The sequence below is a fragment of the Lepisma saccharinum genome, chromosome 15 (assembly GCF_977018435.1).
Source record: "Lepisma saccharinum chromosome 15, izLepSacc3.1, whole genome shotgun sequence".
Taxonomy (NCBI): domain Eukaryota; kingdom Metazoa; phylum Arthropoda; class Insecta; order Zygentoma; family Lepismatidae; genus Lepisma; species Lepisma saccharinum.
Window position 1 is genome coordinate 14,795,054 of NC_139243.1, and position 144,179 is coordinate 14,939,232.

General features: G+C 37.9%; 1 protein-coding gene across 3 annotated transcripts; it reads right to left on the reverse strand.

Moving 5' to 3' along the window:
* Positions 1–8,680: 8,680 nt before the first annotated feature.
* LOC145999608 (uncharacterized) lies at positions 8,681–48,110 on the reverse strand. 3 transcript variants are annotated; one of them, XM_083136669.1, is made up of 4 exons: positions 47,847–48,110; positions 34,768–34,920; positions 25,828–26,339; positions 8,681–12,202 (listed from the first exon to the last, which is right to left on the reverse strand). In XM_083136669.1, exons 1-4 carry the CDS (start codon positions 48,021–48,023, stop codon positions 10,186–10,188), a joined length of 2,859 nt encoding a protein of 952 aa, XP_082992795.1. In that variant the 5' UTR covers positions 48,024–48,110; the 3' UTR covers positions 8,681–10,185. The 3 variants fall into 3 exon arrangements, with proteins under 3 accessions (XP_082992795.1, XP_082992794.1, XP_082992797.1); XM_083136668.1 differs by having other exon boundaries at positions 25,828–26,342; XM_083136671.1 differs by lacking the exon at positions 8,681–12,202 and adding an exon at positions 25,400–25,473 and having other exon boundaries at positions 25,828–26,342.
* Positions 48,111–144,179: the final 96,069 nt, after the last annotated feature.

Sequence of the window (144,179 nt, forward strand, 5' to 3'; positions counted from 1 at the left end):
AAACATTTATTACAAATTGAACAATTGAAAGGCTTCTCTTTAGCATGAATGTACATATGCAAATTAAGACGTCTTTCATTTCCAAAACCTATGTTGCAAATTTAACATTTAAAATGTTACTCTCGACTGTCAAGCTTCATGTGCACATTAAGTGTACACTGTACACCTCCAGACAAAACATCTTTCAAAACTTCAAGAATGGAAAATTCAACAATGGAAAAGCTTCTCCATAATGTGAATGCTCACATGTGCATTAAGTTGGCCCTTTGTTGTAAATTGAACAAACTAAAAGGCTTCCTTTTCAGTGAACATTCATACCCAACTTACCTTGGTGCATTTTCAAATATATGAATTCAAATGGATTTACAAAAGTTGCAATTTTTTACATAGAATTCACGCATCATTATCCACCCTGATTTAGTATAGTTTCTGCAGAAAACATATATTTCAGTATGTGTAATGTTCTAAATGTGTATAATTTGTTACAGTGTTGTACCAACATGATGGAAAGGGGGGGGGACTAACATTATTGAAACTAGTCTCAACACTGTCCTAATTATGATATTCAAAAAATCTGAGGCTTTAATAAAGTATTCATTCATTTTGTTGAAATTTCATTACAGAAACTACACATGAATGCTATAGGAAAATAAAATTGATAATTCTTGTATCATGCTGTCCTTACTTCTTGTGTGCAGGTTACATTTGCATGACATTTGCTATAAAGTCTCATATGTATATTAAGTTTCTTCATGGGTATAATCTATGTTCAAAATTAAACAATTAAAAGTATTCTCTTTGATGTGCAACCTAATATGCACATAATATATGGAACCTTAATGTTGGGATTTAAAAGGTTTTTCATTCTGATGAATACCTAAAACTGTGTTTCAACACCAATTTTTTGAAGTATTGACAATAAAATAAATAATACAGACGCATATAGTGTTTTATTATAAAAAGACAGCAAATTACATACAGAGTGCAAAATAAAAAACAAAACATATTTTTAGGGTTCTCCCAGTTCACATGAACGAGAATAGAAATTTTAAAAATATATTACATGTTATAACTTACAGAATTCTTCAACATGCATAAAACAATAAATTCATTCTCATTCACTCACAGTAACTCTAAAACAAACTTGATCACAAATTCAGCGTGATTCAAAAGTGTGGAACCACCGATATAATTGCTTCAGATATCACTGTACATGAATGGAACCACATGAAGTAACTGGAAGACCAATTGCATCATCCCTGAGGTATGTTACAAACCCAAGCCAACATCTTGTATTCAACTTAACTCCTTCAAATGGGAAAAGGGGGCAAGTGACCCAATCATGTGAAATTTTCTGGCAAAGAGAATGGTGATATCCATCTAACAATGACTTTAAGCATTTTCAATTTACTCAATGTTAAGAATAAAGACTGCCATTGTTACATGCATGCTGTTCATCAATGTTTGTTCCTTGTTATGCAGTGAACCAAGATGCCGTTGATCAAGGAGCACATTGACACTAGCTTACATTGTGGTGGCCAGAGCGCAAGTAAAGTTGCAGATCTCTTTAACTGCAGACACACTTTGTAATGACCTATTACCTCGTGGAGTTCTATTATTATTTAACAAATATCGTTATATAATGACTCATTATATATTAACTCATGTTCATTACAGTTTTACTTAATTTACAGTTAATAATTAAAGTACAAGTTCACGAATATAATATTAACGCCTTCAGCAAATTTCTTAATATGGCGACCATTATAATTGTTAGCTTTATATACTGATATATCTAGAAGTATAAATAGAGGCAAATTTAAGCAATTTTTATATATTCAACACCAATAGTTAGATTTGCTTTTAAACGTTCTAAAGATTGACGTAAGTCTCATTTCAATCAGTTTAGTGAAGCCTAAGTTATTAATTTTTAAGTTAAATTTCTTATATTTATTCGTAGTTTCATATTTTTGACAGACACCATTTTTCTCTCTCATTATTTCGAAAGCCATTGTTGATTTGTTTAAATTTTTGTGGAGTAGAAGATCATGTGTTGCCGTTTGCATTGTTGCCACCACATATAAAAATTCACTGTGCCAGATGAATGTACCTTTCATTATGTTACTGTTTAAACATATACATAAACATTTTTATTCACTTTCTGGTATTGAAAATTTATAGTGGCTGGTACCACTGAGTCAGTGGAAGAATAGTAACGTTTTTTTCCAGAGAGCCGTTGGAAGTTCGTTTGGAAAAGCACTCGAGAGAAAGAGGAAAAGTAGGCTTACGCCTCTTACGTTGTAAACGGTCAAAATTGTCTTATTTTTATTTTGTATTATGCAATATATAAAGGCTGTCGCAGAGAAGGTGAGACAGATTTTTCCTGGCTTGGCAACACTGCCTATGGTTTTGGCACTAGTCGCGTCTTGTAGGATGACTCATTCTGTTTCCGTAGCAAGTTGTCACATGTTGCAAAACCAAGTTAGTGAGCAGCTGTGATGGTTTACTTGGAACGTGTTTCGTAGACCTCTCTAGGTTTTTGTGTATAACATTGCTTTTCACGATGAGTATTCAAGATGAACAGGGACATGCCATAAAATTTTGTTGGCGTTTAGGGAAAAGTTCTGCAGAAACATATGCAATGTTTCAACAGGTATACGAGGGTGGTTGAGCATGCTCCACCCCTGACCCATTTCCAGTGATAGTAGAGATTTGTAATTTTATATGTAACATTGTTCATTCTTTAGACTAATATCCACAAAGTTAAAAGAATTTACAACAATTTATCTTTTTGTTAAAGGTAAGTTTATGATCAGTAAGAAGTGTAGCCACAAGTGAAACAATTAAAAAATCAAACACCGAAAGACATCCATGAAGATATGGTGGGAACTCTTGGAGACCCTAGCCCCTCATATGACCTAGTGAAGAGATGCTGCCGTGAATTTAAATGTGGTCGGCAGATCTGTGAAGATGAGCATGGTGGTGGCACATCTGCAATGGTGACCACACCAGAAATCATTACAAAAGTGCATGACATTATTTTGGCAGACCTTCGAGTGACTGTCCACAATATAGCATACACATCTGGCATCTCAACTGGCAGATCTCTGCACATTGGGTCCCGAGAATGCTGACGGTCGACCAAAAGAGGACACGTGTGACAAGTCAGAACCTGTTACTGACAATAAAGGCTGACAAGACAAAGTTTCTGAAGAGATTTGTTACAATGGATGAAACGTGGGTTCACCACTTCGATCCCAAAAGTAAACGCCAAAGAATGCAATGGAAACACCCCCATTCTACACCCCCAAAGAAATTCAAGGTTTAACCATCAAAGGGCAAAAGTGATGGCATCTGTGTTCTGTGACCAACCACAAGAATTTTTTCTCTGCTGGGATTGAATCACTGGAAGGCCGATTGGAAAAGTGTGTTAATGTTGCAGGGGACTATGTTGAAAAGTGACAGTGATTTGGTTTTCCTACAAGGGTTCCTTCCATGTCAGGGACGGAGCATGCTGAACCACCCTCGTATGCCGATCAAGACAGACTGAGTAGAGCCACAGTGTACCAATGGCACAAGTTGTTCCAAGATGGGCGCGAATCAGGCGCTTTGCTTCCGCATCCTGGACAAAGACCGTCCGTGATTAACGAGATGCTAGTGAATACTGTTGCAGCAATTATTCGTAATAATAGGCATATGTCTGTGCGAGCGCTACGTGCACGTTTGGGCATATCGAAGGACATCGTCCACCGAATCTTGAATCATCATTTGAAAATGAAGAAGGTTTGTTCCGCATGATGAACTAAGAAGTGATCACCGCAGCGCACGTTTTCTTCAGTTCGCTACCTGACGATGAATTTTCAAAGATATTCACAAACTAGCACGAGCATATGGATGCTTGCTTAGCTGTCAATGGTGCCTATTTTGAAAAATATGTATGTCTACTCGATATGGGTGATTTTGAATAAAAATTTTGTGGTTTGTAATTTTTTTGTTTCATTTTAATGATTCTTGGAGGGGTCCATGTACATGCTTGTCATTTACCTGCTACGAAGTCAAGACTTTTTGACCTATTGCGCACATTTTGGTCTCAATCGGCAGCTAATGAACCAAATTTTTACCCTAGTACATTTGCTAGCCAATGGAGGTCGCTCTTTTATATAGGAATTAGTCTCACCTTATCTGCCACAGCCTTTGTACGTGCGTGAATGATTCTAATAAATTCTAATTAGAACATATTGTGTTTCTGTTTTCAAAGTTTAATACTTGTGGAATACCAGGATCGGGAGAACAACCACGTGGACCTCAATGGACTTCACAAATGGATAAAAGGAGAGGGAATGCAGTATTTCTGCCCAAAACCCAGGGATGTTACCAGCATGCTCTGCTGAGCTAGTAAGGTAAGTTGTACCAGTCAAGGCAGTGCTACGAGGGTGCAGCATATGTTTGGCACCTAACGTTAGGCTCGAGAAGAGAGAAGATTGTCCTTTCCCCCCAATTGTGTTAAGTGTTTCCCAGTGTTTTTGTGTCCTCCAATTCAATGCCACTTCCCCTGGAGATGTATTGGAAGAACTTCAGAAGTCAAACACACTGCGGAATACAGGAGACGACAGTGGCATGTTGCAGCACCACCTGGACCGAAGAATCGAGATCCCGGTGCCAAAATTGTGACCTTTTATTCCACACTGGGTGTGTGGCAAGAAAAGAGACTGTTGTCGGCGAGAATGACAAGGAGTTGTTGTGCCAAACGTGCTTTGAACAGAGAATGCGGTCCGTGGAACCTCTGGTAAATTCCATGTCAGTGGTGCTTGATTGGATAAAGGCTGAGATAGAGAGACAGGATCAGATGATTGCTGTCATTGCAGAAAAGGAACGTGAACAGTAAGAACATAAGTGTGAGGAAGAAAAGGAACGTGAGTGTGAAAAGAGAGACCGACAATGACATAAACAGTTTGTCGCCAATATGACTCAGAAGGAACGTGAGCGTGAACAGAAAGAATGCAAGTGTGAGGAACAGAAGGAATGTGAGCATGAACAGAAAGAACACGAGAGAATGAGGAACAGAAGGAACGTGAGCGTGACTAGAAGGAATGTGAACATGAAGAGAGAGACCGGTAGCGACATCAACAGTTTGTCACTGCATTATCTGAGAAGCAAAAGGAAAGTAATGAACAGATAGCGAGAAAGCTATGTGATATTATGAAACAGCTGAGTGCTCTCACTGTTCAAATCCAGCTTACTTCTGAACACATTGGCCAAGTTGTAGAGGCTCAACAGGGCCTAGTGTCAAAGCAGACTGTTCTAGAATCAGATCAAGTGAGCTAACTTTCACAAGACAATTCTGGGCTGCAGACACAATTGCAAGTGACTGTGACAGAGACACACACAAACTTACAAAACGATATTGCAGACCTTTGGCAGCATTTGATAAATGTAGTTGTTTGAAAGGGGACTGTTACTCCTCTGATAGGCAAAAATATCGAACACCCCATTACTCCATCGGCCCGTCATACTGCAGGAATGTATGTACAACAGCAGCCCTTGCATATTGAAAGGGATCACCAACCTTCTGGGTGCAAGTCCTTTGTACCTGCCTGAGAGACAGTACATGTTGGACAGAACTATAGTTACGACAGACGAGTAAGTAATGAAGTGTCCGATTTAGATAGTGTCCCTTTAAGAGAGTGAAATCTTCGTTTGCCCCGCATGACAGGCATAAACCAATTACCAAAATTTTGACAGAAACAATGAAGAGCACTCAGCCATAAAGTATCTGACAGACCTAAACCTTAGCTTCCACGTAATGCATGTGCGATATGAGTGTCAAGTAGGTTTGCTGCCACATCTTTGTGCGAACAGCTGAACATTGGCTTTCGCCAACTGTGAAGAGTTCCGAAAATATGAGGACTTTTGTGAACAGTTCAGGGCACTGTTCACTTCCCCGGAAGCTAAACAATGACAATTTGCTGCTTTGCCCCGACGTCGTTATTCTAGGCAAACTAATTTGTTTATGGAAAGCTACTCCTGGAGTACCTATGCTGCTTTCAAGAACCTGTCTCACAGTGTATGGGAAAATGAAGTGGTGATGTTGATAATTGAACAGCTCCCTTTTCGAGTGCGGCATCTGTGCTTTGCTAATGCAAAAAGGAACATTCGTGACCTGACAACATTCCTTAAAAGTTATGAAGTCTGTGAAGAAAGGATGGGCTGGCAAACAATATGACAACATGGGTGGCGTACAATGACAGGAAGACTCAAACCTTCGTCATACACAAAATAATTGAGAGCCGCAAGTAAGGATGGTAAGACAAAATAACCATCCCAATGATCAAAACCAGGGGTCATTTCATCTGTACAATGCTTATTGGCGGCAAAATCAACAGAACTGGACGTCTCAAACAGTGGTCAAAAAGAATGAGGCAATGGACACCACCTGCACGTCGATGGCAGTGATACAGACAGAGCTACCAGCGGTAAAGATCGGATTCTCCCCATCGTAGTCCCATGGTGAACGCTGAAACCAACACCGACAAGCAGCAGTTAAGTCCCGAACAGCAACAGGCCATAAATGACACTCAAAACTATTACTGGAACATGAATCAGGCAGGTGGGTGCTTAATTGATCAGCTCCATGTTGAGCAAGGGCATCTGAGGAGCTATCTCACGTTAGTGATTCGGAACCTGTTGGAGTGACCACGACTATTGATTTAAACAAAAACGAAAAGGCTGTGATCCGATGTGCCGTATTTAAAGCTCAAAATTTATCTCCAAATAGCACCACTCCTATCTTGCAAAGAAACATCGCTGGACTTCCAGTATCTTGTGTAATTGATACTGGGAGTGAGATATCTTTGTTGAATTATGAAATTTGGGAATGTTTAGTGCAGAAATTTAGCAAAATGACAATTGGAAAGAAACCACAAGTTAGGCTGACAGACTTTACAGGAAAACAGCACGTATGTGTGTGTGGTAAATAAAAACTTACAATATCATTTGATGCACAGGAAGTTCAAGTAGACATTTTTGTGATTAAAAACATTCCGGCAGATATGTTTTTAGGAGTTCCAAGGCTAACGTGAACTTCCAATCCAATCAGTTGATACTTTGCCTCATTGATGAATCATCCTTGTCTGAGAATATAGTTTTTAACGTGGGTATGGTTGGGCAAAGGAAGACTCCGCACCACATTCACTATGACAAGTTGATGGCTAGTGTAGAGTATTTGAAGTGCAAGGTGGATGAAAGTCTTACTATGAGTTTTGCAGAACAGACTGAATTGTTCGAGTTAATATTAAAATATTAACAGACGTTTTTTGACAGACCAGGAATGGTCAAAAGACTGGAATGTGAAATAAATTTAATTGATCAAATTCCTGTATTTAGGAAGCCTTATCTGATTCCCATCGCTAAATGTGCTGCACTCAACAAAGAATTAGAACAGTGGAAGGAGTGGAAAGTTTTATTGCACCCTTATTGTCATAGAAATCATAAATTATGGTCTGATTTCATCACTGATATTGTTTTGGCTCTTAAACAATGCGATCTCACAAGTCAAACGACCCTTGCCTGATATCTTACAAATGGATCCATTTTGTCTGAAGATAGGAAATCCTCAAGTGCAAGTGAACTCATTTATTCAATTGTTGTTTTCTTATTTTCATTATTCAATACTGTTGAACAAAAGGAATTCATTGTTCTGCTAAATCTTGCATTTAAATGCCAAGAAAGAAAGAACTCACGTAAGAAGGACATCTGTTTATTTCTCTTCGATGCAAGAATGTGCATTTTCTGTAAAAACCTGTAACAATGAATACAGCTTGCGACTGTAATCTTCTGTACATATTTTCTTTTTGTTATCTTGGTGGACAAGCAGGAATTGTAACAATGCTTAAATGGTAACTTTTATTCTTGTTTGGCTATTGTTGACAAAGAAGGGACAACTCTTTCTTTTGTAATTGTTTTCTTTTATTGTTGAGCCACTTATCTTTAAGAATCATATTTGCTTTCAATGTAAGATAAAAGAGAGGATTGTGTCGGTGAAAGAAAACACAAATTATGTAGTGCAGACTCAATATTAAGCTCTGTGCACACACGTAAATTCTTTTGCAATCTTATTTTGTACGAGGTTTCCTGGAAAAGTTTCAGCAAACTACCACAAACAGTGGCGATACCTCTCCAATTTCCGTACGATGGTGGGTTGCCACCGGTCCTATACACAGGCAAAGAACCCAGAGACTCAGTGTATGTTGTCCCACAGTTGGACTCCAAAGCACAGCGGCTTAGATCGCACTGCCACGTAGGAGGACGTTCAAACGTATACATTTTTTAATGCACTTTCTGGTATTGAAAATTCATAGTGACTGGTACCACTGAGTTAGTGGAATAGTAGTAACGTCTTTCCACAGAGCAATTGGGAGTTCCTTTGGAAAAGTGCTAGAGAGAAAGAGGTGCTTCATGAAGTGGGAAATTATGCTTACGCCTATACATATATGTTTATACATAAATTACCGAGAATCACTACACCTTGTAAACAGACGAAATTGTCTTATTTTTATGTCGTATTACGCGATATACGTGCATGAGTGATATTAATAAACTCTAATTAGAACATATTACAGTTTTTTTATTTTTTTTATTTTAAAAGCTCAATACTTGTGGAATACAAGGATCGGGACAAAAACCACCACGACGTCAATGGACTTCACAAACGGATAAAAGGGGAGGGAATGCAGTATTTCTGCCTGAACCCTGGGATGTTACCAGAATGCACTGTTGAGCTAGTAAGGTAAGTTGTACCAGTGAAGTGAAGCGCTACGAGGGTGTAGCAACTGAGAGGTGACTGGCCAATTGCTTGTAGTGCAGTGGTGAAACTTTTCCACAAATTGATGCAAAGGGAAAGTGTGTCTGGTCACTACGAAGCAACAACCAAGTTTTTTTTCAATGCTTACGAAAAAAAGTTCTATAGGAATGCTGATATTGTTGATATTTAGAAGCACATCTGGGAAAAACTCAAAACATGAAAATTAAATTCATCAATTTTAAGTCCATTAAATATTACAATATTATTTTTCTCAGTGCATCAGCGGCTGGTGAGAGAAATATCTTTTTACGTGCTATATCAGTGGTTAACAAGTTGTATTATGTAATCTGCTGAAACATTATCATGTCTACATAGGTGACAATGTGCACAGCTCAGGCCAATAAAAATCCCTATTCACAATGGTCACATGTACAGAGGAAAGTGCCTGCTAAGACAGTTTCCTTCTCTGTTTGGTATCTTGGTTAAGGAATGGGCATAAGAAATGATCTGTCTGTTAAAAATCAAGTATCAGTATTATCTTTCAACTACTGGTGACATTCTCAATTGGGAGATGAGAAGTGGTAGTAGATAAATACAGAGAAACTAGTACTCATTTTATCTACTAAATCGTTTCTTCTTCATTGTTCTATTAATAGAGGACAGTAAAGCCAAGTTCCAATGAGCATGGTGGCAGTGGCCACTGAAATCAATGGAACAAGGAAGAAAAAACATTTTGCGGATAAAGTGAGTGCTAGTATTTGATGGTGAAATGTTTGAAAGCATGGTTGAGACCCCTGCTGAATATACACAGATTTCTCCTGATGTGCAGATAATTGGTTCTGATAACGCAGATGTCAAGATCCTAAAGCATGCAAGATGTGCACAGAGTTAAGAGATTTCTATTTAGAAATCAATTTAGAAACACTGATGGTATGATTTCTAAAGATTCAATACAGATAACTGTTTGAAATACTTCCTTGATGACTTCTGTTTGGTGTGTAATCTCCTCCCATGCATAAAAACTTTATGTTTGCAGACAAAATATTGGATGCAAATTAAGCAACTAATATATTTCTGTTTCATATGTGTGTCCCCACACGTAATCTGAAGATATGTTTACAGGAAAATCTTGACACAAATTCAGTTTCTCTTTGATATGAAACATCCTTGTATGCCTACTATTAGTTATTTCTCCAACCAAAACATTTGTTACAAATTGAACAATTAAAAGGATTCTCTTTAGCATGAATGCACATATGCGAAGTAACACATCTTTAATTTCCCAAAACTTTTGTTGCAAATTGAACATTTAAAATATTACTCTTGACTGTCAAGCTTCATGTGTACATTAAGTGTACACCTGCAGACAAAACACCTCAGCAAGTTCAACTATGGAAAAGCTTCTCCTTAGTGTGAATGCTCACTTGCGCATTAAGTTGGCCCTTAGCAGCAAAACCTTTGTTGTAAATTGAACAATTAAAAGGCTTCTCATTTGAGTGAAGATTTATATGTACACTAAGATTGCTTCTGTAGGCAAAATATTTATTGCAAATTGAACATTTGAATGGCTTCTCTTTAGTGTGAACCCTTACATGATTATTAAGATAAACTTTACGTGTAAAAGACTTACTGCAAATTGAACATTTGAAAGGCTTCTCTAAAGTGTGATTCCTCACATGCTCATTAAGATAAACTTTACGGTTAAAAGACTTACTGCAAATTGAACAATTGAAAGGCTTCTCTCCAGTGTGACCCCTCACATGCTCCTTAAGACAATCTTTACGGGTAAAAACTTTGTTGCAAATTGAACAATTGAAAGGCTTCTCTTTTGAGTGAACATTCATGTGTACACTAAGATCATTTTTACGGATAAAATATTTATTGCAAATTGAACAATTGAAAGGCTTCTCTCCAGTGTGACCAATCACATGCTCAATAAGACGATCTTTATGGGCAAAAACTTTGTTGCAAATTGAACAATTGAAAGGCTTCTCTCCAGTGTGACCCCTCACATGCTCATTAAGACGATCTTTACGGGCAAAAACTTTGTTGCAAATTGAACAATTGAAAGGCTTCTCTCCAGTGTGACCCCTCACATGTTTATTAAGATAATCTTTACGGGCAAAATCTTTGTTGCATATTGAACAACTGAAAGGCTTCTCTTTTGAATGAACATTCATATGTAAATTAAGCAAGTTTTTAAGGGTAAAATATTTATTGCAAATTGAACAATTGAAAGGCTTCTCTCCAGTGTGACCTCTCACATGCTCCTTAAGACAGTCTTTACGGGTAAAAACTTTGTTGCAAATTGAACAATTGAAAGGCTTCTCTCCAGTGTGACCCCTCACATGCTCATTAAGACGATCTTTACGGGCAAAAACTTTGTTGCAAATTGAACAATTGAAAGGCTTCTCTCCAGTGTGACGCCTCACATGCTTATTAAGATAATCTTTACGGGCAAAATCTTTGTTGCATATTGAACAACTGAAAGGCTTCTCTTTTGAATGAACATTCATATGTAAATTAAGCAAGTTTTTAAGGGTAAAATATTTATTGCAAATTGAACAATTGAAAGGCTTCTCTCCAGTGTGACCCCTCACATGCTCCTTAAGACAATCTTTACGGGTAAAAACTTTGTTGCAAATTGAACAATTGAAAGGCTTCTCTCCAGTGTGACCCCTCACATGCTCATTAAGACGATCTTTACGGGCAAAAACTTTGTTGCAAATTGAACAATTGAAAGGCTTCTCTCCAGTGTGACACCTCACATGCTTATTAAGATAATCTTTACAGGCAAAATCTTTGTTGCAAATTGAACAATTGAAAGGCTTCTCTTTTGAATGAACATTCATATGTAAATTAAGAACATTTTTATGGGTAAAATATTTATTGCACATTGAACAACTGAAAGGCTTCTCTAAAATGTGATTCCTCACATGCTCATTAAGATAAATTTTACGGGTAAAAGACTTACTGCAAATTGAACAATTGAAAGGCTTTTCTCCAGTGTGACCCAACACATGCTCATTAAGACGAACTTTAAGGGCAAAATCTTTGTTGCAAATTGAACAATTAAAAGGTTTCTCTTTTGTGTGGACACTCGTATATGTATTACACTCAGCTTCATGGGTTATCAAATCTCCTTTGTCAGAGAAAGTGTTGTTGGAAATGGGGGCTATACATTGCTTTCTCCTGTTATTAGGCTTGGAACCAGCAACATGTGCCTTGCTAGCACGTGTTTTTGGTGCAGGTTCAGCCTCACGTTTCTCTTCTCTACTGATACATTCTGTAATTTCTTTAGGCTGCTCTTGTTCTCTTAAGTTTCCTGGAGACAGTGGCAAATGTGGAACTGACCTTGGGACATCTTGTAGCTGTTCTTCCACATAGTTCTTGATCAGGTAGCTGAAAAAATATTGTACAAATGTAGTTTCACTTTCTGAGTAAATAATGAGAATGACTGACATGTGCAAATCAATGAAAAGAAAGGAGAGTACAATAGACTGTTGATGGTGATGTACTCATGAAAAGATAAATACATGTATATTATTATCTAGAACTTTCAGTGAAAAATGCAGGCTTGGTCAGGACTCAAACCCATGTCCCTGGAATTCCGTGCCATTGCACTACCACTGAGCTATCGAGTGAGACTGGTATCACTTCCATGGAATTCAGCCAAGCCTGCATTTCTCGCTTAAAGTTCTACGTAGTACATCTCCAGTGTGTGCCTAATTTAATGTATATTATTCCTTCAAGAATTAATACATAATATTTTCTAAACAGTTTAGTAAAAAATATCCATATTTTTGCTGTAATTTTCATTAGGTTGGCCATAAAGCTCTGTGCATATCAATAGTTTGACAACATGTTGTCATTCCCTCTCACATTTAAATTCACTGATTTTTCTTCTTCTTCTTTCTGTTGCAGGGTAAACAAGATTTATTACATCGATATCTACTTTTGACCAGGAGTCTCAACAGGAAGATAAAATTGATCATTTTGGTATCATGCTGTTCTTTCCTCTTGTATTAGGTCACACTCTTTTCACTTGAATTATCCTTTGTTATGAATTCTCAAATCCATATTAAGTTTCTTCATGAGAAAAATTTATGTTTCTATGTTTCTTCATGGGTAAAATATATGTTTCAAGTTAAATATGTAACACTACAACCACGGAAGCGGTCATGAATTTCAAATTGCTGTTAAGACGTTTATATCTATTCGAATCATCTGAAATTCCTTGACTTTTGTTCTTTTTACGTTCAGAATATACTTTTGATTTAAGAATTTTAAAAAATAAATTTATTATGTAGTTATTCATCAAAATACCTCCAAACGTGGGGGCGATCAAAATGGCTGCTGTGCATTACCTTCCATTTTTTATGCATAGGTAAACAGAAAAATGGAAACCTCCTTTCGGGAGATGTATTACAAAATTCGCCTTCAAGCTACTGCCACCGGTTGTGTCATTTATTAGATTTATCACTAGGTGGCAGCAGCTTACAGGTGAACGTTCAATCTCTTTGTTTGAACTGTATAGGGAGTTGGGAAACTTGGCAAGCACTGTCTTTGTTTGTTGTGTTTTCTTGATATTTGTTTCTCGCACACGTGAGTGATTATTGTGCTCTAAAAATGGCTGAACGTGGACTATCAGCTGAAGATATATCAAAGTATTTAGACTCAATTCAGGACATAGATGCTGAAAATGCCGATGGAGGTGAAAGTGAAGAGGATCCCGATATTGTTCCACTACAACAAAACATTGAATCCAACCATTCGTCAGAAGATGAAGAAAATGAAGCAGCACCTGTTTCTACAGTTCAACGGGGAGCAAAAAGAAAAACCACAGTGTCTCCAGGTGAGTCTCTTTTTCTATCTGGAATGAAATATAGTGCTAAAAATGGAAGCGAATGGACTGTAATTGATGCCAATGTAAATGTTCCTGGAAGACGTACAGCATATAATGTTTTGCAAGAAAAGCCTGGCCCATAAGGATTTGCTAAATGAAATATCCTTGAAGGAAAGGTGTCAAGTGCATGTTATTTTTTTGTGAGTGAGAGGATCCTTCGTCACATAAAATCCTGCACTGAAGAAGAAGCTCATCCTCAAACTGGAGGAAATGACTGGTCTGTTACATTACAGGAACTTGATTCATTTATCGCAATTTTGTATGATAGCGGAACACATTGTGCGAAAACTCTTGAATTAGATAGTTTGTGGGATAGCACATGGGCACCACCATTTTTTCGTGAAACCATGGTTGGGACAGATTTCATGAAATAATGTGATATCTGCACTTTGATCATAAAACAACAAGGTCCGAACGCATAAAAAGTGACAAATTTGCGCATGTGTCCAAAATATGGAATTGTTTCATTGAAAATTGTGGCAGAAATTACATACCAGGGGCAGACATCACTGTAGATGAACAGCTATTTCCTACAAAAGTTAGGTGTAGATTTTTGCAATACATGGCAAATAAACCAGGCAAGTTCGGCATTAAATTCTGGCTTGCAGTTTAAGTACCTGATAAATGGTTTCCCTTATTTGGGTAAAGATGAAGATCGCCCAGCAGATCAGCCTGTTGCAGAATATGTTGTTCTTCGCTTGATGGAACCCTTTGTTGGAAAAGGGAGAAATGTCACAACCGATAATTTCTTTACGTCAAGGAAACTCGCTGAAACCCTGAAAGCTAAGAACACTACCTTGGTAGGAACAATAAGACGTTCAAGAAAAGAAGTGCCTCAGCAGGTAAATTCATCTCGTCTAGAACAGTATTCTACAGTTCTTCTGAGTAGTGTTGACAGCACACTCACTGTGTACCAAGGAAAAAGAAACAGAAAAGTTATAATTCTCAGTTCCATGCATTCACACATGTGTATTGCTCGTGGTGAAACTGTCAGCTTTTACAACAGCACAAAGTTTGGTGTAGATGTAGTCGATCAGAGGGCTCATAAATTTTCCATAAAAGCAGCATTGCAAAGATGGCCAGTTCATGAATTCTACAACATTTTGGACCTAGCTGCTCTCAATGCATTAATTTTGTACAAGAGTACAACTGGCGAAAATTTTGGTCATCACTTGTTCCTGATGAAACTTTCTGGAGAACTCCTAGAATAAAGCAACTGAATCCCACAGCCCAATCTACAGATTTTGTCCTATGAGCCTCCAGGAAAATGACAGCATCGACAGTGCCAAACATGCAAATGCAGAAACAAGACAGGAGAGTTATGTGAGCAGTGTGAAAAGCAGTATGTGGAAAATGTGTAAAAATTGTTAAAAATACTGCACCAATTGCATTGCAGATGATGCCAAATAAGTAAATTTATTGTTATTGCATGAAATAATTTTAATTTTTAATTATATTCATGTTTGTGAAAACAAGAACGGGTTCATGTATTCATTTCTGTGAAAATAAAGATGTGTACTGAAACAATTAAAAAAATATTAACAAATAAATCTATAAATATAACCCACTTTTTCCATGGCGGTCAATTTGACCGCTGTCGCGGTTCTAGTTATAAAAAAAGCCCGCAGTTCTAGTCTTAAAAGGAATTTCATTTAGGTGAAATCTCATATGCACATAATACACTCGTCACAAAAAATTGTAATATAGCTATATTAAGCACAAGTTTGGAATATTGTTATATTAGGAAATAGATGATAGGCACAGTGGCATATGTTGGTGAAAACACAAGAATGTCCAGCAGACAGAGATAACATGTATTGTTGCATTCCACGGCTGTGCCTTCACCTAATGCCTAATATAACAATATTCCAAAACTTTTTGTAAGGAGTGTATATGGAACCTTTAATGTGGGCTTTAAAAGGGTTTTCACTTTGATGAATACTTAGGTGTGCAATTCAACACCAAACTTCCAAAGTATTCATAATAAAATAAATACTGTAATACAGATATATGTAGTGTTTTATTATAAAAAACCAGGTTATTACACACAGAGTGCAAAATAAAAAAACACAACATACTTTCAAGGTTCTGCCAGTTCACATTAACCAGCAAAATTAAATGCTGATTTCTCAAGAATTGAAATTTTTGAAATATATTGTATTTTGTTACTTACAGAATTCTTCAAGATATATAAACCAATATATTCTGATACACAAAGAGTAACTCATGATCATCTATTCATTTTCATATATTGCTATGTATTGGTAAGATAGACTAATTTACACTTTAACTTGGAGATGATGACTATGTTCACATTAGTTTCAATTTCACTGCGTCTTTCACTTCACGGAACATACATGAAGGCTCACCACTACAGACAAATGACGGTTGTAGCACTCTAAACCATAGTTTTGGAAGAGCTTGTGAAAAAACTAAGAATGATCACTTAGCACAATAAGGGGACCCAAGAAAAATTTCCATGTGTCTGTTACAACGCAAATGGCATAATCATAAACTGCAAATGATACATGATATGAGTAAGGATGATACAGAACACAGCCAACTTTTTTGGATGGGGAGGACAATCCCCACAACACATGGCACTGGATCAACATCAATCAACGTTAGACTAAATTAGAAATGATTCAAGGTGCACGAAAAGTTATAGTGTGATGCGGAATATGGCATCCACAGATACAGGCCAACAGTGAAATTTTTTTTTTCATAATTCAACCTGTGCTTTGGTACGGTGAATTTGAAAATAACACCAAAAATTGTGCATCACCTACCATTTTGTCACAACTTCCATGAACCACCTTCCACTCGCCAGGGATTTGAAGGAAATCGCAAAGTTTCCCTTGTGCATCGTGTGTCCCTCCAAATCAACACAGAGCCATGAATGGTATGTTGTTCGAAAGGTTATGGAACACAAATTCCACACATGTAACATTCGAGCCCATCCCACTCACGAGATAGGAAAAAAATTAAAAACTTGAAAATTTATGATTTTTTCTATTGTTCAGTGATATATTGTTGACTGGCAACACTGTCATAATCCGTGCGCAACATAAATTGTCCAGTGCGTATGTATGATATATCGATGTGTAATATATGTAAGCGCCGCCCACATCTATGCATGATAAGGTGGCCAAAAAAAAAGAAATACGAGTATATGCATTCGAGGCACCTGTCGCATGCCGACTGGTACCATGCGCCAGACCTCATTTTATATGGCAGACCTAGGGGTCCGTGGTCATCTACCCCACCCTTGATTTCGCAAGGATTTTTTTTTCCTATGAAGATTGTGTGTTGCTAAGTGTGAAGAAAGAAATTCTGGAGCGCAGAAAGAAGTATTTAGTACTGTACAGCTGTTTATAGTTGAGATATAGTTGCGAGGTGGAAGTTTACTTGCGGCCATGTTAGTTTGGTAGCACGTGTACTAAATGTCATGAAAATTGATGTCAAAATTTCCAGCCGATTCTGGGCTCCGCCCCTGGGGTAATTAACCTGCTACCGCTATTGCGGCAACGCCTGTCTCTATAGAGTTCTTTTGGAAGGCATGTTAGAAACTGGGCTACCACCTGCCCCAGCACTATTTTCTACACTGACACATGAAGGTACAAAAAAGTTAAGGCTAAAATTTAACCTCAGAAGGTAACTTACCTCTTTCTTCCAAGGCCAGTCACTGAATTGCGGGTCGAAGTTAAATTTCAAAGTCCAAAAGAGAAGTAAGTCGTATGTCAATAGTCTTTCTTGTCCTTTTCCACAGAATACTACCTCTTCTTCCATTCCATCATAAAAATAAGAAGTCTCAAATTATCCCATCCCACAAGTCATTCAGAAAATACAACCCTCCCTTTTACGGTCTGCAGTTACAAAAAAAACAAAACAAATGTGCACTATGTTCCACAAGATAACGTATTTACACATGCTGAGGATCACAAATCAATTGTAATGTCTGAAATGTTCAACCCGCCAATACATCACAATAACATATCACAAATTATCCCATTCCACCTGCCAATACATGACAATAACATATTGCAAATTATCCCATTCTACAATAACATATTGCAAATTATCCCATTCAACAAGTCAATCATAAGAAGAAAAAGAGAATATGTAAATGTGCGCCTGTGACGTGAATCCATGATGCACAGCCATGATGGAAGCCCTGGAAAATCGTATGAACGTTATGTAGGTAAGGAATGTAAATATTAAAAAAATATATAAGTTTCGTAGCAGGTAGAAATCCAAAAATTAATTTCCGCGCTACAGAATTTCTTTCTTCACACTTAGCAACACATAATCTTCATAAGAAAAAAAAAATCCTTGCGAAATCGAGGGTGGGTTAGATGAACACTGAGCCACACATAATTTATGTACGCGATATATCGTTGCCAACATGTTATAATTTTGCTTGTGTGTCCGAATTCATTTGTTATAGACCAGCGCTCCTGGTGATATAGTACATAACTATTTCATTGCAAATGGCAGATCGTAATTGTGTCCATGCAGTGTGTAGTTTTGCTCACACTTTGTTGTGAAATATGTTTAGCCTCGGCTGTGTGAACTCTCCAAACTCATTTTGTTATATTTGTGGTGGGTGAGTTTACAATTAAGAAACACCAGAGGAACATAACAGAGTTCATAAAAAGGGTGTACTATGCCTATTTTGGTGTTAAGTTAGATGATGCAAACAAACCATGGGCTCCACAAAAAGTATGCTACGTGTGTGTAGAGGATTTAAGCTTCAGCATTCCAATGCTATGGAGGAAACATAAGGACGACTGCTACTTTTTTTGTTCCTGTGATGTGAAGGGCCATAATTCTAAAAATAAAAAAATAATCTTGTATGCAAACCTTTGCTCAGCTATACGCCCTGTTTCTCATGGCCCAGGCATCCCCATTCCTGAGCCAACTAAGACATTACAAGTTGATGGTAGTGACACCACAGACATAGATGCAGGAAAGAATGATACAGACTTTTCATGTGACACTGAATTGTGACAGGAAACAAACAATGAATATTTGTCTGTAGCAAGTTCTTGTGCCAAAAATCAAGGGATGTTCGTTGGTCTTTTCACAAGCCTTACCTAGACTGTGGTTGATGCTTCCTTATTTTGGAGCGACCACGTTATGTTTTATCACACACACTTCCTCTTTGCATTAGTTTCTGTACTAGTTTCGCCACTGCACTATGAATAATTGGCCAACTCTCAGGCTGTCTGCAGTTGAAAAGTCATCTGCAACTCTCGTTGCACTCTGTCTACCACAATGGAAGCCAGTGTCAGTGTGTTACCGACCTCAGAGATTTGCAGTATTACTCACATTTAGTTTACAAATTATTATTTTGTATGTATTCATTACGTTGACAAGTTCAATGAACTATAATCAAAACATTCTCAAACTTTGAAGGCTCCATAGTTTGAGACATACAATTTTATTAAAGAACCGTGCAGAATTTTACATTTCCCACAAAAATCAAGCATTGCTTTTACACTAGAATAATTTTGCCCCCAGAAAGTATGAGCAGCAAGTGTGCAAATCTCCCCTTGAGAAGACACAGAAAATATGTAGGTATCGTTTTGAACCCTCACGGCTTTGCCTACACGGGGCTCCAACAAAGTGCAAATTAAAAAAAATAATTAAATAAATAATTTACACTTTTAAAAAAAAATTACTTTAGTCCTCCTACAACTCTTTTTCTTCTTCACAAAGGAAAATGTGTTTTTTTTAGACCATAGACTCATAGCCTAGTCTGTAGCAATTGTAACTCAAGCAATCATAGTTTTTGAAAACCTTGCCGAATTTCTGTTCTTCTTAAAGGTTTGCATAACCACTTTTTATAGATGCAAAATAATCTACACAAATTAAATTAAATAAAATAAAAACCATTAAAAATAATTGTGTAGATTATTTTGCATTTTGGGGAATTTTAAAATTCCTGCCGATAACAAGCATGCCTTACACATTAGAATATTTTTTCGTCCGAAATTATCAATAACAAGTGTGCAATTCTACCCACACACATATCAGGCAATATGCAGGTACCATTTTGAACCCCACATCCTGGAATTACCTAAGTGGAAGACCAATGAAATTCAAATTTTATAACAAAAATAAGTTTCTCACAATTTCTTCTTCAACTACTTGATAAATGAATTTTTTATCATAAGCTTATAGGATAGTCTGTACTGAAGCCATATAATTTGTAACTCTGGTATACATAGGTTCCCACGTATAAAATTTTATTAAAAACCTTGCGGAATTTTAAAATACTCGATGAAGACAAGCACAGCTTTTACGTTAGGATATATTTTTATCTGTAAAAGTATCAGCAAGCAAGTACACAATTTTTGTCATGAGAATGGAACACATATGAACCACCACCGGCGTTGCCTGTATGTGGCAGCCAGATGAAGTTACAAATTTGTAAAAAAAAAAAAATTTACTTCCTTCTTTTTCTTCTTCTAGTTGATAAAAGGAAATTGAGCTTTTGAACTTTGAAAATAAGCTTATAGCCTAATCCATACTGAACAAAATGAGCTAATATCAGTAGCTCTAGCATTCATAGTTTGCAAGATATACATTTTTATTTAAAGCTTTGTATAATTTTAAATTTCCAGCTCAAAAAAGGATTGGTAATGTCTGACCAAGGAAAATCGGCACAGCATTTAGGGGTTATACCAGGATGTATTCATCATACTATTTTATTTTTATAGAATAAAAATATGTTGCTATAAATCACACACAATCCCTAGAACAAACACAAAATTCAGCATTGCAAAACTATGAAGGAATAGTAAAAAGCCTACCTGGTAAAAGGTAAAATGTTGAATGCAGAAGTCCACATCCCATGCAGTGCTCCAATGCCGAAAACTGCAAGTTTAAACCCATCATCCCATAATCATCCCATACCAATTTATCCCATTTCATTGATACAGTTAAAACAGCATTACAGATACCGGTCTCTCTTCATAACCAAGTGCATACACACACAAAAATGATAATACAAAATACATACAAATATTTTCATGTAACTGAAATTAACAAATAAATTGGAAATCAAATTATCACCTTTTACCATATGACCTACCTTGGGATGCAATAAAGTAAGTTCGTCAAACCACTTGACAGTGGACAAGGGTGCATGTATTCTCTCACCCTTCATGATGTTCCTGGGCCTTAGGCCACAGTGCAAGTGAGTAGTGGGTAGAGTGTTGCAGCAAGAGCCTTTTGACAGTGTGTTTAATAGTTTGGATGAACCTAGGCAGTGTACAAAATTGACAGGAGCAAAAAATGCTCGAACAGGAAAAACAAGCGGTATATGCTCAAAGCCCAGTAGCACACATGCAACCATAGTTTGCCCTCAAATGTGGATTGTGAAGTGAAATAGAAACTTAAGTGAACATAGTCATCATCTACATGTTAAAATGTAATTTAGTCTATCTTACCAACAAATAGCCATACATAGTTGATTATGGGTTGAAACTACCAGGGTGGATTTCTACAATTATTGTCTCATTGAAAAGATATTTGATTCTATACATTATTTGATTCTATACATTCTCAAGCGTGGGAGACTCAAATGACTATGAGGGAGGGAAAGTGGTCCTAAGCAGTACTTCAGTAGTGGGTAACTTGAACCGTGGGTGGTGGTGGAGTAACCAAAGTATCAGTTGTGAAGAAATTGCTGTTCTCATTAAAAAATGAGAAATAATGGTCCTTAAGTTGGGTGCTTAAATTTCAGCAATGAAAGGATGTTGAGATCAGAGTCAATGAATTTAGCACAACTGCATCTTTTATACACCATAACACTAATTTCACTTTTATCTTTTTTACGAATTACATAGAAAATATGACAAAGCCAATTGAATTGCATGCTTTGCAAGTACTTTGTGTTCAACAAGCCACATGGACTAGGATTGGTATACCATTTTGAGCCAATACCACCATTGCTCTCACCAACTGCTGCTGATATTGAGACATACTTGGTAATTCAGTAATTTAAAGATGTTCAAAATAGTTATTTGATTGATTGAGTTGTTGTTTTAAGTCCACTTTCTGCACGGTAAGGCTAATCGGTACTGAACCTACAGTTTAAAATGGGATCCGAACCACTATGTGCCTCCACCGAGTATCGAACCCGGTACCCCTTGATTAGAAGGCAGCAACGCTACCACTGCGACATCGAGGAGACCCTCAAAATAGTTATTAAATGTGGTAATAGAAGTACAGCTAGACCATTTCAGTCTACTTTTTACATATCCAAAAGTGGAAATATGATACTAAAGTTCTCACACTTGTATATTTCAGTCAAACAGAAATTATATCTCTGTACTTGGAATTATATGATAATATCTAGAAAAAAATTCATTATCTGTTTCCAAACAGACTCGTGACTTTTCAAAGATGCATGCTACAGGTAGATGTTGTTGCTTACATTTACAAAGACAAAAATGGTAATCGGGGATCATTTTAAGGGGTGTTTTTCTTTTCAGTTTTTTTCTTCTTTTTTTTCCTCCACTGCTTTCATACGAAACTCCAAATTTCGAGAAGGGATTTAGCCAGGGCTCAAAAAATCCTGGTCACCAGGTCACCATGGCGACTAAAAATTTCAGCCTGGCGACTGTGATCTCTTGCTATAATATGTACGAAATTTTGAAGATTCTAAGTTCAAATTGCAGTACAGTGTAAGTTAGCAATTTTTTATTTATCAACGTTGTGAACATTCCATAGAATCAGTAACAATTTCTTACTCTTTGTCCCCCATTTCCTGCTTTCTCAAATGATTTAGCGATGTTTTGAATATCGTGATGCTCAGCTTCTTATACATAAGGTTTCAAAAGTCTCGCAACCCAAACTTTGAAAATGTATATCATGAAAACTGTATGAGATATTTTCAATGCTAAAAATTATCAGTTTATGCCACTGGCAGAAGTCAGCGTTAACCATTTTCCAGAAATGCACTTCGGAGTGAGAAATATGTAAGAAATTATCGAAGGGTCATTATTAGATGTCTGATGCCATGTCAATCTGTCATTTACGACCAATATTGGTCATGTGCAACCTTTGATAGATTTTTGACTGACAAATTTGTGTGAAAAAGTTACATTTTTGGGACATATCTCCGTAGATGGCAACACTAGCAGGTCGAAATATTGTCAACAGATGCACGCAACATGTGCCTAAGTATTGGCCATACATTTACATGAAAAATCATAAATCAAGATTTTGTGCCGAAATTGAACTCTTGAGACAATCCTAGACTGCACCTGGTTATCCTGAATTTTCTTCCCTCACTTTCGCCACTACTGTGCCTGTTTATTTTAATTGATTCAGCATGGCGTATACATTGGAGCAGCGCGTGCACTTTGCTGAAGAGTATTTTATGATACTACTAATTCTTACACTCATGTGCAAGAAGTTTTCAAAGAAAAATACCCTGCTTCTGCTGTACTTCACAAAGCAACTGTTTTATGACTAGTCAAACACCCAACAAATGATCCCACAAATTGTTAAGAGTTCGTATTTATTGTCGAAAATCAATTCTCAGATGTTTTCAGCAAATTAACAATGTTTTTTCAAATAATGTAATTGCTTTTATTTGGATAAATGCTAACATAAATTTATTAACCCAGTGATAGTCTACATGATCAGTTTAGTGCAGAAAACCAGGTGTAATTATCTCTTACGATTTTCATGATATACATTTTCAAAGTTTGGGTTGTATGACTTTTGAAACACTCTGTAGTATGCATAATTGCTAGTAGGTGGTTTCTTGGCACCTGATTTTCGGAGCTGGCACCTAGCTTTGAAGAAAATTTTCAAGCACTGGATGTAGCCATCAACTCCATGCCCCCAACATTGCATACATCACTGTTATAAATAACAAACCACAAATGATCCTTTATAATGAACTGCGCGAAAAAATTTTGTGTCAAAATTTGTAAAGCTATCCACAAACTTTCTTCTTATACTGAGATGACAACACTTACCATGCTGTGGATCTGGGTAGTATGTTAGAAGATGGTTTTCCCAAGCTGATTGGCTGAGACCCTATTTCCCCCGAAAGAACAGAGGGATGTTCGGGTGCACCGCGAGGTGGCAAAAATGTGCTATGAAGCCAATAGCCCGGTATTCGTTGTAGCTTATCAGTAGGGCTCGGAAGTTGAGGAAATATCATTTTTTTTTCCTAGTGTCCCAAGATGAGGCCCAACATAATATATGTTCATTTTGGGTTATTGTAGGCCAGAAAAAGTTGGGTTTTATTTGTCCTTTTTTGCCTTCTTCGGCATTTTTTTGGCTTATTGGTTCTTTTTAGCATTTTTTTATGTCCTAAAGGCTTTTTCTTGCAACTTCACCTTCTTTTGACTACATTTTTACTGCCCATTCTCAATTCAAATCATCATCAGACCATCACCAACACCTCTTAAACATCCTTTCTTGTAGTAAAGAAAGAAATATATATATATATATATATATATATATATATATATATATATATATATATAATGGATAAAAGCAAGGAGGGCCAAAAGGGCTAAGTAAAAATCAAAGAAGGTAAAAGGAAACACTCACCGGACAGTAGAAAAATTCAAAATTTTCGCTAATTTCATAGCATCATCGGTGTGAGGAGAAATAGACGGAACCGGAAGTTGGGGCCCTGCAGAGTTGCCAGGTCCCCATCGAAGAAGAAGTGGTGCATAGAATGGCAACTCTGCAGGGCCCCAACTTCCGGTTCCGTCTATTTCTCCTCACACCGATGATGCTATGAAATTAGCGAAAATTTTGAATTTTTCTACTGTCCGGTGAGTGTTTCCTTTTACCTTCTTTGATTTATATATATATATATATATATATATATATATATATATATATATATATATATATATATATATATATATATATATTTGAACCATCCCTGAAATGAGAGAAAAACATTTTTGGATGACTGAAGAAGGTACGGTTTTAACTGTAACTTGTCTGGTAGGTCGCGCTGTAATTGGCAACTTTCTCTTGTTTTGAAGCTTTCAGCATGGTGTATACGACCATATACATTAAATATGTTATTAAAACTGAAGTTATTAATTAATTTGGACCACATTTATACATCCTCTTTTCCGTTTTTAGGTCCTTTTTTTGGTTGATATTTTTACGTCTTTTTATAGGTCTTTTTTTGGAAATTTACAGGTCTTCAACTTCCGAGCCCTACTTATCAGCGTGCGGGAAAAACCTAGCATGCTGCAAATTTTTGAGCTTCTTAACGTGAGACACTTCATTTCACTTCAATGTTTTATTGAACTTCTTAAATCTATTAAATTTGTCCCTTCTTCTTTTCATTTTAGCAAATCGAGTGATGTGCTATAGCATGGTAGCACGTATTAAACAGCCGCCACTGCAAACAGACATGATCCACTGTTTGCGGCAGTGATATCAGTACTGATGATTGCTTGACGACTTGCCACCCACTACCCCCAGATAACACTGCACTGCAGCCACACTTTGAAATCCTATTCACTCTTTTCAAGCTACACACATCAAACAAGACAAAAAAAAACAAAACATAAGAAACCTCAAATGTCAGATTGTAAATGAACATGACAGGAATAATTTAGGTCAGTACCTTAGGAATGGTAGGTTCACATTACGGTATAAAAATCTCACAAAATTTTGTCTTCCTGGTTGATGATGAAAGGATAATATTCAAAACTTCTCAGTAATGCTTACTGAGCCTGGAGTGGGAGAATTTCAACAAGAAACCCTGTGAAATAAGAAGAAGGGGTTGAGATTTGATGGAAAATTCCTGAACAATCAAAAAGAATATCAACAGGGGATAATTGCGAAAGGTATTTTCACAATTCACATACTATTTTTCTAATGATAATATCTAAACAGTGCTCATTACTTTAAGGAAGGTACAAGTTTCATGTGATAATGATTGCCAAAATTCTATGATAATTGTAATTAGTCTTCCTTCTAGAGAATTTGAAAAAACAACATAAAACAATCAGAACCATTACCCCTGCCTGCATGATCTTGTATGGAATAATCCACTAACAACTTTAGTACTGCCATGTTCACTTTCAATCCTTGTACTAAAATTTCCTTCACCTACCTTTCTCCAGGATCTGTCCCTTGGCCTTCCACCTCTTCGGTGATCATTACATTTTTCTTCTTGTCTTCATCATCACCTAATACTAATGCATCATTGTCACTATCCTCAGCTGGCACTTTCTCCACAAATTCTTCACAATCGTATGGATAAAATCCTTCACTTCCAGAAACATTTTGTCCACTAGGATCTTCCTCACTTGTGCCTTCAAAATGCATCAAATCTTCATCACTCTCACTTTCAACTTTATCAACTAAAGCACTTTCAACTTTAACAACTAAAGTTTTGCTGTCAACAGAGATGTCAACATCAGGAGGCTCCTTGATTGATTTGGTTTCAGTCTTCACACACGACTCATCTGGAAGCCACACATTCTCCAGAGATAACTGTTCACAAACTAATGGATCAGTACTTTCTGCTTCGGATTTTATTTTCACTTCTGGAGGAGGGAAACCCATATCAGATACTGGAGCAGGCACAGTTTCTTCACTACCACGAGATGACGATGCAGAATGCTTCTGAAATACAATCATAAGGTACATAAATTTTATGATATTGCTATTGCAATATTAATACAGACATCACTATCCTAATTGTGCAGCTTAGAAGCCACAAACAAAGCAAGGCTGCTTCAGTGTTCCCAGGCATCCCTCAACATTGAATGAAGATAACCACACAACACAAGATTGCATCTGCACTGTTTATTTGTTGGCATTTACTTGGTATGAAGACTTTCAGTCAGTATCATGACTCCTCAGTAATATTTTTTCTACGTCAGATGCTACAATGAACACACACACTAATGTAGAAATTGATATCTTGTCTGCTAGAGTACACCATGGCGCAGCACAATGTATTCTGGGAACCCATGCTCTATAGCAATTATGGGACTTAGTTAGAAGGCTGCATGGGTTGTTTTTACAGAAAGTGTAGTTGATTCCCAGTGCGAGTGATCTCAGGTGGGAATTTTCAGGCAACATCCCAGCTCCAGGGTTCACACAACCTAATCTAAGGGGTTCTGGTGAAACTGGGGGAGGGGGGAGGCACTGGCTACAACCTCATGCTGATGACATCACCTTGACTATGGCTGCATCTGAATCGGCAGCAGATGTTGCCTTGAGCAACATTCCACCCTTGAAATCTGCCTACCGATGTTGTCTGAATTGGCAGCATAGGTGGAGTTGGAGGGGAGAGGTGGAAGGTGTGACAGGTGCACGCTTCAACTCACTGTGGCCCTGCACCTGGCAGCCTGGCACACGAAAGCTATGGGACGGAGCACTTGCCAATTTGGACATGGCCTATGACAGACTGAAATACCTGGGACCTACCTCTGCAACTTCAATATGCATTCATGGCACAGTGAAGGATGCAAGGGATAGCTTTACTTTTTAATGTAACAAAAAAACAGAGAGCACTTTAAAAAAGTGATTAACAAAATGCCCCCTTTTGCCATTGGTAGTAATCTATGAATCATGGAATCAAATAATGACTTTATGTATTCCTGCCTTTACCCATGACATGTCAAATATCCTCAGACTGACATCTAGTGGCAGCACTATACTGACTGAAGCCTTATTGTGCACTCTTAAACAATGTTCACATGAAAAGAACTAATTCTGTTCATCAAAATTCAAAAAATTCAAATTGTATGGGAAGAAATGCTTGTCACAGAGGACTTGTAGTGATGAAGCACTTCCATATCCAACAGTGGTTCACGATACTAATTTGCTAACACTGTGAAAGTTCAGACAAGCACCCAGCAACATTTAGGTGGTGCATCTCGTTGCCTACAACTACAAGGTTATTCTACTTTGCCACTGTGAACAGTGGGTATTACAGTAACTTTCTGGATATTGATTGATTGATTGAATTGCTATATTTTACTTTGCTTTTTGTGCCACTTTTGATGAATTTGAAAAATGAGCACGAGTGATGATATGATGAAATTGATGAATGGACACTCACAAACATCCATGCCCAGACCAGGATTCGCACTTGGGACCCCTGGTGAACTTGCTGGACATGTCCAGTGATATGTCAGAAATTACAAAAAAACTTCTAGGTAGACATCTGATAGTGCTGCACCATAGCCCAAAGAGCCATGGTACAAATTTAGTGGGCCTACTGCTTTGGAAGTGCTAGGAGATCCACTACAGTGACGTCAATGACATAGTGCACATCATAGGTTGGTACTTCAGTGATATATAGAAAAATTAGGGATGAGTTGATATGAAATTTACCAAAACCGATAACCAATGTTCAACTGATCCCATAGAAAATTTTAAATGATCCTTGAAGAATCTAAATGGTTCATTCATCTCCTTAATAAGTGTGTTACCACATGACTGCAATGCAAAAGAAGATGCATATTTAGACATTTACTTTCAACAAAAGTAGGGCATGGAGATTGTATGTTTATATCCCAAAAAAATTATAAGAAAATGGCAGAATATTGCAATACATTATTAGATATTTATAGATACATTGGATGCTGTAAAATTATCGGTGATTTTATAGATAAACCGATATGCCTGTATCGAGCCGATACCAATAGTGCACCGATTAATCTGACCCATCTCTAGAAAAAAACGATTCTGCTGACAGCATGAGATTATTGCCAGAACTTTTGGCAAAATGTGATATATTTGGCCAAAGACTATGCAGTAATTTCATCCCCCACAATAATACAGGGTGTCAAAATGATGGACCCGATTACAGAAATTTATTCTGTGAAATCTAATAAACATATGTTATTGTGAGACATGCGCTTCGAAAAGTTAACTTTCAAAGTTTAGTTTCCATGCAGTGTTTCCACTTTCTACCACTAGGAGTCAACAGCAAGCAGGAAAATTGCGTTGACTGGAGAACAGAGATCTTTCTGTGTGCTTGATTATCATGTGAACAAGTCTGTGATTAGTGTGCAATGGCATTTCCGTACCAAATATCAGAGAGAACCACCTACGGGGAAGGCCATTCGTAAGTGGTATGAACATTTCAGAGATTCGGGCTGCATCTGTAAATGAAAATCGACTGGCCATCCGTCAACTGGGGAAGAGACAGTGGAACGAGTGTGAACATGTTTCGTGCAGAGTCCACAGAAGTCTACCTACCGGGCAGTGAGAGAACTTCAACTTCCACAGAAAACTGTCTGGCAGGTTCTGCGGAAACATTTACAAATGAAACCCTACAGCTTGCAACTAGTTCAAGCCTTAACATACACTGATTATGCTTTGCGTGCGTCCTTCTGTGCTGATTTCCTCGTATTAATGAAAACAGTTGGGTTCTCTGAGAGGTTAATTTACAGTGATGAAGCAACTTTTCAACTTTCAGGGAGAGTGAATAGACACAACATAAGGATTTGGAGAACTGCTAACCCCCATGAATTTGTGGAACACGAACACAATTCTCCCAAAGTGAATGCCTTTTGTGCCATTTCCCATGAAAAGATTATTGGGCCCTTTTTCTTCCATGAACGTACTGTGACAGGACTTGTTTTCCTTGATTTGCTGCAACTATGGCTCCTTCCACAGCTTGCAGAGGATAGCGCAGATTTCATTCTCCAATTGGATGGTGCCCCTACGCATTACCATGGCAGCATTTGGGACCATCTCAATGGGGCATTGGAACAATGTTGGATAAGCTGTGCATCTCCCAAGGATCGACCTCTCCTTCATTGTGTTATGATCAAGAAATTTTGGTAAATTTTCTTGACTTTCATTTTTATTTTTGACAGCCCTCGTATAAATTCTTTAGGAGTTCTAATCTTTTTGTATGCATATTTCGTTCCTTGTTAAAATTGTAACGCAGTTTCTGCCAAGCGAAAAAGAACACAAAGCAAGTTGAAGCTGGCATTCTTTTCTTTCTTATCAACAATGGGTTCTTTTTCGGTCGGCACTGCGCGGTTTTGTAAGTAAATTTTTGCTGCATTGTGTTTCTTGATATGCCTTTTTGGAAGGGGTAATTGTTAAAGCTAAAAATAACTTTCCATATGTTCAAATCTTTTGTTCAGGGAATAGAATTGCGTAATCCCGCGAGTATAAATACCAGCTGTTTCGCTGGCAAAATAATCAGTATATTCAGGAATCTTTAGGTGATTAAATCGCTTGTCGAGGTCTAGGGCTGGGAGAATATGGGCTTTGTGTGGGGAGTGGCTGGTCCACAATGTCCGAGGTTTTCCGTAAGCCGCCTTTCAGGATTAGTGCTGGTCAGCATGATCCTTAAAGAGGATTTAGCGGGCATATAAATAATTTGATTCATATATAAATATTTAATCTTAATAATTTAAAATTTGGTATCGTTCATAAATCGTAAATTCTGTTGGAGTTGTCACTGGTCAGTGTGGCTCCGATGTAAATTCAAGTTAAATAAATTAGGCTCATCAAAGATATACATCCTTCTCGTCGAGTTAATATTTTATTCTAAATCATTCTGAATTCAATTAAATAAATATTTCTTTCTTTATTTACATTAATCCAAGAGCATACCTCTGGTCAGAGGGTGCCTTTTAAATCTCATAGCCTATATAGTTTACATGTCCATTTAAAGTCTGAGTATCCGGAACGTTAAGTAAAGTATATTGGTTTCTCTTATTTAGGTTTATATTAGATGTATTTTTGAAACAGCTATAATAGGTGACCGGTCGAATATAAGTTTTTCTAGAAATCATTTATGTAAAAGTCTACTGTTTTGCTTTTGTAATGTGAGTAGCCAACGGCGTTGTTAAGGAATTCTACGTGGACATTTGTGATTAGTGGCCAAGATATGGCATTGATAAAGGGTAGAGAAAGGCTCCCCATATATTTTAATTATGAATGTTTTTAGAGGTTGACCCTGAAGATGGAAGTTTACCTCATGAGTTCTATAGAACATAATGTAGATGTGAAAATATGACAAAAGCAAGAATAGGAATTTACGGATACGTGTTATGTAAATTTTTCTTTGGTTTTGGTTACGAGTAATTTTTTTCGACAATTAGAAAGTGAATAAATTGTCACCTGTTTATTGAAACCCAGTTACAGCTGTGTTAGTTCTATGATGGGATATGGACATGTAATATAAGAGTGTGTGCTCTCTGGGTTTTATGTCTACTCAATAGAAAGTTTTGACTATATTATGGAAGTTGTTATGATCTTAATTTTATTTTGGCATTGTTGTAGTTTTTCTTTTGATCAGAAGTTTGTATATTTTTCATTTAATTTAACTATGTTGGGATTTGTGAATACGTTGATTAAGGTTTAAACGGAGAACCTTCTCTCATGTTAACTTTTGGAATGTTTATTGGAAATTTGAGAATGTAAATAAATTTTGTAATCATTAATGGGTATTTCCTCCAGAGTAAATTTGGTTCATAAGTACAAATTAACTGGCCTCCTTTTGGTTTGATGAGGTGTTCTACCGTCACTGGTCAGTGAGGCGGAGGCTTTATCAATCTGTAAGATGTCAGTTTAGATTATGCTGATTTCGCTCGCGACCCCCATGCGTATCCTCACTGGTCAGTGGGATGCGGGTGCGATCACGATGGAAGTTTAAGCATAAGGAAGGTTACCTTACTTTAGAGTTAAGGTTCTTTGTTAAGTAAGCATATTTTTTAATATTATTATTATTATTCGAAAGCAGACCCTTACCCGCACTTTGGGATGCAGACTCTCATGACCTGCAGGAACTGAGCGTAATCGTGGCATATATATATATATTTTATGACAGAAAGAAAAATGGTAGGCAGCGACGCCCGGTCTTGGTCTTTCGAGGGGACCGAGCCGGTGTGTCGCGTGCCTTGGCAACGGGCTGAAGGCCTGTATTTGTTGCAATTGGCCACCTCGTTCTCCCGACTTGACCACATGTGATTTCTTCATGTGGGGTTTTGTCAAGGATCATGTTTACGTACCACCACTTTCAACAACATTGGATGGCCTGCGTGCCCGCATCACAGCAGCCATTGCTGATATTGACCTCAACATGCTACACAAGGTTTGGCAGGAGATAGACTATCGGCTTGCTGTGTGCTGTGTTACACGAGGTGCTCACATAGAACACTTATGACTTGTTTGAAAAAAACTTGGACAGTTTACCTTTCTTAGCACATGTCTCACAATAACATTTGTTTATTATATTTCACAGAATAAATGTCTGAAATCGCGTCCATCATTTTGACTTACCATGTATAAGTAGTCAGGTAGGAGCATGTATTCACTTCTTTTTTAAATGATCCTCACATATTTCACAACAGACAACTTTCTCTGGCACTGTGCAGAAATCCCAAGAAAAATGGCTACTCGAAATTACATTTACAGATTCAAAAATATCCATTTAATACTTGATTGATCGATTTATTTTACTTCACTTTTCTGACACTTTTGGCTAATTGCGAAGATGGGTATGAGTGATGATATGATGCCATTTTTGCCCATGCCTAGGACAGGATAAGAACCCGGGACTCCTGGCATCGTAGTACGATGTGCTAACCAACCTGCCACGGGCTGCTGGCTATTATATAATAGATGTATTAATAGGATAAGAAAGAGCATGGGCTGGTCGACACATGAATTGTTTAATTACTTCTTCGGTTTATTGTGTCTGTGCTGTATATGAACTTTTCATGGTGCTTCAAGTCAGAAAATTCATAACAGTTATTGTATTTACAGTGTAAATTAGAATAAACATTCCTCGGGGGACACTAGTACAGAACTTAAAAGGTGGGAAAAAATAATATTAAGAAATTAAAATTAGGGTTCCACTGTATGTTATCCGATCTTGCTACATAAAATGCAAGACATACTGGGAGTGTTTCATAAAAAGAAAGTTCAGTGTTTAGATCTTCTAAACAAAGATCTTTATCAGGAAAGTGTTTACACAAGACTGCTTTTGTCCTCCAAGTTAGCCTTCCAATCTAATTTTACAAAGTTCCTGGTGAAGACACTTGTTAGAAGATGGAACACTGAATATGGCATTTTTATTATCCACTCCATTATTACTATTTTATTATGATGAGTGCAGTGACATAGACACTTTGGGTAAAATATTTATGAATGTCGTGCAATTTGAGTAACTTCATTGAATTTTAAATGATATTTTTAAATATTGCAATATTTAGTCCAGGTTATATATCGGGTGACAAGAAATAACCCGTACTAATGTTTGTGATCATAAAGTTATTAAACCGAAACAATTGAGCAAAACAACACTGAAGAACAATGACATGGGACCTTAGGAACAAGATGTTCAACTGGTTTCGAAGTGGCCTCCCTGGGCGGCGATACAGAGGTCCAAACGGGCTTTGAAATGTTGGGCGAGGGGCTGCAGGTCCTCGGGCGACAATCGGTTCCACTCATGACGCAGCAATTGCTTCAGCGACTCCAAACTGTGGTGGCATTTAGCACATACCCTGGCCTCCAAAATCGACCCCAGACTGTAGTCCATTGGGTTGAGGTCCGGCGAGTAGGGCGGCCATTCCGTCGATGCGATGAAGTCTGGAAAATGGGTTCTGCACCACGCTTGCGTCATTTTCGTCCTGTGGGCCGGAGCGGATACTTGCTGGAATGTCCATTGTGTATCGCCGAAGTGCTGCTGGGCACACGGAAGGACGACGTTCTCGAGAATGTCGCGGCGGTACACTTCTTGGTTGCTTTTGACCCCTTGATCCACGAAAACCAGGGTCGTCTTGCCGCTTGCGCAAATTCCGCCCCACACCATGACCGACTGCAGATTTTGGCGGTGTTGGACGATGGCTGAGGTACCGGGAGCCTCTGCAGACCAGGTCCTGTCGTTTTGGTGGTTGTGCGCCTGCTCCACGGTGAACAGCTTCTCCTCTGTGAAAAGAATGCACTCCCATTGCTGACCTGCGGCCCGGCACTTCAGAGGGCGGCATCTTTTGAGTCGCAGGCGCTTGATTTCGTCCGTGTGAAGCTGAACTTTTTGGAGCTTGTACGCCTTGAGGTTGAGGTTCTTTTTCGCCATTTGCCGCACCGATTCGCGGTTGATCCCGATCTCACGGGCGACTTTTCTCATGGAGACCCTCGGATTTCCCTGAACTCGCTTTTTGATGATCTTGCGGTTCTGAGACGTGTTGATGGTAGGCTTTCTTCCTCTTCTGGGAAGGTCGTCTTCATGGCCGAGCTCCTTGAATCGCCGAACTGCATCTGAGACTGTCATTTTTGGAACACCCAGCAAACGAACAATTTCACATTGACGCTTTCCCTGACGCCACAGTTAAAAAACTGCACTGCGTTTGGTTGACAGTCTGAAACACAAAGACTGTAATCGCTATGAAGCTGAAACAACAAGTACAGTTACAAAAGACTATGGAGAATCCAATAACACAACAATTATTTGGCTACGGTACACTACATTCTTGGCAGGATACGCCAAACTTTGTACAGGTTATTTCTTGTCACCCTTTATATATCTATATATATATATTTCATTCATTTACAATGAGGCCCATGTTTTGTACAAAAATGAATGAATGGAAGATTTATTTTACTTCATGTTTCTGCCACTTTTGGTTAATTGCAAAGATGAGGATGAATGGTGATAACATGGAGTGGATGAAGAACAATCACAAACACACATGGAAGACACAACACAATTCCTACAGAGGATTATGCTGGCTGCAGGTTCAACTGCTAGAGCCTCATTAGTCTGCTATGCATAAGCGAGGTTGTCATTTAGATGTCTCTGGAAAGGGTTGGTCACCCCTTATATCCATTAAAATGCATTGCTATTCAAAACATTGCTGAGAATACAGTAATAAAAAACAATTTTATACACAAGTGTCCAGAAACCCACATCCCACTTTCATGAAATAATACATGATTCTATTCTTACTAATAGCAAGTGTACACATTTTAATTTTTAAACTGCATCTATTATCATGCAATGAACAAATAAAGTTTGACTTGTCTTTTCCATATGCCACCATTTGTTGAAGTATAAAATTATCTTTACCTTAACACTGGACTTCCTCTTTTCTGCTGACGACAGGTAATCCTTGAGAAGGTCTTCAGATTCATGACACATGTTGTGGAAATCCTGGAAATCTTCTAGCTTTTCTACACATGAACAACACACAAACTTTGGCAGACTGTCATCCTCTGTAACCTGAGATGGAGAAAATTGAATTCATAAGTAGCGTTGGGACATGGGTATTTACAAACTGTGTAGGTAAATAACATTTTTCAGCTTATAATATTCAAAATAATTAATGTAGTACAAGTCACAGTGGTTTTTTCAGAATATTTTCCTCAAATCATGCCAGAAATAATACTGTACAAACATACATCCAAGAAACAAAAAAGAAAAACTGTATGAAATTTTTTAGATAAAACGTTTGCATTGATTGATGAAGTATACTTGAACAAAGCTTATAATTTTGAAATGTGGTAGCACTTTAGTTATCAGTCACTTCCGTATGTGGGGAAAAGACATAGTTTCACCTGTGACGAGCAACCATTACAATTAATTTTGGTAACTATCCGATATCGCCCGAACAGATTTCTTCAAATTTATAGGAGAAACTACTTACTGAAATCAGTTTCTGTAGCATTTTCGAAGTTCTTGGAGGTATTTTCTATCGCGGAAACTGAAAACTTCACCATAGAGTGATGCAGAACAACAAATGATCACTTGTTACGTAAGAGTCATTCCATGGGAAATCAACACAGCCCCCAACCTGTCCATCTCCGATTTTCATGAAATTTGAGGAGTTGAAACTATGCATGGAACTTAGTAACTTTGAAAATATTTAGTTTCGTGCATCGTGTAATTGCTAAATTATTCAAGGTCAAATTTCGCATAAATTGCACTTTTTGAGCCCACTTAGCTATACTAAATGTTCTGTAACTCTGCCTCTATTTCACCTAGGAAGCTCATATAAAGCTTATTGTACAGGGAATTGAACAAGCTTTCCAGTGATATATAACAAGCCCACATTTCAATAAAAATATAATTTTGTCACGTGACCTTGACTTTTGACTTTAAATATCTCAAAACATGTCATCACCAAAAATCGTGAAAAAAAATATATTTAGTCCCTCATGTCATACTATAAAACATATCAAAAAATCATTCTGGGGCTGCGATGGGATCAGAAGATACAAAATAATATGTGTAACTATGTGACTGATAAAAGCCTCATTACATGAACTATGATGAGTCAAAAGTCCTTTAACACCCCCATCAAAATGTAAAGGAGTTATTCTGGTCATGAGTTGCTGGTTTGAGTTGTTGTTTTAAGTCCACTTTATGCACAGTAAGGCTAATCAGGACTAGGCCTACAGTTTAAAGTGGGATCCGAACCACTTGTGCCTCCACTGTGTATCAAAGCTGGGATCCCTCGATTACAAGGCAATGACGCCAGTGGCGAAGCTCCTATGAGGCTTTTGAGGCTTAGCCTACCCAAAAAATGTTGAAATTAAAATGTTCTTGTAGCCTGTAACAATCAAAGTTCGTTAAAACGAATTAAACTATGTAATCCGAACGTTTGGTTCCGCCGATCCTTCCACATATCTCGTCAGTGAGGCCAGAAAGAGAAGAGCGCGTTCGGTCCGAACTGTGAGGCTTTTGACGAAAAGCCTCGCGTTTAAAAGGCAGCTACAGCGTGAGCCCTGTGTAGGTGGGAGGGGAGGGTAAGGGGAGGGGACTGCCGATTAGCTGGGTGAAAGCGGCTAGCCTCAGAACCAACCTGTTGTGCTTCTAGTCTTCTTGTGCAAAGTGCGTTGTTCACGCGCTGCATTGTTGAATGTTAATTTACTTCAAGTGCATGCGCGCGTGCTTTTGTGTGCGTGTGTGTCACATAGTGTATTTATGTTATAAAAATATAATACTGTGAAATTATGGGTTGAAAACTCTAAGAGGATTTGCAGTGAAATAAATGTAAGTGAACAAGACTTCGTGGCTCTCAGATGCTTAACCTACGAAATCTTGGACACACTGACTGTACAAATGGAAATACGTTTTGGAGATCTTGAAAAGATAAAATTTGTTGAATTGCTGGACCAAAGTAGCTTTGGGCGATATAAACTACATTTTCCAGTGATGAAATCAAATAACCTTCTGTCCACATATCCATTTTTCAACAAAGAACGATTAGAAAATGAATTAAAGAATATCTATGCTGATGAAGAAAAGCATTTACCTCCTGTAGACCATCATAAAATTCATAGTTAGCAATGATCTTCAAACAATCTACAAAGAAGTAACACAACTTATCAAGTTGGTCTTGACATTCCCTGTTACAAGGGCTTCCTCTGAGAGAAGTATGTGCACCCTCAAGAGAGTAAAAAAATGTCTCCGTAATTCAATGATAAATGAAAGATTAAGTTCTCTCAGTACAATAGCCATTGAAAAAAACTGGTTAAGGAACTTTCTATTGATCAAGGCTTCAAGGAAAGAGTAATTGATACTTTTGCAACCAATAGAATTGACGCATGGACCTGCTGTATAAAAAAATATAAACAGATTTTTCAGCCTACCCAGTATTTACGCCTTAGCTTCGCCACTGAATGACGCTACCACTGAGCCATGGGGGAGGCCCTATTGTGGTCATGAAAGAAATAGGCTAGGCACAGGGAGATCTCTAGCTGTGTGTGTCAAGCGCAGGTCCGGCATATTGTTGACCACCAAATTGAATTCAATGCAAAAATTTCAAAGGAAAGGGGGTGACGTGATATACCAAATCAGGCTAGAATTTCACGAGAAATGGAGCAGGGAAGGTTTTTCCAACTTATTTTTAGGCAGCAAAACGTTATACGCATATCTTTCACTTACGATATATGCACATTATAGTGTTGTCAATCTTCCTGTGAGCACACTCGCTGACGTCTCTCACACTCACATAGAACATTTGGCAATGTAGCAGGTGCAACATCATCGCAAGCAGCAACTATGCCTTTTCTCAGATGGTCAATATCAGGGACTTTTAGTGCATGCACTATTTTCTTCAAATGTTTCTGAAGGTAAAAGTACTCCTAAGATGTTAGATCTGGGGAATGTGCAGGCCGGTCTGCCCATCAATCTACCTAGAAATTTGCCACGAAGAAATTGCCAAAATGTTCACATAGTGTGATCACACGCTGTCCTGTTTCAAAACTCTGGAAATGTGCCATATCCCGTAAGTAAGGATGAAAAACCTGTTCACTTAACACATCCACGAAGCCCTTACTATTTAAGGTGCCGTTGTTGAATATGGACCAAACATTCCAGTTCTCCATACACTATACCACATCATTAGCTTACCAGCAACAACCATTCGGCTAGGATCTGTCTACTGTAGATTATCAAATCACAGGTATTGCATATATTTTTTATTAACTTTACTGTGAACATAAAAATTAGCCTCGTCACTGAAGAATTTTTCATTACAAAGCAAGTGTCACGTAATTGTTTGAGACACTTTTCCCAATATTCTCCACTATTAAAGTATTTGGTGAATGTTGCTGATTAAAATCATATGCAATGGTGTGTATACTTCTTTCTCTCCCAAGATGTCAACGTGATCTCGACGAGTTCCTAACACGTTAGGAGCATTCATAATACTTCTTTTTTAACACCTCGAAAAGGAGAAAATGGTTAGAAGACTTCTGGTTAAAGATACTTTGGAAAAACCTTCGCTGTTTCATTTGTCGTGAAGTTCTAGCCTGATTTGTATATCACTTCACACCCTTTCCTTTGAAATTTTTGCGTTGCATTCAATATGGCGGTCAACAACATTCAATATGGCGGTCAACAATGTGCCGGACTTGCATTTCACACACACAGCTAGGGATCACCCTGTGCCTAACCTATTTCTTTCATGACCAGGATAACTCCTTTACATTTTGTAGACGGTGTTAAGGGACTTTTGACTCATCATAGTTCATGTAATGGGGCTTTTATCAGTCACATAGTTACATATATTATTTTGTATCTTCTGATCCCATTGCAGTCCCAGAATGATTTTTTGATATGTTTTATAGTATGGCATGAGGGACTAAATATATTCTTTTTTATGATTTTTGGTGATGACATGTTTTGAGATATTCAAGTTCAAGGTTCCGTGACAAAATTATATTTTTATCCAAAGGTAGGCTTGTTATATATCACTGGAAAGCTTGTTCAATTTCTTGTACAATAAGTTTTATTTGAGTTTCCTAGGCGAAATAGTGGCGGAGTTACAGAACATTTAGTATAGCTAAGCGGGCTCAAAATGGGCAATTTATGCTAACTTTGATCTTGAATAATTTAACAATTACAAGACGCACAAGACTAAAAATTTTCATAGTTACTAAGTTCCATGCATAGTTTCAACTCCCCGAATTTCATGAAGATCGGAGATGGTCAGGTTGGAAATTGCACATATCTGTGTTGATTTGGCATGGAATGACTCATAAGGAACTTGCATCTTCTGTAACATTAGGCCGTTGTTTCCATTATGTACATGTAGATGGCTCGAGCATCGAAAGTCATGCGGTCTAGCCAGTGTTTCCAAACGTGCCTTTTTTTTTACGAGATTTTTTTTTTAAACTATGCTTACCTAACCTAACCCAACCTAACCTTGCCAGAAATGGTCCATGGGGCTATCATGAATGGTTTTTGGGGCTATCCGTCAATGGTTCGTGGGGTTATCATGGATGGTTTTTGGGGCTATCGTGAATGGTTTTTGGGACTATCCGTCAATGGTTTGTGATGACATAATGAACACGAAAGTAGGTATTTTTCAGTTAAGAAGGTTGAAACACTGCATACCCACTCCAAATCGACAAAACACAAGCACGACGCGCGATGATCCATGATGAGTGCACGCCATATTGTCTGTTACCCAAGCAGAACAAGGAAGACTCGTAATATGAAAAGTTGACACTATTTTATGGAAAAAGGCATAACTATAAATTAAGGAAATAAACGAGTGACAGGTGTTCGGGCCTTATCGGATAAGTACCAAAATTTTTGCATGTATAAAACATTACAAGGGAGAATTGAGTACATATTAGTGAAATGTTGTGAAAGTAGAATAAAGTTAATTGTGTTGTAATTAAACCGGAACCCTTTTTAAACAATTCTTTTCAGTTCTCAAATATAGATGATGTGCAAATGTTTTTCATGTTCCTTTTTCTTTCCAATGCCATGCACTGAGACAGTGCCCCCTCCCTCCCTCCAGTTCAGAGCACTGATTGAATATTATGGGTTGCTTGTCTATGTAGGATAAACATTATTTGTGGTTAGGAGCTCTATACCAATATAATTCATGCACAGCTCTATACCAATATAAGTCATGCACAGCTCTATACCAATATAAGTCATGCACACTCATAATCTACCACAATTTCATTTTATTTTTAATGGTGGGTGTGAGGTTACTCAAGTAAATACAATGGATACATATACTTTCATATTTTGACATTTTTAAACTTTGTGCATGAAACTTACAGGAACATTATGAAATTACTTGCACTATACTTTGACAGTACAATTATCAAAATATAATGCACGATTTAAGAGGAGCATGGGTGGGGTGGATGAACAAAGAAGGACAAGGAATCTATTTAGTAATCATAACATTTTATGCAGCTAAAAAACTTGATAAACTGCAATGGTATTACATGTGAGTGATATCGGACAATGTGTTTCAAGATGGTGAATGAAACACTGACTTTCCTCATGTTGTGTGCTCTATGCCATGCTCTTTTTTTTTTTTTTTTCCAAAACTGTCAAGAATGCATTTTCGGAGTATAAAGAACTAAACTGTCATTGTAGAGAATTTGTTGGTGTGCAATGTAGCAGTAAAATTTTAAAAACATATTTCGTAGTTTAGGAGACGAGTGGTTATACAATTGCACAAACATACATTTTGCCATAAATGTAAAGCTTTTGAGTTATAATTTATAAAGTTGCAAGATAACTTAAAGGAATGGTGTCATTTGAGAAAAAGTTGTCTCCATGTTCAAAGATGGTGGATTGTTGATTGCAGCACAAATGCTTTCCTGTAAGTCTCGTAAATCTAGAACCTTTGTAACATACATCTGGCCCTTCACAAAACCCCACAAGAAAAAGTAGATCACAGTACAGTCCGGTGAATTTGGTGGCCACTTTATGAACTGCAATCCTCTACCAATCCATTGTGCATTAAAGTGCTCATAGAAGAAACTGCAAATTTCTTTGGCAAAGTGCCATGGAGCTCAGTCTCACTGGAAAATTGTTCCTTCTGGAAGTTGAGGCACAAGTTACATTGGTCATACGACAATGAAGCAAATATTTTTCTGTTTCTTACATGCCAGCGATAATTTCTATGTGCATTTTGAACTTTTCATATCCTTTTGGGGGGGGGGGGCAGGGAGGGATAAACCACATTTTTTAAAAAAAAGAATTTTCAGGGGATTTCCCCACTTTCGCCCTCCATATGTACGCCAAATGTGCATAAATTATATATCGTCTGAATCTGTGATTCATTCTGCGTACAACGGTACGAGGGTCATTATTTATATTTTCAGCCTTGGCAACACTGATTGAAGTTAGGCACGATTTGACGCTTGCTCGGAATCGTCTGGCATTATTGACCATAACATACTTCAAATGTTTTGTCAATAGCTTCATTTGTGTTGTTTATGTTGCCTTGGAGATTGCGTGACAACAATAAAATGGAATTAACCCGTGAACATTTTCGTGCGATGATTTTTTACGATTTTCGACGTTTATTATCAAGACAAGAGTGCATCGATCAACTTACTTCCACATTTGGCGATGAAGCCCCATCCTCTGCCACTGTGAAACGCTGGTATAACGAATTTAATCGTGGCCGCCATTCACGAAGGTCGTCCAAAATCAGTTGTTGTTCAAGAAAACATTGATGCTGTGCAAACCCTAATACTGCAAGATCGTCATGTGACATACTGTGAGATTGAGGCAACCATAGGCATTAGTTCCACCAGCATATATAAAATATTACATGATCATTTAGCTGTGAGAAAGGTATGTTCTTGTTGGATCCCACAAAATTTGACAAAAACTCAAAAAGACACTCGCGTCAATTGGTGCAAACAAATGCTCAATAAATACAATCGTGGTGCTCAAAAGACGTATATAAGATTGTAACAGGTGACGAATCATGGATATATGCATATGAGCCGGAACGTAAACAGCAGTCGACTGTATGGGTGTTTCAAGATGAACCCAATCCAACAAAAGTTGTTCGCACTCGAAGCACATCGAAACAAATAGTCGCCTGTTTTTTTCGGGAAAACTGGTCATGTGGCAACTGTGCCTTTAGAGGAACATAGAACGGTCAACTCTGAATGGTACACAACAATTTGTTTGCCAGAGGTCTTCGGTCAAATACGGAAAACAAACAAACGCCGTCGGATCATTCTTCATCAAGACAATGCCAGATGTGTGTTCACACATCTAGTCTAACAACCGACTTTATGAACAGTCAAAAAATCGAATTGATGGGTCATCCGCCGTACAGTCCTGATTTCACATGCAATGACTTCTTCTTGTTCCCGAATGTCAAGAATAAATTGCGTGGACAACGATTTTCGTCGGCGGAAGGCGCCGTTCATGCGTTCAAGAACCATATTATGGAAGTGTCTCAAGAAGATTGGAAAAACTGCTTTGACAAATGGTTTGAACGAATGCAAAAGTGTACTGACCATAAAGGAGAATACTTCGAAAAACAATAAAGCAGTTTTCAATGCCAAATTCCTGTTTTTTCATTGTTAGGCTCAAAATATAAATAGTGACCCTCGTATATCTTTCATATCTCTTGGGGATTTAGTTTCTGAGCTATAGTCATTCCAAGGTACCGCTGCATTTTGAAACTTCAATTAGTGGCGTGCCGACCATTCCTTTTGGGGGTACAACTCAAGTTACATTGGTCATACGACAATGATGCAAATATTTTTCTGTTTCTTACATACCAGCGATAATTTCTATGTGCATTTTGAACTTTTCATATCCCTTTTTCAGGGGGGGGGGGGGGGGAGAAACCACATTTTTCTTAAAAATGTATTTTCAGGGGATTTCTCCCCTTTCCCCCTACATATGTACGCCAAATGTGCATAAATTATATATCGTCTGAATTTGTGATTCATTCTGCGTACAACGGTATATCATTCATATCTCCAGGGCAAATAGTCTCTGAACTAAAGTCATTTCAAGGTACCGCTGCATTTTGAAGCTTCAATCAGTGGCGTGCCGACCATTCCTTTTGGGGGTACAACTCAAGTTACATTGGTCATAAGGCAATGATGCAAATATTTTTCTGTTTCTTACATGCCAGCGATAATTTCTATGTGCATTTTGAACTTTTCATATCCTTTTTTTTCGGGGGGTGGGGGGAGAAACCCCATTTTTAACAAAAAAGTATTTTCAGGGGATTTCCCCCCTTTCCCCCTCCATATGTACACCAAATGTGCATAAATTATATATCGTCTGAATCTCTGGTTCATTCCGCGTACAACGGTATATCACTCATCTCTCTAGGACAATTAGTCTCCGATCTACACTCATTTAATTGAAACTCTGCATTTTGCTCAAAATCAGTTCGGGACCGACAGGCTTACATGTGAAAATGGCCTTGGGACTTAAAAGGTTAATACTTCTTTCCTGCACAAGGATCAATTAATTTTAACTTATGCAGGATAGTGCATTTTCTCTCTCGTTTGTATTTACAATTTGGTACGTAGCATCGCTTTTCTGCAACTTTCAGATTATGGAACATGAAGTTGTATTGTCTCGGCCCCAGTGATTTATCTACCAACTACATCCTAACACCCCACACAATTTTTATAAAAGAACAAATTTATGGTCATTTTGGCTCTAAGTATACCTTTCCACACCCATAAACACAAACTTACACCCCTCAAATAAAAAATTCTGAATAAACCTTTGCTCAACCCCCGAGCCGGCTTTCCTGCTTTTCGCTGCATGTTAATTCTATTGATAGTTAACCTTCATCGACCCAGTTTACTAGATATAGTCTCCTCTATACATATACATTTACTTATACACACACGCCAGAACATTCATTCGATTTTTAAAACAAATTTATTGCCAAAAACACGGAAGAAGTGTGAATTTCTATGCCGTTGTTGGTCTTTGAGATGTCCTGTGACTGACATCATCCGTGGAGGTTCACGAATGGTTCCGAACGCCAGACTGCACCTCACACTGTAAGTCCCGATTCCATTATCAGATTCTCACCCTTTCCTACAGGGACTTCTGCATGTCTGGCAACACTGAAAAATTGAACACTAAGTCGAAGCTCCCCTCCCCACGCTTCCTCCCCGTTCACCCCGAACATCACCCTGCACTCGCAGTCTTCTCAGCTCCCAACTGTAGGAGGGGCACTTTGTAGTCATGATGATAGTAAACGAATGGCTGCAGGCAAGTACAGAATTATGTAGAAGTTGAAAACCTGTGTCAAGGAAACACAGTATGTAATACTAAAACTCCGCAGCATGTATTAACAGACCTTAATCTGAATCGAACCATGTAAAAAATGAAAACCATGATAAAATTGCAATGAAACAAAAGGAACTTGGCACTAATGGCGTGATGGTTTGATGTATACCGAACCCCAAATATTGGTAAGGTTAGATAGGGTAAAGTTCCCCGTGCACTTAGCACCATGCCACAAAGGCACATTTAGTGCAGGGCCCTACATAATCCAGATCTCGGGCATTTTGGACGTGATGTGATCAGCAACACACCTCGATTTGATGCTGCGTAAGCCCCCAAAATATTGGTAATGGTAATTATTATCCACACTAAAAAAAAGGTTCATAAACTAATAAATGAAAAGTAATGGGTAACAGTATGGTATAGGGAAAACATACTTCGCTCGTTCATTTTGTCATTTTTTACATTCCTACTTACCTATTATGCATTGCAAAACATTGTTTAAGGTGGGATTTCGCTTCTTTCACGAAAATATCTTCAATTTTTCACATATTGAGTAATTATTGTTCGTTCCTCTCACACACAATATGGCGGAAAAATCTTGACTAGCGTTGTCGATGATCAGTGGGTTTGCAATGTTGCAACCTTCTTCACCGAAAAATACCTACTTTGGTGATACTCATTTTGTATTTTTTTCCAGGTTGGAAGATCCCACGAACCATGCAGGGATAGCTCCACGAAACATGCATGTGTAGCCCCACACACCATTAACGGATAGGCCCATGAACCATGTACAGATAGCCCCCACAAACCATTCATAAATAGCTCCACGAACCATGCATGTGTAGCCCCACACACCATTCCAATAGCCCCACAAAACATGCACGCAAGGTTAGGTTAGGCAGTAACAGAATGGTATAGTGAAAACACATTTTTTCAAATTTGCAGGACAAAAGATGGGAAAGTACTTACGGAATTAAGTTTCTGTGGACTATAGGAAGTTCGGAAAAGTGTTTTCTCCCTTCGTTAAACTTATTCGGCAGGTAAATCATGTAATTTTTGACATTAATGGATCTTCATTGTACGATAGCTCTTGCCACCATTACCGTCAACTACTTGAATCAAATGTTCCGTGCGTTCGATTATGTAACCCCCTGTTAGTGTAGCAACCACGCGGTAGTTTTACAAGAAGACGTGTGAAGGTTGCATTGTGAAAATGTTCCTGGATATTGAAGACCCACGAGATTTTTTAATTGAACATGGAATTGTGAAGGAAGAAATGGAATGTCCTAAATATTCTAGTATGTGTAAGCTACATATTGGACCAGATGGGAAGTGGATGTATATCTGTATGAAAAGAGTCCAGGGGCATGGTAAATTAATGCACAAAAGATTTCCATGTGGATTTAGAAATTCTGCAAGAAAGGGTAAATTTATAGGACAAAGTAAAGTCAGTGTACCAAAGATCGTGAAATTTTGTAAGCTTTGGTTGTTGTTGCCCTACCCAAGACAAGAATTCATAGAATTTGAACTGAACATCTGTCGAGCTACAATTGTGGACTGGTCAAACCACCGCAGACAAGTGTGCGAGGAATGGGTAATTGCAAAATCCAGACCAATAGGAGGTCAGGGAGTGGTTGTAGAAGTGGATGAAGCAAAGCTCGAAGAGGCAAAGACACGTTTAAATAGAAGGGCACGTCCAGTTGGGGGGCAGTGGGTGTTCGGACGAATTGAAAGAGAGAACAGTGAACGTTTCTTCATGGTTCCTGTAGAAAATCGCAACGAACAAACTCTGCTGCAAGTAATACGACAATTCATCCTTCCTGGAACAATTATAATATCGGATTGCTCGAAAGCATATATCAACTTGCAGGGAGCAGGCTACACACACCTCAGAGTTAACCACAGTGTGGAGTTCATCGACCCAGCTGCAAGTGGACATATCTATCAAGAAAACTTGCAAAGAATGAGAGGCGACAATTTACGAATTAATTCTCAAAACATAGAGAGAGCTTTGACATAATGTCCAACATTCCATCCCAATGTTTGGTAGCAAGAAATATCACTTCACGGGCTACTTATCGGAGTACCTCTTCAAAAGAAATTTTCCACTAGAGAGAAGAGTGCATGAAATTTTTAAGCAAGCCGGTACCATGCAGTACATTTAAGTGTAGTGAAAGTGAAACAGGGGGCTTTTTCTTTCGAATTTAATTTTCTATGTTTGCCTAACCTAACTCAACCTAACCTTCCGTGAATAGTTTGTGGATCAATTTTAGCTTAAAAACCTTTTGTGAATAGTTTGTACGGCATTTTTCGATTCATAAGTTTGGAAGCACTGCATATCAGCTGACGATAGACAATGTGAGTCAAGATTTGCAAACCATAATGTGTGTAACAACAGCGAATTAGCAACGACCAATAAATACTTATAATGTGAAAAACTACGCTTTTTTCAGTGAAAAAACATAATCCCAAGTTGAAAAATGGGTACTATTATAGTATAAGGGAAACAACTATAAATCATATTTCTTACATTGATAACGTACTATTTTGTAATGTGGAACATTTCCTAAGGTGAAATAATGCATTTCTAACCAAGATAAAGTCTATTTCTTACATTTACGAGTACTTACTGTTACTTGTTATTTCGATTCTGTAACACATTATGGCAGGCGATAGCATACTGGTTATGGGCGTGTTGTGCAAGTGTTTTATGCAGTGTCAACCTCGTTCACCAGAAAATACCTACTTTCGTGCCCAGATTTGAAATTATGCTAATACGTCGCAAACCATTGACGTTAGCCTCACATACCATTAACGTTAGCCCCACAAACCATTGACTTTAGCCCCAAAAACCATTGATGTTAGCCCCAAAAACCATTTACGGCCCAAAAACCATTTTCCGTAAGGTTAGGTTAGGTTAAGTTAGGTTAGGCAAGCATAGTATAAAAAAAATACTCAACACATCATATTCTAGTGAAAACACAGCGAGGCTGAAACACTGACTGGGGGGTTGCGTCATCTTAACACACGGAACATTGTACTCTCGTGCAGCAAGCAAATGGCGGCAGCAAAAACAGCATATAGGACAGAGATTTTCACAGAAAGCAACATGTTTTCGCATTAAAATGGATCAAAACTAGATTCACGAACTTCCACAACGCTACAGAAAATGATTTCCGTAAGTACTTTCTCCTGTAAATTTGAAGAAATCCGTTTCCCTTATACTATAATGTTACTGAAAAATGTTCCGCTATGTATAAAACGTACAAATGTAAATTATTAAGAAATAAACGAGTGAAATGTGTTTTCACTATACCACACTGTTACTGGTTAGGCAAACATAGTTAAAATTGTCAAGTTCTGGCAAAACAATGGCGAGTTTGAAAACACTGACCGGGGGTTACGTCATAGAACGCACGGAACATTTGTTTCACATAGTCGAATATAATGGAGACAAGAGCGTTTGTGAATCGGAGACACATTAATGTCGATAAATACATGATTTACCGGCCGAATAAGGTGAACGAAGGGAGAAATCACTTCCACGAACTTTAAAAAGTCTACAGAAACTCACTTCCGTAAGTAGTTTCTCCTGTAAATTTGAATAAATTTGTCCAAACAATAGTAAACTACTACCAAAATATACTCACATTCAGGGATAGACATTTTAATATCTTCCCTTGAATATCTCGTCGTTGTCCTTCATCTAAACAAAAGTTCAATTTCGAACTAGTGTTCATCAAGCAAAGCCGACATAAATCATGGTAATTCTCTCCGATTTCTGTGTGCTGATAAAAATTTATATTCAGTAATTTGGGTCCCTTCATTTCAAACTTTCACAAAAATATCATATTTTCAGTGAAAAATGCAAAACAAGAATTGTCTTTTGTTTTTCTTTGTTGACATCGGTTAGTAGCCTGTGATCCGTAAGTTCACTATTTCATTGCTTCCATCACAGGTCGTGGTGAACGTGATGGAAATTCGGAATAGATATTTCTTTGTGTGTAAACCCGAATTACGGGCGGCCGGGATGCGAAATTTCTTTTTCCACATAGGACAGGACTAGCACCGGAAGTGATGATGAAATCCTAATTAAGGGGCCTCGCGCAATCGTCATGTAAACAAATGAAGATCAGATACCGAAGCGTGTTGTTTGTTGTTGTCTTATTCTGTATATCAATTGAATATATGTTAATTATAAAGAAGTGTGTGAATAATTTGTCGGATTGATATCATTTTCAGGTGAAATCCTTTTACAAACTCCCGAAAGTTAGTAGACAGTTGAATCAATAATGATAATAATGCAATAACTGGAGTATAAAATTATATTGAAAACTGCAAAATACAAACTCGCCGAAAGTGAGTAGACAAGACAGTTGAATCAATAATGCAATAACTAGAGTATAAAATTATGATACTGAAAAATGGAAGAGGAGCTGTGACGAAAGAAATGTCTGTAAGAGAAACCTTAGCATTGGCGTAATGATTGTTTAGTGCAAGATTCCAGCAATATGCAACATGTTAATATGGGTATGTACTGCGAGGCAGTGATTTATCAGCACAAACCCCACATTTTTTCACAAATGCCCATTTTACAGTTACTTTGGCTGTAAATTTACCCCTACACCCCTCTAAATGCAATGTTAGACCTAGCCAGATTAATATTTCTCAATAAACCTCTTCTGTGAGGGGTTGTAATTAATGCACTGTTTTTTTTACATTAAATAGTTTATGATATTTTAGTGCAAGCTTCTTGAAACATGTTGATATGGGTGTGTTATGTGAGGCAGTGATATATCCGTATAACCCCCACATTTTTTCATAAATACCCAATTTATAGTGATTTTGGGGCCCAAGTTCCTTTTGTTTTATTGCGATTTCATCATGCTACGTATGTAATTTTTACATGGTTCGATTTCGATTTACGTCTGTTAACACATACTGTGGAGTTTGGCACCCTTGACCCTGTGTACACCCTCTATAGAATGTGAAAGGTTTTGCATGGTATATGAATATTTTGTTGTTTGTGAACGTTTTCAGTTGATTTTAGCTCGCGAAAATGTGCCACTGTGAAATAAAGTGTTTCTTTACCAATAAGAGCCTGAAAGTTTTGCGCAATTGAATGTAGCACCCAAAACGACATTCTACAACAGCAAGTATAATTTTACATAGTTAGGTTAGGTTTGGTACCAATAGTTATTATCGACTTGTTCTTTTGCTATTTGAGTGTGCATACAAAGGGTTTTAATAATAACAAGCGGCAGAAGCACTCCAAAAAGGCAGGTTTTTGCTTTTGCTGGTCATACTTTATGATCGAATATCTCAGTTATTTGTGTTTTCCGCAAGCTGCAACTAATTTTATATTATGCAAAACATCAAAATCTGTTGATTAATATAAATGTCAATGTTATTCAGGAGGGGTATGGTGGGTAAACGGCCCCATGTGCTTGACACCAGTCATTCGTGTATCAAAATGTTTGAAGATTTTGTTCAATAAGCTTCTACAGGTGCCATGATTGCCAAAATACTACAATTTAAAGGTGTTGAAAAAATTGCACATTTTGCACTCATACTTTCGTAGTTAGGTGGGTCAGGTTTAGTTCTTTAAGCATTTTCACATGGAATGACCCTGTTTAGAATTTGATGATAAATTACAGAACACAAAGTTAAAATGCCATTACGTCCATGATGAAAAGGACCAAAATATATACTTTAGGAAATGAGTTCATGTTAATGCTAGTATAAATTCTGCTTTTGGTAACAGTTAGATATAGTGAAAACAGAATTCTTCAAATTTACAGGAGAAATGATGGGAAAGTACTTACGGAATTGAGTTCCTGTGGACTTTTGGAAGCTGGGAATAGTGTTCTTTCAATTCGTGCAACTTATTCGGCCGGTAAATAATGTCATTTTCGACATTAATGTATCTCCGTTGCACGATAGCTCGTGCCACCATTACCGTCGACTACGTGAATCAAATGTTCCGTGCATTCGAATATGTAACCCCCTGTCAGTGTAGCAACCACGCAGTCGTTTTACAAGATGACGTATGAGCGAGTTTTTTTTTTTCCAATTTAATTTTCTATTTTTGCCTAACCGAACAGAACCTAACCTAACCTTCTGTGAATAATTTGTGGATCAGTGTTAGCCTAAAAACTATCTTTTTTCGGTTAATAAGTGTTAGTGTAGCAACCACACTGTAGTTTTACAAGATGACGTGTGAGCGGTTTTTTCCCCCAATTTAATTTTCTATTTTTGCCTAACCTAACTTAACCTTCCATAAATGGTTTGTGGATCAATTTTCGCTTAAAAACCTTTTGTGAATAGTTTGTGCGGCATTTTTCGGTTCATAAGTTTGGAAACACTGCATATCAGCTGACGATAGACAACGTGAGTCAAGATTTCCCCGCCATATTGTGTGTAACGAAAGCGAATTAGCAACGACCAATAAATACTTGTAATCTGAAAAATTACACTTTTTTCAGTGAAAAAAAACATAATCCCAAGTTGAAAAATGTTCTGCTATGCATATAAGGTAAGTACAAATGTAAATTATTCGGAGTTAAATGTGTTTTCACTATATCTAACTGGTACCCTGCTTTTTATACAGTAACGCACAGGTTTCTGAAAATTTGATCTAGTGTACCAGATATAGGCCTATGTAATAGATGTAATATATGTAATAGAAGAAAAACACTAATGAAGGCATGCAAGTAAATAAAAGAAAATGGAAATCCAACAACTTCAAATTTTCTGCTTTTTTTAAATTTTTCATAAAATTCAATCTTTACCTACAATTGGACATAGGTTTCCCTGTAGCAAGATAAATTTCCCTTCACATAACAACATTGTCTGTGCCAAGCACCCTGAAGCCTCATGTTTTTAAATAACCACCCTCCTACTTTCTTTTCGTCTCCCTTACCTACAATCTGGGAGGAAACCTGGTCATCAGAAGGGTGTGATGGAGACCAGTTTTTAAGTTTTTGTAAATAATTTACTTAAATTCTGGTTTAGAAGCTTGTTTTCGTAGCTTGCAGAATATATAATGAGCAATAAACCATACTTTAAATGAAATACAATATGAAAAAAGTAGGTTTACTAGCTGTAATCGTGGTAATTGGAGAATGTGCCACTGTAATTTACATACACAGATATGGACATCCGAAAGGAGCCAAGGAAAATGACTGTCCACTTAAAAACTACATATTTCACACATAATTTCATTTCAGTCACGGTAATTCATGTTATTTATTATAAATTCATTGAAGAAACATGATAATTTCAGACTGAAATAGTGTTTTTTGAGGGCTAAAAATATTCCTGCCCACCCCCCTCGAAAAGATCCTGGAGATGTCCATGTACACAGAAGTAAGACAACTTATATTAAAATTTATTTATATAAAAAGGCTACGCAATACCAAATTCAAAAAGTTACATATATTTTCAACCAGATATGATGCATCATATACATAGCTTAAACAGTTTTTAAATATCAGTAAAGTAAAGTGCTCCCCTGTGTTATGCACCATGCCATGATGGCGTATAGGGGGTGTGAGGTTAGGTCCCCACAATTTCTTGATCACAGCCGAAGGTGGAGGTGATGTGATCAGCACCATGCCCCTGGCTGCCTTTACCCCCCCCCCCCCTGAGTTTTCTCTAGGTACCAACTTTATACGATGCTGGGTGGGTACCGGAGCTGCTTGAACAGGTGGAAAAATTCCTGGTTCTCCCCCGCCGGTGATCGAACCCGGATCTCTCACATGGTAGTCAGACGCCTTAATGACTGAGCTACCGCAACTACATTTAAATATCAGTAAAGAAATTATATGGGTCATTCCTTGTCAGACCAATTTCAGAAAGTCTTGGATATTAGGTTTCTCTGAGAAATAGTTCTAAAGCTATAGCCTGTGGAAGAAGGTGGTGCACAACAAAAATTGTGACCCATATTTGATCAATAAGTATTGTAGCTAACTGCAAGGTTCAATAACTTTGGAACTATTGATCAATCACAGCTTGTTTAGCAAATACAAAATCAAAATATGTGTTAAAAGGTATTGCATGCCTTAACAGGCATATTTTGTGTGCATAAAGTTACAACTGTAATCCGCCCAGGATCATGGTATTAATAGTAACACTGATGTCTCCTGAATAGACACACATTAGATTATTTCAATATCTATCACATGTGGCTGAATGTACTAGAAATGGAAGAATCACTGGAAACTGTCGTATTTTCAAAGTTGATGCTCCGATCCCATCAATTTTTCTCGCAGATATCATCCTATTTTTTCAACTTTAAACATTAATTAATATGTACCCTTGAAATTTAACATTAATACATGAATTATGGAATATTCAAAGAGAGTATCAGGCCGTGTCCAAAAGATGCAAGACCATACTTGAAGCGAGTATACTTCGAGAATAATCTTGCAGTGTGGTCTTGAAGGTGTTGACTGGAAGTGTAAATCTTTCAAACTGCACTTCGACTGCAGTGCCAAATACGATCAGTAGATATAACCGAGAACACGTTGCTTTTCCACATTTTAAACACTTGTGTTTCACCACAGAAATCACATAGCAAATGTTCTTATACATACATTTCCACACATTTGAAGAACTGCAACAAACAACTTGCTGGCTTTCTACCTCTGCAATTTCTAACAAATGAACAACAACTCCACTTGTCATGTGACCAAGCCTGTAACTTGGCGTGCTCTTTAAAATCTCTGTGTACGCCACTTGCGGCTCCACCTTGAATAACACACAATAGGTTATAAATGATGGTATTTTCCCTCAGGTTTTTTATCACCCTGTCTCTGAACCGCCCATTCCAATTCTTCCATCAGGCATTAGTACACACTCCGAGCTACCCACATATAAAATTGGTGGGAAATTGAAGGGGGGGGGGTATTGCACGAAATTCGCTATTGAAGTAAGTAATTTAGTCTTCTAAAAATTACATGGAACTATACATAAAAATACATGGTTATTAATACATTCATCTGAAACCTTATTTGAATGAAAGCTTACACCATTTTTAACAAAAGAAAAGAAACTTGAAGTTTCTACAACAAACCTGAGGGAAGATACCATCATTTATAACCTAATGCGTGTCATTCAAAGTGGATCTGCAAGTGGCGTACACGGAGATTTTAGAAAGTGCGTTAACTTCTGAACCCCTAGACCAATCTAAAAAATATTGTTTTTGTAATCAGCATTAAAAATTGTATAAGTATACTGAATTTAGTCAAAATTGGGGATGTTGGGTGACATGACCTGGATGAATTGACATCCAATGACCCCGAAGCAAGTGTCACTTGTTACTTGGCCTGTACTATTTTCTCAGGGAACTTTCAGACCAAAGCAACAAGTGACATGTGTCAGTCACTTGGAAGCAGACTCTCAGTAAACCATTCAACCTTTTAAAACAAAGTGTGACAACGACCTAAACATGTCACTTGCATGTTGCTCGGACTACACTGTTTTCTCAATGGTATGCACGGTGAATGTTTTGCTTTATACTGAATGAGACTGTGTCGCTCGTCATCTGTGACTTCAGTCTGAAATCTCCTTCAATGGCGCACATCATTTCACCTCGGTCTTGCTTGTGCATGCATGGTGGATGTTTGCTTACAGACTGAAGGGGCCCATGTCAGTTGTCATGGCCCCCCACTGTCATGTGTTGCTTTGGTCTGAATATTCTCTAAACTTAACAAGATTGTTAGCTACATCATCAGACATTAAGATTTAATTTAGCCTGTAAATCACAGAGAACAAATTGCTAGTACTATTGTTGTAAAAAGGCCGGCTTTTTGATAGAAGTTTCCTTTTATAATCACGAATGGGCCTCTGGAGTGGAATAAATTATTAATGTTGCCTTGTAACAAGAAGATCGAACCTCAGTGGTCAGAGTGCCTCGGATCTCATTTCAATCTGTAGGTCCAGTCCAGAGTTGTAAAATAGGATTTTTTTGCTTGACATTTGCAACCAGTCTTATTTGCTTCTGCTTCAGTTTTAGTGCCAGTGTTTTTCAACTGCTGGGCCGCAAAAATCCATTGCACCCAGGGATTGACAACAAATTTAAATCTAATTTTATATTTTACAGCAAGTCTATACATAATTGAACCATGATTATGCCAGAGTTGATATATAAATATTAATTAAGGGTGCATATTAATTTCCATATAAACTTTAAAGATCAGAAATGTATTTATCAGTGAAATTGTTGGGATCAGGGCATCGACTTGTAAGAAATAAATTTACTGGGCTGAGGTCTCACAAATATTGAGAATTTTGCAACAAGCAGCGAAAATACACCACTAAGCCAAGCGTCAGGTTAACCTTGCAGCAGGTTTTATGTATCAATCCGCGCGGGAACTGAGCACAGAATCTTCCGTGCCAGTCTTGCCTCAACCGCCGAGCTGCTTACATCGCAGACACTGAGAAAATCTACAGTATTGCCAACCGCACAACACATCAAAACCCGCATGCATGTCAAGCGGAATATATTTGTGTTTCTTTTTGTCTCCTGAAACATAACATTTTAGAAGTACTTTCGGCGCATAAATTATTTTAAAAAATGTGTCATTACTTAATATAAATGCGAAATATCTTCGAAACATGAGAGTATTTTTCCCAGGGGGGCAAACAAGTCACATTTCCCCCTAAAGAGTGTAGTTCCCTAATAACATTGCTTAAATTTGAATTTATTGTGTTAATGCAATAATTAACATATTATTGTGGCTAAAATGAAATTATATGTGTGAAATACATAATTTTTGGTTGACTTTCATTTTCCAGGGAGGGAACGGCCCCCTTGCCCCTCCTTCCGGACGTCCATGAGCATGTGTGTATATTTCGAGCACGCAAAAATAAAAATAAACAAAGATATAAGTAAACAACGACAGGCCCTCTTGAATTTAATGACAAATTATTGTTTTTGGTTTATAAAAAAATACGTTTATGAAAACCTTTGTTACTGTAAGACACACGCACTTCAAGTTATACCAGCAAAAAAAAAGTATGATTTGTTATTGTGGATATATACAATCAGGTGCATTGTCTGCTGCTATTATTCTGGTTACAATTTATGAATCACTTCACTAAACCAGGATTCAAATCTTGGTCTGTCCATTTCTTGCTAATCATCCATCCCTTTCCTTGCACGGAACAGTAAATATATGCGCCTTCAACAAAGACGTCATTGCCGTCAGTAGGTGAAACAATAAGCCTCCCCCTTCCCCTCTACCTTTCTCGTCGGTTTCTTCAGCCCTGGCGGTGGTTTTGCATGGTGATATATATATAATAAAAAAAATCAATATAACGCCCACGCCCCTCCCAGAGTTAAAGCACGTCTGGTCCAAATAATAAACATGTTTCTTCTCACGGTGATATCTTTTAATACCGGGGACATTCTTTTGTAGTCAAACAACAAACAATCGTTTCCTCTTCCTAAACTCAAACCGCAAATCATTCAACACCCGGGATACAGTTCGTGCGCCCATTGACGGCAAATCACCTCACGGCCTGTTTTACTTTGATCTTGTTTCCGTAAGGAGGATTATGCATTTTAAACAACTTGCTTGATTTGAAGAGCTTTTCCCTTCGGATGAAGCCCACAATAACACTCGCTGAACAGGAAACCTTGCTTGATTCAGCTATTCTCGCCGCTGTATAGCACGATTATTAATCACAATAAACATAGGGTTAAAATAGTGGGATGTGCAACACTGGTTTCACGGATTCCACGCGCTCTGCAACGTATTCAGTCTTGCTCGACTCGCACTTGGGCTTCAGGGATTCCTGAGCTCAATACAAACTCCAGTTGGCGAATCTGCGGATCCAAGTTCGTCTGCACAGTGATTGCAACCGATCAAGTCCACACCTGCTAATGGATGTATTATTTTGTCTGTATTTTACAAATCAAATAACTGTGTTCTTGCAAGTATGCAGTTGTGTCGGAATAGAACCCGTCTCAGTGGAACTATATTCTTGCGCGCACGTTTGGATCTACATATGCGAAAACCTGCTGCAAGGTTAACCTGACGCTTGGCTTAGTTGCTCTGTGAACAGGTTTAGCAGCCATTTATCCAAATTATGCATGATGTACTGGAAAGCCAGAATACAAATATACATATTTTACTGAACACAAAATTTAATGTAAAGAGATTTGATACTAGACTTTCTAAAGGTAGAGCAGTATTTTCTTTTTTGCTTCATGTACGTGTTCGTATAACAAATTCAAACATTGTAAATAGTATCTTACTGATCATACTATTAGGTTATATTAAAAAAAAAACCATACAAAACTACTCTAATTACATGAATATGTTTATACTACATAGATTTATTTAATAAGCCAACCAAAATATGAAGATAACACTCGGTAGGAACTGTTTCAACAATGTTTGTCTCTAGCTACGAATTTCATATTGTAAATTGTATTTTATATTATGAAATGAGTGTCCACTTTACAGTAGGGAGCTAAACGAAAACAATGAAACAGGAAAAATACTGCCAACTCCTGTATTTTCATTGATTTGACACACTTTTGTGAAAAAAGCTGCAGAAAGCCATTTTTTCCCCAACCATTTCCAATTCTAATTCTGCATGGATTTTTCTCTGTGCACGTGAAAATAGCAACTTTTGTGAATCAAAATTCCATTGAATTTATACATGTCTATAAATTCACTGAGGCACGTTTTTCACAGTTCAGCTTTATTTTTATCAAAGAAGGAAAAGAAAGCTGCGTGGAAAATAGAACAGAATTCTCTCAATCTGTTTACTTTGTTAGTATCCTTTGCAGAACAATCTATCTGACAGATGGAAGATTATTGCAAGATAAAATATCTCGAAGTTGATGTTAAATTGAGTTCGAAATGTTTATACAATTAGCAATCTTTAATAGATTAGTATATGCCGTAACATTTGCGATTTATGTTTGTAGATGCATTTCGAGTCTTAGTATGTTAAATGGCAAACGTAAACTCTGCACCATAAATTAAATATTTTTTTAAGTATGTACACCATTTAATTGAATTAGAATTTTTGGATCCATTGGAATGACTCAGACCCTTTATATTGTTACTATATCTGTGTGTGGGTGGAGAGAGACGGTACTAATATCTAGGATTGAAAGAGAGAGAACATCTATCTGCATGTACCCTTGAATTTTTGGAAAATTCGCCTTTAAAACTGGGAATTATACTTGAATATTACCATGGTCCTAAAGTTGCCATCCTGCAAGATCACTTAAACAAAAAAACAAATGTATTTTTGTTTAGTATCACTTTTCTGTCACTTTTGTCTATTCATGATGAAGAGAATGAGTGATGATATGGTGAAGAGACAGTCATAAAGAACACCCATATCCAGACTGGGATTCGAAACCTGGGACACCCGCCATCTTAGCACACTGTGGTCACCCGCTGTCACAGAGGTCAACTAAACAAATAATGAATACTATTTAGGAACAACACAGGAATAGAATTATCCAAAGGCACCCAGAAAATTCAATAGTGGTTCTTTGCAAACATTTTTTGTCAGACAACAAAGAACAAGGAAAAGCATGTTATGGTGAATGATGCAATGGCTAAATGTAATGAAGACAACAGTATTGAGCCATGAGAGATAACACAGGTCAATACAAAAGAAGTAAAATAGAGGTTTGTGATAAGGGATGGAGTTCAATCCAAACTTAACAATTGTAATGTGGTACAAAGGTGCCCGCAGGATTTTTTCTCAGGGAGACTCAAAGTCTGACTACCATGCTCAAGGTCCCGGGTTCGATCCCCGGCCGGTTCAAATCCGGGAACTTTTCTAACGATGGAAGCGGCCCCGGCGCCCACCCAGCGTCGAATAACATGGGTACCTGGGGGGTAAAGGCGGTCAGGGGCGTGATGCTGATCACATCATCCCCACTCATGACCGGATCAAGAAAGTGTGGGGCGTTACCCCCACACCCCCTATACGCCTTCATGGCGTGGTGCTAAGCACAGGGGAGCACTTTACCTTTTTTTTTACTCAAAGTAAGATTTCATATCTTGACCCTCAGTTACAGAAGTTGGTTACCTTTTCTTGTTATTATTATTTTACAAATTATAAAATTGAAATTGAGTGAAAATACCTTGGCGCTGTTGACAAATTCCAACTTGAGTCCACTATTTAAAAAGAATTTGGATTCGCCTTGCTTCCTTTCCATAAATATCTATCACTTTGATGATGAACAATTCTTTATCATTTTGAAATTTTTCATGATGCATTGATATCAAGCAGAGAGCACTTAATCTGCTCTCCATCGTGGCACCAATGATCAATGTTTTTATGCATCAAAGGTTACTGTATAAAAGAAAAGTAATTCAAAGTGACAGCATGTGAATTGCCAACTTGGAGAAATGATTTTCGACTTTTTGAGATCCCGACAAATCAAGAAATTCCAAAGGATTGTGTTGGGAAATGGTTATTTCTTGGTATTTTTTCTGCTAAAAGTGTCTAAATTTTTTGAAATTAATGTTTTTTTATTCCAGAAATGCAAAAACAATCACTTAAGAGGGAGGGGGATAGTGTGTAGAATTCAAGATTTTCACCAAGATTTTCAAGATTTTCATCTTCGTCAAGATGGGGGAGGATTTTCTCTTTATCGTTAATCAAATAGACATGTGTGCCAATTGTAGCGAAAATAGTCGCATACTCACAGCCAATGACTCCAGCTCCTACAGTTCACAAATTTTGTAAGTTTCCCAAAACATGATTGGGGAGGGAAATCCTATCATACGGAACTGATAAAATTTGCCATTTCTGGACCAGTTTCGGGATGGGGAACTTGCAAAATTTGTGAACATGGTGAAAATCTTGAATTTTACACATGTTCTCATCACAAATTTTTATCCTTGGACACCCCTAGTTATGGCAGTCAAATGTTCTTTCCTTACTTTGTTCGACATGGCAGTAATTGCTATAACTTACAGTTTGCAAGTCACAAAAAAATATTACTCCCTCTGTCCATAATTATTGTCCGGTACAACTTTGTTTGTTGTCTCGTAATAATTGCCCGATATTCAAACTGTGACATTGATGTAGGCAGAAGAACATGAAACAAGGGAATGAGTCATACAACTTTACTACTCAAGGATCAGTACAAATTGTACTTTTCATCTGCCTCTTCGGCTGTCATTCCTGTACTACCATTTTGGTATACCGGACTATAATTATGGGACAGAGGGAGTAGTATTTATCATAAAATGTCACCACTTGAATTACATGGTATTTTCTCATATCTTAGCTTTTAACAAGTCAGAATATTTTAATAGTTTAGTAAAACAACATTGCAATTATGCTATTTTAGTTATGGTAAGGGCTGGATCCTGTATAACGTGACAGGTGCAAAATAGCCTAGGTGCTGACGCACCCAAAATTTTAAGTTCAAATTCAAATAAATGTATCTCCAGAGTTTTTTACTCCTTAAACCACTCTATTCTTGTGAACAAATTGTTGCGATTGCTGTACAGAAATCTGAACAATTTGATTGAGTTGGTGTTTTAAGTCCACTTTATGCATATTAAGGCTAATTGGGACTGGACCTGCAGCTTAAAGTGGGATCCGAACCACTATGTGCCTCCACCGGGTATCGAACCTGGGACCTCTTGATTACAAGGTGACAATGCCATCGGGGAGGCCAGAAATCTGAACAAGAATTCATAAAAACAGTAGGACGGAGCCATGTTGGTATCGATAAGTATCTTTTGAATTTTCTCCACTGTTGTCAATGATCTTGAGTGACTAGACGAGCAGCCAAGAGAAACAACTCTTTAGTCAAGATATGTCATTTTCAAAGGTTCATTCACCTTTGTGACTTGGGGGTCCAACACAAGAAGTTCCACATAGATTTTCGAGAAATGCTGTACCCTTTTGGAAAGCAGATGACAAGAACCAAGGCAGAACTGATGTGCTGCACCCAAATGTGACATCGAAGGCATGTAACTGCCTAGTGGTCAATGCTATGTGGAAAAATGAAACAAATCATCCATTGCCAATTCTTGTTTGCAAACTCTTGGGTAAGAACGTGGACATTTTCAAAACCACCATTATCATCATGCTGGGCCGATTCCAGAGTTCTTGGGAAAGGAATGAATGTCACTGTGTGGAGGGAGGGTTGTGGATTCCTACCCTTCTGTGTAAGTCTTTTGTGGGACTGCTGACTGACTGCAGCGACTTGTTTTTGTTGCATATGACAGAAAAGAATGGGCAGCAGGGGCACAAACAGAGCTGGTCAAATTAGCATTATTATTTTTCCATATTTGTATATATTTCTATGCCATTTTCCTCCCTCTCCAGGTTAACCCAAACAACAAGAATCTTGATTACATCAAATTGAAGTAGGGACGCTCATAATAATCCACTGCAACACTTTAAAAATGCTTGCAAACTTTCAAAAACTTCTTCTTTTTGCATCCTGTGTGTCTAGAAAGAAGTTCACATAAAATGTCACAAGACATTTTAAAGTGCTATAATGCTACATGAGAACAATTTACGAGTTATTTAATGTGATGTGATGAGTTGTCATAACTCAGTAACTAGACTTTCTTATTTTAAACTGCTGCAATTATATAATCACACAGCCCTCCATTTTGGGGGAAAAATTTGGATGGTTTCAAATCAGTAGGCGATTCTGAAAGTATAATAGTATTTTGAGTGCAGATCACAGAAATGGCATCCATTTTTTCCCCCATCATGTCAGGATTTTTCAAAATTTCACAATTAAAATTCTCACATTCACCATTCCATTACACTTATTACAGACTGCAATAAACTAAATTTAAACATGGGAAATTTCGGTTGTTTACAAACCAATAGGCTATTCTGGAAGTATTTTGAATGCTGATGGAGGATATGACAAATTTCTTCCCATCATGTCAGATTTTTCTCCATGTCATTAGGTTCAATTAAGCGCCACCGTATTATAACATTCTGTTTTCAACACCTTCCCAAACACTCAATGTGTAATGAGAAGAAAGTAACACATGCCAATAATATTTTCTCTTTCGAACAGTTCTTCATGTTATGAATTGGGTATAATATCACATCTTTTTTATTTGGAGTTCTTCATCTTGTTTCATTTATACATACGTGTATACATCTCTCTCTCTCTCTCTGTGTGTGTGTGTGTGTGGTGAGAGAGAGAGAGATGAAGGAATTGGGAGCATAAAAATTGAAATCTCCATTTGTTAAAGCATAGCTCTGAAACTCATTGGTTGAAAGCTCATTCACCCCAATTTCTACCGGATGCAGAGTCTAGTAATAAGAAATTTCCACTCGGCTCTGCACAGTCAGCAAGGCAACAGCCCTTACCAGCAGTGATTGCACCTCCACTATAACTTTCCACCAGCATCAAGGGATACCCCTGGTGAATATCTTCAGGTGCAAAGTCCACCACATCTCAAAGGAATTCTGAAGTATAAAAATAAACCTGGAGATGGTAAATAGACACCATCGACGCTGATTGACAAGATCACATCATCACGAGGTCGCAACAAGCGTGCGGTACGATTGCAGCAGTCTGGACTACAGAGAGCCAGAAGCCAAGAAGCCAGCCCAAGTCCGGAGAAGTAGCGGTCCAGCGATAAGCCACCAAAACTCCTGCCGCCTCCTATCGCTGTCAACATCTAAGCCAGCAGTCTCCAGCATCTCCCGCCATCTCCAGTGCACCCATCTCTGCCCAACTGTCGCCGACGCCAATAGCCGAGGGCCAAATCATCACGCAAGTGGTGAGTATCATTCAACCGACTAAGGCTCCCAACATCCTTAGTCCACACCATTCAGGGTAGTCCACCCAAACTGAAATCTTATGTTTATTTAATTGAGCTACGTCCCGGCATGACTCGATCCCATAATTAACCAGATGCCACACACGTGTGTGTGTGTGTGTGTGTGACACACACACACACTCACACTCTTCAGATTGACCCTGCAAAGAAATAGTCGAATCTCATTAAAGAACGTTACAGGAGGTAACATATTTTTTGCTATTTTAATGTTTCAAAGGTATTATACTAAAATTCTGTGCAAAGAAGCTGTTTAACAACACCTGGTACGAGTATTTTTTTGGTATACTCAATATAAAATTTTGTGTCAAGACATTCTTCTGAGGACGACAACTACCATCTTTCTTTAGATGACTCATGCACTGTAAGTAGACTTCTGTCACAATATCTTCTCAACTTTCTAAACCCAATCCTTAGACTTATTTATGCACAACCATAATTCCTATTTTCTATATAAGGAAGGGGGAACACTAAAATTTTGTTGAAATTCAGTTGAAATAGCCATGCTTATGAAGGGGTTGTGGTTCTTTGCATGAACAACATGAGTATGATGATAAAATACAGTTATGTGCCCAGTTTCTTCATTTACTGTGGCTTCAATTCTTGCTGGACAGTTTACACGTTCGATTGCTAGTTGACGAACATACCACTGTTTTATGCATCCATCCTGAAATGTTTTTTGTCCTGATCTGTTGAAATACTTGGTTCTATTCAGTTCCTGTTTCCACTTCAAAAATTCTACAAGAATTGTACATGCTTGCAGTTGTAAGAAATGTAATCAGTGCATTAAAATCTCATGGTAATAGAAGAACCATCACATCAGATAATAAATACTTGCAGTAGTGGAGTGTCAATAGAGATGGGAGACAGTGTCTATCTCAAACTTTTCATTAGTAAATGCAAATAAAATATATATTGATTTCTTTAAATGCTGTATCTGGCAAAAGGATGAGTGTAGCGAGTTCATAATCTGACAGTAAAAACAGAACACTAATCCAAAACAAACCGAACCATACCTCGTCGGAGGTTGCAGCAGGAATGGGATGAGTACTGATGGGTGATGTCTGGTTTCTATTTAGACAGGTTTCTATTTGCTATGCAGAAGTAAACTAGCTGATTGGAAGAATTTATTTAATTACAAGTATCGACACCATCATTCTTGACCGATCCTCTATTGCTTGACCAGAAGTTTTGTGGAATGAACAAATGATGTGATTGATTATTCAGTTTGTGTCCTTGATTTCTTTGTTTTGAGCTTCCTCCATTGTTTGTGAATCCACTAGGTTTGGAAAACAATGTGTATCTTTTCTTGTTAGGCACAGTGCCAATCATTATTGACTTCAGTAGTAAACATGGTATCCCCCAGCTAGCAAAATTTTCCCAAAGCATCCTTCAACAGTCCCAGTGTCACCATGTCAAACCATAAGAGCATCTCCCACAGGGTGTTTACCACAATAACATCCAAAATTCTTGACTTTTCCATGACTTTACATTTTCTAGACCCTCATTTTTTTCTTAACATTTATTTAATTGTCCTCTAATTAGGTGTAGTAAAGAAAATATATATTTTTATTCAATGAAAAACCCCTACCGCAAGGCCAGTTAAGATGAAAATTGAAGCTCTACTTTAAAAAGAGATTTAGACTTGCTTTAATTATTAATACATGTAAAACTTAATGCTTCAGACTTCATCCTGGATGGGGAATGGCCTCATTACTTTAATAGTTTTACAAAACTTCACACATAGAAGAATGTAATTCTTGAGAAACAGAGTGAACAAATCTTTACCACAACTCAATACAATTTATCAAATCCCAGTACAATGTACATTCACTATACTGTAAAAAAAAATTAGCAACAATTCTTGACCACAAGCATAATTTTGTGACTTTTTCTTGACTTTCTTGGCCTACTTGCTTGACTTCCTTCACATTCCTAACTGATAGACACCCTGCCCCAGATACAATTTTCAACTTCAGGTGCTAGTTTAATGCAAATATTACATCAAACTGCAAGTTACACCTGCAGGCTTCATTGCCAACAATTTTTTCTGGCCTTCACTACATGCATATTTATCATATTGGCAGGGCCTCCCTGATGGTGTAGTGGTAACCATCTTGTAATCAAGGTGTCCCAGGTTTGATACCCAGTGGAGGTACATACTGGTTCAAATTTCACATTAAACAGTAGATTCAGTCGCGATTAGCCTTACTGTGAATAAAGTGGGCTTAAACTCAAACTCTTAGTGGGTATTGTCGATGTTAGATACAAGCCTTTTGATCATATAAGCAAATATCAGGAAGTAGTTTGGCCCCAAGCAATATCATTAGCTCAGGAGCTTGACAGTCAACATGTTAAAGGATCCCACATTCAATTTGCAATGGAGATACATTACTCAGTGGTTCAGATCCAAAGAGGCCTGAAAACAAAAATTTGGAGACCTTGTATTATTCTGTAATACTGTTTACCATCAAATCGAACATGGCCTCATCACGAATATTTGTTTTAATTGTTTTTACTAATATGCATTTTAACTTAGTGGGTCCATACACATGGTTTAAATTCATGTAGCAATAAAACTAATACATTGTGCGAGAGATTTGCATCCTTCAAGACTCTTATTCGTTTCTCAGACAGTGTATCCACATAAAGTTATTGTGTTAAAATGATAACATAGGCTCCCTTGAGTTTGTTCTGAATAATAATCCACATTTTTGAGAGATCTTAGGGAGAATTCACACCATTTCATCATTTCGAAGTGACACCAAACTGACAAGTGATGGGAGACACTTGTAACTTGATGATTTCACCAATGAAATGTAGCCTGCAATGGTGCTATGGCTTGGAAATCTCCCTCAGTCTCATCTTAAAGGACTTAATCACAGTACACCCAATCTGATTAATTTATCATTGCACAACAACTATTCCCCACAGTACCAGACAGTGTTTGCTTCATCTCTACTTGTGGATATTTACCTTCTGTTATTGAAGGCTTTGTAATTTTTCAAGTGTACGCGAATGTCTATAATCATATACAGGGGCATATCCAGAAATAGAATCTTAGGGGGGATCCAGCCAGGGGTGCCCATTCCCAATGGCATGCCTCCCCCCCCCACCCTACATCAAGTATTTAATGATGACAGCATATCTATTATTATTATTAATAATAAAATTTACTACATACGAAGTGAATCATGTTTTGCTTAAAATCATGTTTCACACACTAACAAATAGTGTTTAATAGAACGAAGAAGAAAAAACAGTTTTGCGGATAAAGTGAGTATTAGTTTCTCTGTATTTAAATAGTGTTTCTTACTGCCTGGTAGTAATGCAATATATTGTTTTTAGGAATTCACCACTGCATGTATTATTCTGACGAAAAAAAAAACAACAACTTTACTTACTGTACCAGAACAGTTACTCACGGTGGAGTTCGACATGGCTGAAGATAGGGATACATTTACAGTATGACTGGCACAGTGGGCACACATGCCTTTTGGATATTGTTGATTTATTCACGATTGAACACACCTGCCACTCACATCATAACCTTGACCTGTGATTTTTTTCCATGTCAAGACCAAGTTTGTAACATTGTTAAAAAAGAACTGATGTCAGATTTTCAGCTGACATATCACCACCCAGTGTGAAACTTGTAAACTTTTAGTGGATATTATTCTCAGAATCCACAAACCATGCACACAGAAAGAATTCTTCTATACCTGCTACATCGTGTCTCATCGGGAAGTATTATGAATCAACCATAGTATTTTCCAAATTTGGGGGGTATGGAGTTCCAGACCCCCTGATCACATACACACATGTATGCATGAAACAATATTAACTAATAATAAGCATGGTCATTTGAAATGTTGTGTGTTCATTTATAAGAAAGTGATTATGGTGGAGGCACCGGGGCATGAGTTTACAATACCGGACCACTCTCCAATTTCTATAAAATTTCGCCTACTTACTAATTTCGGTGTCCTGATGACGTAACTGTAGTTCATATTTGGCAGTCACTTGTTAATATTGTACATTTATGTCTAGAAATTGTAAAATAACATTGCGATTTACCACGGTGATTGTCCCTACACAGCAATTCGGAACTATCTTTCTTTCGCATTTCATTCATGGTGTTCCTTTATGCACAACAATCTTGCTGACATAACGAGGAATGCCTATGAGGTTAGGTTAGGTTTCATTAGCATAAATACAAAGAAAAATTAATATTTTAACTACGAGAACTATACCTTGTCTTGCCTGTTGATTTCTTCATGTTGGGAAAATGGCATCTTCCGTGGAGCTATTGTTCTTATGGTAGGGTTACGTTACGTTAAGAAAACATAGTTTATTTAGTTTTTTCCTCGATTTCCATACTTGACCGCCAATTATTACATGCAGATTCGTGTTTAGGAGTTCACAATTAGTGAGTAGGCAACATTTCATAGAAATTGGAGAGTGGTCCGGTATTGTAAACTCTTTCCGGCAACGGTTATGGTCACCTTAAGACATTTTTGTACTGTACATGTAATTTTGTATCATAAAAAAATTGATATTGATTTTGGAAGATTTGAAATGTATAGTTTGAAGTTTTGTGAATCTTGTCATATGGTCTAATTTATTCTATACATAATTCCCAAAAGATGAAAACATTTTAAATTTTTGATGACATGTTTTCCCACTTTTGGCCACTCTGTATCTAGTTATGGGCATCACTTTCTCCATCTCTAGATTTTAGAAATTTCTTTCATAGGGGAGCTACTTTATCTGTGCCTTCACTGCCCCTGTTGCAGCCTCCCGTTTAGACAGAAATCTGTCTAACCTTGATGTCATAATCCACATCTGCGTCAAAGGTCAACAGCTCACAGGTTTTGGGAAGGAAGGGCTGGAATACATGGTAGGCACTATGATTGAATATTGTGCATTCATTTTGTATAATGTATATATCTGTATCATCAAAATTGTTTTAGTAGTCAAGTGTGTAGTAGAGGATGATGTCAGTAGCAGTCAATTAACACCTCAAGAAATGTTTTAGAAGATACATAGAAAAACTAGTTTTACAACACACACATTTAATACTGTTAAATTTTGTTAATTTTAAATACATTTAAATTTTGAATGATTTTCATCTTTTTTATATTTTTTTCCTTGCTGTAGAGGATATTGAAACGATGAGATGAAATAGAACAGTCTCACTGCAGTACATGGGATGCTTTTTTCCTCTAAATAGACGAACAAAATTTATATCCCCTGAAAGTACGTACCTTCTACATCCATTTTCCGGTGGTACTTTTCCGATTACTATTATATTACTACGCATAAAAAAAGTTTTTCCTACTACTAAAAGCAATGCATTTCTCCATTTGTTCACGTCCATATTGTTTACACACAGTTGCTGTCATTTGTTTTGGGGTCTTCCTCTCCGCACAAGAGTTTTGCTACCTTGTCTTCCAATGTCAGACGTGGAATGCTTGCAAGGTTAGGTTCCATTAGCATAAATACAATGAAAAATTATTCTTTGGGCTAAGAGAACTAACTCTAACTACCTATCAACGTAGGCACTTTTTGCTTTAACTAGATTTGTGCAGAAATGTGTGCCACCATGTCACTTTTTCCCCCAACCTGGATACGAATTTCTCGTTTCTTTCAAAGAAAATTTGGTAAATGTCTGTTATATCGGAGACACATTTCTTCATTTTTACAGAAGAAACTACTTACGGAAATGAGTTTCTGTACCATTTGGAAAGTTCATGGAGGTATTTTCTCACCGTAGAATGCTGCACAACAAGAAACAAGCACTTTTGATATAATAAACTTGCATTTTGTGCAAAGCGACAACATTATGCTGTTGTTTCCATTATGTACCTGCAGATGGCGCAAGCGTCGAAAGTCACGCGGTCTCGCCAGTGTTTCCAAAGGTGCCTCTTTTTATGAGAATTTTTTTTAACTATGCTTACCTAACCTAACCTTGCCGGAAATGGTCTGTGGGGCTATCGTGAATGGTTTTTGGGGCTATCCGTCAATGGTTCGTGGGGCTATCATGAACGATTTTTGGGGCTATCCGGCAATGGTTTGTGGGGCTATCTGTCAATGGTTTGGATGACATAATGAACACGAAAGTAGGCATTTTTCGGTTAAGAAGGTTGAAACACTGCATACTCACTCCAAATTGACAAAACACAAGCACGACGCGCAATGATCCACAGCTGTGCGTGGCACATTGTATGTTCCGCAACGGAAGAAAGGAACCAAAAGAATTACTCGTAATGTGAAAAATCTATGTTATTTTTGTGTAAAAAGCATAATGGCACCTTTAACTATGTTCCCCAATACATAATTGGTAAGTACGAACCATCCGAAACACAAAATATCCGATTTTAATGTGTCTCCGATATAACATACATTTACCGAAACACAGTTTCATACATCGGAGACACATTTCTTCATTTTTACAGAAGAAACTACTTACGGAAATGAGTTTCTCTAAGCATAGAACGGTAAAACTGCCCTTGCCTTGGCTAGGGTTCGAAGCCCAGACTTTCGGCAACAAGATCGTGAGTTTCATGAAACAATTTCCCTTCCAAAGAATCGAATTCACCAAATCTTTCTTACGTGAATAACTTCCTCCAAATTTCCAAGCACTTTATACTGGTGTCATTTCAAGCTGCAGCAATCCACTGACATGTAATATTACCTTAATTTGTTGTACATTTATGAGCTCATTTGGCATGTGCATTCAATGACTCTTTATATTTATTTGTAGGGTTTTTGCACAAATGTCGCAGAGAAAAATTTCCAGAAGCAAATGCAACATCTTTGCCACGAAGTTTGTATTTGTGTTTGCTTGTGCCCCTAATCCGCCCTAATCTGCTTGTGCCTTTCAGTCGCAATGTTGCTAACTAACAACTCTCATTTTTGTTTAAAGAAAACGGCATATTCGCATATGTCCGTAGCTTCTTTCTAAAGCTATTTCTTTTTCTGGGTTGGCATCTCTGATTTTGTGAGGCCCCGGAATCTGGATTTTATTATCACTTCCGGTGCGGGTCCTGGGATATGTGGAAAAAGAAATTTCGCGGCCGGGATCCCTAAAAGTCTGCACCGGGATCGGGAAAAAATTTCCCGTCCCAAACTCGACTTCGGAAAATGACTTCCGACTTTTCGGGATCTCGAGCAGTCGGGAAATACCAAATTGTCATTTTTAAAAAGTTGTCAATTCCAGACGTTTAGAATTCGAGATTTCCAGAGCTTCGGGAAATTGCGAATTTATCCCTTCCCGAATGTCTGGATTTAAAAAAATTCCAGTCCTGTGCCGAAAACAGACACGAGGGGGAGGGGAGATACCCAATTAATAATGGGGGTTCGATCCCCGGCCGGTTCAAATCCGGGAACTAGTTGGGTTGTTGAAAAAATATGATACAAATGTAGTTTTACTTTCTGAGTAAATAATGATAAAGACTGACATGTGCAAATCAATTTAAAGATAGGAGAGTAGAATAGTCTGTTGACAATGACATCATGAAAAGGTAAATACATGTATATTATTATGTAGAACTTTCAGCGAAAAATGCAGGCTTGCCCAGGACTCGAACCCAGGTCTCTGGCATTCCATGCCATTCCTCACTCATATTTTTGCTGTAATTTTCATTAAGTTGGCCATAAAGCTTTGTGCATATCAATAGTGTGACAATATGTTGTCATTCCCTCTCACATTTACATTCACTCATTCTTCTTTTTCTTCTTCTTTTTGTTGCAGGGTAAACAAGAGTTACGAATTCGCGTACGAGCGCTCGTGGTGATAGGTTCACTAGCAAAAAGCGGTACATATCCGAAGGAGCAGCAAATCGCGAGTGATAGGATCAATTTCGTCGACTTTAATGGGCCCGTTCCGAAAGTCGCACGAGTTTAACGCGTTAAACGAGTTATGGTAACTGACCGTTCCATAAGTGCTTCCGTGCGTTTCATGAGTTTCATTATGCTGTCCCAAAAGTCGCATTCCATGCGTTTCGTGCAAGAACGAGATTCACCAAACGCACGGGCCAGGATGCTGGTTTGTTCCGTGAAAATCGTCTGCTCCTTGCAGACAAAGCGCGTGCTGATGGATTCAAACTGCTCTAGTTCGGAAAATGTATTATAATTTTAACAGATAGCGATATGAAGCAACATGCACAAGATAAGTATGCCTTGACCGTTCTTAGAATGTGATTAAAATGAGTAACAGTGGCATTAATAGAGATAATAGAGTTTATTTTTGCCATAAGGACATTCCTTCCGCTGACGCCATGCGGAAACTTTCTCTAAACAAAACGCTGCGCCTGCGCTTTCGCCTAGAGTGTCCCATAAGTCCGTAAAGTAACTGGTTTCACCAGATTCACGAGCCCAGTTATTTTCGTTGAATGCGTTCGTTTCGTTAAGACTTTCGGAACGCACCCATTGTCAAACGTTAATTGCTTATAAGTGTGTAGTGCATCGATTCAGTGTATTTTTTTTCCTTTGGTGTTCAAACTCGACAGCGCCCCATTAGATCACCGTGGCTTCCGGCGGGCAGCCGGTTTCCACCCAGGATGCCGAAATGTTGGCCTCGAGGGAGAAGACGGCAGCGGAAGGATTAGTCAACTTGGCCACACCGGAGTTTACAATAACCCAACACGATGATGACGTTACCATGGCTGACTCGGTACAACGCTCAGGTAAAAGGACACTGGACGAGGTGAGTGAAGCCGATCGCAATCAAGAGAAAATGTTTCGCCCCACTCAACTGGACCACCGACCCCAAACTCTTTGGTATTCGACCGACACCACCGGCTCATTTGTGGTCCTCTTAGAAGGACAGAACCAAAATATCGGTAAACTTTCTAGTGGCAGCCTAGGTAATAAAATCCGGAAGGCCAACATTCCAGTGTGCCTAGTGGAACAATGTGGCAAAAACAGGGTACGGGCCACTTTCAAAACAGCAGACGCTTTCGTTCGGAACGGGACCTTTTTGGACTCCTTGGGGGTCCGAGCCAAAATACCACATAGCTTGATCCAACGGGAAGGGCTCCTCGATGGCATCGATTCTCCCTTTCGCGTTACTTGCGCTAAACGACTAAAGAAAAAAATCTGGCGAGAGGATGGCACTTTCCAACTCGTGGACACAAAGTTGATATGCCTCACCTTCCACGGCAAACACTTGCCCGAAAAAGTGCTGATAAATAAGGAAATCTTCACAGTCAAACCGCGAGTTCGATCGGTTTTACAATGCTCTGGCTGTTTCCGATATAATCACTGCCAGATTCAATGCCGGTCTAAACCACAATGTGCTAACTGTGGCCAAGAACGACACGGGGGAGGATGCTCCAACCCCCCTCACTGTAGCAATTGCAAAGGCCCCCATGGGGCACGTGACCGTCAATGTGATTTCTGGCAAAGAGAACAAACCATTCAAACTCGTATGGCGGAAGAAAATATTTCCTATTATGAAGCAAAAGCCAAACTCCTTGGAACCTTCCACCCACCCTTAACTCGGGAAGACATTTTGAACCCCATGCTAAACAAGCGTGACTTTCCCAAATTGTCACCCACAACCACCTCGACCCCCCTCGAACGGAACACGCCAACTCGGCGCTTGGGATAACCCCTTCCATACATTACAGAAGCACCTTGTTTCTGGGAGCTTATTATTGAAAGTCAACACCTAGCTCACGAGTGAGTTTTCTCGTTCGGTAGCCAAGTCGGACGCCAGCCGAAAAGCGAATTATTGAAAGTAAACGAGTTGAGCAGCTAACGGATTCGGGGTCTCGAGTTGCATGGGAGTGAAATGTTGGCTGACAAGAGAGGCTACTGTACCATCAGCCAATGGCGTTGCGACTTTTTCCATCTCGGTCATTCTGCTGTTCGTAAACTCCAGCCAACTCAGCGCAGATCTTACGAGTGGATTAAGCAGACGTCACACGAAACGTCATGTCGACGTCACTATAATGCAGAAGGCCTTAGAAAGAGGGTTTCGCGGGCTAACAGGAGACGTCGCTCGCACACTATTGCCGATACTCTCGTGTCGTCTGCTCCTCAGCCGAACAAACAGGCCGAGGTAGCAAGAGGCAGAGGTCATTCACCCTTCCAGAAGGGTGCAGCGAGTTAGCTGTGGCAACCGGGCTCGCTCATTCGCGGACCTGATTGGTTCTCGCAGACACACCCCCATATTGTTGTCTGCTGTAAGCCCGCGAAGCGAACTTTCTAAGGCCTTCTGCATTATAGCCAAGCTTTTCCAGTCTGCAGTTTACGAACAGCATGGATTATGGCGTGGTGGATCGTCTCGTCTGCTTGACTCTTGAGCATGTTTAAAAGCAGTTGACTTTTTTTGGAAGTAGTATTAGGTGTAAATGGCACTAAATCTCACTTCTATATAAAGCTCGGCTACATTAATATAAATTAATAGAATATTTTCGCGTCGTGCTTTCTGCTAGTTTTCGTCTGCAGTCAGCCAACTCAGTCGCATCGAGAACGGCTTACGAATCTTACGAGCCAAGTAAGCCGGATACGTCATCGTGACGTCAGGGAGCCGGAAGTGGGCGGAGCTAGCCGTACTTGGATTGAGTTTAAGAACAGATGTAGCCAGCTTCGGCTGACTTACGGCTGTTCGTAAACTCCAGCCAACAAAGCGCAGATCTTACGAGTGGATTAGGCTGACGTCACACGAAACGTCATGTCGACGTCACTAGCCAAGCTGTTCCACGCTGCAGTTTACGAACAGCATGGATTATGGCGTGGTGGATTGTCTCGTCTGCTTGACTCTTGAGCATGTTTAAAAGCAGTTGACTTTCTTTGGAAGTAGTATTAGGTGTAAATGGCACTAAATCTCACTTCTATATAAAGCTCGGCTACATTAATATAAATTAATGGAATATTTTGACAAGATTTAGAAATTGACACAAAAAATAACCGAAAAAAAAATGATCATACGTATGCCTACACATCAAAAATAATTATTTTGTAATATTTTATTGGTTGGTGAATTTAGTTTAGTATACCGTGTGTTAACACCAACTAATAACGTTGAATTATGGTAAATGAAATGGTTTCAAAAATATTTATTTCATTACAGTTCAGATCAAAAACTACTTTCTCATTGTTTTATACTTTTTTCTCTTCGGATACCAGTTTTTGCATATTTTCCCATATATATACATCTACGGAAAGAATGATAAGATAATATTAACTACATCTTTTCCTTCAGCTGCCTTTCTGACTTACGAAGGCATCAAATAAATGATTGCCGGCCATTAAAAGCTGTCGCCTCGTGCTTTCTGCTAGTTTTCGTCTGCAGTCAGCCAACTCAGTCGCATCGAGAACGGCTTACGAATCTTACGAGCCAAGTAAGCCGGATACGTCACCGTGACGTCAGGGAGCCGGAAGTGGGCGGAGCTAGCCGTACTTGGATTGAGTTTAAGAACAGATCTAGCCAGCTTCGGCTGACTTGGCTGGAGTTTACGAACAGCCGTCTTGGCTGGAGTTTACGAACAGCCGTCATGCACAGCTGATCGCGGACAATTTTGTTTCGTCTGCAATGAAATACAGAATGAGATGTATCGATACTCTTTTTCACGTATGATCTTAATGCACGGATGTGTTAAGTGTAAAATGTGGGTGACATCGCTTACAATTAATGACCGTGCTGTGCTATCTGGAAATAGCAGTAAAACTCTTCCACGGTTGACAAAGATATGAAGAATAAGTGAAGTTCTGTTGCTGCGTAAAGGCAAGTATCCATTCTATTTTTAATATAAAAATAATTATTGTATTTGTTGAATGGAAATCACAGTTATGAGTTTATTAAAACCGTATGCACCATTCATAAGCAAGGATGTCTTCGATCTAATCAAATTTAAATTGTTGGGAACATGCGAAATTGTGCGAAGACGCACAATCTAATAAAACGGTGCCTAGTGGTGAAAAAGTTTAGTTTGGTACACAAAAGTTAATCAGGTCTGGATGTTGTGTTACTCACAGACTTCATTTCTATTATTGCTCGACACAAAAATACTCCAAGCAGAAAGTAACCACAAAAAAATACAACTTGTGCTTATGTGTGTCTGTATTTTGCTTCTTTTCTATTTTAAGCCACTTTTCTTCATTTTTAGCCTAATTTTGTTATTCTACTGTGAAAGCTTGTATTACGTACTTTGAATCTCCACCTGTATTTAAGAATGATTTTCATTATTGTTACTGTGTTTTTCCAATTTTCCAATTCCATTGTTATAATGATACACATTATTTTCTACTTGAATCGAATTCCGTACATCACTATAAGCACATGTTGAACATGTTTCATTATTATTTAACTCGTTTTTATGTGCAGATCGATTTTTCAACATGTTTCTGTAGGCTTACATCAGTAGGTTAGGGTTGGTGCCCTTAGCGTTATAATTATACTCCTATGTGCATACACATACAGTATTACTAATTTTACATTTTAAGTGGGTTTGGATACTTTAACATTTCCACATGTTCCTTGATGTGCTACACAAATATATAACATTTTTCATACATCAGTGATTTGTGGCAGAGTAGCCTGCACAAGCTACTTTTCACAACAATTCCTCATGAATTAATGCATTCTTCATATTTAAAATGTACAAATTAGTTTCTCGGTAAGAGTTTAGTATATCGGAGACATATGGTTGGTTCGTACTTACCAATTGTGTATTGCGGAACATAGTTCAAGGTGCCATTATGCTTTTTACACGAAAAGAAAAAAAATATATTTTCACATACAGAGTACTTCTTTTGATTCATTTCTTCGCTTTCGTAACACACAATATGGCGGGGTGAGGTTGACTACCGTAGTGGGTATACAGTGTTTCCAACCTTCTTCACCAAAAATACCTACTGTCATGTTTGTCACTTGTGCAAATTGTACATTATGCACGGGTAGCTGACGGATAGGCACACGAACCATTTCCTATAAGGTTAGGTTTGGTTAGGTTAGGCAAGCATATTTAAAAAAAAGGGGGATTGGAAACACTGACAGGGGCTTACGTTATCAAACGTACGCAGCATCCGGTTGTCGTAGGGCAAGCAAATGAAAGCAATGGCAATTGTGCGTCGGTGAGATATCTCTCTTAAAAATACATGATTTCTTGCTCAAATATATTCCACGATGAAAGAAAATACCTTGACGAACATTGTAAACCTTGGAAAAACTCATTTCCGTAAGTAGTTTCTTCTGTAAAATTGAAGAAATGTGTCTCCGATATACTAAACTGTTACCAGTTTCTCTAAATTTACTTTCAGTATTCTAAATGTATTTCTTATCTTTCTGTACAACTTGCAAATTTCATTACACAATCTGAATTATTACCATGTTGGCTAGTGTATTACTTCAGATAGTTATGTATATATTTTTCATTCTAATTCGTTTCATTTTTCTTTCAGCATTTCAGATTAATCATTCCCAGAACTCCAATTGAAAGAGGATGGGGAAGTAACATATGGCTTGTGTTTGTGTATGGCTGATATTGGAGAGGTCTCATCTTGCTGCAATCATCTTCATGCTTGAACCTGGTGTACAATAAAGGGATAATTTATCATGCATTGAAAAAGAAAATGCATGGCTGCTTCCTCATATGTAAACACTACTAACCATTTCAATAAGTATCATGGACTTCGTTGCTTCCGTGCAGAGGAAAAGAAGGTTGGACATGACAAGTGATACCGAAATCACCGATGAAATATCAGTCTCTTGTAAACATTCCGAAACCTACAAAAGACTAGTGAGATGTATTTCTTCAAAATTATGTTATTCAATTTAGGCACCTGGCCAAAATTTAGTGATCAAAAGTGCTTTAATATGCCAGGTTGCACTCAAACTACCTGTATTTGTGCTCAGAGTTGGAAAATAAATGTAGTTATATTTTGTGGTCAAGCAGGAAGTTCAAAGTGATTTCAGTACAAATCAGGGATGAACACTGTATCAAACAACTGGTAGTTTCACCATCTGTTTCGCTATTTTTTTAAGCTACTGAGACTAAGTTCTTCCTTTCTCCTGAAGTTTGTAACTAAGGTATAACCCATGAGAGAGTATGAACAGTCAAAGGTCTTACTACTAATGTCTACATGTCTGTTATTCCTAAACAAAAATTGTCCTTGCATGGGCGCAATACTAGATGGAATGGTTAATAGTATTTGCTGATGCTGTGGGAAGGGAGTATATGGAATAAAGTGCCCATAGTTTGAGAAACTTTACTGTGAATGAGATTTGCTCTGTGAAATCATCTTGCTGAACTAAAGACAATGATCTCATGAAGTTGAAACTAGACTATCCCTATTACTTTCAGGTACAAACACAAATTTACAGAGAAGAAAATGTTCATATGTAGGATTCTGGGGGATGTTGAAATGTGTACTGTACTAAAAGACCAGGCATTCCAAATCAAACATGCATAGATATTGTCTTGTCAGCAAGGGTGCTGTGACACTACCATTAATAAGTATAGTGCTCGTTCTCGTTATATATGTGATTGATTGGTTTGGTGTATATTACTTCGCTTTTCTGTCACTTTTGGCTAATTGCAAAGGTGAGGATGAATGGTAATGAGATTAAATTGATGAAGGGACTTTCAAAAAAGAGCACCAATGCCTTGACTGGGATTCAAACCCGACAACCCAGCATTGTAGCTTGGTGTGCTAACCACTCCGCCACTGAGACTGGCTGTTATACATGTGAATTTACATAGTTTTCGGTAATGTAGAAAATTAGAGCATCTACTTAATGCAGCATGTGCACCAGTTTTGTTCTGGGATTTCAAGTGGAATGATGTGAATTTATTCAGTTGCTTTGTTTATCACAAGAATGTTCTTGAGCTGTTACCATGTTCACTTTAGCTGATGATGTTTTAAAAATAAAAACTGGTTTTAAAATTAAGTTTGTTGCTGCAACCATTCAATCAAATTTTCAACAGTGCTATTGATACATAAGGTTTTTTATGTGACCATCACATTCATTGAAACAAAATAAAATAAATACAATTGATACCTGTCTACCCACAAAAATAAACTAAAGTGCAGAAACGTGCATAACTAATACAGTAAATTTTTCAAAAAAATTTCTTTTCTACTTAGTTTATTACGTACAATAAAAGTGTTTGCTAAAGTAGAAATTTTGTTTGGGTATTTTCATCCTTCATTTGAAGCATGTTTGGTACCCTTAACCCTCTGTACCTGTGAAATGTTTTGCTGTGAACATTTTCAGTTGTTTTTAGCTCTCGGAAACATGTTTTTGTGAAGTAAAGTACATTTGATACCTTAACGTGTTACTTTACTGTGAAGGAGCACAGCCCAAAGACTTCCCGGCAGTGAATATAGCACCCAACAAGACATTCCACAACTATGTTGGGGGCCTTAGGTTTGGAGCTTATAGAAAGTTCCATGTTTTTCATTATTTTAGTGTGCATACAAGCATTTTTTACTAATAAAAAGCAGCAAAAGTATTCGGAGATGGCAGGTTTCTACTTGTGCTGGCCATAATTTGGGTTAAAATATCTGTTATTTGTGTTTTCTGCATGCAATAATCAATTATATATTTCGTAAAGCATCAAAATTGGTTGATTAAAAAGGAAAACATTAACTCTCGAAGGGATACAATGGTTAAAAGTACATTTCTTCTTATTTTCTGGTGACAGTGGTTTCTGTAACAAAGCTACCTTCATTCATTTGTTGGAACTTGAAAGGAAAAATTACGTGGACTGTTCCTTTCAATTATAAGAAATGTTTCTATTTGTGCTTGAAAGTGTTCTCAATTTCTTTTCAAACATACAATAATTCACAAGCAAAATATATTTCAAAGCTTCCTGCAACCCTTTGGCTGACATCCTATGGGTGCGGATGAAAATCTGCTTGGATGTCTTTGTGCTGCTGGCATGAGAAGCGAGACATTTCGTGAATGGCTTTTCTGAAAGATCTCTGGTGGTGATTGTTGTGTGCATCAAAAGGAAGGAAATGTACTGTACAATTAAGGTGCTGACATTTATCATAGATGAGGTTGACATACATGGTGAACCTTTCTTTCGGTAGCTCTGATCGAGTCCTGGTCGTGCCTGTATTTTTTGCTTAAAATTTTACTTGGTGAACCATCGTCTATGTGAAATGAAATTTCATCCTAACTTGGCTAGCAAAAGTTAATTCTGTCACCATTCCCCCCCGCCTGATACTTTATCAGTTAGCGTTGTTTACACAGCCACCCTTCAGTCTTAATGGTTGTGGAAAGCACCATAGAAGCTGAAGGGCTCTTATTTGGTTGTGAACAACTAAACGTAACATATTCATTTTGTCTACTGAGAGGAAATGAAGGTTCTTGAGTATATGTACTTGAAATTTAATTGCATGAGGTGAATTGGTCACACAATGAATGCTGTATTCAGCAAAAACCCAATGCCACAGAAACAGCACAACAATCACCCATGTTGATATCCCAAGAAAACCAATTATCACCCATGTTGTTTTATGTTATACATTTTACCTCAAACAGGAAGTTCCATGGTTCCGAAAACTTTCCATCTGTTCATAAAATGTGCCACTACTATATTCTGGAAAATATTTTTTCTTGTATGTATGCATTGCTTGCATTGTAGAATTATTTCTCTTGTAGTCTACAGTCATTACAAGCATAAAAACACAGTTTTTCATTGTGACGTTTCAGCAGATCATATGCTCCCTTAATCAGACAGTTATTTTTAGTTTTATTTACATTTATTCAAAAATAAATGTCTGATGAAGGGAGCATTCGTGTAACCGGTTCAGTTATTGCAGGATTCACCAAATCAAAACTGACAAGCAATTAAGCTAAACCTGCTGTACCTTTTTTCATTGTAGGCAGCACTTTGGTCAATATTTTAACAAGCACTACAGCAGAGCCGCTCTTGGTCACACACAACTAAACCTTGACATTGACTGCCATGCTGGGGGCATATTTAAATATATTTTACAGAAAAAATAATTTACATTAGTGTGCAGAAGATACCAATCACACTGCCAACCTCAACTTTCATTAGAGCAGTTATACTCTCGAGTAAAATTAGATATTTTTACCAATCCAATATTTCTCTAAATAGTCTGTAATTTACTGCAATTATATTAATTTTGTGAACCTATATAAATTAAGTCCTCTGTGCCCGTGCCTTCTAAGGCACCTTGCTTTGGATGGCAGCTGCGGGACGGTATGGGTTCGATCCCAAGTTCAGTCTCCAGGAATTTTCGGCCGGTGGCAATCCACCATCATGAGGAAATTGGGGAGCTCCGAATGAGTAAGCGTAATCCGGTCACGAAGACCTACTACAACGGTTGGGGATACGTCATGCTGACCCCCCAACTATTCCAATCCTGGTTGAAGATCTCCACACTTAGTGGTGATGAAGGAAAGCATATGAGGGAGGCCGGTAGGTAAGCCAAGGCCCTTCATGGGCTGTTACGCACAGGATTATTATTTTTATATAAATTAATAAATCCTACTTTTCTATAATAGTACTTTATTTGTATCCACAAATATTTCATATGGAGAGACATACACACTTTCCAGAGAGAAAAAAAATTACAATTATTAGAAATATTTATGCATATGGGTTGATCTGTGAATAACCAAACTGCACCATACACAATAGTATATTTAGAGAATAGATTAGTTTGAATTTATTGCATGGGTTTAGCAATTTCACTGTTGTCAAAACAACATTCGTAGCTATTCATTGACAAACAAAAAATTGTTAAAGCACAACACACTTGAAAAATTTTGTTTGTGTTACATCACCTGGTTTAGCACTGACAAATTGGGCAGGTATTGTTGATATCAGGATACTATATTTTCTGTAATCATATGAAAATGATGAAAATAACAACTTAGTTTGTTACATTTATTGTTATTTTTCCCTACAAAATTCATACATGCTTTTCGTAGTTTGGATTTCATACATTTATAATGGATATTAGAAACTATTACTAGTATATGTAGAAATACTGTGTGTCTGAAAACACTCCCGTTAATGGTTGCATGGATCCCTATTGTGCTCCACTGAAATGTGAGCTTTATAACAAGTCAACAATGAAAATATTTCACATAATGGCTGAACAGACTTTCTGCACTCTTCCACGAAGGTACACTGGGAGTCAAAGTGATTAGTGTTGCCAAACTGCAGAAGCATGTGAAAATAAACAAGTGGATCACTACCGAAATCCCCACAACCGTGTTAAAAAATTGATTTTTTCAAACATTTACTGGAATCATTTATGGCATAAGTGTGTCATTATGTACTAGAACAAGAATTGTGGCCTTCTAAATCCATGAAACTTGACATTATAAAATATATATTAACTGTGGTTACATGCGCAGTAACTACAAATTGGATGACATTGTTAAGGCAAGGAGAATTTATGTGTGCATCAAGTTCATATGAACATAAAATCTTAAGATCGAATATAACTTAAGGACCTCAAAAGGGAAGTTACTTCCACAGAGCCATTTTCTAAATACTTTCTAAAATAATGTCATGCATTTCATCTCCGATATTGTAAATCAGCAAGAAATTTGTTATTTAGAAGCAGATTTTTTTTAGCAGCAAAGTATTGTGAGTATTGTCAGTTATAAACACAGAAAATCTCAATCAGTGGTTATTCACTAACTTGCTATGTAGCTACATTAACCATCCAACTTTCATGTTAGTTCTAGTGTTGCCCACGAGACGAGACTTTGGCCTGTCTCGTCTCAAAAATATTCATTTGTCTCGGGACACATGATCAATCTCGTCTCGTCTCGAATTTTTAAAAGCCTGTCCCGCGGGCAACACTAGTTACTTCAGTCTCATAGTCATAGAATAGAGGATTCTCAGTATCTTCCAGTCAACCATGTTCTTAACTGCTTAGAATAAGTTCAGACATTGACGTTACCTTATCTCTTGTTTATTTTGTTTCAGTCTAGTGAATACTGGTTCATGATTTATGTAATACATTTAATTGTAACTGCTAGAGGTCTTTAGTTTGAGATTGAGTTTTGTTTTAAGTCCACTTTTATGCACAGATAGACTAATTGGGACTGGACCTACAGTTTAAAGTGGAATCTGGAACACTATATGCCTCCAACCAGGTATCGAGCCTGGGATGCTTTCATTACAAGGTGACTGCATTACCGCTATGCCATCGGGGAGGCTGCTATGGGTTTTAGTGATGATGACATGGAAGGTTTTGTTAATACAAGGTATATGTGTCAGACACAGAGGAATAAGTTGACGCTCCAATGTTTTGTTTGCTACATATTTTTAAAAATGCAGATTATATTAGTACTTACATTACTGATGTGTACATATTGATTTTTAATTTTGTTGGCCTCTGAAATTGTCAGTATTGAACCAATGGTTATAAATTAGTGGAACACCTCTAAATGTAAATTTTACCACATATCAATAAAAATAGAATGCCTACATTCGCTTCCATGTGTGGTAAATAAGTTTTTTCTACATTTCTTTTGCAAAAATAACATTTCTTAAATTTTGGAAATCATGAATAAATGTGTTAAAAAAGACACTCACCCTCTCAACTGTATTCTGCTCTTCTTGGGAGAAAGTCTTGCTTGATGCAATTCCTGACTCTGGTCTGGGAAATGGAAATTCTGCAATCTCTTGCCACTGCCAACTAGTAGCTGCCTGTTGCAAAAAAGCAAATATAAACATCACTAAACATGCTAAAAATGTTCGAATTTAGTTCTACATTATCAGTACTCAGTAGTAAGTGTGTATACATTTGCATTTTATCCATTCCATTATTTCAAAATTTCTCTATACATTTTGTAACTCTGATCAACACGAAACGTGTTCTTGTAGTTAAACATAATTCAGGTTAGCTGCTAGTGTTCTATTTCTCAATTATGACCTTTAAAGTGCTTCTGTATTTTCAATTTAATTTTTGTTGCGCCGCTTTTCTATCATATGGATCAATCGCGACAATAACTGCGAACTTATGACATATATATGATGAGACAATCATATATTAACGCCTTACCCCATGAGCATTAAAGTGCTTTTATATTATTTTTTACACAAGAAAAGGGCAAAGGTAATATTTTCCGTGGATATAGCACCGTGTCATGAAGGCAACTTAGAAGAACATTGGAAAAAACCTATTGTATTTTTTTAAATATATTTTTATTTACACCTTGTACTACTGCAATACAATATACATTGACAAATATGTCTTCAACAAAGTCAAGCATGCGTACGCGGAAACTAATATTTCCTTAAGAAATCGAAAAAAATGCATTGACTAACAACGGCATATTTACATCGCTGATTACTGTTATTTTAATGTGCAAGTTTATAATAGTAATAATACAAATCGTAACATACTCACCCTAAGATGGCCCGGAATGTAAGTATTCTCTTGCATCTCACATTATCCTTGTCTCAAGTACCAAAAGCAAACATAAATATACATCCATCTTCGACAATTTTGGCAACGACTCCACCGAACGACTGAACTCGGTTGGGTATGAGCTGCCGAGTGCTAGCGAACGGAACGACTCGAGAGCCAGCGAACGAGTGAGTTTCAATAATACGGTATATTCGATGTCGTTTGTTTTGCAACCGACTTCAGCCACCAACTCGTCAGCTAGCTACCGTAACGAGTTTCAATAATAAGCTCCCTGACCCTTCCACCCCAAGTGGTCGACAGACCGCCACGCCGCAGGCAGTGGAGACAGTTCATTCAAAAAACAAAATTTCTCCCCGCCGCTGGACTGGCAAGCATAATAATCCCGTGCCCCATTCCTCTTCGAAGGAACAACATGCAGATCTACAAGTCAAGGCATCCAGCAACAACGTTGAAAAAACAAGAACCATTTCTAGCTCATCGACATCGGAAGATGAATTTACCCCCTCTCCCCCCATCGGGCGTAATGCTCATCCGGCCCGGAGGGCCCTCCCGGACCCGGTACCATCGCCGCCTTCGGAACCATTGCAAGTTCACCATTCCGAACAACAAACGATCTACAAATCACTCTTGGACCTCATAACGACCTTATGGGCATCAGTGCTCCAAATATCAAATATACGCGAACAAAAGATTCTCATCCAGCAAATACAAGCACTCACGACCCAACTATTATCCATCATAGAAGGCTGATTACCTATCCTTCGCCACCCAGGTGCTCCTAACAACTATAGCCTTACAACAAACTGTTACCTTCAACCCTTTTTTGACTTTCTTTTTCCTTTTTTTGTTTTATTATCCTCTCGATAAAATGAATATATTACACCGGACGCTCGCCTATTCCGGCATAGACCGCCTCTATGAGTCTTTCTCTCTTGTTTATTTTTCTTTTTTCCCTCCCCCTCCATGTCATTTCCTGTTCTTATTCAATGGAACGTCCGCAGCTTTTCGGCCAGAAAATGCGAATTACAGAAACTTGTGGCGGATTATAAACCGCATCTCCTTAGTTTACAAGAGGTGAAAGGAACTCGCTATGAGAACTACAGATTACCACATTTCATCTCTTATGGTCCCCCTTTCCCCGCAACACAACGAGGTGTTGCGATTTACGTACACGAAAATCTCCCACATTCCCCCCTCCCTCTCCCCTCCTCTCATCCTTTAATTCACCAGTATAACGTCGAAATTGTTGCTGTCCGCATTCATTTTCATCAACACCTATTCACACTCCTCTCCCTTTATATTCCTCCCCACCACTTTTCGCAGAACATCCCTTTATCCACCCTCACTGACCTTCTCGCCTTACTCCCAGGACCCTATCTCATAACCGGTGATTTCAATAGCCATCACCAGCTGTGGGGCAATGTCCTGACCGATAGATTAGGTTACACCATAGAAAATTGGATCCTTGAGAACGACTTCATTATAATGAATGACGGTACCCCCACCCACTATCCACACAATGGTTCCCGTCCGACTGCTATCGATTTAACATTAGTGTCTCCAAACCTTTTTTCTCATATTAACTGGACCAACGATATTGACTTACGAGGGAGTGATCACACGCCGATATTTATTTGTTTATCCAATACCTTTTCGAAAACAGGCGTGACTGACATTCCTGTCCGACGATGGACACGTGAGTCTATTAATTGGAAAACCTTTCGCTCTTATTTTCTCAAATTATACTATACGGATGATATACCCTCCCACCGGACAATGACATATACCAAATTCCTCCATATGATTACGTTAGCACTTGACCGGAGCGGTACGCGCCAAAAATTCTTTTCCAACGATCGATTTCCTAAGATTCATTGGTGGAACAATCAGTGTGCCGCCATCAAAAAAAAAAATAGCACTCACAAAACTCTATGCTAAACACCCCACGCCCGAAACATGGCTGGAGCTCCACAAACTTCAGACGCTCGCAAAAAATACATATACCAAAGCCAAACGACTGGCATGGAAACTTTTCTGTCAGTCCCTTGATGTGACTCTCCCCATAGGAGTCATTTGGCGCAAATTTAACTCTTTACGACACCCCCATGTTCCTCGCCCCCGACCGATTAATAATGCCTGGGAAGTCGAATTTATGGACCTCCTAACACCTCCTACGGTCACCCTACCTCCCCCATCTCTAGCCCAGACAAACATTTCATTCACAGCAGATTTCCCCGCTGTTACAATATCGGAACTTCAACATATCCTAGAGAATACCCCCCTCTACTGCCCCAGGATATGATGGCATCACTTACGACACCCTCAAACACCTCCCAGAACAAGGACTTAATATCCTCACGGCAATCTTCAACTCTGTTTATCGTAGGGGTAAAATCCCGCGAGGTTGGACTCAACATGTTGTCATTCCAATATTAAAACCGACTAAACCAGCTACCCATGCCACGTCCTACCGCCCCATTGTTCTTATACCAGTAATGGCTAAATTATTCGAAAAAACTTTACAACACCGAATAACGTGGAATTTAGAGAAACGAAATTTTTTTTCCTCCCTCTCAAATGGGATTCCGTACCGGGCTTGGAAGCCAAGACACTATATGTACCCTCACAGTGGCACTTCAGAATAGCCAACTATTGCGACAATACTGCTTTAGCTTATTCATAGATGTTGCTCACGCCTACGATTCGGTCCAAATTCCCATATTATATCAAATTCTAGCTAATCTTCACATTCATCCGGTGGTAGCTCACTTAATATGGCATTTATATCACGAACGAATATTGGTTTTTTGGTTCCCCCATAACGTTACGGGACCACGACTAATCCGGAGTGGTGTCCCCCAAGGCTCCCCCCTCAGCCCAATTCTTTTCAATATATATACACAATACTTGCATCAAACACCAAATTCTACTCATCATATCCTTCAATATGCTGACGATTTTTGTTTTTATAATAGCACATCAGATGCCACTCGAGGCATCTTAGACCTACGCAAATTTATCATTCAATTACATACTGGTAATGTGCGAATTACTCACAATTAAATATAAACTTTAGGCTAAAAGATTAAAAATCGGCAACTTACGTGTGTGAGTATGAGATTTTTCGTACTACGTTTCGGAGGTTACACTACCTCCTTCTTCAGGTTGAAACGAAGTTATTCAGACACCTGACATGGTGCCTCGTCGTGAAAGTGAAGGTTAAGGATTTAGGTTAAAAAGTTGCTTGAAGGACACTTTCTAAAAAAGAATATAAATTACACATCTAAAACCGCGCAATGCTATAAAAACAAAAGAACATCCAAGGCTGAAGTCGGCGAACTGCCGACCAATGCTCAGGGTAGGCGAATGCACGGTGTCAGCTCGTGCCTGGGGAAAGAGAACTTCCCCTCCTCATTCCTTCCAAACTGGGGCTCGGGAGTCACCAATCCAAGGAGAAGTCGACCTCCACCTCGGCGGCTTTCCTAACCTCAGGAGTAACATGGAAGCCCATCTCGTCCCTAAACATTGCGGCTCTATCCCATTTTTTAAAGAAATTAACCCAGCCGTCTTCTAAATTCCCATCGTCCCTATTAAGTTTATTCCAATTTTTCGCGCATATATAGGCAGCTTCATATACGTTTCTGTCCAATTTATTGTTAACCTCCCTAATAACTTCCCTTTTAGCAATCTTATGTCGGTTAACCAATATATGTTCAGACAATCCAGTTTTGGGTATGCCCTCCTTTACGTCCTTATCATGCTCTCCCCACCTAACTTGCATACTCCTCCCGGTTTGTCCCACATATTCCTTTCCGCATTCACACACTATCCTGTATACTCCCTTCCGCTCTTCAGGGTTATTGCGCCTATCCCCCCTCCCTTTCTTATAGGATGTAAAGTGCTTTTCAATACTCCGGGGCGCTCTTACCCCACATTTTATTCCGTAACCTCTCACGGACTTTTCAATTTTCTCTGAGACCCCCTTAAAATACGGGATCCCGACAAAATATGTGTTCTTTTCACCGTTTCCTATCTCAGTTTTTTTATCCTCTTTGTCATTTTGCGATGTTTCTTGCCTAACAATCCTTTTGGCTTTCCTAGCTACTTTTTCCAGGTCGCGGGTAGTGTACCCATTCTTTACCCCCACCTTCCTTATCCATTCCCCTTCTTTCCCTTTCTCTTTCTCGTCATTGCACAGTCTTTCGGCGCGAATGAAAAAGTTAAGAAAAACATTTAATTTTGTCCTGTTCGAATGTTGGGATCTCTTATGGAGGTACAGCTCTCCAGCTAACGGTTTGTGGAAGACCCCGGTTACGATCCGTTGTCCGGTTTTAGTAAGGCACAAGTCAAGAAAGTGGATCTTTCCGTTGGCCATATCTTCCCTAGTAAACCCAATCCTGGGGTCCTGCTTCCCCAATTGGTCGAAAATGCTGTCAAGTTTGATTTCATTCCCTATGATGAGGATGTCATCTACATATCTCCCATAATATTTTATCTCCCCCCTCCCCCCTGCATGCTCCATAGCGGTTTTTTCGACGTAGTGCATGAAGATGTTGGCCACAAGACCAGAGATGGGATTGCCCATGGCCAACCCTTCTTTTTGTCGGAAGATTTTATCGTTAACGTAGAAGTAATTGTACCCCGTAATGAGAAAAAACCACCGGACGTACTCCCAGGCGACCAAGATTTCAACGTTTTGGTCAATCAACCATCTATACAAACAATCCCCAGCTTTGTCCCGGGGGACACTGGGGTACAGATTAATAACGTCGAAGCTACAGATTACGTCCCGTTCTCCTATGGTGAGTTTCTCAATTGCTTCTTTGACCATAAGAGAGTTTTTGACGCTATACGGAGTGTCCATATTCATTTTTCCCATCCTCTTAATCATTTCTTTAGCTAAACCATATCCTGGATGTGCATACATGGGGATGATGGGTCTGAGGGGTATCCCCTCCTTATGGGTCTTAGGTATCCCAAAGGCCGTAGGAATATTCCCTTCCTTAACCCCCTTAAGTAATTTCTTTTTTTCCGCGCTTCCCAAGGTAAAACTGGTTTCAATGCCCTTTCTGATTTCTCGTTTGATTTTATTGATGGGGTTAACTTTGATTTCTTCGTAGTCATTACTTCTAAAGCTATCTTCCAACTTACTATGATATTCCTCTTTCCCGATAATAACCATTTTGTTTTCCTTATCCGATCTGACCAAGTATACGTCACTTTGTTTAACCCATTTTTTCACGTTACGAAGACTCCCCCTAAGCTTACTTTCCGTTTTTCCCTTTGATGTCCTATGATTGGTAACGGGTGGGCCTGGTTCCCTGGTCAGGGTAAAAATTCGTGACATTATAGATGAACAAATGCACCTAAGTATAAGGGAACCAGGCCCACCCGTTACCAATCATAGGACATCAAAGGGAAAAACGGAAAGTAAGCTTAGGGGGAGTCTTCGTAACGTGAAAAAATGGGTTAAACAAAGTGACGTATACTTGGTCAGATCGGATAAGGAAAACAAAATGGTTATTATCGGGAAAGAGGAATATCATAGTAAGTTGGAAGATAGCTTTAGAAGTAATGACTACGAAGAAATCAAAGTTAACCCCATCAATAAAATCAAACGAGAAATCAGAAAGGGCATTGAAACCAGTTTTACCTTGGGAAGCGCGGAAAAAAAGAAATTACTTAAGGGGGTTAAGGAAGGGAATATTCCTACGGCCTTTGGGATACCTAAGACCCATAAGGAGGGGATACCCCTCAGACCCATCATCCCCATGTATGCACATCCAGGATATGGTTTAGCTAAAGAAATGATTAAGAGGATGGGAAAAATGAATATGGACACTCCGTATAGCGTCAAAAACTCTCTTATGGTCAAAGAAGCAATTGAGAAACTCACCATAGGAGAACGGGACGTAATCTGTAGCTTCGACGTTATTAATCTGTACCCCAGTGTCCCCCGGGACAAAGCTGGGGATTGTTTGTATAGATGGTTGATTGACCAAAACGTTGAAATCTTGGTCGCCTGGGAGTACGTCCGGTGGTTTTTTCTCATTACGGGGTACAATTACTTCTACGTTAACGATAAAATCTTCCGACAAAAAGAAGGGTTGGCCATGGGCAATCCCATCTCTGGTCTTGTGGCCAACATCTTCATGCACTACGTCGAAAAAACCGCTATGGAGCATGCAGGGGGGAGGGGGGAGATAAAATATTATGGGAGATATGTAGATGACATCCTCATCATAGGGAATGAAATCAAACTTGACAGCATTTTCGACCAATTGGGGAAGCAGGACCCCAGGATTGGGTTTACTAGGGAAGATATGGCCAACGGAAAGATCCACTTTCTTGACTTGTGCCTTACTAAAACCGGACAACGGATCGTAACCGGGGTCTTCCACAAACCGTTAGCTGGAGAGCTGTACCTCCATAAGAGATCCCAACATTCGAACAGGACAAAATTAAATGTTTTTCTTAACTTTTTCATTCGCGCCGAAAGACTGTGCAATGACGAGAAAGAGAAAGGGAAAGAAGGGGAATGGATAAGGAAGGTGGGGGTAAAGAATGGGTACACTACCCGCGACCTGGAAAAAGTAGCTAGGAAAGCCAAAAGGATTGTTAGGCAAGAAACATCGCAAAATGACAAAGAGGATAAAAAAACTGAGATAGGAAACGGTGAAAAGAACACATATTTTGTCGGGATCCCGTATTTTAAGGGGGTCTCAGAGAAAATTGAAAAGTCCGTGAGAGGTTACGGAATAAAATGTGGGGTAAGAGCGCCCCGGGGTATTGAAAAGCACTTTACATCCTATAAGAAAGGGAGGGGGGATAGGCGCAATAACCCTGAAGAGCGGAAGGGAGTATACAGGATAGTGTGTGAATGCGGAAAGGAATATGTGGGACAAACCGGGAGGAGTATGCAAGTTAGGTGGGGAGAGCATGATAAGGACGTAAAGGAGGGCATACCCAAAACTGGATTGTCTGAACATATATTGGTTAACCGACATAAGATTGCTAAAAGGGAAGTTATTAGGGAGGTTAACAATAAATTGGACAGAAACGTATATGAAGCTGCCTATATATGCGCGAAAAATTGGAATAAACTTAATAGGGACGATGGGAATTTAGAAGACGGCTGGGTTAATTTCTTTAAAAAATGGGATAGAGCCGCAATGTTTAGGGACGAGATGGGCTTCCATGTTACTCCTGAGGTTAGGAAAGCCGCCGAGGTGGAGGTCGACTTCTCCTTGGATTGGTGACTCCCGAGCCCCAGTTTGGAAGGAATGAGGAGGGGAAGTTCTCTTTCCCCAGGCACGAGCTGACACCGTGCATTCGCCTACCCTGAGCATTGGTCGGCAGTTCGCCGACTTCAGCCTTGGATGTTCTTTTGTTTTTATAGCATTGCGCGGTTTTAGATGTGTAATTTATATTCTTTTTTAGAAAGTGTCCTTCAAGCAACTTTTTAACCTAAATCCTTAACCTTCACTTTCACGACGAGGCACCATGTCAGGTGTCTGAATAACTTCGTTTCAACCTGAAGAAGGAGGTAGTGTAACCTCCGAAACGTAGTACGAAAAATCTCATACTCACACACGTAAGTTGCCGATTTTTAATCTTTTAGCCTAAAGTTTATCATTCAATTACGTGATCAATTAGCGCTCCGCGGCTTATCATTTTCCCCGGAGAAATCACAGATTATTATTTTCAATCCGTATATGCTTACTCGCTATCCCAATACATTAACTCATTTACATCACATTCCGGTGGTCCAAACCTGTAAATACTTAGGTATTCATTTCAACCGTAAATTAACTTGGCAACCACATCTTCAATATTTGATCACAAGAGGGAAAAAATTGATTAACATTCTGAAAGGGCTTGCCACTACCAAATGGGGGGGGGGGGGCACCCCTCCATTATGCTATTATTTTATAAGAATTGCTTTTGCTCACTTTTTGACTATTCGGCGCCCGTATTGGGAGGGATGCCTGATCGCTGGCTCCAAAAAATGGATATCTTACAACGTCAGGTACTCCGCCTTTGCCTCGGATTAATGGCATCTAGTCTCAATGTAAGCGTTTATGGAGAGAGTACTGAACCGCCTCTCTCATTCCGATATCAATACTCTACCACGAAATACATATTGAAAACATGGGAACGACACCCTCATCCCTTCAATACCGAGTTCGCTATTCAACGCCAACTGGAAGCAAATTTAACTCTCGATCTCTCTCGCCCTCGGCTTTTCTTTTTATCTTGTTATAATATTGATCGCGACGCCTACCATCTCAGCTTTACATTTACATCCCCTTTGATATACACTTTACCAATACTCACCGCCCCTCTCCCTAATATTAACTTTACTGACTTCGGTCGACACGAATATTACAAAGAACTCTGGCCCGACCATACTTTTATCTACACAGACGGGTCCAAAAATGCCGACCGCGTTGGATGTGCCTTTTATGTCCCTCAATACAATGTTGTACGACAATTTTCCTTATCGCCAGAAGCGTCTATTTACTCGGCAGAGTGCTATGCCATTTACCAGGCCTTGATCCATGCTCGTGAAGCACAATACACGCAAACTTTAATTCTCACAGATGCCCTCAGCGTATTATTCACGATCGCTCGTTGTGGTAAGGATGCTTAACGGTTGCAACTCTTTCCCATTTTAATTTTACAAGAGTATTTTCACCTCCAAAACAAAGCCCAACGCGTACAGTTTACCTATGTCAAAGCACATAGCAATCTTTATCCTCATCAAGACCTTGTGGATCATTATGCCAAAACAGCTGTGGACGTTCCTCTCCCCTCTCCTATCCGACTTGCCTATACGGATCTTCTCCCACGGGTCAAAAAAAAAAATCACACTCAGTGGGAAAATTGGGTTCATGACGCAGTGGCAAAAACCACTACTTACAAATGGTTCTATGATAAACTCCCTATTCGACCCTGGTTTCATCATTTAAAAATGCCTCGTGAAGTGATCACCTGTATCCTACGCCTTAGAACGGGACACGTGACCACAAACGAGCATCTGGCACGAATTCATCAAACTCCTTCTCCCAATTGTACCTGCGGAGAACATAAACAAACCCCCACCCACTTATTTTTCCAATGCCCGCTATGGAACACACAACGACAGGCACTTCTCCACAGACTCCTTCGACAAAAGGTTGCTTTCCCCTTCTCCTTGCCCACTCTACTTTTATCTCCTTCCCCCTCTATAATGTGGATTCTCTATGGATTTGCCCGACAGTGCGACCTTCGCTTTTGATTCCATCCCTCATCATTACTGTATTATAGTGACAGTGAAGTGAAGTGTAAACCAATATTGTGCTGTTTATATTAGTGCGCGAACTTCTAGCCCTCAATGTTCTCAGACCGTTGCCCAAGACTACTACCATCCAAGGGGTGAGGGGCATGAAGAAGAAGAAGAAGAAGAAGAAACAAGAGTTACTAAATCCAAATCTACTTCTGACCAGAGATGTCCACTTCACTTAGGACTGCCACTGAAGAGTGTCAAAGCTCAATGCTCTCAAGATTGTAATTGCTTGTAAAGATGAATGCCATAGAAATTACAAATTGCTTCTACAAATATTCTCTACATATTTACAGGTAAAATTTTAAAAAAGTCATTGTAAAAGGGCAAAAGTCTTTTAAAACATTCGACAATTGGAAAATGAAACTTCACATATTTCAGGTTTTCTGAGTTTTCAACATGGCTGTATGTGCTCGTTTATTTTGGTCCCCACGTACCTGAGTTCAAAATTCTGGATAAAGAATTCTGATATTTAAAATATTAGTGTTGCATATTTTTTTAACAAAAAATTCTCAGTGTAGTGAAATGATTATGATTCCATAAGTATCACAGGTTTTTCTGAGCAATCTTAAAAATGGCCATTTCCATAAGCTTCAGGATACTCTTTTGTTATTACTTACTAGTAAATGCATTTGTCCCGCAATGTGGCAGTCTGGTCTAAGACATCGGGGTTTGGGTTCAGGGTATGGAAAGCATGCTGGTTCAATTTCATGGGTAAGTTGTAACGTTCTGCTTTGTTGCGTGACTAAAGGGCCCAAGGGAACCGTGGATGTTAAATTATGAAGGCTCAGAACATACAAAATCTTTGGGTAGAAGTATACGCACTGAGGTTACGGTACACTTCAAGGTTCTAGGAACCTCCTTGACAAGTCTACTCGAGATTGCAAATGACAATGATTCAAGGACAATTATATTAAACAGTAATCCTTTGAACCCTTGTTTCTAATATTTCAAATACCTAGGGAGAGAGATCCTTAAGCCTACAATCATGCACTAAAAATATCACACACAACATATATATGGGTATGTTATCATCTACCAATTGTAGTTTGACTTCTATTGTATACCCGAATGTGTTACGTACCATATAATTAAGAATCCTTTTGTAACTTTTAGGTTATAATAAAAAGGCGAAATTGCAAAAAACGTATTGTCTAGAAATTCAATTTTTACTAACAATAATTTATTCAGGTGTAAGCTTCCAACAACAATATCAATTATTCCCAACAATTATCCTTACAAGTATGCAACATTCCTTTGCATTATTTTAGCATGCACACAATTTCAAGAAAAGTGGCAATATACTTATCTTCACTTTGTCACGTGCGCAAAATTACAAGCATTTCCATTTTACCTTCCTTTCGTTTCAGCTTGAAATCGTAAATGCATGTAAGTAATTCACTACGACGAATATTCTGTAATCATGTGTAGAACATTTCAACTTGTTGCCTCCGTTGTCCTTCTTAGCAAAACGTGGCACTACATTCATGACCAAGCAACCTCCAATTATTCCAGTTAAATGAAGAAAAATAAAGTACCTAGATAAATCCTAGTTTTGAATAGGTACATGCATCTAAAAAAATCAAAAGGACATTTTCATTCTTGTTCCAAAAACACGTACACTTCCTTTTGTAGATTGGTGGGTTTCTTGTCATGGTAGCATGATACGATCTTGATCTTGTCGAGAGCCCAGACACTTTTCGATTATACTCGCCAGGTGTATGTGCATGCTAGCGTGCCATTTGGTTCCCTTCTCTCTCTGCATTGAAGTTCTGGTGTGTGTGAGTGTGCTGTCAAGCACTTGCCAGGTGAGAAGCGAGGGCGGAGTCATGCTGACATCAAGTGTACTGCCATTACAACATTTGTCACCCAAAAAAGAAGCATCGAAGTGGCGCAAACAAAAACAGGGGCACAGCAACTGAATTGTAAGGAAAGTCGCAATAAATTTAATTTAGATTGTGATTTTCATTACAAATTGTAACAACTTTTCTCATGAGATTTCAGCAGTGCATGGAACCATGGCCACCCACCATCGTGAAAAAATTGGGGAGTTATGAATGAGTAGCATAACCCTGTCATGGAAACATACAACAATGACTGGGGGTTTGTTGTGCTGACCACACACCATCTCGTACCTGGTTGGATGATTGCCCACCTCCGCTGAGGCAGGCAGTCATTAGGTAGGCCCTGAACCTTACGGGTTGTTGCACCACGGGTAGAGAGAACAAAAAAGCAACTGCATTCAACACATTTTTTATTGTATAAAAGAGCCAAAATTAAATCACTTTTGAAGTTATAATCAATGTATATTAATATTTCTATTTTGTGTCTGTTGCCATTGAGTGTCTCATAGGGTGACCAGATGTCCTCTTTTATCCTGACCTTTTCATCTGTTTTAGGTGTCTGTCCTGCATCCGGCCGGATCTTTTAGAAATCGGTAAATGTCCTTTTTTAGAAAGAGTATAGCATCGACCGTAGCAAATGTTCTGCATAGAGAATGCTTCCTAATGATATTCATATCACTTGGGGCACGTTAAATATGAGAGCAATGCTCACCTAGCATCTGGGAGCTGAACATGATCACTTTCCCAAATGAGTCATTAGTAGGGGTGTGCAGGATCCAGAAAAGTCGGTTAAAAAAATTCCCGTCCTGATCCCGACTTCAGGAAATGATTTCCAGACATTTCGAGATCCCGAGCAGTTCGGAACTTCCAAATAATCGTTTTAAAAAGTGGTTAATTCTTGATGTTGTCTGCATTATAAGTGTCTTGACACTTGTCTGAAATTGTTAGCTTTTATTTCAGAAATCGAAAGAAATGGAAATGACGTCAAATTCGCAATTTCTACAGAATCGGGAATTTTTTATTATTACCCGTTCCTGAATATTTCTCAGGAAATTGCAGATTTTACCCACCCCGAACGTCGGGATTTAAAAAAAATTCCCATCCTGACCAAAAAATGTTCGTTCCCACACACCCCTAGTCACTAGTATGTATTATTGTAACTCGTTGTTTCGCAATCTGAGACTTATGAAACACATGTAGTTTGTGCAGTTCCTTTTTGATTGAGTGATATGGTTTATTTTAATTCCCTTTTCTGCCACTTCCCATACAGCACAACATGGTTTCAGATATGTTACGGATACGTAACTCATGAAACATTGTAACATTGCAGCAACATTGCGAAACATTACTGTGATGGTTTCAGCAATGTAAAAATGTCCGCGAATCTAACATAACATTCGTAATGTTACAGAAACATGTCAGTGCAACATTACAGAAACGTGTCAATGTAACTTGCAGAAACATGTCATTGTAACATTACAGATACATTTCCGTAAGGTTTTGTGATATTTCAGCTACATTACAGTGATATAATTTTACATTACGGTTATATTGAATTGAATCAGTACTGTATTCATGAGTGAAATATTTAAGGGGGCCTATTGTGGTTAAGCCCCTTGCTTTCAATATTTATTTGTAAATCATTTCCTGAAAATAAAATTCACAATGGTTGATACCTAATTAGGAATGATATTTAATTATATTTATTTTACCTCTCCTCAAATGACCACGTATCTCAATTGCTACAATTATTCTCAAAGGGGGAAAAAGTGCATAAAAGTACGAAATACACATTCATTCACACCAGACAACAGTTACAACTAAAAAAAGAAAAATACTCGTATTCGCCACCAAATCCTAAACTGCCTTCAAATGTGTGTAAAGTTTTACATGCAATAATAAGCTCTCCATGGTTTGTTGCACCCTGTCACAAAGAAGGTGGGATTTGAGTGATGTGATCAGCATAATACACCCATCCCCTCTACTAATAGATGAGAGGCTGGAAGCATTTTAGTGTTGTATGAAATTCATTCATGATTCTATGAGTCACGGTCATCTGAAAATTCTACTCTAATGTCATATCTGTATGAATGAAAACATTTTTCCTGGACAGAATACATGTTCCACATGTATGGTTTTCAACCTATATGGTGTTTGAAGTTTCAGAATTACACAGCAATATTCCAAATTAATTTCAAACATCACAAATTGAGCACATGTCTTCAAATATAACTTTCGGATACTAAAATTTACTATGCGACATTCTCACCTTTTACGTATCTCAAATAAAAATTCAAAATGAATGTAATAATATCCTATATACTTACATAAATGGAGAAATGTAGATACACTTTGACCACAAAATGAATTCAGTAAATGAACCAGTAACCAGAACTGGGAAATAAATATCAATTCACAAGTGCAAAGTGGAGACAAGCTAAACTTTAGCCATTTTTAGGCAGTAACAATACGAATAAAATAATTGAATAATAACTAAAAATTTATAAATCAATGAAAAGTTTTGACATTCTCTATAATATTAAATGTGCAGTGTGTATCAGAGGTTGTGGTTACTAGTCAGAAAAATTAATTCTCTTAATGTTACTTGTGAGCAATTTCCATTGAATTATTACTTCAAAGATATAATTATATGTTCTCATTTCTATTATTTTTTTAATCATTTATACTTCACCCATGTTTGACTTTCAACGTTGTTATGGTGATTAGGATGTGTTGGTCAGTTTCAGAATACACTGAGAAATTGAATTAAGCTCCTTGTAATGAAGGGATTTCTGGTTCGAAACTCTGGTAGAGGCACATTGCAGTGATACGGATCCCATTTTAAATTGTAGGTTCAATCCCAATTAGCCTATTTGTGCATAAAGTGGACTTAAAACATCAATTCAAAGAACCAAATAAATATAAATAACCATACTTTAATACATTTTTTTACACCAGCGAGTGATCAGACACTATCCATGTCACCATTGAACTCTAAAAATTGGACATGCATCACTTGAAAGAAAAATTATTATAAAAATAATATTTTTTCATAAAATATATTCTTTATTTGTCTAAATTTGTCAAAATACAATTGCTTTTGTTCTGTTAAGAAGTATTTCATTGCAGGTTCTCCGCTTTAACCCCTTGTTGGAGTGCAGTAACATTCATTTTTCCTGAAAGGAAATAATGTTATAATATCAATTCTGGTCAGAATTTTTATTTCCAAAAACAATATTTTGCACAAGTAAAATAAACATCTTAGCATTGATGAAAATTGCAAAGCAACATCAAGAATTTACATTATTCATGTCAGCACCATTCAGTTTTTTTATAAAGGTAACCTCGGAGAATGCCATAAAACCGATTCAATTTTGGCAAGAAAAATTGCTTTTACTTCATATTATTTGCTCAGAACTAGCATAAAGATTTTTGTGAATGCTCAATATGTCATGTAACATCCAAATCGTTAATATTAGTGAAAATCAGTGTTTCCATCTACTTTTTTAGAAAATTCCTCGGCATTCCGCAGAAAAAATTTCATGTTTCATCTTTCTTTTAGCATGTCAAGTTAAATACAACATCTGCAACTTGTGCAATGCAATCGTGCAGCATCATAATTACATTTTAACATTTTATTTTATTTTTGTCAATAATCTATAATTCTACCTACCTATTACGAAAAAATTATGAATATAGTATATGGAGGGCATCACAAGCCTCATGAGAAAAAAAATATACAAGACTACATGAGAGAGAAAGAGAGAGATGATTAACATAAGTGAGTAACCTAACAAGTGATTAAGAGAGAAATATAATTAGGAATTTAGTTTTGATGTCTGGAAATATTGGAAAAGCTAGCTTTGCACATTGTGGCCGCGGTGGCTCAGTCGGTAACGCGTCTGACTACCATGCTCAAGGTCCCGGGTTCGATCCCCGGCCGGTTCAAATCCGGGAACTTTTCTAACGGTGAAAGCGGCCCCGGCGCCCACCCAGCGTCGAATAACATGGGTACCTGGGGGAAACCCTGGGGGGTAAAGGCGGTCAGGGGCGTGATGCTGATCACATCACCCCCACTCACGACCGAGATCAAGAAAGTGTGGGGCGTTACCCCCACACCCCCTATACGCCTTCATGGCGTGGTGCTATGCACAGGGGAACACTTTTTTAGCTTTGCACATTATCTACCTAACCTGATAAGCAGCATGAAAAAATGAAAGTATTTACCCATGTGGTGATTGATGACTTCAATACAGGAAAAGCTAGCTTTGCATATTATCTACCTAACCTGATAAGCAGCATGAAAAAATGAAACTATACAACAAAATCTCTTCTGATTTTGCATGTATTTCATAACAAGAATTTCTCACATTATAGTGGATAATGAGACAGGTCAAAATACTTATATAAACACTAGCTTGATAGCCTGGCATAGCTAGTCATTTTTTATAATATACACTGTCTAGTCATGGCACTGTGACACTACTAGTAGTCATGGCATACTGTCACTTTCAGAGGGCTGTGTTTCTTTTTTTAAAGTCAGTATCATGTTTGTTTTGTTTATAATTGCACTTCATTGTAAACAGAATTTTGATTATGACTGCTATATTCATTTAAGCCATTATTAAAGGTTTTTTCATAGGATAATTTTATTCTTGATAGCTTGTGCAACCAATCGAGAGCTGATCTAACAAGTATGACCGTGGCAGTGGTGCTGCCGTAGACTTACATTACGTAACTATGTCACAGAACAAATTAGTTGATTCGTAATTTGCATTAGATAGAGGCTCTGAACGTAACACCTTGTGTGGTATTCTACGCCTCTTCACTACTCACAGGGAAGAGAAACAACATTTTTTTAAAAGAAGAGGACAAATTTTGTGCAAAATTTAGGGGGTGGGTTCATATACTGTAAACGAAAACTATATAGCTATTTTTAACAGTAAAAACATGCAGGGAAATACTTTGCATCTCGACCATTCACTTTTTCACTACACACAACGCAGGCAACTAATTTCTCTCGATTATAGTTTCATGAGGTGGAGAAGTTCTGTGCTTCTTTACATCCACATATTTTAATTAAACTAACAAAACAAAATACTTCTTTAAACACTGGCTTGAACTACCTTGTATCCACTCACTTTTTCACACACGTTACACAACACAGATTAAATATATAGCGTGCATAAGTATAACACAATTAAACACACTTTGGCATTAATAATATTCAACTTACCGCTTAATAAACAACATTATTCTTCATAAGATGTGCACGACTCCCAGTCAGCGTTGAAGGCAACAACATGGCCACCGCAGAAAATGTCCCAGATGGCCGCCACGCATGCATGATGACTGAATCCAACGTTGCGGAAATGTCTCTGAAACATTTCACAGAGATGTAAGAAAAATGAGATGTTACAGAAACTAGACACTGAAACTATTTGGTCTAGGAATTAATTCGTGCACCTGGACAAGAGATGGCGTAACGAGCGTATCGTCCAACAGTTCCGTGTATCCACACATGCATTGAAAACTGTCACCACGCATCGTTCGTAGTATATGGCAGTTGATTGACACGTCAACAACAGCATTTTGTAGTCAACTGAACATGGTGCAGTTCGTGCCAGATAAAGTGTTTTTGCGGGGAGTTCTGCTTCATTACTTTAACATGCAGAAAAGTGCTACCGAAAGTCATCGTATTTTGGTGGAAGTGTATGGTGACCATGCGCTAGCTGAGCGAATGTGTCAGAAGTGGTTTGCACGGTTTAGAAGTCGTGATTTCGGCCTGGAAGACCAAGAGCGACCTGGACAGCCAAAAAAATTTGAAGACGAAGAATTGAGAGCATTGTTCGATCAGGATTCGTGTCAAACCAGTGGCGTGGCATGGGATTTTTAAAAGTGTTACCGGTTATCAATAGGACATTTAAGGGAGACTTGGGCACCTCCCTTCTTCATGCCCCCCCCCACAATGTCTTCCAAGTAGTTCATATAATATTAATCTGGTACGTCTGCAATTCAATACTAGATTTTGGTAAAGTTATTAATCAGGAAAAAAAATTTGACATAAGGACTGAAGTGAAATCGCAAACATTGGTTGTTTACACAATAAGACGTAATTTGACACTTGCAGAAACATCGAAGGCTACTTATAAAGCAGATCAATCCCACGACTCTTCTTTGAAAATAGTTATATGATGCTGGGGTCCCGGGTTCAAATCCTGGCTTGGGCATGGACGTTTGTGATGTCTATTCATCAATTTAATTATATCATCACTCATCCCCATTTTCACAAATTAGCCAAAACTGGCACAAGCGAAGAAAAATCAATCAAATCAAATCAAAAAAGTTCTATGATGCTGTCATAAAGTGAAGTTTTTTATTTGAATTTGAATTTTTGGGTGCGTCATGGTCATGGTCCATGTTATCCACATCTGAATTCCACACGTTTTTTTTTCACCCGAAAATAGAGTACATGGCCAACAAAAGAGTTTCGACAACTGCGCACATCCACATAACCACGGATAGTCGTTATACCACGAAACATTGAAATGTCAGTCATATCCAGCAGACGACTTCGTTTTTAAATCGTTCAAAATAGGCTTTGGCCTCCCTTTAGCCACAATTTCGATTTCTTGTGCAAAAGAACGAACCGAAAGATTGCTTCAAAATATCTCCTATCGCACGATTACACACACTGTTCAGATAGGATGAACCTGCCACCTCGGAACTCGGAGCAAGCTCCATTAATTAATTGACAATGCTCGAAAACAACATAAAGACGAAAGACACCACTCACAAAACTCGCACTTCACAGTCCCTCCCACAAACCGTTGTTTACTTTTGTAACACGTGAAGCACCCTCCTTGCCCCCTCCCCTCTCAGCATCGGCCCTTCCCCAATATTTCCTTCGGAACCTGCAAGAAGTCCAGTTCTACTACTGTTGCCATCTTAGTTCTTTTGAAACCAGATTTGCCCAAATCACGAAACTTTTCGTTTCAAATAAGACGTATGTAGAGTAGATGTAGTCTTCATCTGTTTCCTAACTACTCCCACTCCCATGTTTCGCTAAATCCACTGAAATCTAATTTCTGACACCACTACTATTTCGTATATTTTACGTCCTTTGCTACCTTTAAGGCTTTCGATTTATAGGATAATCGTGACGATGAGGATGCATGGTGAATTATTGAAATAAAATTATTATTTCTTTGTGTATGTAATCATTATTTTTTATAATTATGTAAGTAAAATGATAACAACGAACATTGAAATAACCATTTCTTGCTGAGGATTCGAACCTGCGGCACCTGACACTTCAGAGCGTGCTAAGATAACAATCGGGAAATTATGCTTGTAAGTAATGTTTTCACACAAAAACAGTTCTACCACCTTAAAAACATTGCTTCAATCCGAAATTATTGCATTCCTGCGACAACGTATGTCAATCTCAATCATTATCATCAACAATTATCACAAATTCCTGTAACCGAAATAATATTATATGTGTGAAATATAGAATTTTAGGTTGACATTTTTAGAAGGACAGCAGACCCCTTGATCATACCCATCCCTCTCCTCTCCTTCTCGCCCATGATGTCGAAGAAGGACAAAGAGGACTTTCATAATTGCTGATATTTAGTGTAAATACAAAATATCACTTGGTAGTTTGCTTTTTCCCCAATGTGATTTGATTTTTTTAAATTTTGATTTGGTGGTTTAAGTCCACTTCATGCACAGTAATGCTAATCGGGACAGTTTTAAGTTGGATCCGAACCACTTGTGCCTCACCGGGTATCAAACCCGGAATTCCTTGATTATAAGGTGGCGACGCTACCACTGCACCATCATTCCCCAGTGTGACTGGACACCTTCAGAGTAAGATAGACCCGATTAGACGACTTTTCTGTCAATTGAATATGGCAACACTGGTCTGTATCCGGTAAGGATCACCGGCAACTGCGCCGGCTAAACAGGCATGCCAAAAACCCGCCGCCTCCTCCCGCGGTCAGTCTTTGCCACAACGCGAAGTCTTCCTTGCGTGGGCTCAGGGCCCTATCCTCATGTTGCCTGAGGAGGGTACCGGATGAGTCCTACTCTTCGCTTTTGCCAATGTCAGAAAAAATGTCAGTCTGCAATGTTTACTTTACGACAATATTACCAGTTTATGTACGTAATAATATTTTAAGACGGGTTCTTCAATTCTTTACATTTTGGTGTTACCTGCGGTAAAAGCAGCTACAAGCACGCCACGCCTCTGTGTCAAACACAGAAAGAACTTGCAGAAGCATTAGGCGTTGATCAAACAACAGTTTCCAAACACCTCAAGGCCATGGGAATGATTCAAAGATGTCACATTGGGTTCCACATGAATTGAAAGACAGAGACGTTGAAAGACGAAAAACCATTTGCAAATTGCTGCTTCAAAGACAGAAAAGAAAGGGGTTTTTGCATCGCATTGTTACTGGCGATGAGAAGTGGATCCATTACGAGAACCCGAAACGAAAAAAGGCCTGGGTGAAGCCAGGTGAACCAGGTCCATCACAACCGAAACGAGATATTCACTGTGCAAAGGTTATGCTGTGCATATGGTGGGATATGAAAGGTGTGGTGTACTATGAGCTGCTGCAACCGGGTGAAACTATTAATGGAGAACGTAATCGACGACAATTAATGCGTTTGAAGCAAGCTCTGGCCAGGAAATGACCAGAATTGGAGAACAGACATGATAAACTTATTTTTCAACATGATAACGCTCGCCCACATGTCGCAAAACCGGTCATAACATATTTAGAAAATGTCGGATGGGAAGTTTTACCCCACCCGCCGTATTCACCAGACGTTGCTCCTTCGGACTACTACTTGTTCGATTGCATGAATAACGATTTGATTGGACAGCAGTTCACTTCTTCAGAAGATATCGAAAAATGGGTCTCTGACTGGATCGCTTCAAAGGATGAGGACTTCTTTTGCCACGGTATCCGTAACTTGCCTGACAGATGGGCGAAAGTGGACAATATTTTTCTTAAGGTATTTATGTATTTTGTGTTTGAACTACAGCTGCAATGTGTGCGTAACAACCACACGAATTAATTCCTAGACCAAATATAACATTGCAATGTTTCAGAAACAAAACTGAGACTTCATGTGATGCTTTCTGTAACGTCAACGCGAAACCAGAATGTTAGAAACATAAATGAAAGATTGTAATATTTCTGAAATATGTCTGAAACTTGGTGTGTTGTATGGGTTTTGCTAATCACAAAGATGAGGATGAGCGATGATATGATGATTTTGATGAAGGGGCACTCACAAAGAACACCCATGCCCAGGCTGGAATTCGAACCAGGGACCTCTGGAGTTGTGGCATGGTGTGCAAACCACTCTGCCACAGAGGTCGGCCAGTTCATTTACGAGTCATACATACACAATTCAGAAATGCGTAGTGAGAATTTTGATTATTAAGTCATATTTAGTTTTATGAAATAACGAAGCGAAAGTGTAAATTCATCAATGATCTTGCAAAAAAAAAAATCCAGATTTTAGAGGATGGAAGAAACGAATATGAGGTAAAGTGTAAGGTGGCTGTCACTTTCCTCTCCTGTTGAAAGAGTGCAAAAATATTCGTGGCATTAAAATCATATTTCCTGACACAATCTAAACTACCTAAAATTTAAGTTCTGTTTTTGGAAATAAGTTAAAACGAAGCTTACTTGTCACATTTGCATTCACTTATGGTGATATTGCATTCTAATATCCAAGAATTGTAAAAAGAGTAAAATTCTGTACTTCAAACTATAGATATTATGATTGTCCTGTGATAAATAATATGATTAGGAGATTGCTTTCATTGCTTAAAGGTAATAGGAAATTATTTTAAAAAATCATCCGATTTATATTGATTAAATTATGAGTAGGGACGTGAAGTTTTCATTTTAACAAGAACACCGAATACTTGAAGAAAGCACAATAAAGTGTCTAAAATGGATTTGGGTAAATTAAGGAGGCAAGTTTTCGGTGTTTCGGAATCGCAAAATAACACGAATTATGCCATTTTTCAGAATAACACCGAATTTTGCACTTTAACACGAAAAACGTCACGAAATATGCAATATAAACTAGGGATAACACTTCTTTTGTTCTAAAGTACTACCTGAAGTGCTATTTGATCTGTCGTTTCTAGTCTAGCTGCGAAAGTTCGATTAAATCAAAATTGTCACGCTTCATTATTGCAGTTTGGCACAGATATGACTGACAGTAGGCTATTTAACCTCTTTCTGAAATAGAATTTGCTCGGGGCGGGAGCGGGGATCTTCCCAGGAGGCAAATTGATTAGGAATGGGAAAATTTTCAGGGAGAAGCACCTTTTGTGTTTCGGGGGGAGGGGGACAGATTGTGTATGCGAGTGTGTGTGTACACAAAATGCCTAATTTGAGGTCACAGAGGGATTTTCCTGGCATTGTTGGAAAAAGTTATTACTAGCTTCAAAGATTTGGGTGATATCATTCAATAAACATTTCATATATATTGGCTAATGAGACGAAATAGTTTTCCAAATGGAAGAAATTTGGTAATTCCTAACAAAGGTAAGCCTTAAATTAGTTTTGTTTGTCATTAAAACTAAAATTTGCCTCAATTTTCCAGAAATAAATCAAATTTGAAAATCTTAATCATAGAAGGAACAGTAATTATGCATGTAAAAATAACCGATTTTAAATTAATATCACCGAATTTTGCCCTAAACCGCGAAAAATAATACCAAATTGCAGCAAAAAATAACATCGAAATTCAGTTGAAAATAAAACGAAAACTTCACGTCCCTAATTATTTGAATTTGAATTTGAATTTTCTTTTCTTCCGTGACTCTCAGTGATAAATCATAAGCAACAAAATCTAAAAGTTATAAAATTTGATACAAGAAAGTTTACTGATGAAAGAATTAAGAAAGATTAACAAATTAAACTGTCAAATAGATTTGATGTTTTGCAGGATGATGAAAATGATGATGAAAATATAAATGAAACAGACGTAAATAAGAACTGGAAGCACATATGTAATGCAATAGAATCAGCAGCTAAAGAAAGTATAGGATACCATAAACCGAGAAAAAGTAAGCCATGGTTTGATAATGAATGTCATAATCTAATAGAAATAACCACTTAGGTGGTTAAATAACTCTGATGATACAAATCTAAACAATTATAATAGAATAAAGCGAGAAGTTAACCACACGTTTAGAAGTAAAAAAAGAGATTACTTGAAAAGCAAAATTAACGAAATTGAAACAAACAGCAAAAATAAAAATATCAGAGATTTATATAAAGGTGTAAATGAGTTTAGAAAGGGGTGGCAACCTAAAGTAAACTTGATAAAAGATAAAGACGGTGATTTTCTAGCTGACCCAAGTGATATTCTAAATAGATGGAAGAACTACTTTAATGACCTTTTAAATGTCCATGTAGGAGATAAATCAGAAGTAAATGAAGTACACACAGCAGAACCTTTAGTTCCAGAACCTAACTTGACTGAAGTTAAAGATGCTATTAAAAGGCTAAAGAATAACAAAGCACCTGGCATTGATTTAATACCAGCTGAGTTAATTAAATATGGTGGAAATTCATTAATATGTCAAATTCATAAATTAATTTGTTTAAGATGGAATAAAGAAGAAATCCCTCAACAGTGGAAAGAATCCATAATTGTTCCTGTGTTTAAAAAAGGTGATAAAATGAACTACAATAATTACCGTGGAATTTCTCTACTCTCAACAACATATAAAATATTATCTAACATTATTTTAACAAGACTAACACCATATGCTAATGAAATTATAGGTGATTATTAATGTGGATTTAAACGTAACAGATCAACGACGGATCAAATTTTTCACATCAGACAGACACTTGAAAAAAAGTGGGAATACAATCAAAATGTCCATCAGCTATTCATTGATTTCAAAAAAGCATATGATTCGGTCAAAAGAGATAAATTATATAATATATTAGTAGAGTTTGGAATACCTAAGAAGCTTGTTAGTATGATAAAAATATGCACCAGTGAAACAGAAAGTAAAATTCGTGTGGGTATTAATATGTCTGACAAATTTACAATTCATGATGGGTTTAAACAAGGAGATGCATTATCTCCATTGCTCTTTAATTTTGCCTTAGAATATGCTGTTAGGAAGGTAAAAGAAACTAAAGAAGGACTAAAATTAAATGGTGTGACTCAGTTGTTAGCATTTGCAGATGATGTAGACTTACTGGGGGATGATGTGAATACAATTAAGAATAATGCTAAAATATTTTTCAAAACTGCTAAAGAGATAGGTTTGGAAGTTAACAAAGAGAAAACTAAATATATGCTTACAGACCGAAACCAAGTGTTAGGTAATAATCAAAATCTAATTATTGATAACAACTCGTTTGGACCAGTTTCCAAATTCAAATACTTTGGAGTAATATTAACGAATCAAAATTATATTAAAGAGGAAATAAAAAGTAGACTTAATTCAGGAAATGCATGTTACTTCTCTCTTCATAAACTTTTGTCTTCTCGTTTAATATCTAAGAAACTAAAAGTTTAAATATACAAAACAGTAATTTTGCCTGTAGTATTATATGGATGTGAAACTTGGTCCCTTACATTGAAAGAGGAACATAAATTGAGAGTATTTGAAAATAAGATCCTTAGGAAAATGTTTGGACCTAAAAGGGATGATGAGACAGGTGAGTGGAGAAGGTTACATAATTTAGAACTACATAATTTGTATTCATGTCCAGATATTATTAGAATAATTAAATCAAGAAGACTTAGGTGGGCAGGCCATGTGGCACGAAAGGGAGAGGAAAGAGGAGTTTACAGGTTTGTTGTTGGGAAACCTGATGGTAAGAGACCTATAGGAAGACCAAGACGAAGATGGAGGGACAACATTGAGATGGACCTAAGGGAAATCGGTAGGGATGGAAAAGAGTATATAGATCTTGCTCAAGATAGGGAAAGATGGAAGGCCTATGTTGCTGCAGCAATGAACCTTCGGGTTTAAGAAGGCTAGAGAGTTAGTTAGTTAGTATTTTCTTCCGTTGACCCTTGATTAAAAGGGCATGGAAAACGTCAAGATACATAATGAAATAATAATTAGTTAAGTACATCATAAGAAAAAAGAAGAAACATTGTGTAGTACATTACATCACTACACCAAAGTAAAAATTAAAAATTACACTTCATTACACTACAATAAAAATAAAAACACATTATCATTGTTGCATGATTGAAATAAGAATACAATTAAAATACATATTTTTTAGTACATTGGTCTTGTATTGTCTTGTTCCATGAATTCTCTGATACTGTAGAGAGCTCTCTCTGTCAAATATTTTTTTTATTGTTTGTATTTGTTTATCTTTTCGAGATATCAGTTTTATGTCATGAGGCAGCTGGTTGAAGAATATTTTCCCAGTATTCATTGGTGATTGTTTTGAGATATTGAGTCTGTGTTGGTTCTGGTAATAATTATCTTTCCCCCTTGTATTGTGGATGTCTAATTGGTTATTTTTAGTCATGCTTCCAATATTTAGAACAAACGTTATAGCCTTATAGATGTATAGGGAGTATATTGTCATTATTTGTTTCTCCCTGAATAACTCTTTGCAAGATTCCCTACAGCCTAGTTTGTACATTATTCTAAGTGCTCTCATTTGAAGTCTCAGTATTCTGACAGTATTATTATAAAATGATCCACCCCAAGCTATTATGCCATATTCAACACAGGGGTAAATTAGTCCATAATATATGCATTTGTTAATTTCTGTTAAATTATATTCAGCCATTTGTTTTAGCAGGTATAGTTTAGATCATAGTTTACTGCAGATGTTGTTAATTTGTTCTTCCCACATTAATTTTTGATCTAGTGTTATTCCCAAAAACTTTACTGAAGATACAGTTTCTACGAGCACATTGTCTATGCATAGTATTTGTGACTCAAAATCCATGTTTCGGATTGTATTGAATATCATAAATTTTGTTTTATTGTTGTTTATTATTAATCCATGTGAAGTTAAGTATTGTGCCAGTTGGTTTATGGTGATAAAAGTGTTTATTTCAAGCTTCCTAGGGTCGATACCTCTGGCAAGAACAGTTGTGTCATCTGCATAGGTGACAATTTTTGTGTTTGGGTATTCTGGTACATTGTTTATGTACAAAATAAAGAGCAGGGGCCCCAGGATTGGTTCTTGGGGTACCCCCATTAACACTTTCCTACTTTGTGATTTAAAGTTAGTGACTATACCATGCATGTTGTAGCTGATTTGAGTAATTTGCATTCTGTCCTGTAGATAAGATTGTATAAGTTCATAAGCTATCCCTCTTATTCCTATATTGCTTAGTTTGACCATAAGCAGGTTATGTTTTACCCTATCAAATGCCTTGGAAAGATCTAGATATATAGTGTTTGCAGCTTCGTGTTTCTCTAATGTTTCGGATATATAATCGATTAACTGTGCTAGAGCTGTGTTTATTGATTTCCCTTTCTGGAAGCCATGCTGGTTTCTGTTTATTATGTTATTCGTTACAAAACTTTATAATATAATTTGATAAATTTTTTTCCAATATCTTTGAAAAAGCAGATGTTACGGAGATAGGTCTGTAGTTCTCAATGTCCGTTGCAGCTCCTTTTTTGAATATGGGTATCACTGTTCTGTGTTTTAGAACTTTGGGGAATGTACCAACTTTTATTGAATTGTTGACTGCATACAGCAGGGGTTCTAAAATAGATTCTGAGCAGGATTTAATAAGTTCAGCTGACCATTCATCAGGTCCGTGTGATTTTTTTGTTTTTTAAACCTTGTATGACTTTTTTTTAGCTCATTAGCACTTACTTCTGGGATATATATACTGTTTGGCCAATATTTGTCCATTGGGATCTCTAGTGTCTTGTCATTATTTTCATTCTCTGTGTTGGTTAAGTTTATAAAATATTCGTTGAATAAGTTACATATGATATTTGGGTCAATTACTTCAGTGTCATCCTTGATGACTTTTATGTTTGCTTTATCATTGTTTGTGTTTGATACATGGTGATTGTTTACAATTTTCCAAATGGCTTTTTGTTTATTAACAGACTTTTTTTATTTGTTTACTGAAAATATTTGATTTTTGTTTCTTTATGGCTTTCTTGAATAGTTTTTTTTACATTTTTGTACTTTTCCAGGTGCTTAGTGTCTTTTGTAATTCTAAATTTTTCATATTACTTTTCAAAAGTATAATTTCTTCTGTTAGTGGCACTTTCTTCTTATTAGGGTATATTCTTTTTGTTGTTTTGGGACAAGCTACATTTACATAATATGTTAAGTGGCTTATTAGCAATTCCCAGATATCATTCATGTTAGTTAGTTGGTAAAGGTCTATCCAATTTTCCTGATGTAAGAGGTATTTAAGATAATCTATATTTTGCTCACATGTATCCCTACATTCTATTGTGTAACTTTTTGAGTATTTTAACCTTTTTCCTTGTATTGCAATTTTTTGACACGTGTGGTCAGAGATAAGCTTTAATGTGATTTGATTGTATGTTTGTTATTACATGGTCAATCAGGAATTCTGTACTTTCTGTTATTCAATTTTGTTCTTTAATTATTTGAGTTAGGTTGTTTGACTTCAAGGTATCCAAGTATTGAGCACTGTTTGTGTCTTGTTTTAGAAGATCTATGTTTATATCTCCAACTATTAATAGTTTGTTATGTTTTTTTGTCAGACGGTTTAGCCTGTTGTCCAAAGCATTTACAAAGAAATTTATGTCACTGTTTGGTGATCTGTATACTGCTATAACCTTAAATGTATCTAATCCTATATTAAGCTCTACACCACTAACTTCTAGTATATTTTCCATACAGTATTTGTCAAGGTTTAACACTTTTTTGATATTTTGTACAGTATTTTTTATGAAGATCGCAGTGCCACCATGTTTTTGATTTGACCTGTGGTAAACTGCATGTAGATTGTAACCTGTAATTGTGCATAATTTATAATTTTCAGACCTGAGACCATGTTCAGTAACTGCGAATATATCTGGTGTGCACTCACTTAGCATTATTTCCAGTTGGTCAATTTTATTGGAAATGCTCTGTACATTGTTATGGAGAACTGTAATCGTTCTATCTTGATTTCGCAGGCTGTTTTTATTGGGGATTTGGTTATCATATGTATGCTTATCACTTACCATAAAAAATCGTTTTTCAGTTTACTGGGTGTACTACACTTCTTCCGTTGAGATGACCGTACATTTGGAGCATTCACTTTTTCACTACACTTTTCAGTGCTATCTTCGGTGTCGTAACTGATTTTAGCAAAATTCCTGTTTTCAGATTGTACTTCTATCATGGAAGAATGTGTTTCTTCCTCAATTTCCCTTTGGTTTATGCCATTCTCCTCACTTTCTTAACTTGATTTCCATTCCAGAGGTATGCTATGTTGAACTGGAAAAGTATCTCCATTGCACAAGTTTACTGAACACTGAGTAATGTAGAGATTTCCCATCTCGTTAAAATGTAGACCATGTTCTGTGTGTAGACTTCTATTTGCCATGTTGAGTTTCAGCAATTTCACTTTGATTCCAGTTGATTGTTTACTTCTTTTACTGCACAATTTACACAAGAGGTACTTATTAGGTCATGACGAAATGGGATATTGCATACGATGACATTTGTATGGGTTAGTTGTTTCAGGGTGTGTTTAATTGTGCTTACGACATTCTGACCTTGATTTTTGGACACTCATTTGTACCACTCAATAACACAACATAGTCTATGAGTAATGGCAAATGATTTGCCATTTTTTGCGGTGTCCTCTTTTTTACGACTTTGTCCTCCTTTTTCACCATGCTCTGTCCTCTTTTTTACATGTATGTGTCTGGTCACCCTAGTCTCTCATGTTAATAAAACGGAACCTGTTATCTAGTAAGTACAAGTGCTAAGCGATTATTTTGAATATCCATATGGTTGGTTTATTTCTTATGCAAAAGTAGTAAAGCGGCCAGTATCACATAGAATAATGGTCTTTTGGTAAATGTAGATGTAGCTGTAACAAAGTTACATTTCTGGAAGATTAGCAGGGGCGTAACTAGGCTGGGGAAGCCAGGGCAGTGCCCCGTGGCACAGAAAGGTTGAAAGACTGTAATGGATAATCCTGACTTATGTGTTTGTTAAACCTACTGCCCCGCATGAGGCAGATTACAGTGAAGTGTGAGGCCCAAAGCTGTTGGTTTCATATAGTTGCATGTCTGCAGTAATTAGGCCATGATTTCCCACTATGCCAGTGGGGTAAAATTATGGAGGTTTTAACACAATTACGTAAGGATTGCAATACTTGCCGAAAATCGATTAACGTATAAAAAGAAAAGAAAAAAATAACCCAAGAACTCGCACCACAATTTAAATTTGGTACTTAATGCAGTAGAAAGAAACAGGGAAACAGACCCCATTTTTTTGGGAAACAGTTCAGAATGTCTATAAATTTTGGTACGGTCAAGACTTAAGATCTTGAACAAGAAATAAGCCAAACCCAACTCTCAAAACACTTAATCCAACATGACGGGCTGGAAGATAAGTTGTGTATGCTCTTAAAGAGAGGCTTAATGATGTTTTGAAAGCTTTTCTCATATATAATAATAACAAGCCTGAAGCCAAATGAAAGAATTGGAACTATTGGTCTTGAGGGGGAAATTGAATCTTTGAGTTTCATTTTATTATTATTTTTTTATTATTTTTTATTATTTTATTATTGACTGTTCAATGTAGTCTTGCAGCAGATGAATATCACTTCTACGTTATTAAAAACAGACTATCTTGATGTGGCTGCATATGAAATCTTATGTAATGTTTTCTTAAAAATCACTGAACTTCGGGGATAATTTCAATCACTTGTTGAAAAGATGAAAATACAGTATGTGAATTCCATGTGAATTCTCTGGCAAAATAATCAAAAAGATAAAGAATCACTATAACGAACTTCTGTCCAAAGGCTTCCCAACCGAGAGAGCTGGTTCAACATATCAATAATTTACCCGATGATAGCCACAATTTGCTAACAATTGGACAATCATTATAAAGGCATGAAAGGAGTTGTAGACACATAACAAAGACATACAACCTTCTTTTTGTCAATATCTATACACACTGAGCCTCACAAAGTGCATGAAAAAATGCTAGAACATTTCCAAATGCTTATTTCCATCACAAATATTATCAAAAATTCTCTCAGACACAAATGATGTGCAAGAGCTTGCTCATCTCTTCTGATACAACATAATTCACTGATATAACGCACTACAGGGAAGTCAGTATTTCAGCATCTAGGTCTGCCATTTTTATTACAGGTGTCTTACAGTAGCAAAGGAAGAGAAAATGTTTTCTAAATTTAACATTATAAAACCCTATATAAGAACCTATTTATGCAGTACTATGAGTAAGGAATGTATGAGTGGTCTGGTTTTACTTTCAGATGAAAATAACACAGCCAAAAAAAATCAAGTTTCACAAAATAATCAATGCTTTTGCGTAAATTATAATAAATAAATTCATCAAACTTTGTAGTGTAATTAATCATTAATCTTAATTTGTTATTGAATAAAGAATATGTTCACAGTACCTATTTTATTAATTATTTTGTACCATTTGTCTCTAGTATGTATAAAAAACAAACACATATTTAATATTCTGTAAGATTACATTCAATGTGCTAAAATGACACATTTTTATATTCATAGATCCAGTCACTATAACAGTAACTGGGGGTCCCCATTTGTGTAGTCTGCCCAGGGCCCCCACGAGTGTTGTTACACCCCTTGAAGATTAGGTGTAGCTGTAGAGAAGCTACTTTTAAAGTGTAGCCTCCTGATTACTGCCAATATATTTGCTCAATACTGGTGCAGTACAAAAGCAAATATAGTGACAGGATAAAATTAAATGCTGTCTACTCTAAGTTTCTTGTTAATTAGATACAAATAAATTTTATAAAAATTCATAAAAGAGAAAAGTGTTCTGTATTTGATGAGAGGATGAACGTAGATTTATAGCCAAGTGTAGGTGCGAAAACATACAGCTCTAGCTCTGACAGTAAAAATTGGACAGGCCAGACTCCAGACTTATTACTGAACATGAATGCTGAAACTAAAAAGCCTTGGGAATCTTGCCACCTTTTGGTGCGGGGATACTCAACTTTGGGCTAGGAAGAAGTAAAGGAGTCGCTTGGTTGGTTTTATTGCCTGTGTTCTGTATAAATTGTTCTTAATATGCTGAACAGTAACATATGGTAAACTGCTCAGGAAAAGCAGAGAAAGAAATGATGACAAATATAAACTGTGAAATTTATATCAAACCACAGTTTTATGTTAATAAATCTTTATTGCTTAAGTCAAGAAGCAAAAGATTCAGAAAACAACAAATGCCAGTTCTCAAGTGTTCTACATCTTCCAGAAGAAACTCCACTGGAACAAGTGTTCACATTTGGTTCATGTTCTCAATCAAATAAATAGTGTATCAAATAGCTCTTTTCTTATTTGAAAGGGAAACTCACCAAATTTGTCTGCATTCAATAACAGATCGTTTTGCCTTTGAAAACCCACATTTAGGGTACAGAATTGAAGGAAATTCCTTATGTAAAGAAGTATGCATCAATTTGGGATTTCCCTTTCCATAATATAGGCAAAATGAAATTACTATTGATTAATACTAATGATACACTTCAAAGCTCATGTAGCCATGAGAACATTTATATGAGTAAAATAAAATTCCAATAGGTACAGAGCAGCTTGATATTGTAAAAAATAAATAAATAAATAAATAAAATCTGCTGCTGCAGATCTCGTTTCAATAGTTATAAAGAGGAACTCTATTAGATCAAAATACAGGGTGGTCACTCTAGTATCATGATAAAATTCAAATATAATTCCAATTTTCAAGGGAAACTTTTCAAAAATTCGAGGGTACAACCAGAAGTTTTATCGATGCTAGTCTTATGTATTACTGCCTTTCACCACCCACACACATACACACACATACGGTATATTAAAAAATAATGGGTCTGTGTGATTTCATTGAATCAATCAAAAGGTATGGTATATATGCTATTTAGTATATTCAATTTGAGGTGTGGGGTTTACACTTGCCATTTTTAAATACTCAGGCTTCAAATACTTCTACAAACAGTAGTCATAAATGTTACAGAATATACATTCTACGAAAAATTGTTAATTGTATAAGAATTTCAAACTCAAATCTACACAATCAACTTTATGGTATCTTGCAATAATCTGCTGTCAGACTGCAAAGGGTAGTAACAAAGTAAATATATTGAGAGAGAATTCTGTTATATTTTCAACACAGCTTTCCTTTCTTTCCTCCTCAATAAAAATAAGAGCAAAACTTTGAAAAACTTACCTTGGGGTATTTGTAAATGTATGAATTCATTTGAATTTACAATAGTAGCAATGTTTTATACATAGAATCCATACATAGTTAGCTACCCTGATTTAGTCTAGTTGCTGCAGAAAACATATATTTCAGTTTGTATAACTGTTCTGAACATGTATAATTGTGATCATGATCAGGGGGGGGGGGGGATGGCTATTAGATTATTTTAAGTACGTAGTCTCAACGCTGTCCTAATTATGATATTCAATAAATCTGAGGATCAAGTAAAGTATTAATTCATGTTGTTGAAACTTCTTTACAGAAACTACACATGAATCCTATAAGAAGATAAAATTGATTAGGTTTGTATCATGCTGTCCTTTCTTCTTTGTGCAGGTCACATTTTTTCCATTTGAATATCTTTTGTAATGTAGTCTCACATGTATATTAAATATATTCTCATTGATGTGAAACCTAATATGCCCATAATATATGGAACTTTAAAGTTGGGATTTAAAAGATTTTTCATTGTGATGAATACTTAAAACTGTGTTTCAGCACCAATCTTTTGAAGCATTCACAATAAAATAAATAATACAGTCATATGTAGTGTTTTATTACAAAAAGACAGGATATTACATATAGAGTGCAAAATAGAAAAGAAAACATATTTTTAAGCTTCTGCCAGTTCACATGAACCAGTGAAATTATATGACGATTTCTCAAGAATGAAAATTTTTGAAGTATATAACATGTTATAACTTACAGAATTCTTCAACATGCATAAAACAATATATTCATTCTCATTCACTTAGAGTAACTCTAAAACAAACCCAAACTTGATCACAAATTCAGTGTGATTCAAAAGTCTGGAATTAACCAAATAATTTCTTACGATATCACTGTACATGAATGGAACCATATGAAGTAACTGGAAGACCACTTGCACCATCCCAATCCAACATCTTGAATTCAACTGAACTTCTTCGAATGGGAATAGGGGGCAAGTGACACATCAAAATCATGTGAAATTTTCTGGCAAAGAGAATGATGAAATACATTTAACAATGTCTTTAATCATTTTCAACTCATTCAATGTTAAGGATAAAGGCAGCCACTGTTATGTGCATGTTATTCATCAATGTTTGTTCCTTGTTATGCAGTGAACCAAGATGCCACTGATCAAAGAGCACACTGACGGAAGCTTACATTGTGGTGGACAGAGTGCAAGGAAAGTAGCAAGATCTGCAGACACACTGAGAGGTGGCCAGCCAATTGTTCGTAGCAAAGTGGTGAAACTCATCTGGAAACTGATGCAAAGGGAAAGTGTGTGTGGTCACTATCAAGCAGCAACAATGGTTTTAGCAATGTTTGTGAAAAAAGGTCTGTAGGAATGCTGATATTGTTGATATTTAGAAGCACATATGGGAAAAAGTCAAAAGATGAAAGTTAAATTCACCAGTTTTAAGTTCACATTAAATGTTACAATATTATTTTTTCTCAGTGCATCAGCAGCTCGCGAGAGAAGCATCTTCTTATGAGCTACATCAGTGGTTTTTAAATATCATTTTAACATGTTGTTTTATGTAATCCACTGAAAAGTGATCATGTGTACATATTAGACAATGTGCACAGCTCAGGCCAATAAAATCCCTATCCACAATGGTCACAATGTACAGGCAAAAGTGCCTGCTACAACAGCATCCATCTCTGTTTTGTATCTTGGATAAGGAATAGGGATAAGAAATGGTTTGCTCTGTTAAAAATCAAGTATCGGTATTATCTTTCAACTACTGCTGACATGTTTGAAAGCATGGTTGAGATCCCTGCTGGATTTAGAGACATTCCTCCTGACATGCAGACAATTGATTCTGATAATGCAGATGTCAAGATCCTAAAGCATGTGAGATGTGCAACAAGTCAAGAAATTTCTATTTAGAAATCCATTTAGAAACACTGATGGTATGATATCTTAAAATTCAACACAGCTCACTGTTTGCCAAATCAATCCTTCCAGCATGCAATACTTCCTTAATGACTTCTGTTGGGTGTGTAATCTCCTCACATGTATAATGATTTTGTGTTTGCAGACAAAATATTTCATTCAAATCAACCAATTAATAGATTTCTGTTTCATGCGTGTGTCCCCATATGTACTCTGAAGTTATCCTTACATGAAAATCTTGTCACAAATTCAGTGTACATTCTCATATTACTATTAAAGTTATCTTGGCAAAAAAAAAAACACATTTGTTACAAATTGAACAATTGAAAGGCTTCTCTCTCTAGCATGAATGGACATATGTGAATTAAGAAGTCTTTCATTTCCAAAACCTTTATTGCAAATTGAACAATTAAAATATTACTCTTCACTGTCAAGCTTCATATGTACATTAAGTGTACACCTCCACACAAAACATCTTAGAAAATTCTACAATGGAAAGGTTCTCCATAGTACAGAAGGCTGATCCGTCTATATGTGTCCGAATTTGACGTCTAACCTACGTTAGAAAAACCACGGGACCACCAGCGGTTGCCCTCGATGTGAGCACCATTGGTCCTGGCAATAGTCCTGCATGGTAACTTCCATTGTAGGAGGCTCCGTTGAAGTACAGGAACGGGAATCTTGGCCACTCCTCCTGGCAGGCTTTCCAGAGGCCATGGACAGTTGTGACACGATGAGATGCAAGTGCTCTTTTCAATAGGCCAAACCCACAAATATCCATGGGACTGGTATCAGGTGACTTCACTGGTATGTCCTGGAAGGGAATAGCTTGGATTCCGGTGTCTGCCGCCATTTGTTGCAGAAATCTCTGTGTAGAACGAGATGTATGTGATGAGGCCTTATCCATATGAACACGGACCTGATTTATTGCATTTCCATACAAACGGGGCAGATCGTCTGTATGAATTGGTGTGAGGATATGTTGCTGATAAAATGCAGAGTTGATTTCACAGTTTTTAGGCACCTGCCGAATCGTTAACTTGCCATCATAGCAGTATCCTGCGACAACCAGAAATCCCTTAGCGAAACTTGCTTTGCACCGACAGATGAAGTCAGGATGGGTTTTTGCATCTCGTGGGGTGTACATTACGGATCGAATTTTGCCACAATCGGATAGATAAGTCCATGCTTCATCGAGTGTGGCAACAAACTTCCAATTTTCCTCGGATAGATGGCTTTCGTAGAGGCGCCTGCAGTGAGTCTTTCTCCCCCTCCGATGAGCCGCAGTAAGGAAGTGTCCATGACTTTCAAACACCATCCGGAGCTTTAATTTGTCACGTAGGTTGTGGTTCACAGTCAACTGTACCACATGCACTCGTCTTGCCATCACACGTTGGTAGGAGGGTTTTCCTGTAGGGCCATTCAGCACAACTTCCGAGCTACAGGTGGAGTCACCGCAGTACACGGTCGCTTTCTACTCCCCTTTGTGGGTGAAGTGCTGGAACGTAGTGGTGTTTATGTCGATTAATGATGTTCTTGATGGTCATTAACCTCAATGCACATCCATTTTCCCCGCACTGTTTTTGAATCCATCACGAAAAACTTGGCGTGGAAAAGTGCTACGACGTAGCCTTCACAAAACCGGTTCACCTTGGGAGCCATGATGCACACACCACACACACGCGAACTTCGCACGATGCTATAGGCCTTTGGCTTTCTCCTGCTGTTTGAATCATTCAGATCGGTCGATTCTGTGAGCAGGGGTGAAGGTTTAAAATCGGACACTTATAGATGGATCAACCTTCTGTATAACACCATTAAGCCTTGTATCCATGAAATATGCTGACCAAGGCAGAAATTTATTTTATTATAAAACATAAATTAAACGTAACGTTTCAACCTTCTAGCAAGGTCTTCTTCAGACTCTGCACCAAGTACAAATGTAACAAGGTATAAAACAGGATGATATATATACACAAAAATTACTCCCATCCAGATTATTAGAAATTTGTTCTGGAACACTCTAGAAGGTGGCTTTCCCTTTCCCTTTGTGTATATACAGGGTGATTGGAAATTCGACAGATTCCTGGAAAGGGGTAATACTAGAGCACATTTGCAACAAATTGACCCTATGCACCGGGGGTCGGAAATCAATGGGTTTCGATTAATTCCAGTTTGTAGATTTTCATGACATATTCCGACTTGTGACCAAAAAGCTACTAATTGTGAAAAACTACTACACCCTGGGCACTTAATTGACACGTTGCTAACAGCTGACGAATGAGTGAATACTGGGAAAAAAATTCATGCCCAGAATTACCATATCCACAAAAAGAAACAGTCATTGGAACACACGTCATGAAGAAATTTGGAAATTATTGTTTAAACTTCCTCGTTCCATAAGCTCTCTAAAAATATACAAATGTTGTCAACTGACACATGTGTTGGGGAAAAATCTGAATATAAAGCGGTGGAGGCACGTTGTAGACCTCTTTGTAAAGTGAAAAGAAGTTGTCGGTTGTGAGAAATAAAGGAACAAAATTGAGTTTACCTGACGTGTGCGTGTTTGGTACGACATATCGGCACATTCGAGAAAAGGGGTTGGTTCAACGATGCGAAGGCGATGCTGGTAGACCCCGAGTTCATGATCCTGTCGAAGAGGAGGAAATCTTGCAGTGTTTTCGAGCAGACGGCACTACTTCAACAAGATCTGTGGCGAGGCGAGGCGACTTGGTTTGACTCAATGGAAAGTCTGGTTCACTGTGCATACAGCACAACTGTATCCATACCATTACATGCCAGAGCATGCTATTGAGGAGGGAGATCCTGTCAGAAGGATGGATTTTTGTCGATTTTTACTAAATACCGACACTGAAGACCCCCATTATCTGACAAGAATTCTGTGGACGGACGAATCCAAGTTCGACCGCGATGTATTACGAATTTCCATAATGCACATTTTTGGGCCCCTAAGGGTCATCCCAAGAACATCTAAAGAAAAGGCTCACCAGAGAAAATTCTCACTAAATGTGTGGATGGGAATCATCCCCAATCATGTGATCGGGCCATTCTTTCTCCCATAAAACCTAAACGGCATTACCTACTAAAACTTCCTAAGGGAAGAATTGACGACGCTGCTGGAGGATGTGCCGCTCGCCACAAGAAGGGGTGTGATTTACCAACATGTTGGCTGCCCAGCCCACTATCTCCGGGGTGTGCGACAGTGGCTGGATGACAATTATCCCATGCGATGCATTGGTCGAGGCAGCCTGACCCCTTGATGAGTCCGGATTTGATGCCATGCAACTTTTACATTTGGGGTCACATGAAAGAGTTAGTCTACAGTACACCAGTGAACTCCCAAGAAGAGTTGAGAGAGAGAATTGTGGCAGCCGCCCAATACATAAGAGACAGTGTCAACGCGAGTGACTGTGTCTGAAGTACGATGCAGGCTGTGTGCTTGCATACGTAACCGGGAGGTAATTTGAACACGACACGATTTGTAGTTTTTGTAACAGTTCATTCTGACAACCTGGAATCATGAGAATGGTAAATAACATTATTACTTCACTCACTTTTGTTTGTTTATTTCTCACAACCAACAACTTCTTTTCACTTTACAAAGAGGTCTACAACGTGCCTTCTCCTCTTTTTATTCAGATTTTTCCCCCAACCCCTGTGCCAGTTGACAACATTTGTATCTTTTTGGAGAGCTTAAGAAATGAGGAAGTTTTTTCCGTAATTTTAATGCTAAGTGTGTTACCATTTTTTTTTGTAATTCTCTTTGATTTAAACGATAATTACCTAATTTCTTCATGACGTGTGTTCCAATGACTGTTTCTTTTTGTGGGTATGGTAATTTTGGGCATGATTTTTTTTTCCCAGTAGTCACTCATTCGTCAGCTGTTCGCAACGTGTCAATTAAGTGCCCAGGGTGTAGTAGTTTTTTCATAATTAGTAGTTTCTTGGTCGCAAGTCGGAATATGTCACGAAAATCTACAAACTGCAATAACTCGAAACCCATTGATTTCCGATCCCCGGTGCATAGGGTCAAATTTATTGCAAATGTGCTCTAGTATTACCCCTTTCCAGGAATAGGTCGAATTATCAATCACCCTCTATATCATCCTGTTTTAAACCTTGTTACATTTGTACTTGGTGCAGAGTCTGAAGAAGACCTTGCTAGAAGGTTGAAACGTTATGATTAGTTTATGTTTTATAATAAAATAAATTTCTGCCTTGGTCAGCATATTGAGTTTTTCTCCATAGTTTGAATGCTCATGTGCACATCAAGTAGGACCTTATGGGTAAAACCTTTGTTGCAAATTCATCAAAGGAAAGGCATCTCCTTAGTATGAATGCTCAAATGTGCATTAAGTTCAACATTACAGGTAAAATCCTTGTTGCAAATTGAACAATTGAAGGGTTTCTCTTTTGAGTGAATGGTCATATGTACACTAAGATATCTCTTACGGGCAAAATTTTTATTGCAAATTGAACAATTGAAAGGCTTCTCATTAGTGTGACACTTCACATGATCATTAAGCTTATCTTTACGGTTAAAACCTTTGTTGCAAATTGAACAATTAAAATGCTTCTCTATTGAGTGAACCATCATATGTACACTAAGATCTCCTTTACGGGCAAAACCTTTGTTGCAGATTGAACAATTGAAAGGCTTCTCTTTTGTGTGAACCCTCACATGCTGATTAAGATGATCTTTACGGCCAAAACCTTTGTTGCAAATTGAACAATTGAAAGGCTTCTCTCCAGTATGACCCCTCACATGCTCATTAAGACGATCTTTCTGGGGAAAACCTTTGTTGCAAATTGAACAATTGAAAGGTTTCTCTCCAGTGTGACCCATTATATGGTCATTAAAGCGAACTTTACGGGCAAAATATTTGTTGCAAATTGAACAATTGAAACGCTTCTGTTCAGTGTGAACCCTCACATGCTCCTTAAGATTAGATTTATTTGCAAATTTTTTGTTGCATATTGAACAATTGAAAGGCTTCTCTCCAGTGTGACCCATCACATGCTCATTAAGACGAACTTTACGGGCAAAAGCTTTGTTGCAAATTGAGCAATAGAAAGGCTTCTCTCCAGTGTGACCCATCCTATGCTGATTAAGATGATCTTTCCGGGCAAAATCTTTGTTGCAGATTGAACAATTGAAACGCTTCTCTTTAGTGTGACGCCTCACATGTATACTAAGATCTCCTATACGGGCAAAATCTTTGTTGCAAATTGAACAACAAAAAGGTTTCTCTCTCATGTGAACACTCAGATATGTATTACACTCAGCTTCATGGACAACAGTTTCCTTGGAAACTGAACAATTATAAATCATCTCTGGTTCATGGGTTATCCATTCTCCTTTGTCAGATAAAGTGTTCTTGGGGATGGGACTTATACATTGCTGTTTCCTCTTATTAGCCTTGGAACCATCAACAAATGTCTTATTTGCAAGGGTTTTTCGTGAAGGTTGAGCTTCAAAATATTCTTCTCTACTGATACATTCTGTAATTTCTCTTGGCTGCTCTTGTTCTGTTAACTTTCCTGCAGACACTGGCAAATGTGGAACTGACTCTGGGACTTCTTGTATCTGTTCTTCCACATAGTTCTTGATCAGGTAGCTGAAAAAAAATGATACAAATATAGTTTCACTTTCTGAGTAAATAATAAGAATGACTGACATGTGCAAATCAATGCAAAGAAAGGAGAGTAGAATAAACTATTGATGGGGACATACTGATGAAAAGGTAAATAAATACACCTATATTTTTTATCATAGAACTTTCAGCGAAAAATGCAAGCTTCACCAGGACTCAAACTGAGAATCTGATATTCTGTGCCATTGCTCTACCACTGAGCTACTTAGCCAGCCTGGCTTTGTCTGAATTTCGCTTCCGCTGTTTTACCTGTGTCGAATCCATGGAGTTCTGGTCGAGCCTGCATCTTTCGCTACAAGTTCTACATAGTATATCTCCTGTGTGTGCCTAATTTAATGTATATTATTCCTTCAATTATGAATATTAATATATTTTTTTACCCTCTCACATTTACTACAACCATATCTACTTGTCACCAGATATGCCCATTTGACTAAGGGCTGCCACTGTACAGTGTTAAGCTCAAGGTCGACCTCCAGCCCTCAGCCTCTGAACTCCATCTAGGCCTTGTCCACATTCTCAGTGCTCAAGGTTGACCTCTGGTCTTGTATGACCTCACACTCATAAGTCTCTTGCAGACTGGTAACCAGTCTGGGGGTTGAACATTTGTAATGAGTAACATTTGAGTAAATCATTCAGAGTAGTCAGGATTGGGGGATGAATCAAATAATTCAGAAAATGCTTTAGGTGTTGTATTAATATTCAGTGACACACTATGTCCACTCCAATAAAATTTATTAGGCACAAATACATGTTTCCGTTCACCCATCTCTTTCTTTACAATGCCTTCAAGATTGTAATTCGTTGTAAAGATGAATGCGATAGAAATTACAAGTTGCTTCTACAAATATTCTCTACATATTTACAGGTAAAATTTGAAAAACTTAATGTAAAAGGGAAAAATTCCTTAAAATTCATTTGACAGTTGGAAAATGGAGCTTCACATATTTCTGACTTTTCAACATGCCTGTACGTGCTTCTTCATTTCACTGAGTTCAAAATATAGATAAAGAATTCTGATAGAAAAATATCACACTAATATTTTAAATAACAAAAGAGTTCTCAGTTTACTGAAATGATTATCAATCCATAAAGATCACATGTTCTTCTGGGCACTCTTATTAATGGCCATCTCCAGAAGCATCAGGATGCCCTTCTGTTATTACGTACTAGCAAATGCATTTGTCTCGCACTGTGGCCATGTGTTCTAAAACATCAGGCTTTGGGCTCAGGGTATGGAAAGCATGGTGGTTCAAGTTCCTGGATAAGTTGTAACGTATTAGGTGGGTGCTCGATTAATTAGCAATAAACGTGAGAAGACGCGCAGGGAGGCCGTGGATGCGAATTATGCATACCCAACCTAACAGTTACAAATGTTGTTGTTTGTTATGAGGTTAATGGAGCGTATTTTGTACGACCACCTCAGTCTCAAGCGAGAACCAAAAAATGAGTACAATGAGTCACGTTAAACAAAGGACTTCTTCGTATTGACGACAAAACTTGTCCCCCTTCCTCTTTTCTCTCTTACGATGACCTGAAACCTTAAATCAGAACGTAAATTTAGCCATGACTCCGTATTCGAACAACCACAAGTTCATTTTTGTACAATTTATAACGTAAGGTACAGTTCTTTAGTATGGCAAACAAAGACCTACTACAAAATTAGTTTTGCGACGCGAGGTCAGTTTTTATTATATTAACCCCGCAACGAAGTATGGTTAATATTTCCTTTCATTCAAATAACAAATACATCCATGAAACCACAACAATTCTTTCTTTAATGAATTGGACAAATGTTGATAAGTTATTATTCACTCGTAACAATATAATAAATTAGTTGAACGAATAACACATGTATATAAACGTACCACGGGTACAAAAACACCGTTAAAACTTACAATATCAATTCTTGGCTTGTAAGACCACAACTTGTTCTTGGGAAAAATAACCCCCCGATTCCTTTGATGCTCTTATTCTTTTCGTCAAAATACATAAGGTGCTTACTCGTTTATTCGAATGCCAACAAAAATTACTTAATTGCATTCCCCTTTCCTTTTTTTTAATTTAATTGCAGTCAGTGCTTGCCATGCGAGTAAAAATGAGTGGGACCAGGGTCATGTCACTACCAATCAGAACAATCGCGACGACGCAATGCAAATAATGGAGGAAAACGACGATAAACTTCTCGTTTGAGTTTTTTTTTTTTGTTTATTTTGACGTTTTGGCGGGACCTATCGCAACTCGTAATTAGTTACTGAGCGACACTTTCATTCGTCGTAGAAAAAAAAACACTTCACTGTTCACTGAGTTAATGGTTGCAAAAGTACATACCTCAAAACAGGACCAATTTGGACTGCGTGGCTCATCAGACACGATCACTAGAGAACCGAACGGGACCTTCCAATAGTACTATCCACAATCGTACTCAGTACCTTGTTCTGTCGTCTCTGCGCTTCCTTCTCGTAATTGCCAAATTACGACTTCTAAATTCGGGTTCCATTTTTCAACACGGGAGAAAACGACGATCAAAACGGCCAATTGTCAAAACTGATCCACATGGTCGTATCCACTGCTTACTGTGTATCCTCCAAAAGAACCAACCGAAACTTCCATATATCGTTCGTAACTCAAGCGCGAAAACAAGGGACAAACTCCACGTCGTGTTTGAATGAAGAAAAAACGTGGTCCCTCTCCGTCGCAGGTCATCAAAAGCCCAACTGCGGCATGTCTAGCGATACGAGTTGCTCATCGCTCTCGCAACTCGAGGTCGTAGCTTCCCGTCTTCCGTGCAACTGGCGAACCCGTGTTTTTTGCTGTCGATCGTAGTCGCACAAAAAGGGAAATTGCACTGAGCGCCTCTAGCGGTGAATCGACCAACTAGTCGTCAAAAAACAAACTGACGCACTGGCGTACCGAAGAATGAGGGGAAATGTGGGGCTTTTCCACGCAATAAATTAACGTAATACCTTGTTATTACAGTTTGCGGGGAAAAACGTCACAAACTCCCGCACTAGCACAAAAGAAAAAACTCCCACGCAAGGCACTGAATCAATCAATATAGCATAAGCACCCATAACACCATCATTACAAAGAACCCATAACAAATTAATAGATATAATGAGATGAGAGCATTTCATGACCCCTTATGATTTGTGTTCAAGAACTCGATAAACATAGAAATAGATAAGCCAAATATCACACAAGGTCATGTTGGAAATTAAACAACATGAAAAATATTTCGCCCAAGAAACCAGTTACCTCGTATAAGTTAATAACCAATATCTTAATAAATATACATAAAACATCCCATAAAAATGGAACGATAGCAAATAGAAATAATTAATAATTACAGTTAATGTGAGGTTAAAAAAAATGGACATGAATGAAGCGATTGCAATCTGAAATGAAATGAACAAGAAAATGTGAAAACACTTAACGATTATACGATATGAAAAATACATAACAGAACTTTCCAAAATTACCCGTATACGCCTATAAAAAGTCTATAATAGTCCTTGACTGGTGCGTATGAATTATATTGCACTGAATAAGATGATAACATACATGGTTGCGTTGCACTTAGTTTTAGATTTTTTGGGGGGGGGGGAATTAACAATTGAGAAAAGCACTCGGGATGTACACTAATATGTAGAAGGATTCCAGAGAACACGTAAAATCACTATTTTTTATACTTAGAGGATAGGTTGGCCATTCCAGTAGATGCCTCATTCCAGAATTCCGAGATGGTACGTAAATTTTGTAGGTTTCCTCGTAAACCATGAAAAATAAAGAAAACGAGAAATTAGAAGGAAAAATAGAAGAAAAAATAGGAAAGAAAGGAGGAAACATAAGAAGAAGGAATAGAAAAGGAAATAAGAGCATCAATTACAATTTGTTTTGTTTAAACAGCCAAATATAGACATATCCTCAAGACTATACTACAAGTGAGATCAAGGTTACCAAATAAATTCAATATGAGTTATGCAAATTATAATCCATCTTGAAGTAAGCCTGTTTTAACAAATGGTTATAAGTTAAACCGTGTTCCAACAATAAACATAAGGGAACACATTTACATAATGAAAGATACACATTATCAAAATCCATAATAACACCCTTAATATACTAAGATACACATTTACAGGAGTAATACGGTCCAACATTCTTATTACTAAAGGAATCTGTCACTGCTCCTAACTCAAGGGACCTGAGGATTGTAGTTGTTCGAAGAAGGACGACGTCGGCATTGCTGTGAGGAGTGTCCAGTTCGGCGGCAAAAATTGCAGTATAGTGCTGTAAGATGACGCTGTGGACGATTATAAGTCTGTCCCCGTGGCGATTGCAATAGTGAAGCAACGTAGGTATCGGACAAATCTACATCAGGTGAAGGTTCATCCCTAATAAAATAAGGCTTAATATGTGCGATATGCACTTTACGAAGAAAGACCTCAGTTTCCGGATCCACCAAAAGAACTGTTACTGGACCCAAAAGCTTAAAAATTTTGGCTGGACCTGCCCAACGTTCTTGAAGTTTAGCGGTGACCTTCTGAAAGGCATTACTCTGTGGGAATGTTTTGTAAAGAACCATATCCCCTACCTTAAAGGAAGAGGGTTGCCTTTTGGGGTCATATCTGGCTCTCCGCGTAGCCCAAGCCTTTTGTAAATGTTGAAAAGCCTGAGCCCAACATTTAGCACGGTCAGCAGAAGGAGGACCGGCCAATTCTGAATCGGATTGAAATTCCCAGAAAAAAATTCATGGGCCCATCAATGTCCCGTCCAAACAATATTTGTGATGGAGAAGTTTGAATGCTATCATGTACTGCTGTATTAAAGGCAAAGGAAATGGCATTTAAGTGTACATCCCATTTGGTATGGTCATCGGAATGGTACGCTATTAAGGAGGCCTTTAAGTTACGAATAAATCGTTCAGCCAATGAGGGATTTGGGTAGTAGGAGCTAGTATAAATATGTTTCACCCGAGATTCAAACAAAAAGGAATTAAAGATACGGGATCGAAAATAAGAAGCATTATCCGACACCAGTTCGCAAGGAGCCCCAAACACAAGAAACAAGGAGCGAAGCTTTTCCACTACCTGATTTGATGTAGGTCCCCGAAGAGGATAAAGAGAAACCCATTTTGAAAAAGCATCCACCACTACTAGAATATAAGAATGACCCTTGGACGAACGCACAAGAGGACCAACAAGATCAATATATAAGCGTCGCCAAGGATGTTTTATGATCTCAGAAGACAAGAACCCCGGGGGCTTCCGTATGGCCAATTTGGCCTTTTGACAAGTATCACAAGACTTGACATAGGCTTTAATATCTTGAACACAGGATGGCCACCAGAAGACTGACATGATCTTCTTAGTACATTTTTGAATACCCAAATGTGAACCTCCCATAGGCGTATCGTGATAATAGCGACAAATCAGATGTTGAAGGGTGTGAGGTACAACCACTAAGGAAGTTGTAGAGCGTGGAGGTTGCCAAACAAGTAAGTCCTGATACAGAGCATAATGTTTATATTTGTGACCTGCACGTAATTGTTCTACAATAGGTTGTAAATTTGAATCTTTTTGTTGAAGATCAAAAATATCGGATTTACTGAAGGGGATAATTTGGAATTTAGGTGCCGCACAAGCAAGAGATGTAACGGGTAAGGAAGAAACCTGGAATTCCTCAGGTGAGTACATCCGAGACAAACAATCGGCAACAGGATTTAGTCGAGAGGCGATATGTTCGACTGAATACGAAAATCGCGACAGGTACAGCAACCATCGCCCAAATTTGCCATATTGCTCAGGGTGTCGTAGAAGCCAGGAAAGAGCCTGATTGTCTGTCTGAAGAGTAAAATGCTTCTCTGTTAAATAAGTCTCGAACTTTTTGAATCCATAAACGATCGCGCAACATTCGGCCTCGTATATGGATTGTCGACGTTCCATATCGGTCCGCTTACGGGAAGCAAACGCAATAGGGCGTAAAGACCCATCAGGCATACGTTGATTAAGAGTAGCCCCCAATGCCAAACCCGAAGCGTCACATTGGAGGACAAATTCCTTAGAAAAGTCGGGTAAAGCTAAAACCGTATGTTCAAGAAAAACCTGCTTGAGGTGATCAAATTGTTGTTGGTCAGTCTCTGACCATGTAAAGGCTATGCCCTTTTTCTTTTTATCTGTAAGAAAAGAAGTCAACTCTGAATATGATGGAATGAAGCGGGAATAATACCCCAATAATCCAAGAAGACGCTGGACAGCTTTAAGGTTCCTAGGGGGGGGTATGTCCTGAATGGCAGAGATGCGATCGGGGTTTAAGACAAGCTGTCCCTCACGTAAAATGTATCCTAAGTATTTAACTTCCTTTTGCATCCATTTGGACTTAATGGGATTAACAGTTAATCCAGCTTCCCGAAATGCTTGAAGAACCAATTGTAGATGTTGCAGATGAGTTTCCTCATCCGGACTAAAGATCAATACGTCATCGGCGTATGTGACCAGGAATTTAAATTTATATGGGCTCAAAATTTTATCTAAAGCACGCGTCAAAAGTTGAGTACCCACATTGATACCAAAGGGAACCCTGGTATACCGATATTGACCGAAAGAGGTGACAAACGCTGTTAAGTCTCTACTGGGCTCATCCAGCCGTATCTGATGGAAACTTTGACAGAGATCCAAGCAAGAAAATACCCGAGCCGATTGTAAATGTTGAAATATCAAATCAATACGGCTTTGTGGAAAGTTGTCATAGGCGATCAATCTATTTAGATGCTTGTAACTACAAACCAGGCGATGTCCACCATCCTTCTTATCAACAAGGAAACAAGGGGATGCGTAAGGAGAGGCGCACTCTTCTATGATATTCTGATCCATCAACTCCTGAATTTGTTGACGTAGAATGGCCGTTTGTGTAGGGTTTAATTGAAAGGGCTTAGAACGAAATGGAACGTTAGTAATTAAGGGAATAGACACTGGTTCCAGTGTACAACTGCCAACACGTTCTGTAACTACATCATCATAATCGCGTAATAAACCTGTTATATTAGGGGGAACCTCCATTAAATGGGGAGGACTATCGTCGTCCGGAGACCGTGCTTGGTGTTGCGCGGTGGGAGGTACGGACGAAGCGAAAGGAATGTGATCAGTGGAATAGGGAAAGGAAACAAGTAAATGTTCAAAAGAAATAGTACCCTTGGAATGTGAAAAAAAATCTGAACCAAGGATAACGGGAAGGGGTAAATTTTCTGAGATCCAAAATTTCCATTTCCAGGACAAACCCTGTAACTTCAAGGTCAATACAACACTTGTGTCAAGGCGTATAGCCTGACTATTGACCGTTTGTAACGTACGAGTTGTATCTGTGCGAACAGGAGGTCTGGGACGTAAGCTAGCCAAAAATCCCCTCGCAATCAAGGACACGGAACTTCCCGAATCGAGAAGGATGCGACTCGGTGTAGAATTCAAAGTGGCATTAAGAATCGGTACAGCTGTCTCAATAAGAGTCAAGGGGTGTTCAATATGCGTTAAGGTGGTAGCCGCTGGTACTGAAACGTGTTGAGTGCCCAAATGTGAACACATAGAATTTGGTAAATTAACACTAGTCCGTGGAACCACATGAGAAGGAAACTCGTCCGACGTATCCAAGATTTCTAAAGGAGGGTTAGGGGAAGGAAATGCAGAGCTAGTCGGTTGTGGATGTTCTACAGGAACAAGCAGTGGGGTTGGAGGGGAGACACCCAAGTGTGGGGGGGTATTCCTCGGCTTGTTGCGCTACACGACGCAATTCCATGGGCCATATTTCTCTAGATAAATTTATAAAGTTGACCATAGAAGTGGGCCGATTAAAACCCATTAAAAGTAGGCGGGTGGCATCGTGTAAATTCAACAGGGCCGATTCCAAAAGACTAGATTCGGACCAATCAATGGGTAATATGTGAAAAGCGTCGAAAATGTCCTGTAAATAGCTAGAAAGAAATTCATCGGTTTTCTGAGGACGCATTAGATATTTGTTCAATAAAATCTGCAATTTTGAAAAGGGAACCAAACGATACCAAATAACTCGTGTAAACGTTGGCCAGGGAAATTTCTCAATAAGAGAGGTATACCAAACCTCCCGAAGTAGTCCCCTAGTGGATGAAAATGCCATTAACAATATGGATTCTAGATCCAAAAGATTAAGTTTAAAGGTTTTATATATATTTAGAAAAAAAAGAAACAATTGGTCGGGGTCTGAACCATCAGTATGTGGTAAGGCTTGTAAAAGTTCTGTTGCTGCGGCATATCTGATATGATTTGTAACATGTGAATAGTCAGGGGGTAAAAAAAGTTCTCGGGGTGTATGAAGATGCGGGGTCTGCTGAAAGGGAGACGGTTGTATAGTCACTGGCGGAAATTGGAAGGTCGACGAGCCGTACACATGGTCCGGAAGAGGGGTTGACATTATTGAAACCACTCGAAAAATCTGTTCCAAAAGCAAAGGAGTAAATAACCAAAAAAAAAGGGTAAACGGTACTATCCCATACGAAATAACCGTGCGGAACTGCAACATAAGGAAATATAATTTTAAAAAAAAATATGATCGATTTCAGACCTTTGTAAAACCAACTAACCCTCCCAATATCACAAAACCAGACGTCCCGGAAAGGGGAGAAAGAAAAGGTTTCTAATGGGGGGGGAAAATTTTTTTTTTATTAAAAGGAAGTGAATCCAAGATTTCTTACTTTTCTTTCTTTTAAGACGTAATGCGAAAAAACTGGGAGTATGGAGAACCAGATCTGCTACCAAAACTTTGTAACGTATTAGGTGGGTGCTCGATTAATTAGCAATAAACGTGAGAAGACGCGCAGGGAGGCCGTGGATGCGAATTATGCATACCCAACCTAACAGTTACAAATGTTGTTGTTTGTTATGAGTTTAATGGAGCGTATTTTGTACGACCACCTCAGTCTCAAGCGAGAACCAAAAAATGAGTACAATGAGTCACGTTAAACAAAGGACTTCTTCGTATTGACGACAAAACTTGTCCCCCCTTCCTCTTTTCTCTCTTACGATGACCTGAAACCTTAAATCAGAACGTAAATTTAGCCATGACTCCGTATTCGAACAACCACAAGTTCATTTTTGTACAATTTATAACGTAAGGTACAGTTCTTTAGTATGGCAAACAAAGACCTACTACAAAATTAGTTTTGCGACGCGAGGTCAGTTTTTATTATATTAACCCCGCAACGAAGTATGGTTAATATTTCCTTTCATTCAAATAACAAATACATCCATGAAACCACAACAATTCTTTCTTTAATGAATTGGACAAATGTTGATAAGTTATTATTCACTCGTAACAATATAATAAATTAGTTGAACGAATAACACATGTATATAAACGTACCACGGGTACAAAAACACCGTTAAAACTTACAATATCAATTCTTGGCTTGTAAGACCACAACTTGTTCTTGGGAAAAATAACCCCACGATTCCTTTGATGCTCTTATTCTTTTCGTCAAAATACATAAGGTGCTTACTCGTTTATTCGAATGCCAACAAAAATTACTTAATTGCATTCCCCTTTCCTTTTTTTTAAATTTAATTGCAGTCAGTGCTTGCCATGCGAGTAAAAATGAGTGGGACCAGGGTCATGTCACTACCAATCAGAACAATCGCGACGACGCAATGCAAATAATGGAGGAAAACGACGATAAACTTCTCGTTTGAGTTTTTTTTTTTTGTTTATTTTGACGTTTTGGCGGGACCTATCGCAACTCGTAATTAGTTACTGAGCGACACTTTCATTCGTCGTAGAAAAAAAACACTTCACTGTTCACTGAGTTAATGGTTGCAAAAGTACATACCTCAAAACAGGACCAATTTGGACTGCGTGGCTCATCAGACACGATCACTAGAGAACCGAACGGGACCTTCCAATAGTACTATCCACAATCGTACTCAGTACCTTGTTCTGTCGTCTCTGCGCTTCCTTCTCGTAATTGCCAAATTACGACTTCTAAATTCGGGTTCCATTTTTCAACACGGGAGAAAACGACGATCAAAACGGCCAATTGTCAAAACTGATCCACATGGTCGTATCCACTGCTTACTGTGTATCCTCCAAAAGAACCAACCGAAACTTCCATATATCGTTCGTAACTCAAGCGCGAAAACAAGGGACAAACTCCACGTCGTGTTTGAATGAAGAAAAAACGTGGTCCCTCTCCGTCGCAGGTCATCAAAAGCCCAACTGCGGCATGTCTAGCGATACGAGTTGCTCATCGCTCTCGCAACTCGAGGTCGTAGCTTCCCGTCTTCCGTGCAACTGGCGAACCCGTGTTTTTTGCTGTCGATCGTAGTCGCACAAAAAGGGAAATTGCACTGAGCGCCTCTAGCGGTGAATCGACCAACTAGTCGTCAAAAAACAAACTGACGCACTGGCGTACCGAAGAATGAGGGGAAATGTGGGGCTTTTCCACGCAATAAATTAACGTAATACCTTGTTATTACAGTTTGCGGGGAAAAACGTCACAAAGTGTACAACTTTTCTCATGAGATTTTAGCAAGTGCATGGGACCATGGCCACCCCCAACAATAAGAAAATTGGAGAGCTATGAGTGAGTAGCATAACCTAGTTGTGGACACATACAATAAAGACTGGGGATTTGTTGTGCTGACCACACAACATTTCGTAACTGGTTGGATGATCGCCCACCTCTGCTGAGGCATGTGGAAGTGAGGCAGGCAGTCTTTAGGTAAAAGGTAAAAGATAAAAAAGGTAAAGTGCTCCCCTGTGCATAGCACCATGCCATGAAGGTGTATAGGGGTGTGGGGGTAACGCCCCACACTTTCTTGATCCGGTCGTGAGTGGGGGTGATGTGATCAGCATCACGCCCCTGACCGCCTTTACCCCCCAGGATTTCCCCCAGGTACCCGTGTTATTCAACGCTGGGTAGTTAGAAAAGTTCCCAGATTTGAACTGGCCGGGGATCGAACCTGGGACCTTTAGCATGGTAGTCAGACGCGTAACCGACTGAGCCACCGTGGCCTCATTAGGTAGGCCTGAAACTTATGGGCCATTGCACCACAGCGTGAGGGAAAAAAACTGCATTCAACACAATTTTTATTGTATAAAAAAGCCAAAATTAAATCATTTTTGAAGATATTATCATTCTACATTAATATTTCTATTTGGTGTCTGTTGCCATTGAAAGTCTCATGTTAATAAGAACGGAACCGATTATCTGGTAAGTACAAGTGCTAAGCGATTATTGTGAATATCCATATGGTTGTTTCATTTCTTATGCAAAAGTAGTAAAGTGGCGAGTATCACATAGAACAAAGTGTATTTTTGGTAAATGTAGATGTAGCTGTAACAAAGCTACATTTTTGAAAGATTATCTGTAGAGAAGCTACTTTTAAAGTGTAGCCATCTGATTACTGCTAATATATTTGCTCAATACTGGTTCAGTATGAAAGCAAAAATAGTGACAGGATAAAATTAAATGCTGTCTACGCTAAGATTTTTTATTAATTAAATACAAATTAATTTTATAAAAATTCATAAGGAAAAAAAGTGTGCTCTATTTGATGAAAGAATGAACCTTGATTTATAGTCCAGTGTAGGTGCGAGAACATAGAGCTTTAGTTCTGACAGTCAAAATTAGACAGACCAGACTGCAGACTGGATGTGAATGTGAATGCTGAGAGTAAAAAGCCTCGGAATCTTGCCACCTTTTGGTGTGGGGATACTCAAATTTGGGCTAAATAAAAGTAAAGGAGTTGCTTGGTGAGGTTTATTGACTGTGTTCTGCAGGTGTGCCCATCGCCCACAAGGCCAATGACACATCCCTCCAAAATCATGTTCTACATTCCCTCCAATCATATCATATTCGCGACTTCATACCATATCGTAATCCCTACAAAGTATTTCATTACGACAGTGTGTCTACCGGAAGTAACTTTTTCTTAGCTTTACTGAACAGTATACAGACCTCCTCCCTAAACAGGAGTACCCATCACTCAACACTGCCCCTAAAATCATTTATCATAATCCACCAAAATTGTTTGGATGAACATGTAATTATATATGTCTATTTGAATGAAATACCATGTGAAATTAAATATCACATATTTCTTAATTGTTCAATTTTTGAAGAAAAAAACGTAAAGCTAGCACATTGAAAGTTTAAATGTAGTAAATTAAGTTATGTAAGTATGCATATAAATAGCTTTTGTGAGTGGGTTTAAAAACTCAGAATTTAACAAAAATTGTTACAAAACGTAAGATAAAAATAAAAAATTCAACCTTGGCAAACCAAATAACATGCTCCAATCATATGACCGATTATTGTTTCACGAGACATTAGAGAACCCTAGCTAGAAATTATTAAGCTCAGGGCAATAACATATTACAGATCCTTTTCCAAAGAACTCCCCACCCCATTTTCTTTGGGGTAAATATAATTATTTTAGTAACTCAAGGTAACAATAATTACGTGGATTTTATCTTCAGTTCAAATTTAACTTGTTAAAGTAAAAATGTCCTCTGACAAGAAAAGTTAGAAATGCGAATTCAAAATATTTTTGTTCCAAATGATGCACCTGCTTTAAATTAGACAGTATACTAATACTAAGCATTATTTTTTAAGATGCAAGTTTATTAATGAATATCAAGAATATTGTTTGTCTTGTAAAGCAGATATAGTATAAATCTTCACGTTCACCTTGGAAAAGCATGAAACATGCATTCTTGAAATACAGTAATACGAGCAAGAAAGCTTTTACATCCATTTCTTTACAGGCTTTCAAGAAATTTTATTTAATGGGGTGTCAATACTTTCTTAGGATTCTGAGATATTTAGTCTTTTCCAGCTTCTCTTTTGGCACGTTCGGGGTCGAAAACATGTGGACACCATATCGATAGAGTTGCAAAAAAGTCAGTTTTTTTTGAATGGATGATTTTTTCCGATAAAAAGTTGGCTTTTTTTTAAAAAAAAAAATACGAAAATTTTGGCTTTTCACTAATTATAGCTAACCTATTTCACTTGAAGATACTGTTATGAGTTTACATGTTTCTAGTGACATATTTTACATCTAGCTACAAAAATTTACATGATGTAGCAGCCAAGAGACAGATATTCGCCAATCCCAGTGGACACATATTGAATAGTGGTTCAGATATAATTTTAACCCTAGCGACAGGAGGGAGGGGAGTTGTAGACCAACCACCTCTATTTTTTAGATTTTTCAACTGGACAAAAATTAATTACATTGTTCCATCGGGTGTTCCCAATATTTCTATATTACTTTTGTTATAACCATAAATGCAATGTAATTAGGAGGCAAAATGCACTTGGTGGGTATATCAGGTGCAATCTTTGAATGCATCTCATTCGAGACACTCATGCCAGTGACAGTGTACAATTGGTTGGTAATGATAGTAATTATTGTAATTATTATATTTAATAAACAACTGAACCTCTACAAACAAGAAACCATTAATAAAAAATATTGATTTTGTGAATTTTAGTGTAATGAAATATATATGAGACACTCATGCAATAATTGGTTATTATTTTTTATTAATGATATTTATTAATTATAATAATTACAAAAATTACCAACTGCACATATATAATTAGCAAAGAAAGCAGTGATTCAATAATAGAATGGTTTCTTGAATTTTAGTGATAAAAAAAAGTTTTGGTTTGTATTGGTGTTTTTAAGTCCACTTTATGCACAGTAAGGCTAACTGGGACTGGACCTACAGTTTTAAATTGGGATCCGAACCACTATGAGCCTCCACCGAGTATCGAACCCGGGACCCCTAAATTACAAGGCGATGATGGTACCACTGCGCCAATGAGGAGGCCCTGTATATATATATATATATATATATATATATATATATATATATATATATATATATATATATATACAACAGTGTGGATGTGTTAGCCATCCCCTGGTATGCAAGTTTCTTGTAAAGTACGAGTAAGCTATGGTTAAAACTAAACATGTAGTCCTGATGAATGCATTTGACCATGAAATGGACTTAAAACAAGCTTTTAAAATTTAAAATCTTTACTGTTCACAACACATATAGAGATGTATACATATTACGTGAATGTGTGTACACAGTGTATCCTGTTTAACAGAGCTTTGAGATGGAAGTGACATGTGGCTCTTGTAAATCAACCCTTAGAAATAAATGCAACCTTTTGAACCGAAGTAACGGTCATTGGTTCCTACTTCATTTTTAATTTTAGGATGGGGATATCAACCAGAGCGAGTACAGGCAGGGGTGTGTTTGCTTTTTTATACATTACTTGCTTCCTTGCCTCTTTTGGTTGGTATTTTTATATAATAAACTATAAGGTAGGAGGGCTATATATGTATATATTTAGGAATATTAATGTTGATATAAATTATTTTATTTGGTATATTAGAATAGTGTTTGCTTTTTAAGTAAAAATGCGTATATTTTTGGTTCATTTGTGATTACCTAGGGATCATGTTGAGGCTCCGGTAACATAAACTGCAAGTGTCACTTGTCGCTTGGCCTGTACCGTTTTCTCAGGGAACTTTCAGACCGAAGCAACAAGTGGCATGTGTCACTTGGAAGCAGACCCTCCACAATGCATTGAACCTCTTGAACCGAAGTGCGTACGAGCTAAGCATGTTACTTGCATGTTGTTCAGACTATACTGTTTTCGCAATGGTGTGCATCATGCAGCTTTGGTCCATTGTTCTTTCATGCATGGTGAATGTTTTGCATTATTCTGAAGGAGACTGTGTCGCTTGTCATCTGTAACTTCAGTCTGAAAGCTCCTTCAATGGCGTGCATCATGTCGCCTCATTGTTTGTGCATGTGTGGTGGATGCTTGCTTCCAGACTGGAGGGGCCCATGTCACTTCAATGTGACTCCCCCCCCCCCTCCCAACACTGTCATGTGTTGCTTCGATCTGAATGTTGTCTATACTTCACAAGATTGTTTGCTACTTCATCAGAGATTAAGATTTAATTTAGCATGTAAATCACAGAGAACAAATTGCAAGTACTGCTGTTCCAAAAAGGTCAGCTTTTTGATAGAAGGTTCCTTTTACAATCATGAATATGCATCTGGAGTGGAACACAGTAATGCTGTTGTCTTGTAATAAGAAAGGGTTCATGGTTCAATACTCCGTGGAGGCAGAGTATCTAATATCAAACTGTAGGTCCAGTCAAGATTTCTTAAATATATTGTTTTGCCATTTGCAGCCAATCTTATTTGCTTCTGCTTCAGTTTTAGTGCCAGTGTCTCAACCTCCAAGCTGCAAAAGGTCCGTTGCACCCAGGAGTTGTCGACTAATTTAAATCTTACTTTATATTTGACAGCAAATCTATACATAATTGAACTATGATTATGCCATAGTTGATATATTAATGTTAATTAAGGGTGCATATAAATTTCCATATAAACTTTGAAGATCAGAAATGTACTTATGAGTGAAATTGTTGGGATCAGGGCATCGACTTGTAAGAAATAAATGCACTGGGCTGTGGTCTTACAAAGGTTGAGAACCATGCTACCTCCATTTGTGCAAAGGTACATTAAATTTTACTCAATTTTAAACCTCAGCCAGCATATAATCAGGGTAGGGTTCTTTGTAGACAACGAAACCAGACAGGATGCCTTCCAATGGAGACGTTTAAATGTATTGTTGCAATCCCGTCTTACCAGGAATCTGAGGTCACAGGGATGCTTCAATAACACATTTTAGGTAGAGCTTAAATATACTTGTGAGTTGAACCTGCTCCGACTAAGAGGAATGAGATATGGAAGATTGAATTTAAGGTTATTTACGCTTGTTCATACCTGGTAGGCGAATGATGTTATTGTCCAGATGCTACTTGCAGACCGAATTGTGACTGATGTCAAGGTTCGATACAGTGACCCTTGACTCACTGTTCTGAGCAATCCCACACAAATGGCTGCATGCTTATGCAGCCGTAAACTTCGTACACCGTCATCATAGTTTAGTTCGTGTAATGTGTACTAGTAATATAAGAGTAATGAGAGAGAAGTCTGGGGGCGAGCTTGCTTTTATAATCTTTTGCTTCGAAAGGTTATTACACGTTTCGAACATGCTGGATCATGTTAGATCCACGTATTTGCCTCTCAGTCGATGCTTCACGGAAGTTACGAAGTTTGCGCATTCTTGAAATTGCTCGCTGGTTGGACAATTCCAGTGAATAAACAAGCATAAAATAATCTCTTGACGAAGTTTTCTCGTATCTTTAATCACCATATCTCTAAATTCCCCTTGTTAAGTCAAGCAATCCATTCTGTGATGGTTGCTCAACCATGTCAGAGGAGGTTAGATTTAAAATTATCATTTATTAAAATTCCAAAACCATAGAACACCAATACACCAAACTATTCACCAAATATATTGAAATCATCAAAATATTCATATCACCAAGCACTGTTGAATAAAAACACGTAGAAAGAAAATAAACTGTAGGTTAAAACCTCCTAATATAAACAGGATTTAAGGGGGCAGTCACTTTTCTACAGGGAAATTATAACCCCTCATAGTATAAGCAGGATTTAAGGGGGCAGTCACTTTTGGTAGAGATTGTCTTGTGTAGTAGTTGTGCTGTGTAGTGTGTTTGTGTTTATCTTGTGAAGTAGTTATGCTGTCTAATGTGTTTCTGTTTGTCTTGTGCAGTATCGGTGGTGTGTATGTATGTGTCTTGTGTTGTAGTTGTGCTGTCTAGTATGTTTGTGTAGTAGTTGTGTTGTCTAGTATGTTCGTGTAGTAGTTGTACTGTCTAGTATGTTTGTTTTGTCTTGCGTAGTAGTTGTGCTGTTTAATTTGTTTATGTTTGTCTTGTGTAGTAGTTGTGGTGTGTAGGTTGCTTGTGTTTATATTGTGTAGTAGTTGTGATGTGTTTGTGTTTATATTGTGTTATAGTTGTGATGTGTTTGCGTGTGTCTTGTGTAGTAGTTGTCCTGTCTAATGTGTTTGTGTTCGTCTTGTGTAGTTATGGTGCTATCTAATGTGTTTGTGTTCGTCTTGTGTAGTTATTGTACTATCTAATGTGTTTGTGTTTCTCTTGTGTAGTAGTTCCTCCATTCATATTGGGGGTTAGGCATAGAGCTGACAACTCTGCACTGTAAAAAGACATGTCAAGAAACAGCAATATAAGGCCATGGATGTTCCCAAGGTAAAATATTCCGGAGGTAAAATAGTCCCCCGTTCGGATCTCCGGGTGGGGACTACTTTGGGAGGTCCCTGGACTAAGGATACGATCTACATTAGGAATAAGGATATTAAATTAGGCACCTGGAATGTTCTGAGCCTTTGCCAGCCTGGGGCATTTCAGTGTGCAGTTAATGAGATAGTTAAGTATAAATTAGATGTAGTAGCTGTCCAGGAAGTTAGGTGGCCAGGAGAAGGGAATTGTAAAACTAAAAATTATACTTTTTTCTATGGTGGTACTGAAAATCATAATTTTGGAACAGACTTTTTCATAAATAATAGAATTATCTTGGCTCTTAAAACAGTAGAATTTATTAATGATAGGATATCATATGCAGTTTTACAGGGTAGGTGGTGTAAAATTATTTTAATAAACATACATGCACCAACGGAAGTTAAAGATGATAATACTAAAGATGATTTTTATACAGAGTTCGAACAGGTCTTTGATAAATTTTCCTAGTATATGAAAATTCTGTTAGGTGACTGTAATGCACAGATTGGCAAAGAAGAGACATTTAAACCGACGATTGGTAAAGAAAGTCTTCATGAATTAAATAATGATAATGGTATAAGATTGATTACTTTTGCAACCTCAAAGAATTTAATTGTGAAAAGTACCACTTTTAAACAAAAAGATATCCATAAATATATCTGGTCTTCTCCAGATGGTAAAACTCATAATCAGATAGATCATATTCTCATTGATAAGAGAAGGCATACTAGTATAATTGACGTTCGTACACATAGAGGTGCTGACTGTGCCAGTGACCATTATTTAGTAATTGCTAAATTAAGAGAAAGACTCTCAGTGATAAATCATAAGCAACAAAATCTAGAAGTTCTAAAATTTGATACAGGAAAGTTTACTGATGAAAGAATTAAGAAAGATTACCAAATTAAACTGTCAAATAGATTTGATGTTTTGCAGGATTTAAATGATGATGAAAATATACGAGGGCAATTCGGAAAAAAACCTCCGTTTGCGCATGCGCGAGAAATGTCCAGGAAGAGCGACGTCAGTCCTGTGGCAGTATGTGCAGTAGCCCAGTAGACAGTGAGCAGTGGAAGGAGAAAGTTGTGTTGCAGTTCACTCGTCCGTTACAACAATTGAAAATGAACGTTCCAATAGCAAAGCCCGCCAAATGTGAAGTGCGTGCCGTAATTCGATTTCTGTGTGCGAAAAATCTTTCGGCGGCTGCGATTCATCGCGAACTGTGTGATGTTTACAGACCAAACGTGATGAGTGACAGTGTCATACGTGAATGGTGTCGCATGTTTAAAGATGGACGAACCGACGTGCATGATGCGGCAAGAAGTGGGCGCCCATCTGTAGTCAGCAACGAACTCATGGAGGTAATTGACAAAACTGTCCGTGAAACCCGTCGGTTCACGATATCGGAACTTTCTCTGCGCTTTCCTTAACTTTCTCTGGCTGTTTTGTACGAGGTGGTGACAGAAAATTTGGGGTACCACAAGTTCTGTGCTCGTTCGGTTCCAAAACTCCTTTCGGAGGAGCACAAAAAAAACAGAATGGGCTCTGCTAAGGACTTTCTGTCGCATTATGCCGAAGAAGGAGAACAATTCCTTAACAGAATTGTGATTGGCGATGAGACCTGGGTGTCGTACGTGAACTCTGAAACCAAACAGCAATCAATGGAGTGGGGACATACGCACTCACCAAAGAAACCCAAAAAGGCTCGGCGAACATTGTCTGCCAGAAAGGTTATGGCAACAGTCTTCTGGGATGTGAAAGGTGTAATGTTAGTGAAGTTCATGGAGCGTGGATCGACCATCACTTCAGAAGTCTACTGTGAAACATTACGACAACTCAGACGAGCCATCCAGAACAAGCGTCGGGGTATGCTGACTTCCGGTGTGGTGTTGGTTCACGATAACGCTCGCCCGCACACTGCTGGATGTACTCATGAAATTTTGGAACAGTTCCACTGGGATGTTTTTGGTCATCCTCCCTATAGCCCAGATTTGGCACCGAGCGACTACCACCTCTTCAGGCACATGAAACAGTGGCTTGCATCGCACCGCTTCAACAATGACAATGTGCTTCACGATGCTGTTAGCAGGTGGCTTCATTCCCAGGCGGCAGATTTTTTTGCAGAAGGAATTTCAAACCTTGTAAAACGTTATGACAAGTGCCTCAATTTGAATGGTGATTATGTTGAAAAGTAATGTCATGTTGTAAGTTTCAAATGTATATAATACAAGTTCTGTATCTACGAATGTATGTCATTGATAACCAAACGGAGGTTTTTTTCCGAATTGGCCTCGTAAATGAAACAGACCTAAATAAGAATTGGGAGCACATACGTAATGCAATAGAATCAGTAGCTAAAGAAAGTATAGGATACCATAAACCGAGAAAAAGTAAGCCATGGTTTGATAATGAATGTCATAATCTAATAGAAATAAGAAATCAGGCTAGACTTAGGTGGTTAAATAACTCTGATGATACAAATCTAAACAATTATAATAGAATAAAGTGAGAAGTTAACTGCACGTTTAGAAGTAAAAAAATAGATTACTTGAAAAGCAAAGTTAACGAAATTGAAACAAACAGCAAAAATAAAAATATCAGAGATTTATATAAAGGTGTAAATGAGTTTAGAAAGGGGTGGCAACCTAAAGTAAACTTGATAAAAGATAAAGACGGTGATTTTCTAGCTGACCCAAGCGATATTCTAAATAGATGGAAGAACTACTTTAATGACCTTTTAAATGTCATGTAGGAGATAAATCAGAAGCAAATGAAGTACACACATCAGAACCTTTAGTTCCAGAACCTAACTTGACTGAAGTTAAAGATGCTATTAAAAAGCTAAAGAATAACAAACCACCTGGCATTGATTTAATACCAGCTGAGTTAATTAAATATGGTGGAAATTCATTAATATGTCAAATTCATAAATTAATTTGTTTAGTATGGAATAAAGAAGAAATCCCTCAACAGTGGAAAGAATCCATAATTGTTCCTGTGTTTAAAAAATGTGATAAAATGAACTGCAATAATTACCGTGGAATTTCTCTACTCTCAACAACATACAAAATATTGACTAACACCATATGCTAATGAAATTATAGGTGATTATCAATGTGGAGTTAAATGTAACAGATCAACTACAGATCAAATTTTTCACATCAGACAGACACTTGAAAAAAAGTGGGAATATAATCAAAATGTCCATCAGCTATTCATTGATTTCAAAAAAGCATATGATTCGGTCAAAAGAGGGAAATTATATAATATATTAGTAGAGTTTGGAATACCTAAGAAGCTTGTTAGTATGATAAAAATATGCACCAGTGAAACAGAAAGTAAAATTCTTTGGGTATTAATATGTCTGACAAATTTACAATTCATGATGGGTTAAAACAAGGAGATGCATTATCTCCATTGCTCTTTAATTTTGCCTTAGAATATGCTGTTAGGAAGGTAAAAGAAACTAAAGAAGGACTAAAATTAAATGGTGTGACTCAGTTGTTAGTATATGCAGATGATGTAGACTTATTAGGGGATGATATAAATACAATTAAGAACAATGCTAAAATATTTTTCAAAACTGCTAAAGAGATAGGTTTGGAAGTTAACAAAGAGAAAACTAAATATATGCTTACAGGCCGAAACCAAGTGTTAAGTAATAATCAAAATCTAATTATTGATAACAACTCGTTTGAACCAGTTTCCAAATTCAAATACTTAGGAGTAATATTAAGAAATGAAAATTATATTAAAGAGGAAATAAAAAGTAGACTTAAATCAGGAAATGCATGTTACTTCTCTCTTCATAAACTTTTGTCTTCTCGTTTAATATCTTAGAAACTAAAAGTTAAAATATACAAAACAGTAATTTTGCCTGTAGTATTATATGCATGTGAAACTTGGTCCCTTACATTGAGAGTATTTGAAAATAAGATCCTTAGGAAAATCTTTGGACCTAAAAGGGATGAGGAGACAGATGAGTGGAGAAGGTTACATAATTTAGAACTACATAATTAGTATTCATGTCCAGATATTATTAGAATAATTAAATCAGACTTAGGTGGGCAGGCCATGCGGCACGAATGGGAGAGGAAAGAGAAGTTCACAGGATTGTTGTTGGGAAACCTGATGGTAAGAGACCTGTAGGAAGGCCAAAACGAAGATGGAGGGACAACGTTGAGATGGACCTAAGGGAAATCGGTAGGGATGGAAAAGGGTATATAGATCTTGCTCAAGATAGGGACAGATGGAAGGCCTGTGTTGCTGCAGCCAAGAACCTTCTGGTTTAAGAAGACTAGAGATTTAGTAAGAGCTAGTTAGTTATTAGGTTAAAACCTCTCGTGTACTCAAATAGTTGGAGCAGTAACAAGCGAAGTCTTAAGGCATATAAATGAATCATATAGTATTGACAAATAACTAGTTTTGAATAAAACATGAAGACACTATAACAGCTGAAAACACAGGTCATAACACAGCGAAAAGAACGTTGCATAACACACATGGGTTTGTTGATTGTTTGCACAGTCCAAAGTACACGCTGGAAGTCAAGCACAGTGCAGGGCGGAGCATTAAGCGATGGTCACTATGGCAACGCGACAGACAGTATGTCGCCAGAGGCGGGGCTCACTCGATAGCAGACGAAATAATGCCATAACATAATGAAGAATCGTAGCTGCGTACCTCACACAGGGCTTGAAAAAGTAAATGCACCAAAATATACAACAGCATCCATGGGAACAAACCTGGTGACGTACACGAAATGTTCGCATACGAAATATGTGAGCATGACGTTATTTGAGCGAGGCAAAAGCACTGAAACATACTTGCGGCCAAACAAAGTAACTGCGCGCAACATGTGATGCGATGCAAGCGATGTCAAGAAGCACGGGGAGAGAGGAGCTTCGCAGAGGGAGTTCTCCATGACGTCATAGGAATGGCATTCAGACGAAGGGGAATCTCAAGCGTATGATGTCGCTGGAGCGGGAGACTTCCTGAGTTGGATGGTTGTAAAACGTTCCAGTACTGCGGGGTGGCCGGAATGATGGAAAAATCAGTCGATCGTTCCAGACGGTGAAAGGGTCCTTCAGCACTGGAATTCCACAAATTGTCATCCATTAACTTCAAAGAGCCAAGATCTCTCTCTCGTAAGCACAGGCAGCAGATTGACGTGAATGATCCATCAGCAGTCGCGGCGATGATAATGAAACAAGCGAAAAGGAAAAATTAGGAAAAATGAAAAAGGGAGCGGAGCAGAGTTATAATAAATGGTGGCGAGTAATGAACTCAACAGAAAAAAGGATTTCAAAAGAAACTGGGGAAGAATTTCGATGGGGAGGGGAGGCAGTATC

Excerpts from the sequence above, each read along its gene's own strand:
- LOC145999608 (XM_083136668.1), bottom strand. The coding sequence starts at position 48,023 with ATGAAGGGACCCAAATTACTGAATATAAATTTTTATCAGCACACAGAA. Across the intron at positions 34,921-47,846 it reads TAAAATGTCTATCCCTGAAT|GTTACAGAGGATGACAGTCT; the intron begins GTGAGTATATTT and ends TCTCCATCTCAG. Across the intron at positions 26,343-34,767 it reads AGAGGAAGTCCAGTGTTAAG|AAGCATTCTGCATCGTCATC; the intron begins GTAAAGATAATT and ends ATTGTATTTCAG.